This window comes from Pan troglodytes, chromosome 2 (assembly GCF_028858775.2).
Source record: "Pan troglodytes isolate AG18354 chromosome 2, NHGRI_mPanTro3-v2.0_pri, whole genome shotgun sequence".
NCBI classification, from domain to species: domain Eukaryota; kingdom Metazoa; phylum Chordata; class Mammalia; order Primates; family Hominidae; genus Pan; species Pan troglodytes.
In genome coordinates, this window is record NC_086015.1 from 42694735 (window position 1) to 42838913 (window position 144179).

Genomic DNA, 144179 nt, shown 5'->3' on the forward strand with positions numbered 1-144179 from the left:
TCTGAAAACATACATATACTTTTAATCCCTTGAACATTGTTTGAATTTTATTCTATGGCCAGGCATACGGACTATTTTTGTAAATGTGCCCTATGTACTTGTATTTGTACCCTTTTGGTAACCTTAGGTTTTGTGTGGCTTTCTGTAAACAGAATTTATTTGAATTTTTAAAAATCTTGACTGACACTCTTTTACCCAGAGTCCATTTAAATTTAATGTAATTTATGAATATTTTTGTTTTTGAATATACTACTTTACTCTGTCTTTTCTATTTGTTTCTTTTATTCTGTATGTCTCTATATCCCGGTTTTTTTAAAATTATTATTATACTTTAAGTTTTAGGATACATGAGCACAACGTGCAGGTTTGTTACATATGTATACATGTGCCATGTTGGTGTGCTGCACCCATTAACTTGTCATTTACATTAGGTATATCTCCTAATGCTATCCCTCCCCCCTCCCCCCACCCCACAACAGTCCCCATTGTGTGGTGTTCCCCTTCCTGTGTCCATGTGTTCTTATTGTTCAATTCCCACCTATGAGTGAGAATATGCGGTGTTTGGTTTTTTTTGTCCTTGCGATAGTTTGCTGAGAATGATGGTTTCCAGCTTCATCCATGTCCCTGCAAAGGACATGAACTCATCATTTTTTATGGCTGCGTAGTATTCCATGGTGTATATGTGCCACATTTTCTTAATCCAGTCTATCATTGTTGGACATTTGGGTTGGTTCCAAGTCTTTGCTATTGTGAATAGTGCCGCAATAAACATACGTGTGCATGTGTCTTTATAGCGGCATGATTTATAATCCTTTGGGTATATACCCAGTAATGGGATGGCTGGGTCAAATGGTATTTCTAGTTCTAGATCCCTGAGGAATTGCCACACCAACTTCCACAATGGTTGAACTAGTTTACAGTCCCACCAACAGTGTAAAAGTGTTCCTATTTCTCCACATCCTCTCCAGCACCTGTTGTTTCCTGACTTTTTAATGATCGCCATTCTAACTGGTGTGAGATGATATCTCATTGTGGTTTTGATTTGCATTTCTCTGATGGCCAGTGATGATGAGCATTTTTTCATGTTTTTTGGCTGCATAAATGTCTTCTTTTGAGAAGTGTCTGTTCATATCCTTTGCCCACTTTTTGATGGGTTTTTTTTTATCTTGTAAATTTGTTTGAGTTCATTGTAGATTCTGGATATTAGCCCTTTGTCAGATGAGTAGGTTGCAAAAATTTTCTCCCATCCTGTAGGTTTCTGTTCACTCTGATGGTGGTTTCTTTTGCTGTGCAGAAGCTCTTTAGTTTAATTAGATCCCATTTGTCAATTTTGGCTTTTGTTGCCATTGCTTTTGGTGTTTTAGATATGAAGTCCTTGCCCATGCCTATGTCCTGAATGGTATTGCCTAGGTTTTCTTCTAGGGTTTTTATGGTTTTAGGTCTAACATGTAAGTCTTTAATCCATCTTGAATTAATTTTTGTATAAGGTGTAAGGAAGGGATCCAGTTTCAGCTTTCTACATATGGCTAGCCAGTTTTCCCAACACCATTTATTAAATAGGGAATCCTTTCTCCATTTCTTGTTTTTGTCAGGTTTGTCAAAGATCAGATAGTTGTAGATATGCGGCATTATTTCTGAGGGCTCTGTTCTGTTCCATTGGTCTATATCTCTGTTTTGGTACCAGTACCATGCTGTTTTGGTTACTGTAGCCTTATAATATAGTTTGAAGTCAGGTAGCATGATGCCTCCAGCTTTGTTATACACCAATAACAGACAAACAGAGAGCCAAATCATGAGTGAACTCCCATTCACAATTGCTTCAAAGAGAATAAAATACCTAGGAATGCAACTTACGAGGGATGTGAAGGACCTCTTCAAGGAGAACTACAAACCACTGCTCAATGAAATAAAAGAGGATACAAACAAATGGAAGAATACTCCATGCTCATAGGTAGGAAGAATCAATATCTTGAAAATGGCCATACTGCCCAAGGTAATTTATAGATTCAATGCCATCCCCATCAAGCTACCAATGACTTTCTTCTCAGAATTGGAAAAAACTACTTTAAAGTACATACGGAACCAAAAAAGAGCCCACATTGCCAAGTCAATCCTAATCCTGTTTTTTTTTAACCTTACTTTTTTGATTGGCTAATTGTTTCTTAGCATAGTTCCCCCTTGTCCTGCTTTGGAAATGATATACTCTATTTCTGATTTGTTACTGGCAACCCTAATAATTAAGTCATTCATTCTTAAGTTACACAGTCTAATGATAATAAAAACCTTTACTTATTTCTACTTTTTAGCATTAGGAGAAATACCTAATGTAGATGACGGGTTGATGGGTGCAGCAAACCAACATGGCACATGTATACCTATGTAACAAACATGTACATTGTGCACATGTACCCTAGAATTTAAAGTATAATTTTAAAAAAAGAAAAAAAAGGAATTGTCTTTTTAATTTATTTGTAAACCTTCAGGCTGTGTTCATATCCAGACTGAAGATCTGTCTTATTTTGCATCCCTAACACTTAGGAAAGTGACTTCACTTTTGTCTTAAGCAAATGCTCCAGCACACCAGGGCTCTGCTGATACCTACTATTCTGTGTTAAGTGGATGTTCTGAATGTTATTTGCCATCTGTGTCTATGTGTTATGCAGTTTAACGGTATAAAAAGTTAGGGCAGTGTTTATGGTGGAGGCATATTTTTGAGAACTTGCGGGTTCCAGATATTTGTACAGTCAGCATCATTATCCTGTCTCTTATCTCCCTTCAGTGCTAAGGTATCCTCACATTCTGGGCCAGAGAGATTCTAGTTTTATCTCTCGTGGGTGGGGTTGAGAAGGTAGCTCTGGCTGTCAGGTTGGCTCCCATGGAAATCTAGTTTCTACCTTGTAATTGTACCACCAGGTGAACTTGGAAACTGGCTCTAGTGAAATTTTCAAAAGATAATCTTGCATTTGGATACGTTTCCAAAAACTCCGTGTCATGCAAGATGTGTATATTGCATCCCTTTTCCAATGTTTCCCATTACAATTTAGGAAATGCATTTGTGTAGGAAAAATGAGAAATGGATTAGTTTCCCTGGGATGCTGTAACAAATTACCAGAAACTAGGTAGATCACAATAATAGAAATTTATTCTCTTACACTTCTGAGGCTAGATGTCTAAAATCAAGGTATTGGCAGAGCCATGTTCCCTCTGAAGCCCGCAGGTGAGAACCGTTGCCTTCCATGCCTCCTCCTAGCTTCAGCAATCCTTGCCATTCCTTGGCCTGCACATGTATCTCTCCGATTTCTTCCTGTGTCTCCATACAGCTGTCTTTTTTCTGTGTGTGTTTTTTTCTGCATCTTCCCATGGTATTCTCCTCTCTGTGTGTCTCTGTTCAAATTCCCCTCATATTTTAACAACACCAGTCATTGGATTAGGGCTCACCTTCATCTGAATTTGTTTACATCTGCAAAAACCCTAATGTCAAATAAGGTCACAATCACAGGTACTATTGGTTAGAACTTCAACATACCCTTTTAGAGAACATTATTCAACCCAAAGCATAATTCAGCATAAAGTTGAATTATGTTCCTATGTTTAGGGAGCATAATTCAACTCAAAGTAAAAATACTTTTGAGAATAGTATCATCTACTTTAATAGAACCAGTCTGATGGTTTGGCACACTTAATTCTTTCACATATCATCGTAAAAATAAACCTGTGCCCAAACCCTCTGTCCACTTAGCTGTCTTATAAACACTTGGGCTAGTATCTCAGATGGCTTTTTCATCATCCACATGGGATTTAGACGTTGAAGAAGCTGCACAGTCAGTATCTGTGCTCCCGCGTTCAGTGGTACGAGAGAGGATGAGTTATTTGGTTGAACTCATCTTTTAGAATAAATCAGGCATTCAGAGAATAGCTGATTTGAGATGGCTTGGTACCTCTGCTATCCCATCATCATCTTATTAACCTGCATCTGTGGATGCTGCCACTCCCAGTAAGCATCTTGAAAGCCTCTTTGACTTCTGATGGGCTAATAGTGACAGAAAAGGGAGAGCACTGCCTTGGCAAATCTGTATTCTTGAGGCATGTGAAATGTATCAGCCACTGTGCTTTGTAATTATACAAATGGAAAATCTTATGAAATGATCAAATATATAGACAATAAATTGGCTATATATTTGAATCTTTGTGATTGTGGCTGGGAATGGGCCAAGAGTTAATGGAAGATCATGATTGTCATTACAATCCCTATGTCCTATGTTGTCATAGGGAGTCTTTGCTTTTCTTCATCTCAAAATCTGCAACATGCCTTTGGCCTAAATAAACTCCTCTGACAATGCTTACTCCATTCAGTTCATACAATTAATCTTTTGGGGGCTTAACTCCTATTTTATCTCTTGTTCTTGGAGCAGTGCCCATCATATAGTACGTAATTAATAACATTTGCAGGATGAATGAAAGAAACTACTGGCCATAACTTTTATCTACTGGAACATCATTCTCATGATTATGCTTTTTCTTCTGATTATATTAACTATGGAGTTCTGGATGCCAGGTAATGTAAAAACTCTCCTACTTAATGTCTGATTATGAGATGTGAAAAGACTCTGGAATGTATTCAAAACCTGCCTCTTTAGCTACACAACAGAAAGGTCCAGCCATTTCAGCCTCAGAAAAGAGTGTTTTTCCCATATAAATGGGGCAGGCACCATTAAGTTCTACAACATGAGATGCGAAGTCTATAGAAAGCATTCATTTTCTTCCCTTCCCACCAATTTTACAAGTGAGGAAATTGAAGTTAAGAGGGGAAAGACTTTAGCCCTGGTCAGCCAGACAATTGGTGGAAAAGTTAGGATTCCAACTGGCATTTCCAGATCCCAGAACAGTGCTCTTTCCTGCTCCACCCAGCCTCAAGCTCAAACTGAAAAATATCAGGATCCCAGAAAGTGAGGGGTAAGTGACTCATGATACAGGTCAGCATCACAGAAATAAGAGAAAAATAAAATGATGCTTTATGATATAACGCTGGTGTGGACATACATTTAAAAATATTAATTTTAATGGATATCTCAAAGGCTTTTCATGACATAGGCCACAGGTGTTACCCTGGGTCAGAGCAGTTGTCCGACAGCTCTCACATGCAGTCATGCAAAATCCTAAATAATATTGCCAATCTCTATATGGTGCTTCACAGAGGACTACCTTGGACCTTCAGTAATGTTCTTGTTCTATGTCTTTGGAAGTTCTGGTCCTGAGAAGTTTGTCTCAGTAAATATAATCTGATTACAATAAAAATAAAAGGACAAGGGATATTTTCTGGAGAGTAAGAGAACCCATGATCTGATATTGAAATTCAGAAGGGAAATCACAGTGGAAGTGCTCTTAGCTTCTGACTCCTTTTTGTGTATGATGGCTTTTTCAAAGGTGGTTACCAGCTGCATTCCCTGCCCAGTTCTGACATTGTGACCAGTGGCATGCATTGGTGAGGCTGTAGCTGGGTGTGATCTGCAATGGGAAAGAGTTAACACAGAGCAGAAGGACGCATCGTAACTGAACATATCCAGGCTGGAGTGTTCTCACTAGGGCCCAGGGGCAATCAGCTCCATACTGGTGGCTTCATCTTCATTTTGTATTGAGCTAGATGTCCTCATGTTGACTCTATCACTAAGGCCTCTAGTGACACTCTCATAGGACGGTGGGAATGATGTGGCAGATGCAGTTTCAGATTTGTCTGGGAGTACACAATTTTCATTTGCTGTGAATGCAACAAAACCTTCATCTGGGAGTGATGCAGCCTCCTCCTCAGCTCTGGGCACACATGGGGTGTTAGAGAGTGCCATGGAGCGGTGCAGCACATAGCTCCGATAGGCCTTTTGAATGACAGTGGCTGAAATGTCTTCTTGCTTCCATCGGAGAGTGGTTGCTATTGGTTCATAGGATGATTTTGAAAGATTAGTTGCCATAAACTTCTCCTCCATATTTGCCTTCAGAGAATCCAACTCCCCGGATTCTCCTAGGACATTCTTGGTGAAAGCAAAAAGGATGTCCAAGCAGTGGATCTTATCTCCAGGGACCAAAGGCAGGTCCATCTGGATCAGTATATTTCGATTGGGTTTTGGGATTCTCAGGGGACCAGAGAGAGTGTCTGCAAAGTCCGAGAGAGCAGAAAAGGTAATAAACTGAGTGGCCTCTGGGTCAAACTTCTCCCAGGTCTCATAGAACATGTCAAAGTCGTCCTCACTCAGGGGCTCGGTGCTCTCCTCCGTGGCCACATTGAAGTTCTCCAGAATCACTGCAATGTACATGTTGACCACGATGAGGAAGGAGATGATGATGTAGGTGGTGAAGAAGATGATGCCTACGGCTGGGCTCCCACAGTCCCCTCTGGTGCCATTGCTGTTGGGCAGATTGGGGTCACAGTAGGGGGGCCCAGTGTTGAGGATGGGGCTGAGGAGGCCATCCCAGCCGGCCGACGTGGTGATCTGGAAGAGGCACAGCATGCTGTTGGCGAAGGTCTGGAAGTTGAACATGTCGTCGATGCCAGCCTCCCACCTCACATGGGGAAAGCTGGACATACCGAAGATGGAGTAGATGAACATGACAAGGAATAGCAACAGCCCGATGTTGAAGAGGGCAGGCAGGGACATCATGAGGGCAAAGAGCAGTGTGCGGATCCCCTTGGCCGCTCGGATCAGTCTGAGGATGCGGCCAATTCGGGCCAGGCGGATGACTCTGAAGAGCGTCGGGGAGAAGTAACTTTGAAGTGACTTAAGAATTGCAGAAAAAATCAGGCCTTTAAAAGAAGGAAGAAATTATCTAATTAGTATCTCCAGCCATGAGATGTGACAAAGTTGGCTGTGATGGCACTCTGCTTTGCTTGGTATAGACTGTCACTTGGGCATCCACATTTGAGGACTCTGGGCCCTCAGAGCCTGGCATGGTAGGTAGCACAAAGTAGGGGCTCAGTAAATGCCCATTGCATAAGTCCTCTCTTCCTCATCAGTCTTACCCTTCCTACCATGTTATCTTTGCCTCCACCTAGAATATCCTCTTGGTCAACCTCCACAGTCAAAAACTTATCTTCTGCAGCCAAGTTCAGCTGGAAGTGACTGCAGTTTATTCCACAGGCTCACAGTCTTTGGCCTGTTTTTGCCTATGACACAGACCCTGCTCCTCCCTGACACTGCAGCCTTTGGGTCATGCCCTTTCCTCCACCCTGGTCCTGTGCTCTGTGAAGGCCAGGACCCCTTATGATTCCTCTCCCTACCTCCTACTGTGAAGATTGACTCTGTTTCTGGCACCCGGTCCTGTGGCTAATTGTACGGAGCCTGGTGTTAATTACAAGGGGGCCTGAGGATTCGGGCAACTGGGATTTGAATGACCAGCTGTCTGCACAATGCCTTAATTTGGTTTTTTTTTTTTTTTTTTTGGTTCCAGCTGTTTTTGAACTTTATGTTAGGGCCTGGAGATAGTTTTTTTTGGGGGAGTCAGTTACTGCCCCCAACTCCAACTATGAACAAAGTTGGAAATATAAAGAATGTATATGTCCCTCTATATGATGTCTAACTTGAAGATGTTTGATTTTTGGTCTTGGGGACCTGGGGAGCCCTATTTGTACCAAAGGCCTTCACCAAAGATGAGGCAAGGCCTTTAGGTAAGAGAGGGTTCAACATCTCACAGGAAAAATGGTGAGGGATGTAGCAGCAAGCTCTTGCTCCTTGCCAGGTTCCCTGGGCCCTCTCCCCTACTTGGCCTTTGTTGTTATGCACATGGGTCACAATATTGTGTTGGAAAGAGGAAGAAAGTAGAAGGGGACTTGGGAAATAATTATAATTTTGGATTATAAAATCTTTGTGGAAGACCTTCTGTGAAATTCCAGTTTAACTAGGACATGTTCCCATCGTGTAGGGTACATTATTTGTCTGCATACTCTGGTAAAATTTTCTGCCAGACAACTGGTCTACAGCACATTTTAATTTGCTCCAGGAACTTATTTTAAGGGAGAATGGGTCCTTGTACTTGTAACAATTAGATACTCAATCACCTCTTGTTGGTGGGAAAGAAGAAAGGGAGGTAAGGAGAGAGGGCAGAAAGATTGATATGTGGGGTTTTCTGCTTATTTTCCAGCTCTATAAGGGATTCCTGCCCCAGCGGATGGTGCTACCCTGTAAGTCACAGGAACTGGTAGTTAAGATATCCCCATGATAGAACTAAGTACTTGGCTATGTTTTATTTCTATATTACTGATACACAAACAAGCTCCCTTCTTTAATATAAAATCAAAATAGCCTTTGGAATCTTTCATTTTGGAAGACAAACAAAACAAAACAAAAATGAAAACAACTAACCAACCAACCAACAAAAACTCCTATTATGCTAAGTGAGATAAGCCAGACACAGAAGGACAAAAATGACATGATTGCATTTATATAAGGAATCTAAAATAGTCAAACTCATGGGAGCAGAGAATAGAATGGTGGTTTCCAGGACCTGGGAGGAGGGGAAATTGGGGAGGTACTTGTCAAAGTGTACAAACTTCCAGTTATGTGACATGAATAAATCCTAGAACTCTACTTATAGCATAGTGCCTATAGTTAGCAATACCGTGTTGTCTACTTAAAAATTTGCTGAGAGAATAAATCTTAAGTGTTCCTAGCACCCAATAAATAAATAAATAGGCAGGAGGAAATATTTGGAGGTTATGGACATGTTTCTGGCATTGATGGTGGTGATGGTTTCACGGGTGTATACTTATCTCCAAACTCATAAAGTTATGTACATTAAACATGTATAGCTTTTTACATGTGGATCATACCTCAATAAAGTGTTAAAAAACAGAGCAGCAATATCAAAATAAAACAAGAACAAAAACAAACTGAAATCCCCGGAAATACACGCAACCCAAGGCTGTGTTTCAGCACCAAGGTGGGGAGGTTGATGAAATGCTGCTAAGTTGTATTTAGATACTCTCAGCTCTTGGTACTAAATCAGTGGCAAATTAAATCTACAGCTACGCCCTGACATGAAAAGTAAGCAGGTCAGGATATAACCAATCAAGATACATTTATAATGCCAGGTGAAGCTGGTGAGCATGATTTGGCCTTTATAGGGTCAAACTTCAGCTAACCCATAAGCCCAGGGACAGTCTCTTGGCTGTTGGTGACAGGCAGCAAGTTCATTAGAAGATTGGAGCCTGTTCTAAATTCAGCTTCAACCCTTGGAAACTCTGTGACCCTGCATAATATTCTTGATCTCTGAGTCTCAATTTTAAATGTATAAAATGAGGATAATAACACCTGCTTGACAGGGCTGCTGTGAACATTCATGGAGCCCAGCTCAGTGCCCAGAACTTAGGAAGTATTCAATCAAGGCAGCTCCATTTCCCCATGTTAGCCTCTAACTCTGGTAATTTTCTCTGAACACCACTGGGCCCAAAATACTGGGCCTGTCATTCAACAACACCCAGACTGGGCCTTAACAGTATTAATTTCTTGGCATTGATATCTTGACTTTTCTATCACTCATGTTCCCTAATATAACAGTTGTGTAGAGATTTAATTCCAGACCCTAGACTTGAGAATCTCCTTTGAACAATCTCCTCCCAGTCTTTCCTCACTTTGATGGCAATCCATCTCCTTTTCCAGAACAGATTTGAAGACTCACCTCACATTACACCACCTGCCCCCTGCTTTCAAGACCATAAAAGTAAGGTCTGCTGGAGACTCCATCATCTTACGGTCTGGGGTTCTCAGGAGGAGTGATTATTCCCTGTCAGCCCCTGAGGTTCTAGCCATGGGCTGTGCACACAGTAGGTGCCTGAAAACACTTCGTGTGAGCATGGAGAAGGCCAAGAGAACCTCTTCATTTCACTGAGAGAGCAGCCCAAGGCATTTAAAACTTGCTACTCTTGGAAAGCTGCAAATACAGGGTTCTTCTAACATAAACACGTATTTCAAAAAGTTGGTTGGTTATTTCCTTGGTTTTAGAAGAGCATCCCAAAGACCCCCAAGCAGAGGTGGGGCTTCCCCACCACGTGGCTGCCCACTTACTCGCAATGGAGAGAACCACCACAATGAAGTCAAACACATTCCAGCCATTTGTGAAGTAGTACTGCCTCAAAGCGAACAGCTTCATGACACATTCGCCTGTGAAGACGGCCACAAAGAACTGGTTGATTTTGCCCAGAATTTTCGTCTTTTCTTCACTTTGGTCATCAGTCTCCACCATCATGGTGATCATGTTGAGGCAGATGAGGACCATGATGGTGATGTCAAAAGCTTGTCTGGTCACGATGTCAAAGACAAAACCCTGGAACTTGTTCTGAGAAAACAAGAGATAGTGGCATCAGGGCCTTTGGGCCAGCACAAACCAGGCATCTGTGTTATCCGTAGATGAGTTTTGTCTCCATCACACTCCACATCTTAACAGAAGCCAAATACTATCCTTACCTCTTCCAAAATTTCACTTTTAGTTGACTCTACCTCATTGCCCCAGTTCAAGTCCTTAATACCTCTCCTGGCCCTTCGATGTCACCAGGCCCTTCCTTTGTCCTGGTCTGTGCCCTTGCCTCTATTCACAATGCCCTCCTATCTCCTCTCTTGGCTGTCTAAATTCCAACAGTCTTGAGTAATCCATCTCTTTTAAGCTCCACTTACTGCATGGAGTGTCCCTTAGTCACGTGACACCACACTACCCTGTCCCTTTGGGGATCCCACTTTTCAGTCAGCCTCGAGTTCTAGCATTTTGTATATGCGTCTTCTCTACTAGACAATGAGCTGTTTGAGGACAAGGGCTATACCTTCCTTAACTTTGTTTCCCTGCAGTGCCCTGCACATTGCAAGAGTTCAAGAGCTGCTTGAAATATTAATTTGAGCTACTTTGCTGAGAGTAACGTCAAGTGCAAAGGGGAAACTTATTCTTGGAAATGTTCCCTCTGTTCCTGGTGCTGTGCAAATGCCTAAGCAAATGCAGGTATAGGGTGTAGGGTCAAGTCTTGGTTGTTTGCATCTTGGAAGGAGGCAGAGTGGCCTGGATAACCAAGAGATCATTTATATCTGGTTATTTTTATGGTGTCTTTAAAAAGCTCCTAGTGTGATCTTCTCTTCTTTTAGTGCTGTGAACATCTTACTGCTCTGTGAGTCCTTATCCCAACCCCATTCCCCACGCTTTGACCTTCTCCCAAAACTTCTCCTGACCTCTATGGAGCTCACCTGCCTTGATCTGCACATATCTCCCCCTATTCAAAGGCTGCCATTCTCCCCTACCCCATGTACCTCAGGGGTTAGGCCTGGCATTCTCCTTGTTCACCACTGACCCTTCCACACCACTGCTCTTCCTGTGTCTTGTAAAACCCCTTCTTGCTTTGAAGCTTTGCCACCTAGTTTTGTCACTTCTTCATTACTGCCGCTTGCCAAACTCCGCCTCAGTAATGATGGGTGAGGCTCTTGGCCATATTTGCCCACTCTTGGCTATTATCCTAGGCAACATTAATGTCCATGTGCATTACTCTTTGTCTCTTGGTTTATTGCACAAATCTCTAATGACCTAGTTTCTCCTAACTTAAAGCAGAATCTTTCAGAAACTTACATCTCCCTCCAGCTACCATCTTAGATCTCTTCCCACCTTCAAAGCAAAATTTCTTGAAAGAGTTGTGTACAATCAGTGTCCCTCATTCACTCCTCAGCCCACATCAACAGAGCTTTTGCCTCTATCCTGACAGAGATTGTTCTCACTAAGATCATGAATGACTTCCCATAATATTAGATCCAAGGACACTTGTCTGATATTGCCTAGTACCCTTCTACCTTGAAATGTTGCTTTCTTGGTCTCCACCATGCCTTACATTTCTGCTTCTTTTCTTGCCATTTGTGATGCTCTTTTATAGTCTCCTTTACCCAACTTTTAGACATCAGAGTTCTTCGAGGCTCAGTCTTGAGCATCCTTTGCTCTTCACCCCATTTTTTCTCCCTTGACAATTTATCCAGCCAGGAATTAACATATATGTGCAACTTTTGGCCAACGGTTTGCCTCTGTCACTGGACTGTAAACTGTAAGAGTAGGAACTTTGTCTGTCTTGCTCACTGCTCTAACCCTGGTGTCTGCATAGTGCCTGGCTGCAACAGATGCTCTGCAAATTTGTAAATGAATGGAAGACAGAATGGGCAGCTCTGAGTTAACCATAGCTCAAATGAAAATTTAAAGTCACCCTTTATTTGACTAAATTCAATTCTGTACCAAGGGTACATACTGAATGTATGGGATGTGCAAGCCTCTGCATGAGTGGCTATGAGGGAGGAAGAGAAGAACCTGTCTGATCCCTTCCAGGGAGCCCACGGGAGCTGCACAGCAAGCAGAGGGGGAAGTGCTGTGATGAGGCTGATCCTTGCCTTCTGCTTCATGGTGGGGATGGGTTGCTATCCTGTTGGGTTAGAGCAAAGAATCAGACCAAAGTGGCCTTTGCTCATGGCAGAACTGCTGGCTCACATCTTTCCTGGGGCAGGAGGGGGATTGCTGAGCCACTAATCCCTTCCATTTCATTACTGAAAATGGTGAAAAAATACAGGCCCATTCATGGTCACATGACTTCTAATTAAACAGAGCAGGCAACAGCATCGTTAAGTGGCTGGATGTGAAGTTTGCCCTGGATATTCTGACTTTAGGGAATGTAGTAGCTTGCAAGCTGCTCTTGGATTAGCACACGGTCAGGGATCATACCTTTGCAACCCTTGGTGCTCTCAGAGACGATGAAGTGGGTGATTGATTATGTGATATTCTCTAGAGCCTATTATATTTCTATAAAGTGGAGTATGTGAGAGCTGCTTTTATTGATTTCTGTAGCAGGGAATGTTAAAGAATAAAATTTCCCAGTCTTGTGGAATCCTTAGCTTTTCCTATGGAAGAAACAAGATTTAGAGCCTGAGCATCATCAGAGGTGAGAGGAGGTGTGTGAGGCTCCTATGTGGTCCCAGGTAAGCTCTGTCATGAAATGGCACCCATGCACTGATGGGGCAGAAATCCTGTGTCAGTGCTTTGCTGGTATGACCAGCTTGACCTTTGGGGCTCCTAAGGGGAGAAGGTGGACATTCCAGGGCCAATAATCTGGCCAAAAGCAAGCTGGGCCTGGGAAGAAGGGTCTTAGTTGGGAGTGGGAATTTCCTTTTGCCTTGGATTTCTTTCTTGGTTCTAGACTTCGAAGAGGGAAGATGATCAGGCTTGTGCCACTGGGCATGTGGGTGTCAAAGATGTTGCCTGCCATTTGGATGCTGGTCAGGAGCTAGGATGGTCCAAGACCTATGGGTCCTGGAGTGCAGCCATCTGCAAGTGCTGCTTGGACTCTGCTTTGTGCTGATTTCTCTGTTGGCATCCCTGCCACTTCAAAGTTTTGTTTAAATGTTCTAGCCTTGCCTCAGCTATGCGAAATTAGGGAACAAAGGAAAGAGTGTTTACCTTGCTTGGGCCAGAATATTAAGGGGAGAGCCACGTTCCTCCACTAAGGCTAGCAAAAGGTTGAGAGTGAATTACTAATCCACTCTTCTTCCATTCAAAGGATGGAGAATCTCAGGAACAGAATTGGTTATGAGGTTTCACTTCCCCTCCACATGTGGAGGTCTCCCCCTGTGCCATCCTCGGAGGATCTTAGTTGCAGCTTAATTAGGAGAAATGGTGATTTTGTTGCAGGTCTTCCTGCCTGACCATCAACTCCGTCTCCCACTCCTATTTACTGCCTGGAATTTCAACATTAGGGTCATGCCTTTGTAGGTAGATGCCCTCTCCAGGGTCCCTTTTTGAAATATGATTTATCTTGTCCTAAGAATGTTGTCTTCCTTGAGGGGAGGAAGCTTTCTTTGGCAGCCTATGGGGTTGGGTGATGAGAGGTAAGAAGCTGGGATGTCAAAGAGAGATTGAGTAGTATGTGGGGGAAGGTGCCAAAAACTTTCATGATTTTGCCAAGGGTTGTCCCTAGCACACACCTCCTTGGCATCTGGTTCAAATGTGGATTCAATCTTACTCCAGCCACAAGTAAAGGCCAGTGTGGACTCAGCTGCTTGCTTCTCAGTAAGTCTTAGGGTCCTCCTCTCATTACCCATAACTTGAATGTGGTTGGGACTCAGCCTTTCACCTAATTTTAATTTTGAGCCTGCTCCTCTCCATTGAACTTGTTGATGGAGGGATACTCAATGAGCCTAAGGACTTTTGCTCAGGTTCACTCAAATCCAGTTATCTTGATCGTATGGGTGATTTAGGAAGAAAGCTCTGCCCCTACAGAGGTCTGAACCTCCTATCACTCCCCACTCCCCATTGTAATACTTCTTATCAGAATCTAGACTAGTAATAAATTCATGACCACTATTTCAAAATAAAGTGTCAAAAGTCAACACTTTTTTCTCTTGTAAATGTTTTTCACTTTGTTCTGACAAAGTTTGAAGTAAATTATGCAAATCCTATACCTTGATTTAAAAAAATCTAATACCTTGGCTAACAGAATGCATGTCTCCATAATTCATTTAGGGAAAGGCTTGTTCCTTTGTTAAATGTCCTTTGGACTTTTCCCTTGTGTGGGGAAGGGCTAATGAAATTGTGCCATCAGCAATACCTGTGATTTTCTTCACTAATGCTGCATCTTAGCCACAGAAAGTTTATGTAGAAGGACACAGGGCCAATTCCATTCACTGGAGTGGATGGCTCAGAAATTCTTTGAAGAGGATCAACAATAATTTCTGACACATCAACATCTTCACCCCCAAACCTGTTCATCCATTCCCAAAAAAGTGCTATCTTGGGGCCTCTCAGAGGCTTGATGTTTTCTATCTTCTGGCGGAAGACTGAGAAGAACTTAGGTGATATCATGTGTGGTATGGGTAGTACATTTAATGGAGGAATGCAAAGCCATGTCTCTTGAGATCTTTATGAAAAAAGGAGTGAAACTAGAGTCTGGCCCTAATTTTTGCCCAATCTTTAAACTCGAGTGGGATAACTTTTGGTTCCTACTGGGCCACTTGACCACTACCATGACTGCATCTTGGATCCTGACAGGGGAGTTGGGTTGTTGTCATTTCCTCTCTATACCTGTAGGCATGGGGTAGAATATAGGGTGATACTGGAGATCCACTGCAACCTAGACCATGATACATAACCACACAAGTTTAATCCCTGGGTTCTAACTACCCTTACTGTCACTTAGCTTAACCTGCCTCCAATCCTGTACTTGAACTCTAAAACTGTTGGAGAAACTCAGTGCTTCCCCCAACAGATTCATTTCAAATAGCTGTAAAAGGTATGTTTACTCCAGAAGACCAGAGTTGCTTCTTTTGAACTTCTCATTCCTTGGGCCTAGGAACCCTCATCACCCTCATCCCAACGTCAACCCAGATCTTCTCTTCCATAAACAGCACTCCCTCAGGCCCCTGCCTGACACAGGCATAGACTGTCATGTTGGATTCACAGACAGGCTGTGCTAGAGGAAACCTCTGGGGCTCACCAGGGGCCGTGGGATGGGCTTCTGGGGCTTCTTGGAGCCCAACTTCTTCATGGCATTGTAGTACTTCTTCTGCTCCTCTGTCATGAAGATGTCCTGGCCCCCTAAGTGCAGAGAGGGCCACACTGTTACTAAAGCAAGAGGAATCCCCTACGGATACCAAAATCAGAACAGGCAGGAGAGAAAGGATCATATCAACCTTCTCCCCTCCTCTGCAGATAGACACACCAAGCCCAGCATCAAGGAGTGTCTTGCCACAACCAGTGTCGGAACGGTGGGACTGAGTTCCATTGCTGACTCCCTGCCTGGGTCTCTAAAGCAAAGCCAGTTTCTGTTCTCCAGGGATCCAGAGATGCTGGATAAAGGGTGGGGAGGGTTGGGAAACAGGACTCAAGGAGAAGGTACATGTTGGTTCAAATCTGAGCCTTGGATCTAGCCTGTTCATTCCAGTAAAATTCTTTGGGCTTCTAGAGTCACAGTCCCTCCCAGGGGGCAAGAGATTTCCTGAGGACCTTGAAGCAAAGACTCTGGGACAGAAGCCCTCAAATCTTTTCTGGAGAGGAGGAGATGAGGACAATTACTGCCTTATCCTTGGGTCCTTGGTCTCAGAGGGACCTCTGGTTCTCTTGAGGCCCTGCCAGTCACACTGCCCTCTGCTGTTACAGTGCCAGAAACTGCACCAACAAAGATGTTTTCCTCCCTTAGGATTGGGTATTAGTTTTTCTTTAGGGGCCCTTTGGATTTTCTTCATTCAAGCTCTCACCTTTAGCTTCCTGACATAATTTGAAAGCCACCTATTTTAATAACATGTTTATGTAAGTTAGTCCCTGCAAATGCTGGGAAAGTGGGCTGAGATCTGTGGAATTTGAAAGGAGATCTGAGAAGATCTGTGGACACAAAGGGCTTCCTGGGAGGACCATCTTTATGGGGGGAGAGAAGGAAAGGGCAAGGGCAGTGGGTAGGTGAGCTCCAGGTGAGGTCATGCTGAGAACTCTGACCAAGGATTCAGTAGATGCAGTTTCTCAGTGACCCCAGCCTGGTCACTAGCTCATCTCCTTCCGTTACCTAATATCTCCCTCTGTAATCTGTTTCTTGACCTCAGTTTTCTCATCTGTAAAATGAGAGAAATGATTGCTTCAATAATCTCAAACCTCCCCAGGGTACTAAATAGCACTGTCTTGTCCCAGACCTATCCTGTCCTCTTCTTATGCTCAGAACCCTGGGCAAGGATTTCCTGTAAGTGGAATGCCTGCCCTAGTAGGTATATATTTTAAATTGTTAATAGCAACAGCATCTGGTGCTCTTGAGGCGCTGCCAGTCACACTCCCCTCTGCTGTTACAGTGCCAGAAACTGCACCACCGAAGTTGTCTTATGCTCAGTGATCTTTGTTCAGGGTTTTGTTTACCCCTCACCACAATCCAGAGAGTAGGTATTATTAGCCCCATTGAATGAATGAGAAAACTGAGACTCAGAGAGGTTTAAAATATTGCCAGCATGAGCCATCCACAAGTAGTTGAGTCAGGAATGCAAACCCAGGTTTGCATGTACTCTGTGACTTATCCATGTAGCCCCTTTTCTCTCGGGATCTCAGTTACGCAAATCTAGAACAGCGCCTATCTACCTCAGGGGTATGGAAGGCATTAAATGAAAGGATAATAGGAAAATACTTTATACCTTTATTGCCCTGACATTTTCTTATAAACATGAGAGGTTATCTGGGATTCGATTCCTATTAATCAGAGTCGGCACCCTTGGAGGCACAAGCCTTCCTCCCCATCCCAAGGAGGGTTGGGATTCTGCCAGTGCTGGGCCATGGCCTTTCCTGAGGTGCCCTGACTCAGTCCTTTGTGGGGATCATATCCCCCAACAGGTCAGCAAGTTCTAGATCCCTTTCTTTCCCTGCTTGTATTCTCCCAGGGCTCACTTGGAACACATCTAACACACCTGGTTCCAGTTGGGAAGACCAAGATCCCTTTGAGATGTGAATCCTGAGTGAGGATGTTAGTGGGGCATTGCTGACAGAGAGAAATGCAACTCTTCCTGCAACAGCAATCACAGGGCAAGGGTTAGCACTGATATTAAAGTGATGGTCTGTGAGTAGTGTTGGCTTTTGTCAGGAGGCCATAGCTGGGCAGGGAACAGGAAATATAAGGCTTACCACTACAGCAGAAACCAGAGACTCCTGAGCCCCACTTATCTTTTTTTTCTGTTGATTGAAGTTGTCAATTATGACCCCAACAAAGAGATTCAGTGTGAAGAAGCCTCCAAAAATGATGAAGATGACAAAGTACAAATACATGTACACGTTGTCCTCCCACTTGGGTTGCATGTTAACCTGTGACCAGACAAGGGAGAGTGGGAAGGAGGGTGGGTGTCTTAGTTCAGGTTCACTCTGAAAGCCAAGCCTAAGACATGGACCTGGGTGCAGGTGATTTATCTGGGAGGTGATCCAAGGAAGCAGGAATGAGGGAGTGGGGAAGAATAAGCGGGAATGGGAGAAGAGCCTGTGAAGAGGATGTTGTTAAGCAGGGCATCATTGTGGGCAACTGGAGCGCAATCCTACTGAGGTCCTCTGAGTAACTGTGTAGAGCACATGCAGGATTATATCACCAAGGGACAGGGAAACTGGAGTATTTATCCTCAGACTCCCAAAACTTATTGGTAAGGGTTGCCCCTAGGGACATTAAATCCCTGGTACTTGGGGGAGAAGTTGCTGCACAAGCTCCTAAGCCCTGGAGTCTTTACACAGAGAATCAGAAGTGCAGCCTGCAGGTGAAATCAGAAGTGGGCTAAGGGAAGAGGTGGCAGGGAATTGACAGTGCCTGCCACAGCAGGAAGTGGTCATTCCCCAATAGTGTCTCCCCAGCCTGGCTTTTTCTTTTCTTTTCTTTTCTTTTCTTTTGAGATTGAGTCTCGCTCTCTCGCCCAAGCTGGAGTGCAGTGACGCAATCTCAGCTCACTGCAACTTCTGCCTCCCGGGTTCAAGAGATTCTCCTGTCTCAGTCTCCCGAGCAGCTGGGACTACGGGCACAAGCCGCCATGCCCTGCTAATTTCTTTCATATTTTAGTAGAGATGGGGTTTCACCGTATTGCCCAGGCTGGTCTCCTGAGCTCAGGCAATCTGCCCACCTCGGCCTCCCAAAGTGCTAGGATTACAGGCATGAACCACTGCGCCTGGCCCATCCTGGGTTTTATGATAGTTCCTGAGATTCTACCTCATTCCTCCCTATGCACCTTGATTTAGCTACTACCCTTGCTTTGCTCCCACCCTTGTCCAGGGAGTGGCTCACATGAACTGTCTCTTAGAGGTTATCTGATGCTTTCCTCAACAGTGAACAGAGGAAAACCTCGAGAAGCCTGGGGAGTGTAGATGAAAGGGGGAAAGCGTCGGTGGCTGAAACACTCAACAGAGAGCCAGCTGGACACTGCTGCAAGGAGGGACAGTGTGAGGTTGCTGGGTGATCGCCTCTTCCAGTACCAGGGTCATCGTCACTTCATTTCAAATGCAGACTGATATGGGTAGAATGCACAGAGGGGAAGGCTGTAGGGACAGTGGGCTGAGACTCACCTCCCGGGAATCAACAGCTGCATACATAATGTCCATCCAGCCTTTAAAGGTTGCCTGGAGACAAGGAGCAGAGGCCACTCAGTGTCTGCCCATCCATCTATACTGGACCCTTCCCAAGCCATGGTGGCCCAGTGAGAGAGGAGAGAGTCCTGTGTTGGAAAGGGCTTGTGCAGAAAGAATGAAAGGAAAAGTTCCCTTGGGTTGCTTGACTAATCTCATATGATGATTTAAAGTAATCCCACATGTGGCTGTTTAAGAATAGAGTAGCATTAAAGACACAGAGCCTTTCAGAATGTAGTATGGACTGAGGACTGAGTGTCTAGGTGTCTGGTTCTAGTGCCAACTGCTACAAGGCTGCTCTCTGCACTTGCCTAAGGTTTCCCCTCTCAGGGCTGCCATTTTCTCAGCCACTTTCCCACCTTATGCCCATGATGTAAGAATGGTATATCTTCCAGATGGAGAAGTTGAGAATAGAAGACCTCCATGTTCCTGCCTTCAGCTTTAGCATTCTTGAGGTCTAGAAACTGGGTGTGCCTTCCAGCATGTTCAGAGCATGCAAGACATCTTAGTTCTTACACTCCTAGGCCTGTTACAGCACTTGATGAGCTGTTTTAATTCACTTATTAGTCTGTTTCTCATACAGCATCACTGTCCAAGCCCAGTTCTGACTGTATCTCCCAGGGCTGAGTAGTACCATGCCTGGCATACCAGAGCTACTCAGAGATTATTTGTTGAATAAATGCAAGAACCAATGGTGGAATGTAGACACTCAAGAGTAACTGCATGACAAATGTATAAGTAATTGTATTAACACTTGAATGAACAGAGGACTGAATGAACAGGTAGATGAAGGCAAGAAATGAGCGATTGACTGGATGATGAAAGAAAGAAAGACAGGGTGAATGTGTTTGACTGTCATTATCACCAACATTACATATCATTACAATAGACCTAATGAGACATAATTTATTACCATTTAGGAAATGATGTGAAGTTGAAGACTGAACATGTGGCTATGCCGTGTCTATTTTGTACAGGTTCTGTGTTTTAACTCACCACCTGATAACAATCCCATGGCAGGCCCATCCCTTTATGCTATTCTACTAGCCCACACTTGTGTAATTGCACCACTGTGATATCATATTCACTAGGAAGGCCCTCTAGCCTCATGGTGTAGTCTGTAGGAATAGAGAATGACCTCAGTTCACACTGAGTGCTACTCCTTGCAAAGTCCCCACATAGCATCTTCTGGGAACCTAGACTCTCCATTTTATTGAGCGGCCAAAGCAAGAGATATGGTTGATCTCATGGTTGACTCACCACCTGCAGAAGTGCAAGGTAACCCATTGCAACATTATCAAAGTTGACTTTCACATTGACCCAGAAGAAGCTGCCGGTGGAGTTTTGAATCTTGCAGTCAGACTTGTTATTCACAATCGACAAAGGTACAAGGGAAAACTCTCCATCGGTATAGTTGATGCACCTCCAAAACTTCCCTGCGAAGAGGTTCACGCCCATGATGCTGAAGATGAGCCAGAAGATGAGGCAGACGAGGAGGACATTCATGATGGATGGGATGGCGCCCACCAGGGCATCCACCACCACCTGGTGGGAGATAGAGAAAGACCTGGAACCTCCCAATGCCCCACCCCCTCTGCTGGATTCTATCTCTTTCTATACTCATTCAGGCTGCTTCATGAGCCAGTGGCCTTTGGAAGAAGCAAAAGAAGTGGGTTAATTAGTGCAATAATTCAGACTCAGAAGACTGAGAGACATTGGGCAGCTGAAGATGGATTTAGACCTTCTTCCCTTAACCTCATTCAGGGTGGGTTGCAGTGAGAAGATGGATGAGTTTACAAGCATACTGCACTCATTTAGAAGTGTGAGTGTGTGTATTATACTTGCACATACAGACTTCTAGAACCTTGACTTATTCTCCTTAAATACCATACATAAAACACAAACACAATTTAAATACAATTTAAAGTATGCCGTGGTCAAGAACCAGTGAAAACCTAAATCCATATTCACAAAATAGCTTATTTGTAAATAAGCGAATGAGAATCTATTAGATACAAAATAGAATAAATTTCAAACTATTTCAATCTTCGGGTCCTAGTGTTTGTAAAGGTACAAGTTAATTTCAAAAGCCCACTTTTGTTTTTGAAGCTATGATGACTACTTCCAGCCAATGATAGTGGAGCAAAGCAAAACCTTACTTTCTGCTGGGGAGCCATTTGTAATTATGAGGAAGAGGTGGGTGTCAATCAGCAATCTCTAAGACAAGGCTCTGGCTGTGAGCATTCTGTCCTGACGGAGGCAGTTAGGGCAAGGTGGAGGCTGACAGTGGTGGATAAGGAAAGGGGTGGATGGAAGGGAAAAATTTACAGGACCTGATGATTGCATTAAGTAGGAGAGAAGAAGCATTCCAGTGGGTGGCAGCTGAGGTAATGAGCTGATGATGTCACTACTTTTAAATGGAGTATTAGAGGAAAGACTCATTTGTCATGGAAAGACAGAGAACTTGGGATGTTCTGGAGATGTTGGCAATAAGAAGCAGAGTTGGGTGATTGAGATAATAGATGCTTGTGGAGCGACGATTCAGGATTACTTCACTAAGAGCAAAGGGGGTGAGGTCTGGGTCCTGGTGGCTGTAATATTTATGGGTGACAAGGGAAGATGGGCCCACAAAAAGACTTGAAAGAGAACTAAGAGAGTTAGGACATGCAGCACCACCAAAGTCAGAGCAGGAAGTGAAGACTCAGAGCCTACCTTTGGAGGTGGGGCCCCGGAGCTCAGGGTTGGTGGGATGGAGGGCATAAAGGGGGAAGGGTTACCAAAACCTGCAGACCAGAGAAGTTTTTTGTTTGTTTTTTGAGACGGAGTCTCACTCTGTCACCCAGGCTGGAGTATAATGGCACAATCTCGGCTCACTACCACCACACCTGGTGGTGGTAGTGATTTTTGTACTTTTAGCAGAGACAGGGTTTCGGCATGTTGGCCAGGGTGGTTTTGAACTCCTAACCTCAGGTGATCCGCCTGCCTCAGCCTCCCAAAGTGCTGGGATTACAGGCATGAACCACCGTGCCTGACCAGATGAGAGAAGTTTTGAGATCAGACTTACCCGCATGCCTTCAAATCGAGAAAGAGCCCGCAGTGGCCGCAGAGCGCGAAGGGTTCGAAGGGCTTTGATGGGAGCCACTTCAGAATATTCCAGAATCTTCGCTGTGAGACTTATCAGTGAGATCTGAGTGCAGGAGAGGGCAGAAACATCACTCTAGGTTTCCAGAAAGGCAGTCCTCGTGGAAGGAGACAGGAACTCCCTGCCCAGCCTCCCATTCCTACACGTCTAAGCCATCATCCAAGCTCCCACCTTATTCGGAACTCCAATGAGAGGTCCAGAAAGAGTTTTGTCTCTTCCCTTTTATTAAAAATTTTATTCACCACTCTCTTAAACAATCTGGGCAAGAAAAACTCAGTCTCTAACATCACCAACCTCTGGTACGTAGGTGGCCAAGCTTCCAGTGTATTAAATCAACTCTTCCTTTTCCTTCTAGGGGCAGCAGTCAGGCCTCAACAACCTTGAAACTGATTTTCAGAGACTTGGAGACATGATGTTCCCTCCTAGGGGCTATGCTGAGAGTCTATTCTGAGGAATGTAGTAATCTGAATTATATTTGCTCAGAGAAGTGGGGTGGAAAGAATAGTGGTTTGGGTGGGGTCTAATTCCCATTTGAACCCTGATTTTTTGTGAGCTTGGGTTAGTGCCTGGCTAGTCCAGGGTACTTTCACCCTTTGTAAAATGAAAAAGTCAGACTAAGAGAATTCCAAAGTTCTGATAGCTCTGCAGTTCTTCAAAAAGTTTCTGGTATGGGTCCATGAGATCTAGCTTCAATAGATATCTGAGATATAATGACTGACTTGTGAGCCCCTTTTGGTCTGTCAGTTTTCTTTAAGTGGTGGTCCAAAGACTGCAAAGGACAGAAACTTACATGAAAAAAGTTCCCCTGCTAGGAACTTTGAAGGTGCCAGGGAGCTGTCATAGATACGGGCTATGACCCTGTCCTGTGAGATCTTAGCCACACCACAGATGGTGGCCTGAATTCAGGCTCAGCTTATCCTGGCAGTTAGGTGGGATGCACACAGGAGCTTCAGAAAAGAAGGGCTTTATACTTGAGTGGCAGAGCCCCAAGCAATGTCCATTCTTTGGATGAGTGGCTTATTGCACCAGGACAAAGAACTGGAATGGAAGGGACCCTCTTCCTTCATTCATGCAAGGCTCCAGACATCAGCAGGTGAGACCCAGCTGCCTGGGTGCATGAGGGTAGGGAGGTTTGGGGCCAGTTCCATGCTGAACCCTATTCAGTCTTTTGCTCAGCCCCCTGGGAAGTCTGCCTCACATGGATAATCTGCAGCTGGGGCAGACAGGTGCTGTGCCTCTCCAGCAAAGTCTGTCCACCCAAGCCCACCTCCATTCCCACTGCTCAGCCCACTAGCCTCCCAAGTAGTCTCCAGGCCCTAGTACTGCACCATGCATCTATTCTCCACTGCAAATCTGATTATGATCATGTCTTTCTCTTACTCCCAAACATCACTGGTACTTTATCACCCTCAGGATAAACTCCATACTCTGTAGCCTGTGTCATATGGTCACAACCTACTTTTCCAGTCATATTTCACCCACACATTCTACCCAAATCAAATTGTTCCCTGAGCATACTTGTGTCTGTGCCTTTGTTCAAGGTCAGCCTTTAGCTAAGACGGGCCTTCCCCAGTCCTCTCGCAGCTCCTTGCTCCTGCTCATTTCTATGCCCCACATCTAATGCCACCTCCCATAGGAAGACTTCTCAACCACCCCACCCCAAGAGTGGAAGAAGGCTCATGTCTCTGTGTCTCCAAGATACTAATTGCCCCCAGCAGTGCTCAACACATTCACCCTTATAATACATTTATTTCCATGTGTGTCTTGTCTGCTGAAAGACTAAAGTGTAAGATCCTGGAGATAGTGAGTATTTATTCTGTGCTTCTGTTTCTTGCAAAGCACTTCATAAGACAATCCTGTATTCAATAGTTAGATGTATAGCAAATGGAAGAAAAATAGGATCATTGGGATGGCTAGAAGGAAAGAAAGAAAGAAGTACAGCTGGATGAAAAGTTGAAGGGTGATTGCATAGAGGGATGAATTAAAGGATACAACGATAAATAGGATAGATTTAATGTATAACATGAATACTATAGTTAATAATAGCATATTGTTTTCAGTATTTTTGCTCGCTGAGTAATTATAGCTGCTCTTGCCACAGGGGGAGAAATGGGTAACTATGTGAGATAATGGATATGTTAATATGTTCCACTATAGTAATCATTTATATATATATATATATCTTATAACATCATTTTGTATCCCTTAAATATTGATATGGTTTGGCTGTGTCCCCACCCAAATCTTATCTTGAATTCCCATGTGTTGTGGGAGGGGAGGGACCCAGTGGGAGGTAAGTGAATCATGGGAGCAGGTCTTTCCCATGCTGTTCTCATGATAGCGAATAAGTTTCATGAGATGTGACGGTATTATAAGGGGGAGTTTCCCTGCCCAACCTCTCTCTTTGCCTGCTGCCATCCACATAAGACGTGACTCACACCTCCTTTCCTTTTGCCATGATTGTAAGGCTTCCCCAGCCATGTGAAGCTGTAAGTCCAATTAAACCTCTTTCTTTTATAAATTGCCCAGTCTTACGTATGTCTTTATCAGCAGCATGAAAATAGACTAATACAAATATATACAATAAAATGTATTTTTAAAAATTTTAAAAGATAACAGACACAAAAAGATGGATAGGATAGATAGTTGAATGGAAGGATGGGAGAAACAAACAAGAAAGGAAAAGTATGAACGCAGGGAATAGTGAATGGATAGATGAGATAGGTGGATAAGAGAAGGATGGATGGCTGGGTAAAATGACTGATGCATGAATGGAAAGATGGGGAGCTGGACAGAATAGATGAATGGAATAAATTAGTGAATGACTGGAAGGTTGATAGGATGGATGAATGGATGATGAATGGAAGGGAAAGGGATGAATGAACAGATAAGTGGAAGAAAGGAAGAATAGATGGATAGGTTGAAGCAAGAATGGAAAGATAGAAGAATGAGTGGATAGAAGGATGAGTGAGTAGAAGCATGCTTGGATGGAAGATGCGTGAATGAGTGAACAGAATGTTAGATGATTGGACAGTTGGATAGAAGAATGAATCAAAAGTTAGAAAGATATAAGGGTTAAGGATGATGAATAGATGGAAGGAAGTTTAGAATAAAAGATTGGGCAGAAGAGAAGAGGGAAAGAAGAATGGGAATGGATGGATGGAAGGGGAGGACTGATGAAGATGTACAGCTGGAAGAAATAAAGATGGATGGATGTTTGGGAGGGAGGAAAAAGGAAGACTGAATGGTTGGATACAAAAGGTGAAATGTATGGAAGGAAGGATGGATGGTTGGAAGGAAGAATCAGTAGGAAGATGGATGAAATGAGTGCATGACCGTTTAAGGTGATTAGGACTGAGACTGGTGAGATCAACATAAGCAGGAGTGACTGTGCCCCCAAAGGGGTGGGACACCGGAATAAATAATTTTCCTTTCATTTATGAATAATTATTTTATATGCACAGAATTATCACCCATGACTCAGATTTCAGGCCTCACAGCTAATCCTTGTGGTACAGTGGCCTGAAGCTGCTAGTGCATTGGCATCAGGGAAGAAGAGAATTGAATGCACAGGCCTGCTGTGGAGGACCTGCCAGCACAGGAGGCTGGACAGAATGTTCTGTGCTGGACCTCATCCAGCTTCAGGAGGCAAGCACCAAATACAGACACATTTCCTGACACCTCTGCTGGGCAGACCTTGCTGCTGGCAGCTGCTGGAGTGGGGCAGGCAGAGACCAACACAGCACATGCCTCACCCTGCTTGCAGAAACCCTCAGCTATGCGGCAGTGAACAGATAACTCAGTTAACCATGCTGCAAAGCAAAGAAGGTAGTGGCCTAGACAGTGATAGTGCAATGTGGTGGTTAAGATGAGGAAGAGATGACTGAGGAATCACATGTCTGATGTGTGAGAAGCACACAGTCAATTCTCTAATGCAGGGATTACTGGCCACAGGTTACCATGAGTGTGAACACATGAACTCCAGCTCATTACCTCTCCAAATGCGCCCTCTGTTCTTTTCAATGCCACTGGGGAGGAGGCAGCAGTATAAGCTCAGTGGTTCTAAGCCATGGCTGCACCTTGGAAATGCCTGGGAGCATTTATAAAATACAGGTGCCTGGGCACCACCCAAGACCAATAAGATCAGAATCTCTGGGGTAGTGGTGGTCGGTCACTGCATATTTCATAGCTCCCCAGGTGATTCTCAAGTGCAGCCAGGTGTGAGGACCACAGAACCGCAGGTGGGAAGATTCTCTGTGCTCACAGTTCATGGCTCCCCGAGGTCCAGAAGACCCATCTATGGATGCAGGGCCATAAGACCTCTGAGAGCTGCATGTGTCATCTCACTTTGGATGTAAAAATGCAGAGGATTGCAGGGATCTTTCTGAATGGAGACCTAATAACTCACCTAACAGTCACTATTGTGTCACAGTCACATACTGCCTGGACTTTACCACTCATGGGTGTCAGGGCTATTCTCAGACTCGTCACTAAATGCTCAAAACTTTTCTTTGGAGTAGCCCTTGAGGGCCAGGTCTCTGAGCTTCCTTTGCCCTAGCTGTAGCCAGAAGTCAGAGGGGAGGACCCCAAACCCACGTGTTCCCACTGAGCCACTCACATTCACAATGAGGAAGTCCAGCCAGCACCAGGCATTGGTGAAGTACTTTTTGAAGCCATAGGCCACCCACTTAAGCAGCATCTCAAACACAAAGATAAAGGTGAAGACCCTGTCAGTGTACTCCAGCAAAGCTTTCACCGTGGGCTTCTGGTCCAGGTAATAGTCTTCAAAGGCCTGGAAGGAAGAAAGGATGCAGAATGGCAGGCTGCCTGGACCCACAGCACTGGGGCCCAGACTGATAGGGAAGGACTCAGCCAGCCCTGACCACAGTCCCTGGAAGGGGATTTGGTAGTCAGCTTGCCAGTAGCATTTTGTTTGCTGTGGGGAGGTAAAGGACAGTGGAGGAGGTACTGTGAGATACAAAGCATGACTTCTTCAGGGCCAATGGGGACAAACAGCCGTGCTGCTACTTGCAGGGATGCTGAATGCAAGGGAGAAAGAAAACCTTCTCAAATTGGATTTTGGAAGTGAACCAAAGGGATGCTAACAGTGACTTTGTTTAAAAATAAAAGCATCAACGGATGTTCACAGGCAGTTTACAAAAATGAAAGTAAGAATCGCCAACACACCTCTGAAAAAGAATGTTCTATCTCACTGGTAATCAAGGAAATTCAAATTAAAAGAAGATGCTGTTTTTCTTTTATCAGACTGGTGGAGATGGAAAAGAATAGGGGAAACCCTAGGATGCTGTGGCTGTGGGGGGCTGCCACTCTTACAAGTGACTGGCAGGAGTGAAAACCTGGCCAGTCCTGTGTGAAGCCAAATTGGCAATGTGACTCAGAGGTTTCAGGAACCTAGCAATTCCTCCTTCAAGCACTAATCCTAAGGACACTGGAAGCTGTTGGTGCCCACTCAGGTCCTCTTTAAGGGGCCAGTGCCCCTATCCTTCATCTGCTGGGAGTGTCGGCTGCTAATAGTTCACGGATGCAGACACCCCCTTCCTGATGGCTTCGCTGGGCTGGAGGAAACTGTGTCCACCTTGGGAAATGCTTATCCTCCCCGCTGGGGCAGCCCTCAGCCAGGGACAGTGACAGGGGGATTTACAAGGCTGTCTTCTTTGCCTCAAGGTCGGACAGCTCTTTGGTGTCCTTTGTGCTTCAGGGCTTTCCATGGGATCAGCTGAAGCCGGATTTCAACTGAACCCACATCTTTTCTCAGCTTCTGATTCTGTGTCTAAGACAAGGACTAAGATGGGAGATTATCCAACGTCTCTAAGGGAGTACACACAGGGAATATTCAATTTGTATTAGAAGTAAACATAGAGATTGGTTGAATAAATTATAAAGGAATATGTTATAGCCATTAAATGAGATAATATGAGACTATTTACTGAGAAAATGTACTGAGGTTATAGAATGCATAAATGTGGTTTTATTTTTGTAATACGTGTATATTTTATGCATAAGCAAGATGAGAAAGAGGTATACCAGCATGTTTTCAAAGTGAGTTTCTCTTTGAGTGATAGGGAAATGGACGATTTTTTTTTCTTTACCTTTTTCTATAATTTCCAAGTATTTTTTTGGTACTTTACTTTGTCAGATGAAAATGCATGTTATTTTTAAAAGGTACTCAAAGTGAAAGCCTAAAGAAGGCTAAATTTGGTGCCAGCCTGTTCAGTCCCAGGGGAAGGAGATGGGAGGGAAGGGAGAGCTGCAGGGGGCGGGCTGGGCTGGCGCAGTGCTGCAGGTCTGAGCTTCCTCCTGGGAATGTGGAGGGTGGACCGGGGAGTGAGGAGAAGGGGGTTAGAGAGAGAAGGGAGGGAGCAAGGGAGAGCAGAGAAGCAAAATGAGGAGAGAAGGCCCACAAGCCAATGACGTAGTGAGGAGAGCACCTGGCCAACAGCACATGTGGTTATTACTTTAATCCAGGAGGACTGGAAGGAGAAGAGCATAGATGTGGAGAAAGCACTGCCCAGCCCCCTCTTGCCCCTGCAATTTGGCCTCTACACTGTGCTGAGGTCCGTGTGGACAATCACTGCCCTGTGCCAGGGCACTGGGCACCTGCAGCCGCTGTCACACAGTTCCCCCTCCACCCAAGATGGCAGACCAGTCCCTGCCCCGAAACTCTCTTCTCCCTTGGCTTTGCGTCATTGCCACCCTAGTTTTCCTCCCACCTCTCAGATCCTGCCTCGTCCCGCACCTGTGCTCCTCCCTAAAGCTGAGGCCATGCACCGAGCAGTTTTGTCACCCTTCCTGGACAATCTGGCATTTAGATGGAGGCCTAGATATTTAGTAGGTTGTTTTTAGAGGGTAAATGACACATGAGGTGCAAGATGAGTGAAAACACTGCAGCCGTGAATCAGAAGAGCGGGACTGTAGTCCTAGCCCTTCAACTAATTAGCTGCCACCCTGAACTCTCTATTCCTAGCCCTTCAACTAATTACCTGAAGCCCCTCATGCCTTTGGGCTTTGACTTCCTCATTTAGAAAATGCAAACAACTGAGGATGTTAAGTCCCTTCCTGTGTCTATGTCTACCTTGGTCTATTGGCGGAGTAGTTGAGATTGTGTAAGGAGCTTAAGCCACAGTACAGAGAGAACCTTCCTTCTTTGCTCTACAAAGCCCAGTATTCAGCCAGGGCCTTAGAGATGTCTCCCAACTCTGAATCTCTATTCCCATAAGGCCTTGTTATTCAAAGTGTGGGTCACTGAGGGCAGTGCAAGCATCACCTGGGAGCTTGTTGGAAATGCAAATTCTCAGGCCCTGCCACAGATTTATGGAATGAGAATCTGCATTTGAACAAGCTCCTGGGAGATTAAATTTTGAGAAGTGCTATTGTAATGATTTTCTGTGAGCTTTAAAGGAGTAATTAGTAGCATTTGGAAGTGGTTTGATAAGGAAAGATAGTCCTTTTTGTATTGTAGGCCTTCAGAGAAGGCCGTGTGTTGGGGAGGTCAGAGGGTGGGAAGCCAGGGGCTTCGGGATTAAATAAGGGCAAAGCTGGGTTTTGCTACTGACAAGCTGGGTGACCTTGGACAAGCCTTTTAAACATTTTGAGTGTCAGTTTCCCCATCTATATAGTGGGACGCATACACTCACTCACTCAAATGCTTGCAGCCAGGTTTGGCAGGCCATGGCACGGGCACCTTGAACACCTCCCATGCTCTGCTGCTAAGAGGGGCCCTCATCCTGGGCTGCAGCTCTCCTTCTAGTGACAAGGTTGGGGACTTTCAGCTCAGTAGTCAGGAGAACCCACCGATGCAGCTCCAGGGCCTTTGGATTGTAGGAGATTCCTATCTGGAGGATTTGGGGGCAGGGACTGTGCCTCCCCTTACCAGAGATCCACTGCTGAGCAGGATCATGAAGATGATGAAGCTCTCAAACCAGCTGTGCTCCACGATACGGTAGCAAGTCTTGCGCACCTGCCAGCCCACATCCCATGGACTCTTGGTGGTATCCACTTTGCAGCAAGGACAGTGGCGAATGCATCCTGTGGGGAGAGGTGACTGATGGTGGGTGATGGCCAGTGGGCAAAGGGGATAATTTCTGCTCCTGCTGCAGAGAAACCATTCTGCTAGGAAACCCACTTGTCATGCCCTTGGAAAAAAATTCTTTCCTGGAATATGGGTGAAGAGGGGTCCCTTACAGGGAGTCCCTCAATCCAGACCAACAGGTGTTCCTCTCCATCATCAGTCTTGCCCACTCTGATGTTTTTCCTAGCCATATCCTTCTTACAGATGACACCAGTGGTCCCTGTCCTTCTGCCCACCTATACCTGGAAAACAGACAAGCTACGGTGTATGAGCCTGGGGGTGCCTGAGGGGGATATGCTCCAAGCCCAAGCTGAACTGAGGGCCACGACGTGGCTGGGATGGGGATTGGGTCCAGCCCAGCTCAGCCCAGCCCAGGGTCAAATAAAACTATTAATAAAAACTCAAGTGTTTAAAAAATTTTTCTATGTATTTTTAGAAAGCATTGAGGCCACAATTCCCTTTATAGAATGGACTCTTGATTCATTCATTGCACAAATATTTATTGAGAATGTAATGTGCCTCACTGTTCTAAACACTGAGAGGAAAGATGACTAAGACACAGGTTCTGCTTTTGAGAGCTAAACAAAAGATTGAGGGAAGCAGATACATCATGGCCCTCCTCTGGGTCCTTCATGGTCCAAATCAAGAGTTTTCAGTGGTGTTTATGGTGGTGACTACCTTTCCCCCTTTCAACTCAAGAGGGCTGGTTTAGAACTCACGGAGGGGTTTTTGAGGGTAAAGAGGAAGGCCCACGTCTCTCCGTAGTGTCTGATAGGGCATGAGATGCAGATACCACGGCCAGGCTGCTGCCAGCTGGGGCATGTGTGTCTGATGCTGGCGCCCTCAAGCCTGGGAGTGAGGCAGCAAGTGGGCACAGCTTGTTTGTCTTCTGTGGATCCCAGGTGAGTGTTCGCTCAACTGGATTCTAGCCCTAATTAACATCAGTGTGAGGGGGCCTGTGGCTGTCCCTTCACCTTCTGTGAAGCAGTCATCTGGTTCTTCCAGGTCATCTGCCAGCTCAGGGATCTTCCTCAGGATCTCCTCAGGATCTGGGCAGTCCACTGTGCTGCCCTCAGAGGAGCTTGTGTCGTCCACTCCCTGCAGGGGAGAAGCCCAGGGCAGTGAACTCGTCTCTCCGCGGGGCCCGGGGAATTGCACACGGTCACTGCAGGTTCAACTGCACCCATGTTTGGTGCCTCGCCAGCTGAGGCCTGGAACACTGCTGTTCTCCCTGGAGCCCCAGAGGCTTAGCTGTGTGAGACTGTAAACCTTCGGGGCCCCTGATGGAGTGCTGGCAATGGCCCGAGACACCGTAATTACACCCATAACGACTCTCAGCATTCACTGGGCTTGAATATTTAATCATGGAGTAATGCTGCAGGGGCCTGCTGCCCTCCTGGCAGCTCCAGCCCTATAATGTCTCCAGATGAATTCAATTAGGGGTTGAAGCTGCTCTCATATTAGTAAACCTGATAGCTTTGCTAATGGACCCAAATGGTGGGGCGGGTCCCCATTTGTCGCTGTCAGGCCCCTCCTGCCTAGCCGGGGTCATGGACAAGAAAACAAAAACAAAAAACCAACACCCAGAAGTTGTGTACTGAAAACATTGAGTAGGGACAACTAGCCAGGGGAGTCCTTGGAACATTTGGGAAGAAGCATGACATCCACGTGCAGAATGTGACAGCCTTCAGCCAGTGGGAACCAAGCGGCTTCTGTTCACCCACAGCCCCCAAATCCCGTCCCAGCCCTCCCTCTTATCTTACCCTGCTGTGGTCAGCCTTGCCTAGGGCACACAGCCAGTAGCTGACATTCTTCAAGCTGAAGGGCTTGATAACTTTGGGGATGAATTATGACTTCCTTATCTCTGTTGAGCCCAGTGCCTGTCACATAGTCAGCACTCAGCGGCTAGGTGTCAAATTAAATTCTTGAATTGAAGGCAGTGTTATTAAAGATGCTAAACTTTTATAGACGCCTCTTTCCCTATAGCTTGTTTCCTTCAAGATTTGTAAGTTAAACCACATTTATTTTTACCTTTTATAAGACAATCCTAAACCTCAAATCTTCCAGCTCAGTCTCTATGAGGCTGTCACTTCACTACTCACCTATAGAGAGCCTCTCCCTAGCCCCAGGCTACTTTTGGCTAGAGAAAATGACGTGGACAAAAGAAAGTGGGGGAGAATCACAAGGGAAAACTTCCTCATCTGTGAGCACCTCCGACTCTTATTTGCTGGCTCTGAAAGATATTTGACTTTCTTTGTGCATTGTCTTTCGTTTCCTTTTTTCTTGGCTGTCATTTCCTGGGCACTTACTTTGTCTCAGGCAGGACCTAAACATTTGACAAGCAGCATCTCATTTAAGCTTCAAAATAATCCTACCAAGTAGGCATTACCATTCAGTTTCATAGATGAATAAATGGCGGCTCAGAGAGGTTTAGGAACTGATCTTAGGTCCCACAGCTTGTGGAGTCTCACTCTTTCTTTCTATACCTAGAACCACCCTGGAGTGAGATTGTGGCTATGGTATATGGTGAAAGTTGTGGCTATGGTATATGGTGAAAGTTGTGGCTATGGTATATGGTATATGGTGAAAGTTGAAATTGTGCGGATTAGCCGGAGGTTGGGAGGGACTTTAAAAATTCCCAGGATAAGAAATGAGGTTATGTGGTTGAGTGCAGTCTGGAATACCCCACCTTCACCCCCACTGTCCAGCCTCTACCAGCCCACTGCTCAGTGTCTGGCTGGCTGTCCAACCTCTCCAGGAAGCTCACATACCTACCTCGGCAGAGGCCTGAGGAACAGACTCATCTTTCCACGTCTCACCCAGGGATGGAGCCAGGTCCTCAGAAGATGTTCCAGTGCCTGGGCTCCTGGGTGTCAGGTGGTCCCCACACCTCTCGACTTGCTGCAGCTGCTCCTGCTAGTGAGAGAGGGTCCCAACTGGGTGCCTGGCCCCACCCTTAGATGACCAGTTCTAAATTTGAAGGGATCTTGCACATCACAGGCTGCCAGAGCCAAGAGTTTCACATATGCAATTCATGTACATACATATATACATACACGTGTGTGAAGTGAGCATGAAGACTATAGCTAGATAGACCTGTGTTTTATCCTTGGGCTCCATTAATTATAAGATGTGTGACCTTAGGCAAGTTGTTTAACCTCTCTAATCTTCATTTTTCCCATCTTCAAAATTGAAAAGGCTAGATCTGCATCATTCAGCTGTTTTGATGACTAAATATGTTAGCGCTTGTAAAACACTTTGCACGAAGTGCTTGGCTCAATAGATGTTAGCCATGACCATTGTTATTTGTCCAGAGGTCAAAATTGTAGGGAACTTGGCCACCTGGAGCTCCCTAAGAGCCCCAAAGTAACTGAAAATGCTTCTGAGTGGCAGACAGCTGTCACAGAGTTCATGCTCTCTGCTGTCACCTAGACAAAGGCATGTAAAATATGGCAGCTGATAACAGCAGCTGCTGGAACACAAGTGACGACTGCAGGGAAGAAGGCTATGGGAGAGCTACAGACTCAAAGCACAGCTTTTCTGGACCACTTAGTAACCTGGCCAGCAGCCCTGCATGTTCCTGAGGCCCCACAGGGATCCCTGCCTTCCCACGTTGGGCAGAGGTGAATGCCCTGAGTTACTGAGAAGAGGTTAGCGAGGGTTGATATACCAGCTTAAGGTAGTAAGGAATAGTGCCAAGTATTTAAAAATATATATTATCAAATGGCTCAAATGTGCTTTAAATTAGTTGGTGCCAAAAGGAGTGTGTCATTTCCCTGTGCTATCACTTGTGGGGAAAAGCTGGCTAAATGAGTCACATAAGAATCAAGACTTCTTAGGATGCTGGTAAAGATTAGATGAGCCTTGCTCTTGGACAACATCCTGTTCTTAGAGAAATCTCATTAGCATCTCATGCACAGAGCCTGGGTTGGGCAGAGCGCATGGGACAGCTGTGTGAAAGACAATCCCCAAGCACCTCAAGGTGGCCTTTTGCTCACCTGCTGCCCCCCACTCCCTGTTTGTCTGCCTGGGGAATTCTGACTTTTTCTTCCAGGCCCTGCTCAAACGCCAACTCCTCTGGAAAGCTTGGCATGGTTTAAACTTCTTTATGTCAAGGTCTCCTCTGCATTTCCCTTTTGCCCTTTGTCACTCAAGCCCTGAAGCCCCTCCCCACTGCCTGTGGCTGTCCCTTGGGGATAACCCTTACCTGTCCTTTGGGGATCACTTCCTGCTGGAAGCTCTGAGCATCTTCCCCACCATCATCCTCCAAGTCATCAAGATCAGATTCGCCCTCAGCAATGGGCACAGAGACCCACACAGTCGGATTAGCGATGAAGTCACTGTGCTCATCCCTGGGGCCTCTGGGAGCTTGGAGCCCTCCAGAGCTCCCCCTGGCAGTGTTGGCAGCAACGTGGTTCTCAGCCTTGGAGCTGGAGAGTGGGAGTTTCACCACCAGCTCAGGCTCTGCCTTGGGCTGGGGGAATGGGCAGGGCCTGCTGAAGAAGCTGCAAAGAGCCTGCTTGGTACGATGGCCAAAGACCTGGATCCGTGCCAGGGCCACCTGCAGGTTGTTCACCTCCCCATCGTCCTCCGGGGCTGTGAGGTTGTCAGCACTGAAAGAGTTCAATAGCAGGGCGATGAACAGGTTAAGCACCTGAAGAGAAGGAATGGAAGGGAAGATTGATCAATCTCTAAGCTGAGCCCCACATTGGCCTACCGGGTTAGCAGCTGGCTGGCAGGACAGCCATGGCCTGGGCCTCTTCCTGCCCACCCGGGATGCTGTCCCTTTTGGGGGAATGGACTTTCTGAGAGCAGTTGAGGGAAAGTTTGGGGATGTCCTGGAGTGACCCGCCTCAGTGGACGAGGCTTGGAAGCATATTTTCCACCATAAAGGAGGAGCCCCCTGCTGAGCAGAGGGACATTTAGGGACAACAGAGAGAAGGCACCAGCCCTTCCTGCAACCACCCTCATGTGCCAAAGCCCTGGGCTCTGTTCCTGACTCTGGAATCCTGGGCACATCTTGCTGCTTCCAGTTCTTCACTTGAGAGCAGATGAAGAGCGGTTGTGAAGACAAAATGATACGAGAAATGTAAAAGTGCTCAGAGGGGTAAACTTCCTGTCTGAGGGTGAGGGGCATCTGTGGCTCTGCAGGGATGGTGGGCTCAGCCTGGAAGAACAGAGTTTCTGGGATGCAGGCAGAGGCATCCCTGGCTCAGGCACCAGGGTGGAAAAGACTAAAGAGTCTGGATTTGTTATTGCTTCCCTTTTCTTGGTTTAGCTTTCTTCTGTCTATAAAACTCATGAGGAAAGAACCCAAGTTGGTTATGTCCAGGGCAATAAGAAAGGGGCTTCTGGAAGACTGCATCCTCCCACACAACCAGTCAGTCCCAGGAGGGCAAGGACCCCCCCATGACCAGAGTGGGTGGAGACAAACTGAGGGCAGGGGGCCAGGCTGGGGCGGAGAAGGGGTATTGGGGCTTATTGGCAAGTGAGTCTCCAGAGGGGCTTCCTCCAAACATGGAGTAGATTTTGTTATTATTTCTGTGGCCTTGGATGTTGTCCGTGACCCATTGTGCCCCCTCCCTGCAGCCTCTCCCCCTGCTCCCAGCTAGGACCTGTGCAGCTTGGAGAAATCAGTCAGCTCTTACTTCCCTGAATAAAAATGTTTTCTGAGCCCCCTCAGATTGGGGAAGGACATTTTTCCTTTAACAGCTAATAGACACCGTTTATTGAGTTCCTGCCTCAGCCCAGACATTGCATTAGGCAATTTGCATATGTCATCTCCTGTCATTTAATTCTCCCAGTAAACCCATGAGTAAGCATTATTTTCTTGATTTTAAGGAAATTAGATCTTGAGGAGATTAAGTCTCTTGCCTGGGGTCACCCACCTAGTAAATGGTGGAGCAGAGATTCTACACCAGGTCTTTCTTTTTTAATCACATGTTCTCATTCCTGCAAGTCAGGCTGCCTCCCAAGGCACACTTCTTGTAATGAATCCCACATGAATTTGAAAAGTTTGAAGACTTTTCAACCAGAGAAGTACAATCTGGGCATAAAAATCCAGATCAAAGCTTTTTCAGATAACCCAGAAGCCTTCTCCTTTCCCCAGGAGACAGTGCCCCCAGCAGGGTTCACCACTCACCACCAGGTTCCCTAGCACCATCACCGTCAAGAAAAGGATGAGGCATATGGATTTTTGGCCGACTTCCATGCAGGCCCACATGTTCTCAATCCACTCTCCACAGAGGATACGGAAGACAATGAGGAAAGAGTGGAAGAAGTCGTGCATGTGCCAGCGGGGCCAATCTTCATGGGGCGCGGAGATATTTTTTCGGTTGTTACGGTAGTTTTCCCCTAGGAGCTGCTTGCCAACCAGAGCAAAGACAAAGACAATGATGGCCAGGATGATGGTGAGGTTCCCCAGTGCCCCCACTGAGTTTCCGATGATCTTGATGAGTGTGTTTAAGGTGGGCCAGGATTTGGCCAGCTTGAATACGCGCAGCTGCAGAGAAACAGAGACCGTCAGGTTTTGGTAGCTGTGCTCATTACCTTTCATCTAAAGTTTTGCCTGGAAACCAAAGATCTGGGAAAAACACAAGGCCTCTCGTCCCATTAAACCAGGGCGTTTTCTGGACGCTGCTTTTGGAGACCTTTCTTCCTATGCTATAAATTACTCAAAAATATGATCAGCCTTCTATGGTTCCTAAGTATCAATGTGCTTCATTGACTGTGGCTGAGTCAGGGTCTTGTACTGGGGTGGTGGCCTTGCGATCTGTACTCTGTTCTATAGCCACAGGCCTGATCCCTCCTGAATATGGGCCTCTTCTGTGGAGGTGGGGTGGGTGTGATGGGGCTCACAAATAAGTGAGAACAAGCTTAGTTATGACCGAAGAGAGACTAGCCTCCTTCGGGTAGGGGATGACCCATTGCATTCGATAGGTATTGGCAAAACATCTCTTAGGGCATTTCTCATCTTGGGGCAGTGGACAACATCTGTTGCTCCCACCAGCTTTGAAACTGCAAATGTCCATGATTTCATGGACTCAGCATTCATATGTTGATTTAATTGACCAACGAACCTACCCCCCAGAACACCAGCCGTGCAGGTGCATGGCAGTGTGCTAGCCTATGAGGTGTATGAAGAGAGGTGTGTGGGCTCTTGCTCTCATGGAACCAATGGTTTAGTTACTGAGAAAAGATGAAGTCTCAAAAGTCTTCACTGTAAACTCAAATATGCTAAGTCCCACAAGACAGCAAAAGCATCAAGCATAAAAATGTATAAGTGTTTTAAAATATATTTGTATGGTTCTCTAATTTGTCAGGAAAAAAAATCTGAGCTCAACTGTCAGTCTGTCAGTCAAGGTGTGTTTATGGAGCACCTACTAAGAGCCAGGCTGTGGCTTAGGTGCTAGGATGCAATGCTGAACACAACAGTGTAGCTACAATTTTATCACCCATATCCATGAGTAAATCCCACGGGAGGAGGTTTAATCCTGTTATACAGTAAGTGCTGTATGCACCTCTTTATGTGATGGGGGAGAGCGGGTCCACGTTCACCTTACACCCAATCTGGAAATTCCTCTCCTCATATGGGAAGCAGAGCTTAAAACAACAACTCTGTGGACTGGTCACAGAGGCAGCTGATAAACACAAATAAAAACTGAGCATTAGTAACTAGTATGGGGAGCAGGAAACGTAGTCCATGGCCTGCCGAAGGTTGTAAGCCTAGCAGGAATTTCTCCCCGCTTTAAGACTAGATCCCAAAGAGCTATACCCTTCATGTAAGGATGAACCACAAACAATCCCAGGAGAATGCAAGGAAAATTGAACGGCTGGTGTTAGGTACCAGCTACAGGAGGAAAATTGACGCTGAGCATTTGAAACAACAAAGTGGTGCTCATATAGGATTTTATCTGGAATTCACACTACCTAGGTATTTTAAGTTGAGAATTTAATTTAGAGCAATTCTACAAAGTGCTCTGCAGAATTAAACGCGAATACCTCTGGAGGAACCTGCCTTTATCTCAGGTTTCAAAGTATTCCCTCAAAAATTGTTTAAGAGTTGCAGTAAAAAAACAAACAAAAACAGAAGGAATGAGTCATCAGGAGTGAATGAGATCTTGAAGAAACCACAGATGTGGAAATAGTCCTTCCATTTCTTCAGATGATAGAATTATTAGTCAGAGATAACAGTATAATTAGGTATAATATGTTAAAGAAATAAAATAATAACTTGAAACTATGTGCAGAGAATAAAAAAACTATAGATAACAAGTTGTGAAAAATACACTCTTAGAAATGAAAAATATAATACTTAAAATTAAAAATATTATGAAGAAGGTTTGCATCAGATTTGACACAGTTTGGGAGAGAATTAGTGAACTGAGGATATATCAGAATAAATTATTCAGAATGTAACCTAGAGAGACATAAGATGAAAAATAACAAAATAGTGTAAGAGACATAGAGGATAGAATGAGAGAGTTTAACATCTATCTAACCAAAGTCCAGAAGGAGAAAAAATAGAATGGCGTGGAGGCTATGACTGTCCACATCATGTCTGGGAACTTTCCAGAATTGAAGAAAATTACAAAACTAAAGATTCAAGAAGTCAGTATATCTTAAGCATTATAAATGAAAAGAAGTCCACACCTAGACATATTACAGTGAAACTGCAGAACACCAAAGATGGATAGAAAATTTAAAAAGCATCCAGAAAGGAAGGAATAACAGTTAAATTGAAAGCTGACTGCTCATTAGCAACAATGGAGGCTAATTGTTGGAATACTATCTTCACTGAAGGAAGATAAAGTATCAACTAGAATTTTACATTCATAAGAAATGTCTCTCAAAGACACGGGCAAACTGAAGAGCAAATTTCAGATAAACAAAGAGGTTATGGCCAGAAGGCACTTACTAAAAGAAATTCTAAAGGAGGTACTTCAGGTAGACAGAAAGTGATCCCAGAAGTAATGTGTAATGTGTAATATACAAGAATGTGAAACTGTGCTCCAAAGGGTTGAAGAAATCAATAACTAAATTTTTAGGCTTACAGGATACCAGATAAGAAACAACTCACTGAAAATCTGAAACTCAAACTGTGTTCCAAAGAGTAAGAAATCAGTAACTTACAAAAATTCTTGAGTTTTTAGGATAGCAGATAGGTAAAGAAACAACTTGCTGAGACACTGAAACTCCCTCCCCTTGTGTGATGATGAAAAAACAGGCTGAAATCAACTGGAACCAGGATGGCCGACTGGAGTTTGTGCAGAATGAGCTTGCTGACGTCATGGACTGAATTTCCACTTCATATTGCATACTAACTCCTCCCAGATTTGCATATGCAACCCATGAGTAAGCATGAAGAGATAACTGTGCAGGCCCATGGACTCTCCAAACCTCCCCTTTCCTTCCACCAATCACCTACAAATCCCGGTATCCACCCACTAAACATTTTCTAATAAAAATACTGCCTTGAAGACAGCACAGGGAGACAGATCTGAGCTTGACCTCCTGTCTTCTTGCCAGCCAGCTTGCAGTATTCAGCTTTTCTTTTCTCAAAAACCTGGTGTCATCGTCTTGGCTTCCAAAGTCATAGTATTGGCTTCTAGAGCATTGGGCAGTGAGCCCCCACTGGCTCTATAACAAAGGTATAAAGAGCAAGAAAGTGCTAAGCATGAGAGTGAATCTAAATAAACATTGAGTGGACACAACAACAATGTCTTGTGAGATGTGGAAGAGACTGGTCATATGGTCTGCATTCACTTTTCTCCTCCCAGACACAACGGAAGACTGTTTTCCAGTTTTGCTTGCAAATAGTTGGGGTCATGTTAGTGGGTTCTGTCTGGTGGAATGGAGATGGAGACAGAAGTAATATACATGACTTTTAGGCATAGCCTTAAACCCCCTGCACTTTTTCTTTCCCTTTCATGTTCACCATAAAGGTCACTAACTGAAGATGGTGACATCACGATATGGGATAATCCTAGATCCTTGAGGCGCTACTTGAAGTAGACACTCCCAGGAGAGCTTCCCAACAAGCACTGAATGTGCTGTGAGACATACATCTCTATTATGTTAACTCACAGATTTAGAGGGTATCACTGCAGCTAGTTGTACTTATCTTCAGTAATGGAGAAATTGCTTCATTGAAAAAAGGTATTGCCTTTTCAAAAGCATCGACTATGTGGCACTGGCTTAATGATCATGTGGTGGGCAACAAGGAAGCTGATAGGAGAAGGCTTGGAATGTCAATCTATGTTATTCAGTGACAAAAATATTGCTGGCAAAAATTTTGAGGCAGAGCACCAGCCTCATGAACCAGCAACCCTAGGGGAAGGGTTTATTAAACCTTAGTATTGTGGGTCAGTTGTAATTGGCTATGTTGGTCAAGACAGTACAAGAAAGAGATTAGCTCAGGAAAGATTTAGCTGGTTTATAAGAATAAAAGAAAATATAATCCAGAAGTTTAGAGCCTTGATGATTTAGGGAACTGTACTGCTTCTAGATTCCAGGCAGTGAGCAATGGGATTAAGTCTTCAAATGTTGAAGACTAGTTAAATTTTCCAATTAAATGAAACAACTCTTAGCAAAGCTTGTAGTAATGGTGTAGCCACTGTTTCTTGTGCAAGAGAAAGGCATGGGGAAAGGAAAGCAAAGAAATAAAGAACAATTGAGAACTTTGTCAAAGAAAGCACTTTGTGTGGCAATGAGAGGTCTGAAGCCATCTAAGTTTTTGAAGTAATTGTATTGTGAAATAAACCATAATCCCTGACTGAAAAAGCCTTTCACTGTTTAAACCTTAAAACAAACCTTGGCTTTCCATTTTCCCACAAGCAGGAGGCAAACTTTGAAGTTATATTGGCCTCCTTCAGGCATGGCAAAGTCACTTCTTGGAGTCCCACCTAGAGCTGTCTGGCTTGCATTAGGCTATGATATGAGTGAGAAATAAACCTTTATTGGGGTCAGTTACTCAGTTTTAGAGATTGTCTTTATAATAGGTAGCTTTATTTTTCATTGATTAATAAAAATTTTTATAAACAAGATAAAATTAAAATACTTATCATTACAATAAATTGGGAAAGGATATCTGGAATGAAAAATTGTCTTGGAGGAAGGTTAAAGATTTTAGCTAACTTTTGGCTTTGATTAAGTTAACTAATGGAGAGTTAATTTATGCTGTAATTTCTGCAGCCACGACCTCCTGGGCTCAAGTCATCCTCCCACCTCAGCCTCCCAAATAGCTGAGACTACAGGCACTTGCCATCATGCCCAGCTAATTTCTTTTCTTTTCTTTTTTAAATTTAAATTTAATTTATTTATTTATGTATTTTTGAGATGGAGTTTTGCCCTTGTTGCCCGGGCTGGAGTGCAATGGTGCAATCTCAGCTCACCGCAACCTCCGCCTCCCGGGTTCAAGCAATTCTCCTGCCTCAGCCTCCCAAGTAGCTGGGATTAAAAGTATGCACCATCACACCTGGCTAATTTTGTATTTTTGGTAGAGATGGGTCTTCTCCATGTTGGTCAGGCTGGTCTCAAACTCCTGATCTCAGGTGATCCGCCTGCCTGCGCCTCCAACAGTGCTGGGATTACAGGCATTAGCCACTGCCCCTGGCCTTCTTTTTATTGTTTTCAATGAGACGCAGTCTCGCTCTGTTGCCCAGGCTGGAGTGCAGTGGCATGATCTCAGCTCACTGCAACCTCTGTCTCTGGGATTCAAGCAATTCTCATGCCTCACCCTCCTGAGTAGCTGGGATTACAGGTGTGCGCCACCACACCCAGCTAATTTATATATTTTTAGTAGGGATGGGGGTTCCTCCTGTTGGCCAGGCTGGTCTCCAACTCCTGTCCTCAAGCAATCCTCCCACCTTGGCCTCCCAAAATTCTGGGATTACAGGCGTGAGCCACCCCACCTGGCCCCCTTGGCTTTAAAAAAAAAATGGCATAATCTTGGAACCTTGATACCAAAACCTGGCAAGGACAATGAAAGTCAGGAAAATTATAGATCAAATATTACTCATTGATATGGATAAAAAAACTTAAGCAAATTTTTAGCAAACTAAATCTTCCAATGTATTAAAAAATGCATCATGATCAAGCTAGGTTTGAGCTGGGAATGTAAAGTTGATTTAACATTAGAAAATCAATTAATATAATTCACCACTTTAACAGATTAAAGGAGAAAATACATGATTATCTCAATACATGTAGAATAATTGTCTGATAAAATTAAACATCCATTCATGATAAATATTCTTGATAAAAGAGAACTTCCTAAACTGATAAAGGTTTCTTATCTTTAAAAAAAGCCTGCCACAATTGTTAGAGGTGGTGAAATATTGAAAGGATTCTTTTTGGGATCAGAAAATTGATAAAGATACCTGTTATTAACACTTCTTTTCAACAGTGTACTGGATGTCCTAACTAGCACAGTGATCTTGTAAAAAGAACCTAATGGCATAAGGATTAGAAAAGAAGAAATTAGGCTGGGCGTGGGTGGCTCATGCCTGTAATCCCAGCACTTTAGGAGGCCAAGGCAGGCAGATCATGAGGTCAGGAGATCGAGACCATCCTGGCTAACACAGTGAAACCCCGTCTCTACTAAAAATACAAAAAATTAGCCAGGCATGGTGGTGGGCGCCTGTAGTCCCAGCTACTCAGGAGGCTGAGGCAGGAGAATGGCGTGAACCCAGGAGGTGGAGCTGGCAGTGAGCCGAGATCACGCCACTGCACTCTAGCCTAGGTGACAGAGTGAGACTCCGTCTCAAAAAAAAAAAAAAAAAAAAAAAAGAAAAGAAAAGAAGAAATTAAACTCATTATTTTCACATGATGTGATTATGTTAGAAAATTTAAAACATTGTATAGATAAATTATTAGAATTAATAAGAGACATTTCTAGATACAAAAATGTTAAATATCAAAATGTTAGCCAAAAATCCCAGAAAAGAACATTTAAGAAGATATGCAAGATCCTATGGAGAAAATTATAAAAACCTCATGGAAACATTTTTAAACTTTATTGAAAGACTGGTATACAGAGTATACTATCTTCATAGATCAGAAGACTGAATTATGTAAAGATTATAAGTCTTCCCAAATTGACCTATCAATTACAGCAGTCCCTAATGGGAAAAACAATAGCAGTTTTGTGTGTATGTGGGTATGTAACTTGGCAAGATAATTCTAAAGTGAATATGAAAGTGTGCAGGCCAAGATATTCTTGAAGTAAATTAGGTGGATTACTTGATTTACAGACACAGATATATTTAAAGCTGCCATAATTAAGACTGATATTGGTGCCAGGATAGACCAATGGACTAACAGAGCAAATGGAGCAAGGCTTTAAGTGACAGGAGGAGAAGCAATGCTATTTTGGGAGAGAAGGAAGACAGACTTTTTATTTCTTCCTTTTTCCCTCCTCCTTCCTCTCTTTCTTTCCTTCCTTCAATCAATCAACAGGTGTTTATTGAGTTCCTATGTATGTGCTGGGCCTCGTGCTAGGCCCTTGGGATAAAATGGTAGACAAGAAACTCTGGTTTTTGCCTCATGGGATAGCAGGACAATTGTAAATGCCAGGTTAATTTGATGAAGGAATCCAACTTTAGATAGTGTGGTTGGGGAGGTCCCCTCTAAGGAGGTGACAAGTGCATTGAACACAGAGGTTGAGAATAAGTGAGCTAAGTGAAGACTAAAGGAAAAGTATTCCAGGCACAGTGAAAAAAACTTCAAAGGCCCAAAGCCAAGAAGTTCTCTGTTATGTGTGAAGAAGAGAGAGTAGGCCTTTTTGGCTGGAGCAAAGTGGGCAAGACGGAGACTGGTGAACTGGCAGGTCCTGATTATGCAGAACTTTGTACACCATCATGAGGAGTCTGGATTTTATTCTCAGAGCAATGGGAAACCAGTGAAGTTATTTGTAACAAATGTAGGTACTAACATAAGATGTTGGTAATAGGGAAACTCTGTGTGTGTGTGTGTGTGTGTGTGTGTGTGTTGTGGGATTGATGGTATATGAAAGCTTTCTGTTCAATCTGCTCCAGTTTTCTGAAAACTGAAAACTGTCCTGAAAATAAAGTCTATTAATTAAAACCAGGAAACTGACCAGCTGGCGGTGATTTTTCTCCAGCATTTCTCACAGCTCAGGTGCAGACAAGGTGGAGAGAAATATTTGACTTAGACTCTCCGGTGAGGTTTTGCCAAACACAAAAACGCAAAGAGGCAGAGGGAAAAGGTGATAGAGTTTGTTTTCAAGGGCATAATAATATTGGTGGGCTGTGAAATCTAAGCCAGGTCATGAGGGAAGTGGAATAGATCCCAAGAAAGTGTGTAGTTGGTGGGTGTGGTTAGGGAATTGAGCACTGATCAGCATGTTAAATTAGCGAGGTGGGGACAGGGTAGCATTCCCCTGCAGAATCCTGTAGGGGCAGACTGTGAAGTAAACTTGCCTATTTTTGGTTGTTTGGGACTTTAGACTGTGGGATCAGAACAAAAGTAGCACATAGACCTTAAAACACTAAGCTTCTGCTTCCCCAAGTGTAGCAGAAATGTTCGTATTTTATTAGAAAACTAACTGTGGGCCTGCCAGGGTATGGGGGTGTGATATCCTGCTCTCTTGACGATTGTGCATAGGTACCTTATACTGACCGTTAGCTTAGGGGCCTACCTCTTGACATCAATTTCTAGATACCTAGAGAAATCTGTCCTTCTAAAAATGTGATTTAATTCTGACCTTGTAAGATTTTCAAGTTATGGATAAAGAGTCCTACCAGGCCTACTCTACCCTTCTCCTCCCTGGGATGGTGACAGTACCATCAGCTTAGGCAGATGCCATCAACCAGCGTTTCATGGCACAGCTGTGTCTCAGGACATGCTTTATTTGGTCTTTAGAGTGTTTTTAAAAATTGGATTAGTAGCCAATATTAAAGACATTTGCACAAAAATCTGGATTTCTGACTTTTTATGGAAAATTAGTAACTCTGACAATAATGGACAGGCCATAGCTCGTCCTTCCCTCCCTCCCTCCCTCTCTCTCTCCCTCCCTCCCTTCCTTCCTCTCTTTCTTCTTTTCTTTCTTTCTTTCTTTCTTTTTTTCTTTCTCTCTCCCTCTTGCTCTCTCTCTTTCTTTCATCTGTCTTTTTCTTGCTTTTTCTATCTTTATTCCTCTCTCTCTGTGTCTCCTTTCTTTTTTGAGACAGGTTCTTACTCTGTCTCCCAGGCTGGAGTGCAGTGGCACGATCATGGTGCACTGCAGCCTCCACCTCCCTGGTCTCAGGTGATCCTCCCACCTCAGTCTTCTGAGTAGCTGGGACAACAGATGTGCACCACCATGCCTGGCTAATTTTTTCATTTTTTGTAGAGACGGGGTTTCACCACGTTGCCCTTGAACTCCTGGGCTCAAGCGATCTGCCTGCCTCGGCCTCCCAAAGTACTAGGATTACAGGTGTGAGCCACTGCACCTGGCCTGAGATGGTCACATTGATTTCTATGTAAACATCCCTCCCTGGAGTTGTGCACTGCTTTGGGTCTGCCTAGGTGAAATGGAGTCATCTTTGCCTGTCTACCTGAGGCAAATATCCAGTGCCCAAATCTCTTCCATGGCTGGCTCTATGTCACTGCACATGGGCATTTGAGTTTGCCACCCCTAATCCAGGTACACCAAGTTCAGGGGCTCAGCACTGTCTCACTGGCCCCTGTGATAGGGTCCCAAGCAGATCTGTCTTAGAGTCTCGTTGCCTCCTGAACCATGCACCCCCTTCAACCTCTGGATGCCAACACTTGTCAGGACCTTGGGAAGATTGCTGGATACTCCCCTTTGTTTTGTCACCTCTCTCCAAGGCTAGATGCAGGGCTCCCAGTTAATACTGAGAGATTCCTGAGAGCAGGCGGCCTGCGCTAACAAGCCATGACATTTCTTCAGGCCTCTTTCCTATTCCCAAGAGTCAGTGAGATGCCAAGCTTCCTCCAGATGGCCTGGAGATCTAGTGACCCGACACTCCTGGGAATCTGACAGGTTTGGCTGACAAACCTGTGGCTCTGATAAAAGTGGGTGGCCTGTGGCACTTCTCCTGTAGAGGGCGTCCTGGAGCTGAGTTTAGAGAAGAGCCATCATTTCATGTGAGTGAGACTAATAGGAGGCCGGTTGAAGGTGCTTGAGACATTGGGGCTGTGATTTCGGGCACAAGGGAATCAGAGAATGACTTCCTTGAGGCTGGAAGGAGCTGGGGCTCTGGAGTCAGACAACCTGGATTTGAGATCCAGGTCTGTGGCTTATTCGCTTGCTTGGCAGATGGGAGACTTTCGGGTCATCATGGAACCATTCTTTTTCCTCACCCACCCATGAGGATCTTAAAAACGACTATCTCTCAGGGTTGTTGTGAGCATAAAATGAGGTACATTTTTTCAAGTGTCCAGTGCTATGCCTGACACATTGTAAGTGCTCAGTAAGTATTAGCTGCTATGATTATTGCTGTTATTGTTATTTGATAAGAGACGAGGACAGTGCTTGGAAGTCCCCTCTTGGTGCAGATAAGGGAGCCAAGGCCCAGAAAGGAGAAGGCATGTCCCCACTCTGAGTCAGCGAAAAGCTGGGGCCACAGACCCGAGTCTCCAGTCGCCCAGGAGTCAGACCCTGCTCCCTCCCACAAGGACAGGAGAGGAAGGGGGAGCTGGCTGGTGCAGTCCCCAGAGCACAGTGTCTTCCCTGAATCTGGGTGGGAGTTTCCCCAAGCCATCAAGAGAAAAACATTACCAAGCGGAAGCTCCGCAGCACAGACAGGCTTCCCTTCTTGGCCACGCCCAGCTCTAGCAGACTCACAGTGACGATGATGCAGTCAAAGATATTCCACTTCTTCTGGAAATAATAGTATGGGTCGAAGGCAATGATTTTGAAGACCATTTCGGCAGTAAAAAATATGGTAAAGACCTAGGAGTGGAAACAAGTTTTCATCACAGTGGGATCTGTGGGGTCGGAGGCAATGATAAAAATGGCAGCAAGAAAATGTCTTATTTACAAAATAGAAAATCCTCTTGTTTTGTTCAGTTGCTATATTATCTGTGGGCTCCTGATGATTGGCCAGGGTAACAGTCAACGTGACAGAATGGAGACATTTCTGCACCATTCTCAGGGGCTGTGCATGCTGCAGTTTTTCCACGTGAATGGTGGTGGGAGTGGAAAAAGCGGATAGTCTTTAAGATCATTATTATAATATCATTTTGTCAGTGAAGAGTCAGTCTGGTTCAGTAGTTAAAACGCATGGGTTGTGGGACATCACAGACCTGGATTAAAATCCCAGCTCAGACATTTCCTAGCTTATGTAAGCTTGGACAAATAATGCATCCTTCCTGTACCTCAATTTCCTCATCTGTATAATGGGCATAAAATGAGCCAATGCATGTGGTGTTCTTAACAAAGGGCCTGGCAGACAGTAATTCATTCATAAATAACAGTGACTAGTAAGAACAATGATTCATTGTCTCTAAGATTCTTTTAGGCTCTGTGTGTCTCTAATTGTCTTAAATAGGACAGAATTCTGACACTGAGAGAGGTCAGAACCAGGCTCGGGTAACACAACAACCAGCAGGGAAGGGAGACAGAGAAGGAGGAAAGCAACGACGAGGGTCAGGTGCTTTTCCTTCATATCTTTTTATCTGAGCCCCTCACCAGCCTGAGAAACAGATAATGCATCCTTCTTATGGAGAAGAAAACAGGCTGAGAGTTTAAGTGACTTTCTCATGCCACAAGACTGATTCAAAGAGTATCTATGGAGTGCCCCTTGTAGGCAAGTCAGTGTGGTGTGGAGGGGGTAGGGTTGTGTCTTCCAGAGACCTGGGTCCACCCTGGTTCTACCCTCACCAGCTATACAATTTTGGGCAGGATACTTAACCTCTCTGAGTCTTAATGCTCTCTTTTGTCATGTGAGGGTGATGATAACCTCATAATGTTGTTGTGACACTGAAATAACATTCATAAAGCACCTGACTCATTGCAGGCACCAAGCACATGACTTTCTTGCTTTAAAAAAGTGGCGCTTTCCTCTGACACTGTGGGAAAGGCCTTTTCTCTCTCTTGCTTCCACTTTTCTAACTGTAGAATTAGGGTGTGGGCTCAAATGTCTATTCCATAAGGCCCTCTGTGGTCTTAGGCTGACTTCTTGGGAATAAGCATTCTCTTCTCTTTCCATTTTTTCCTTTTCATATCAACTTTAGGATGTGACCTCAGCCTAGGTGCTGCCAAAACATGAGGCATGCTGATTCCACCATGTTCCAGAACCTACTGCTGCCCCTTTCACAGCCCTGGATTATGGCGGAGGGAGTGGTTTCTAGGGACAAGTAGTCACATTTCCTCTGGGCCTTCCCCCTCCACCTAAGTCTACAGCCTATAAGAAGCTGGACCCCAAAGCCAGACAGTTCTGGTGAATCCAGTAGGTCACCTCCAGCTTGGTGGACCCTGCTGCAGACATGAAGGCAGGATGCTGACCCTTTCTAGCTTCTGCCTATCATGTGTGCATGTGTTTGAACACACACACACACACACACACACAATCTTGTGAGGTGGCTTAATTCAGGGGTTAAGAAAAGTGGGCTTGGGAGCCGGTCTGTCTGTGTTCAAATTCTGATGTGGCCACTAAACTCAACTCTATGATCTTGGGAAGATTATTTAACCTTTTGCATCTCCATTTTTCCATCTGGGAAAGGGAATAACAAGAGTGCCTACCATATAGGGTTGTTGTGAAAATAAAATGAGATAATCCATGAGAAGCATCTGAGTATTATTACTATTCCTGTGGGTGGGGCAAGGTTGGAACAGTTGTTGTCCCTCTGAGTCAGATACTTTATTCAGTATATAGTGAAATCCAGTATGGATTGTATCTTGTTAAGAGTAAATAATACTAACAAGTGATGGAGGAAAATTTAAAGCAGCATCACGTCTAAACTAGATGCCAAAGAAAAGTTCTGACTTCCTGATGCTTTTGTTACAACAGCAACCTTGTTTCCATGTTTCCTTCCTTCCACTGTCTTCCCCTTCCCTTCCCAACTCTTTTTCTCCTTAAGTGACAACATTGAAAATCATGGCTACTGTTAATTGCAGTCATAAAAGTAATTACATTGGAAGGAAACGGACAAGTCCAAAGATTGTCTTTAGATAAAAAAGTGACATTTATCCTCATTTCAAGGTAGAGGCAACTGAGATCCAGAAAATTCAAGTGGTTGTCCTATGTTTTGTAAAGGGCAACTAGCTGCCTCTGGCTCCAGGCTCTCTTGATTCACTTTCCTGTGCTTGTTCATCCCAAAGCCATTCCCACCAGCTCAGCCTGGGTCCTCCCACACTTGACCTCCTGAACCCAGTGTCCACATGTCTCCCGCACTGCTGCTCTGCTCTCAGCTAACTGGCTCAACACACTAACCAATAAGGGCATGCCCCACCCCACCTGAACCGCACGCACCCTGCCATCATCCCCACCCCGCCCCGACCAAGCCAGTGAGGGCAGTACCAGCCAGAGCACTCACAATGTTGCCTATCTGGAGCATGGCTTCGAAGGTAGGGCTCATGCCATGGTGCTCCATGGCCATGAAGATGGTGTTCACCACGATGCACAAGGTGATGGTGAGCTCTGCAAAGGGATCCGTCACAAGCCCAAAGAGAATTGTCTTGAGCTTCACCCACATGGGGCAGCAATCCCAGATCAGATACTTCTGAGCCAAGCTGGTCAAGCAGGGTGGGCACTTCTGTTCAGACTCCTCGAGTTCTGCATTACAGTGTGGTCAATGACAGCTGTCAGCCATGTGTCACCTTGGACCCCAATTCTGCGGTCATCCTCTAGACCTTGTTGTTAATAATAAGTACCACCTCCAACATTTTGACTCAGCCCTCTCTCTGTCTCTGGTGTTCATTTCCTATATTTTGAACTCCTTTAGTCCTGCAACTCCAATTAATGTCTGCCCCATCCAGTCCTTTAAACTGCTGACATTACATATTTTTACTGCCCATCACCTATATCGTGTCCTTACTTCTCAATTTACCCAGCTTAGATTTCACATCCATCTCTCTAACTACTCCCTTGTAGGCACCCTCACTTCCTTTGCCCCTCTCCTCCTTCATTGTACTTGCCTGGCAAAACCTGAACTGTGAATAGACCCAATTTGTAGACTACTCTGTACTTGCACCCAACCAGCTGGACCTGGCTGGAAAAAATACACAACTATGCTTACCGACCCTCCTAGAGATCTGTGAGCCCCAGCCTTGCCCTGCCCAGAAATCTGGCTGTGTTTCTATATTATATTCCACTCCTTCAGTCTTCCAGATGACTGTTTCTCACTTCCTCTTCCCCCCTCTGACCTCCGGCTCTTCTTTCTACTTACACTCTGTTGATGAGCTCCCTTTTATTTCACTCAGAATATAGACTAGTTCACAAAAGAACTTCCCCTTCTTCCTACCACTAAATCTCTGGCATATCTGCAAGTCCACCTGGTATTCTGTCTTCCTGCCCCACACAGTGCGTGGGTGGCTCTACCCCTCCCACTTGTGCCGGGCTCTTTCCTCTCCCACCTATTCAAGGCCTGCATCATCCAGACCTGTCTCCCTTCCAGACCATTGCCATGAGCAGGTAAACATGCTTTAATTATCTCGCAGCTTTGAAAAAGTCTCTCTGGACCCCATGCTCTCTTTCATTACTGCTTCTTTAACAGTAAAATTCCTTGCAAGAGTTTTTTACACTTAACCTTCTGCAGCTCCTTACCTCTTTTTTTCTCTGCAGCCCCTGGAATCTGACTTTAACTGCTTCCAAATTCAAATAATTGATTTCCAGTTCTCATCTTACCCTTATAACATTTGACAGAATTTATATTGTTCTCTTTGAAATCAGTGTTCATTTGGCTCTGGGGACTGCATCATCTCTTGCTTTTTCTCCCATATTTCTCCACTTCTTTTCACTTTCTGTTTTTGTCTCCCTTTTCCTTTCCTGCTTGTAAATGTTGAATAACTCAAGCATTCTCACCTTAGCTTCTCTGTGTTTTTGAATCTCATAGCCCTAAAAAACCATCTCTATGCCAATTCCCACCAAATTATGTGTCCAATTTCTGATCCCTTCCTGAACACTAGGCTTATCTCTCTACCTGCCTCCATTAAATCTCCATGTGGATGTGTAACTGTGTTCACCTCGATGGAGGGCAATTTCTTAGCTTTAGGTTTATCTATAAATTCCTCGGCAAGACATGCATCTTGAACAGATATCAGCCTATGTGGGCAAAGAAAGATGATGTCCATTGTTTATAATAATAATGGAAAACAACAACTGATAAAGCATAATACATTGTGAAAAAGAATGAGGCAGATTTATTTGTGGTGATGTAGAAAAATATGTATGTGTAATGTATGTATGTGCATGCATGTGCTTATATATGCATAGAACATTGCTTGAAGAATATAAGATAAGCTGGAGTGGGAGGGGGGTGCACCAGGAGTCCGGGGAGCAGAAAGGGTCTATAGTGGGAAGGAGACATAGTTGTCATTGCATACACATTTGCAGTGTTTAGGTTTTTTTTACTATATGCACTTGAAAAATGAGTTTAGAGAAATAACTGTGTGCCCCCAAATTTTGCTAACAGTGTTTTTTCCTGATAATTTAAAAATGTGTATGTAGTCAAGATTTATCAGTAGTATTTTTATTTGTTTTCTTTTTTTTTTTCAATTTTCTTCATTTTTTTATTTAAAATTTTTTTTCTTTTTTTAAATTACACTTTAAGTTTTAGGGTAAATGTGCACATTGTGCAGGTTAGCCACATATGCATACATGCCTTACATATGAAGCTTTTCTCACTGCAAGGCTTGGAAAATACCTTCTCCATGTTTTTTTCTTTCTTTTGTAGTTTCACTTTTTTCACTTAAAACTTTGGTGCATTAGAAATTTATTTTGGGTAAAGAGTAAGATATTGATGTGGTTTATTTTTTCCTGTCTCTGATTATTTATATCAACATTACTTATTGAATAATTTTTCATTTTCCCAAGATTTGAAACATCATTTTTGTCATGTTATTACCATTTATGTTCATGTGTTTTCATATACACATGTCCATTTCACTTCCACAGATCAGACTATTTATTTTCACTGTCATGCTGTTTTAATCACTGACTGTGGATTTTAGAAACTACAGATGTCAAAACTGGCAAAGCATAATTCTCTAAAGAAGTTGGCACATCCTGGGACCAAAATCAACAATCCCTGTTTGGAACAAAAGCAAGAACTTCCTTGGACCTATTTTGGCACTAAAAAGAAGCACAGGAAGTAGTCATGAATGAGGACACTTTAGATGTGCCATTTTGGCAGGAAGCAGCCACCTGTGCATGATGGGAAAAGGGAGGCATCTTTGTGAACAGCCTTGACGTTGCTGAACTTGATTGATTGCAGAGACACAGAGACTAAAAGTATCTACTTGCCAGCTGAAAACATGACCATGGCCCCACCTCAAAAGGATCTCCTATATAAAATTGATAACAGAGAGAACTTTCCTCCCTTCATCCTGTTACGCTTAAAGAGGTCCCCCTGCTCCTGTTAACACCAGTGTCTCCACTGTGCGTTCTCTCCTGCCACTGCAGGAGTCTGTTGAATATACCCTTTCTTCCCTTAATCTTCAGTCTCTCTTATTCTCCCAGATCCTTCCCATTAGCATGCAAATATGCTCAAAACAAACAAACAAACAAAAACTCCCCCAAACACAAAAACCAAAAAGTCTTCTTTCAATTCTCCCTACTCCCTAGTGCCATCTTACTGTCTCCTTTCCCTCACAGGCAAACTTCTTGAAAAAATTGTACACCATATCTCCATTTCTTCACCTCTCACCCGCTCTTTAAGCCCCTTCAATATGACCTCTGCCTATCCTTTTACTCCATTAATCCTCTTTTGCTTAGATCACCAAAGACATCCATGTGACTAAAGCCCCTGGACCTTTTCATGTTTCATTTTACCTGACCTTTCCACAGCATTGCCTCTGTTGGCCTTTCTATTCTTTCTGAAGAAATTTTTACTCTTGGCTCTGCATTGTATTCTTCTAGATCTTTTCCTATTTCTGTACCTTCCTTTTCAGTCTCCTCTGCTGGGTCCATCTCTTCTGCTTAACTATTAAACATTTAGTTTGTTAGAACTGTGTCTGAGGCCTTCTTCTCTTCTTACTTCAACCCTTCTGTGTTAACTCATCCACTTGCATCTTTTCAAAATTACCACTTACATTCAAACTGCTTTCAAATATATATATGTATATATATATATATACACATATATATGTGTGTGTATGTGTGTATATATATATATATGCCATCTTTGTCATCTAAGTTCTAGACCCCTATATCCTAAAGTCAACTTCCTACTGGACACCCCTACCTAGATGCTCCAAGGGCACCTGAAACCCAATATATCCCAGACTCAACTCATAATCTTCTTTCATCTTTCCCCAGTAAAGCCCCCTTCTTCCCCTAAAATGCTCCCTTTATGAGTTATTGTATCAGCATATCTTAAGGCGCTTATACCAGAACCATATGCATCATCAAGTCCTGAATCTTATGCCCCTTAGATAGCTCTCATATCCTTCCATTTCCCATCAGCCCCACTGTCACTACCCCAGAGTTCAAGCACTGCCATCTTGTACTTGGTTTCCTCCTAACTGGTTTCCCTGACAACATACTTCCCCTCTTATATCTACAAGTATCCAGAGTAACTTTTATAAAATGCAAATGTAACTTCCCTGCCTCCAATCCTTTAATGGCACCTCACTCCTCTTAGCATGAATTCCCATATCCTTAATGCAGTCTAGGAGTTTCTTGGGATCTGGCCCCAACTCATCCCTCTAGCCTTATTTTCAGTTCTCCTGGTTCTCTAGGTTACAGCTACATTAGGCTTTTTCATTCCTTCAAATGTTATTCTCCCTTCTGCTTTGCAGTCCTTTCAGCCTGGGATAATTCCCTGGCTCCAGGAAAATCTTACCATATTTCACTTAGTATCCTGCACTTCCTCTTTAAGGCACTCACCACTCCAGTAAGCTCACTGCTGTGACCCAGCTTCTGGAATTCTGGCTTGGACAACAGTGAAATCTCAGCTTGCATGCCAAGCATAGATGGTTCACATGCTTTGAGTTCAGTGAATTGTCAAACTCCTGTTGGTTTGGGCCAAACTTTCTTAAGCATAATCCCTCTTAAAGAGGTGTAGCCTTTGTAAATCCTATTACGACTCTGGCAGCATGAAGCATCCTTCAGGTGTCTCATGTGTGTAATGAATATAACATCCAACCAGAGAAGACGATGTGCCCTATGCTCAGAAAACTTTGACCTCTTTTATTTAACCTAAGTTTTCCTCTCCTCAGATTTTCTTTAAAACATCATTGTTTCTCTGGCCTTTCTTACTCTACTGTCACAGCATCTTCCTTGAGGGGAAGTCTACCCTACCCCAACATATTTGACTATTACTTATTTTCTTCCTTTTTATCAGTTCACACTGTTATAAATTAGCATCACTCCCCCCGCCAACCACCCAAATATCACCTTTGTGCATGCACTTGTCTTCTGGGTAATGGAGGTCAGGCTGTGAGCAAAACAGACACATCTCCGCCCTCATAGATTTTACAACCTAGTGAATCATAATAGCCAAATGTGATGAGTATTTACTACATGCCAGTCGTGGTTCTAAGCATTTTGCTTGACCTGACTCATTTAATCCTCACAAAACTCTACAAGATAAGTATATTCTCACTACTTTACAGGCTAAAAATCTGAGGCACAGAAAAGTTACTGAAGCTCCAAGGTCACTGTGTACCATAAGTGGAAGAGCTAGGATGCAAACCCAGGCAGCCGGGTTCCAGAGCAGTGTTCTAACTACTACCCTCTGTTGTCTCTCATTCATCCCATGACCTTCTTTTGTCTTACCTACTCTGGGATGTGTTTGGGACACGCATTTTGCTTATTGCTATCTCATTCTTGCAGAATGCATTGTACTTGCTATTTGTGTCTGTGAACTTTCTCCTCAGCTTCTTACATAGCTGATTCCTTTATTTAATTCAAATTTCTGTTCTTCTTGGAGAGAATTTTCCATCTCCTTTCCTACTTTATTTTTTCTCCTACTTCTTATATCTGAATATCTATTCATCTTTCATGTCCCCTTCCCTGCTAGGATGTAGATTCCATGAGCGCAAGCTTTTATCAGTTCACCACTGAATCCCAGCACCTGAAGCAATGCCACACACACAACAGGGGCTCAACAAATGCTTGTTGATAAGAGAATAAATGAAAGAAGAGAGAAGGAGGAAGCTTAACAGTTTTCGAGAATAAATGAAAAAACAAACTGTTTGTATTCAATGTTTGCTGTTTGATGACTAATAGCAAAACAAAAACCAAAACAAACGAACAAAAACCAAGAAACCTATCTGGCCAAGAAAGAAATAGTGGGAATAGCAGCTTGGTCAAATTCTATGCCATGAAAAATGTTAGAAGTACAGACTCTATTACAATGAACAGTGATATTAAATAATTATCAATGAGAAAAAATAATAGAAGAGAGTCTGTACACGTTGTTGTTGAGAAATGAGTACACATTTCTCAAAGCACAAACTCAGGTATGCAAGAAATGTAACTTAGTTGAATTCAATTTATGCTTCAAGTCCTCACCATGGGAACTGTCTCTTGTTAAGTCAATGTTGGATACTATTTCAATATCTGAGTCTGTGTCTGAGTTTTGTAGGGCTCAAACCTGGTGGAGAGTTGAGCTGGTCCTTTGTCATTGCTAAGCGTATTTTGCCTGAGTTGTAGCTCCCGTCTGGTCCCTGGTGGGAGAGTCCATGAAGATGGCTCTTCTCTCTCTAGTTTCCCTCTATGGGTCTCACTCATCTTTTTCCATAGCCTTCACTGGGGGCTAAGTCATCACCCAGCTCCTCTCTGCCATTCTGGAGCCACAGGGCTCTCTCTGAGGCTGCTTCAGGCCTTCTCTAACCTAAGGTTGACCTAAGCTAAGGTTGCCTTTCCCCAGATTTTCTTAAAAACGTCTTTGTTTCTCCTGCCTTTCTTACTCTACTCTCACAGTATCTTCCTTGAGCGGAAGTCTATCCTACCCCAAGATACCTGACTATTCCTTATTTTCTTCCTTTTTATCAGTTTACACCACTATAAAGTAGCATCACCCCCCAGATATCACCTTTGTTAATGCACTGCTCTTCTAGGTAATGGAGATCCAGCTGTGAGCAAAACAGATACATCTCTGCATATCTGGTAAATTACTGGCTAGTTCTACTCTACAGTTTCTGTGCATGTGAATCTCTCTGTCTAAGGCTTGCCACCTCTGGCTTTACCTAGAAAGTAGGGCACACATTGGCTCTGTTTTGAAATCCCTCAAACATTTTTTTGGTTTCTATTGCTCACCACTTCTTCCCCTCAAATTAGGATTCAGCCTAGGGCTGGGAGGAAAACACACAGGACTCCTTCTCAGGAGCACACCAGCACTCAAGCTCCCTTACAACTCCTCCAGCCTAGGTCAGTTTTAATTTGTCTAGGGGAGTAAGATAACTGGAAATGACGAAGGTTGCATTCTCCATACCCTAAGGCAAAAAAAGGCTGGATTAGAACAGACCTCCTGCTCAAGGTTAGAGAGATGCAATCACGCTCTATGGCAAAGTGTGTGGATAGGTGGCCATGACCATTGCCACTCTCTTCCTCTACCCGTTGGCTTGGAACTTAGATACATTGCTGGGGAGACTGAGTGGATTCCCACTTGATTGGTAGAATTCTAAATTAACAAGGACTTAGTTAAATTGACTTATTAATGGACTTAAATTGTCTACCAATATTCAGCATAATGTGGGCTTGAACAAGAAATTAAATTACAACTGTGTAAGTTACAACCATGAAAAATATAATTATGAAACCATGAAAAGGATAATTTTGCCATGTGGGAAAATTAAAGATGGTTAAATTTCTTGTATACCGGAGAGCTGGCCTGAAATTCTCTGATGCCTGCCAGATCACTTTTAAAAATCTAGTTTTGTGATGCATGCAAAGCAGATACTAATTTGAACAAGAGATGAGCTAGGATATTTTATTCATCAAATTATTTTGTTTTTGAAAAATTATGCATATAAAAAACCACATTGATAAAAGATGGTGGGGCCTAAGACATAAGAATGAGGAGTATTAGGAATTCCAGTACACAGAGATGGACGCTTTGACACAAGTTAGAGACATTGCTTCTGCTGCTCACATGGGAATTCATCATGACACAGTGGATGAACAATGCAGTGAGCAGCACTTACCCTCAAGGACGGAGGTTATGATACTGACAACACTCATTGCCCTTTGGGCCCGGAAAGGTTCATCTAAGTATTCTGCTGACAAGAAAGTCTTCTTTTGTCCTGCATCGAATGCCTGTTGAGACACAAACAGAGTCAGGACGCTCCTTTAACCTGACATCTTCATGGCAAAGTTGGATCATTCAGCCTCTTATTGGCCAATCTCATATATAGTCATATGTCACTTACCGATAGCGATATGTTCTGACAAATACATCATTAGGTGATTTCATCATTCTGTGAATATCCTACATTGTATTTACACAAAGAAATGCTATAGCCTTCTATACATCTAGGCTAAATAGTGTGGCCTATTGCTCCTAGGCTACAAATCTGTACAGCATGTTATTACTGAATACCGTAAGTATAAACAGTTAATAAACATAAAGAAAGTTTATAAAGCTTCCAACCATGAGGACTAAGCAAATGATAATAGTAGTCACTATTTATTGTTATCTGTCAGACATGTATAAAAATGTAGGCACTTTATTATTTCATTTAACCCTCCAGCTATTTAGAAACCTTTTTACAAGGGGAGACAAGGAGGCTTGGATAATTTAAAGGACTTGCTAAATGTGACTCAGGTGGTAACTGGCACAGTTGGGACTAAAATATAGGTCCATACTAAACAGAAGGGCCTAAAGAGTCAATCTTTCACTAGCCTGGTAATTTAACTAGAATGAATCAAGGTCAGAATATCTAGACACATGATAATCTCAGGAACAGAGAAAGGAGGGTGGGGGCCCATCACAAGAGAGGCATAAATGCCTTCAGTGAGGCATTTTCTAGAGTGCTAATGCACTCCCAGCAAGCCCTGCAGGATGCCTTTGACTTTAAGACTCTGTTTTGGTGATTCCGTTTGCCCTGGAGACCTACTCTCTACCTTCTCCGCTGTCTCTGTTCCTGGGGAGGGAGACCTGTACAAAATGTGTTATCCTTACCCTCTGGTTCTGGCCAGGTTTGGTTAATGGGAGACATAGGCAGGACATTCAAGGATAGAAGGAGAGACAAGTCAGGTATTTTCCCCTGGCTTCTTCTCTCCTGTGCTATGGCTGAGTAGCAGAGCTGTGATCCTCTACTAAGATCACAAGTTCTGCCAGGCAGCCTCTCTGACACATGAGGGCAGCTGCTGCTGTAGTCTAATTCTGGTCCTTTCCTTCATCCCTTCAGCCTAGGCATGTAACAGCTTCCCCCTGTTACTAGTTTCTAGGTGCCTCACTGTCCCTTATTCATTCTCTAAGCCCAGCCCACACCTCTGTAAATACTTTACTAAACTCTCTCTATTAGCCCATCGGAGTGGTCCATCTGTTTCTTGCTGGGACCCTGAATCACATGACATTGAGTCAGAGACTGAGCTAAGGCAACTCTAAGACTTATCTGTATCAGTGGAACCATTTATTGGTCTCTTTACAATTCTGTCTGCAATTGCTCTGTATCCCTGGCTAGCCAGAGAGGGCAAATGAAAAACACTAGAAACATCATTGCTGAAACTGGAGGGGAGAGCTCACATTAACTCACAGCTCCCAATCCAATGAGGGATCCCTGACTTGCCATTACACTCTGCGATTATTCTATTAAAGAGTGCTGGCCAGTTAGTCACTGTTGCCTAATTTGTTCATTTTGGCAAATTATTTCTTCTGTGAGTAAAGCAAGGAATACTGTGCTTCTATTCAGATCTGTCCTAAGAAACTTCCTGAATTTCTCTGGGTTCCACTTGCCCAGCCTAGAAGAGTTTGCATAGAGCCATAAGCAGGAAGAGAAGGGTCCTTCAGTTTTTCTCATACCTGTCCAACAAGAAAGCAGGCCTATCACTGAGGCAGTGATGTTGAGTGGGGACAGAGAAGCACTGATAAGAAATACGGGGTCAAATGGAATATAATTTGCATCACTACTGCAGAATAAACCAGGAAACCTGTTTGACCTCAGGCCAACTCAATCTCTCTCTCTCTGGGTCTCATCTTCTATGTCTGTAAAAAAGGAGTAGAATGGGGAGGCATTGGACAGGATGATGGCTAAAGATCCCTTCCATTGGTGATACTCAGGCTTCTTGACTCAAGGCTTCTAGGTGGAAGACAGCCTGAGGGAGTCTGAAGCATTCACAAACTCACCGAGACATCGACAGCTCCAGGGGCAAGCTCACTAGTGGGTGGCAGTTGGTGTTCATCTTCTCCATGCCTGGAGTCAGGGTTGCTGGGTTGAGGAAGAGGGCTTCTAGGGAGGGGGCCTTGCTGGCCAGCACCCCCACCCAGCAGCAGAGAGCCCCGATGGCTTTCGTGGTCTCCAGGAAAGACTCCATCATCTGTGACTCCCTCAGGGAGTGAGATATCTCGGCCAGGGGACCGGAAATGGAATACACTGCCATGACTAGCCCGGCGTTTTCCAGAGGCGAGGCCTAGAAAAGACTGGGCATTGCCCCAAAGGAGCAAGAAGGCTGGAAACTGGTCCTCTGGGAAATCTAGAGCCCAACACTTCCCTCTACCTACTCCCATTTCCCTGCCCCTGTCTTTATGACCTTTCAGTCACTAAGTAAAGGCACAAATCTAAGGGGTATTCTAGGTATGCATGGTGGGGAAAAAGAAAAAAGGAGACTCTAGACAGACTCTGGGAAAGACCAGGAGAGAGGAGAGATTACAGCGTGCCGATGCTCAGCAAATAGGTTATCATGGCCAGGAACATGTCAGAGGAAACCTTGCCACCTGGATAGTTCAGTTGATTGCCAACCTTTGGCCACAGGCCTAGACAAAGCTGTCCTAAGTTCCCTTTTCCACATGCAAAGTTGTGACCTAAGGAGGCTACTATGCACACCAGTACTGGAACATACTTGGTAAGTGGTTGTTGAATGAATAAGTGCACTTCATTGTCTGAAAATTAGGTTGTACAATTCATTAGATCCCATCTGTATGAATGTGAGAGTTTGTGTTGCAAAGGAGGAGACAAGAGCTGTACAGTGCAATGAGTTTCTAGGATCCCTCGAGGCTTGAACAGTCAACAATGGAGAGACTGAAGGAAGGGTTGCAGCCTAATTTCCTGGAAGAATAATGTCATTCCTCCAAATCAATAAACATTTCCCATCAAAATCTTCCATTGAGGGAACTGTGTGGCTTAAAGTTGCCAGAGAAAAGAGCTAATTCATAAACCCAGAGCCCTCAGAGAATTAGTGTGCTGGGTTAGGTAGTTCCCATGACCATAGTGAAACTTGACCATAATAAACCATCATTTCTGTCCTCAGGTGGTCTATAGTATGTACAAAATCTAAACATTGACTTCATACCGAACTCTGATCATACCGATTTATTCCACTCACCTTCCTTAATTCCTTTTTATTACTAAGCTACTAAAGTGGAGAATCTTGCCAATTGGGGTTCTCCTTACTAATCCCCTTATCTCACAGAACTGAAGTTTCCTCTCTTGATAATTTGAAGCCTGATCCTGTTTAGCAACCATTATTAAAAGCTCAGTATTATAAATAGAGTACTCTCTGCCTGTAATACATGCCCAAGGACTATAGAACTCATAAAATGCAAAAATCCTTCCAATTTTTGAAGCAAATGAGAAAAATTGACACATCCATATTAAGGAAGGGAATACTACATTATTTGCACTTGAGCACCAAGCAAACCAATGAAGAAACTGAGAAGAAAATTTTGGTTGCATATTTGACAGCAGTGTCTCCTTGGCCACGAGTTATTTTAGAATTAAGCTTTTTGACAAATGGTGGGCAATGTCTTCTGAGTATAAGCATTAGAATTGCTTTAAAATTCATCCTCTAACAAGACCAACTGGTCTGTGATTTTCCACAAAAACCCTCCTGGGTCTCTTCTATATATTCTTCTATTTAATTTCTATTGGTTATAAAATGGCTTTAGATAAAAACTGCATTAGGTCTATTTACCAGATGAATGTACCTGGGAAAAGAGGGAGAGGATGCCTTCCTGAGTGGGCTCCAATCAATCAGTTAGCATTAAAGAAGTACTCAACTGGTGCCTCCCTGTCTTTGCACATACATGTTGTTCTTTCTGCCAGGAAAATACTCCTCCCCAAACTCTCTCAAGTCTTCAATTACTAGAAGAATCCCTACATGCTATTTATTGTTGATCCCAATTATGCCTTCCTCCAGGAAGCCTTTTCTGATACCTATCCAGCCCCATAACAGTGGATGTTTCTTCCCTGATTCTCAAAACACCATGTATGTGTCTCTAATACACTATTTAACACATAGCTGTGTTTATATCTGCCTCCTCCACCCAAATGGAAATCCTTAGGGAAAAGAACATGTTCTAGTCATCTCTTTATACCAAGCACCTAGTATTGTTGAATGAACAAGTTACAGTTCCTCTTTTTTCCCTTTGAAAGTAAGCATCACTGGAGAGACAAGCACACATACCAATTATTGGACATCCAAGTGCTAATCTGTGTGGGGCTGACAGAATGGGGGAAATTAAAGCCCAATTCAGTGTCATTGACATTTCCATGGAAGCTGTGATTCATCCTGTTCTGTGATTGTCTGAACTGTGCCCCATGTATGCCAGGTGCTGCTCAAAAGGGGCAAAGCAAGAAAGAGGAGGGCACAGATGCAGATAAATGCTGAAGTGTGGATGTGTCATGAGGTCGGTGTGCATGCAAGTGTGTCTGTGTTTGTATATGCACACATAAATCTGAGGGTTGGAGAGATGGTATTGCAAAAAAGTAAAACATCCTTTGGCTTAGCACAGGAAAAGAGATTGAGAGGGAAGTGAGAGGTATAAAGCATAAAAAATAGCCATGTTGATCCCCTTTTCCACACTGTTAGTGTGGAGCCACCCTCCCACACAGCCAATATTATCTGTCAGACCTATAGAAAGGGCATATTTGGGGTAAAAGGACTTTCAAGGGGCAGGAAGGTGGTGGGAGGAAGTGTGGCAAGGAAAGTTGCAGTGCAAATTTTAGAGTGGGGGGCAGAAAGTTATTATGGGGGGAAGAGAATTGCTACAGGGTCTGAGGTGAGGTGCTGAAGCCATTCCCAGGCTGGATTGTGTCACAGAGATGGGTGCTGGAAAATTTTCTGATAACAACAGGTGACAGCTTGAATTGCAGGACCTTAGGAAGGAGGTCAGAAATTATACCCAATAATTATATAAAATTGTGACGTGTCAATTAAAAAAAAAACTAAGTAAAAAAATAAAAACCACCTCGACGCATCAGAAAAAAAAAGGTGCATGAAGGATCTCAGCACCACGGACAGGGAACCTTGCACTCTAGAACTGCAGACCAGAGCCTCAGAAGGAAGCTGACCTTTGATGTCCGCAGACACCTTAAGATTGGCATGTTCAGTATGGGCTTCCCACCTTTCCTACAAACCGGGGTTCTTCCTCCAGTGTCCTCATCTTGGAATCACCACCCATTTGATTGCCCAATCCTGAAACCTGGGAGTCAAATTGGACTCCCCTTTCCTTTTTCCACAGTCCACAATCCCAATCTTGTTGATCCACTTCCCTAAAGTGTCCTTATAATTCACCCCTTTTCCCCATCTATAATTACACTTTCCTAGTTTAAGACACCATTTTGGAGGGGTGTCTGGATCCTTTTAGGCTCTATGCCTCCAGCTCTTTCTCTGCCACACACCTCTTCCCACTCCAACCCATTGTCTACGGCAGCTGCAATGGTGGGTAATCTTTAGAGCACAAACCTGAGCCTCTTACCATCCTGCGCTGGTTGTAAGGATCAGAGCGGGGTGATTTGTTGTCTTCTGTGGAGCCCTCTGACACTCTTGGCTTTATTCTATGCCTTCTCTCACTGGCATTTTTGGAGGTTAAAGGTGATCCATTGTGGGAGTGGAGAGAGGTTGTGTCAATCCCTAGTGCTGCTAGCACCTGCGAAGAGAGAACAGCAGGTGTAGCCAATAGTATTTGCTTGGACTTAGCATGAATGTGTCCCCCAGACATGGGGTGCCAGGGGTGAGAGATCTGAAACAGAGAAACTGAAGGGTTAGGACCAGGGTGGTGGTGGGATTAGGCCATGGCAGAAACAGACACCTCTGGTCACCCCCACTCATTCATGGGGTACTCTGTTGGTGCCCCACCCAGATCCCTTTCACCAGGTCAGCACAGCAATCCCGAGCTGCTTGCGTGGCAGCAGCTGATGGCTCATACTTGCAGCATTCTGCAAAAAAGTCTCTTTTGGCTGCCTGCTTCTGGGATAGGTATGGGGAGGGTAAAAAAAAAAGCTGGCCCCCTTGCCTCAAGGTAGGACTAACTGTGGTACAGGTCATGCCCCAGAGTTCCCCATGGGATCAAGCTGAAGCTGGTCTCTAGCTGAGAACACTCCTTGTTTAGTTCCACCCTCTGCCCCATTCTGTTTTGCTTCATTCGCTTTCTCCTGAGAGCACTCCCTCAATAGGTCACTTGCACAAGAATCCTCACCTAGCCTCTTCTTTGAGAAAACCTGATCTAATATGGTCCCTGAGGCAAGATGATTCCTCCTATAGCTCCCTAAATGGTGCCCTAATTGAAGTGGCTAGTCCAGAACAGTATCCAAGAATGGACAGTCTGCAACCTTCTTCACAAAGCTTCCACTCCTCACAAACCTCCTGCTCCTTCCGGAGCATCTCGAGGGCCTCCTGGAACTTCTTCTCCTTTGCTTCAATTTCATCAGTGGTTGCCTGGTTCTGCTCCTCATATGCCATGGTGACTACAGCCAAGATCAAGTTGACCAGGTAGAAAGATCCCAGGAAGATTACGAGCACAAAAAAGATCATATAGATTTTCCCAGAAGCCCTCAGGGTCTGCAGGTTCAAGGGAAAGAAGAGAAACCTGTACCCATAGCACATGGACCCCTGAATTTAAGTCAGCCTCCTCCAGGAAAAGCACAGCCATGCAGCTGACCCACCAGCCTCCAACCAAGTCTGCGTGGGGGAATGCAGCTCAGTACCTGCTGGTAGAGGCGTTCCCAGGAATCCTGTGTCATGAGGCGGAACAGTGAGAGGAAAGCCCAAGCAAAGGAATCAAAGCTGGTGTAGTTAAAATCCGGGTTGTCCGAAGTTTTAAGGCAGATATAACCATCAGGGCAGTGGCTGCAGCAAGAACAGAGAAGGTCATCCCCTGCTTATTGCAGACAAGGTAGCCCAGGGCTGCGAGACAACCACAGAGTTTTATGTCAGAGATCAGAGTTCAAGACCTAGTCTTCCTCTTATTAGCAGGATGATCTTGGACACTTGGTCTGTTTAGGTCTTGGTTTCTGTTATCCATAAAACGGGGATGCTAATACTTTCACGTCAGAATTTCATACACAGGGGAGTGGCCTGGGGAAGGCAGCTGACTGCCCAGACACGATAGTATAAGCTCTTTGCCAGTTCATACCAGGGAAAGGAGAGTCAGTAGCAATAATGCAGACTTAAAACCTGAGCCTGTTGGCATCATCTGCAGAGTTGTCTATCAAGGGAGGTCTCACATTAGCCAAGTTCACTGATTAATTATATATAACAGTGGAAATAACACTTTCCACTTACTGAGCACTTTCTGTGTTCTTCTCTCTCCCTTTAAGTGCTTTACAAACACTATAATTTAATCACTCAATGTTCTTTCTTTACAGATAAGGAATCTGGGGGTCAGAAAGAAGTCAGTTGCCTAAAACTATGCAGGTGTCAATATATTTATTAAAAGGAGAAATATAACTGTCAAGTAGCCCAATACTTGAGTCAGCCTAGCCTCCTCCTGAAGATGGCCTACGAAGGAAGGCCAGATTAAAAATGACTGCCTGGGGAGTATTGAGGTGGGAATGCTGAACTCCTTCCTCTCTCTCATAATAGGAGGATGAGTTGATGTCAAGAAGCATCTGTCAGCTCAGGGAGCATAAGTGCTCTCATCCACCCTAGCAGAGATGGCCTGATCAATGAAACAGCAATGCCTCGTTTGAAGTCCAGAATTATTTTTTTAAATTTTTTTCTTTTTCTCCTGTTTTATTTACTTGCACTCCTTGTGAATACATGGAATTCTTTTACTCCCAGGATTTCTCCATGAACTCCAACCTCTGGGGCTCTCCTTATCCCAGACATCCATGTGAACAACCCCCATACCATGGATTAGAGCTCTGACAACTGAATTCTAATCAGTTCCAAGTCTATCTCCGCTTCGATTGAAGATTGCAAGTTCCCTGGCTTTGTAGACCCACATTTAAAGATAGGCTCTTGGTTTGCTCTTCCAAGGGGCTAGGCAACCCATTTCCTGTAGGTTTCTTAATTAACTCTGAGGGCAGCCTTGTTTCTATGTCTTCTGTAGAAACCCACCATAGCCACTGCATATAAACAGTTCACTGCTCTGAGGATTAAATGAGATCACTGTATAGTGTCTTGCACTTCTGCATAGTAAATATTGTATATAAACTGCAAAGGAAAATTACTATTGTTTTTAACCTTGGAAGCTGCTGAAAGGATAAACTGGAATATTATATGTGGAAGAACACTGAAAATTATCAACTATTTTCTGGTATCCATTTTCCGCCTTGAGACCCCTGACCTTCCTCCCACAGTGCCATTGGCCAATGTGGGCCTTTCCTCAGGACTCTGGCTTCTCTGCAGCCTCACAGAGGACCCAGGTTTAGCTTTCACGGCATGCCCCGGCAGGGTTCACTCTGTCCGTTATCCTGAGCTGGCCTCTCTGCCATCCCAGCCTGGTCCACCCCCCCACTGCCTGGCTGGCACCTGCCCAATAGCAGGCCTGGCCTCTCAGGGAGCTGAGCTGTAGAGGTGTGTAGATGGACCCAACAACTTTACCACAAAAAGGACTTGAGCTGCTCTGGAGCCATTGCCTTGAGAAATGCCATTATCTAGACAGAAGGATGCTGAGGGGCTCTTGGTTTACATTTAAGTCAAAGGCAAATGAAAACTGATGTCAGAACAACCCTCTCATGAGCCAAAGAACCAAATGCCAAGTGCATTTGTGAAAGAAGAGTCCAAGGAACCTGATGTTGACCAAATGCTCCTGCTTGTTTCCAGTCCTCAGCTCCAACTGAGATAGTTTTCCTAGTGAGCTGATGAAGGTGGAGCCTCATGCAGGCTCCACACAGGTTGACCTGGGCAACATGGAGCCGTCAGCCTCTCAGGCACTGGGGGTGTTGTGAGCTCTGCTTTTCCAAGCTCTCAGCCATGGAGGTGGGTGAGATGGGCCTTTTTGATCTTTTGCCTAAAGTCTTTCTGCTCATGCCTTCCTCCAGTGGCCAAAGCAGCAGGCAGAGCTGAGGGGTCCTCATCCCTTAGCTTTGCCTCACATTCTGTTCTGCCACCTGGAATGGTCTTCACTCAAACTATCTCGTATTCACCCAGCCTGGAGACATCCTACCTGCCCTTGAAAGCTCACCTCAAACACCACCTCCAGGAAGCCTTCCCTACTTTCTCTCTTGCCTCACACCGCCACCTCACTGTGTTTGCCCAGCCTATGAAGCCTCTAGTAAAGAACTTGTTTTCCACAGGGTAGCATCTTTATGTCTATGAATGAGAAATTGCAAACTATCAGCTTGTAGGCTGGATTTGGCCCACAGAAATATTTTGTTTGGCCCAACAATATGTAGACATTTTTTGGAATAGGTAGCCAATGTTTACAGTTGGGAGATTTTATATAAAAATCTAAATTTCCTATCTCTATTTTAAAAGTTGGAAGAGCTGGAAACAGTGAACCCACATTTCCACATGGCAACCAAAAGCTGGACCGAGCAGTGGGGCTGTCCCCTTTAGAGGAGGCATGAACTCTCAGCTCCTAGGTTCCCTCCTGGCCCACTCCACTCATTTGTTGTTATGAATCTGGCCTCTGTAAGAATTCGAAATTGCAAAGTCTGATACATGTGTTTTTTCCTCTACTTGTGAGGGTAATGTGGCTATAGAATGGAGTTAGCTGTGATGATTAAGTGTAGAGCATTTGACACAAATAAGTATTGGTTCCTTCCTGGGGTAGATTATTTATTAAAATGGCTATAATTCTTGTCCCTATGTATCCACACCCTTTCCAATGTGACTTTTCAGCTCTTTCCATTGAGTGATGAAGTCTATTTCTCTGTCTCTTGGATCTCTACTGGACTGCGACTTGCTTTAGTCAAGAATGTATCAGAATGTACAAAAGGTACATTGTGTTGGTTCTAAGCCTAGGCCTGAAGAAGCCTTGCAAACTTTCACTGTTTTTCTGGGAACCCTGCCATGAGAACAGGCCCAGGCTAACCTGTTTGGGGGTTAGAGGCCACATGAGCAGAGACAGGACGTCCTAGACCAGCCATCTCCAAGTTAATATGCTGTCTGCATATGCATGAATGAGCCTAGTCAATGTCACCCAATGCCCATCTGATCCCAGTCCAAAATGCTGATGCACAGAATCATGAATTAAATAAATTGTTGTTTTAATTCACAAAATTTTGGGGTCATTTGTTACACAGCGAAAGCTAACTCATACATTCCCTCCCCATGAGCTCTGGGTTGGCAAAGGCCATGATTTATTTATTTATACATCTTTCCCAGGACCTGCAACCCCATCTGTGCCCATAATATGCCAAGGACAAGATGGAGAAGGAATTATTGGGCACTCATGCTTTGTCATAAGTTGGGAACTCACCCTGAGTCAGATCCATTGCCACACAGTAAGGGGTCAGAAGTGCCTCGCTTATTTATGTAGATATCTGCTGAAGAAAGGAAGAAAAGGAAGCCTCACAGATGGTTCTGAACCCTCCAACCCAAGCCTTGTGTGGTGAATGCAATATTCCCAAGTCTTCCAAAGTGAGCTCCTTTGGCTACATGTACTCAGTGGGCATGCTGGGCCACATGGAAGTTGTAAAGTCACATCTGAAAAGAGAAGAGCTAAGCAGTGACTTCGGCTATCAATCTCCCCCAGCAGAGGTAGAATGACTTGCCTCTAGATTTATGGCTCATTTCCTTGCAAGAGGGATGCTGAGCAACAGGAAATAGAATACCCAAAAGTAAAACACAACTCAAGAGAACCATTTTGGCAGGAAAGGGGAGTCAAAATATATGTCTCTACACACACACAGGGGCTCCATATCCCCTGTCCCTATATGATACCAAGGGTCCAACCAGACCTTGGTCACTATGGAAGAGACTCCACTCACGTTTTCTGTGAGATGAGTAGTTGGTTGTCTCATTGACAGCCATGTCATTCTTGACACATTTATTTTTGAGGTTGCCCTTGAAGAGTTGCAGCCCCACCAAGGCAAAAACACTTAGGCAGAAGATGGTGAGGATGGTCACATCAGCCAGTTTCTTCACTGAGTGAATCAGGGCCCCCACAATGACCTTCAGGCCTGTGGGAAGATGACAGTGGTATGACCACATGGATGAGGTAGCACACACGGAGCACACTTCTTCATCTTAGCCATCCTCCCTCATCTCTACATACAGGAGTGAAGTATATACACACTCCAGGGCAGTTCCAAGACCTTTCTCATCCGAAGTTTGCATTTACTCTGAGAGGCAGGCAGAGAGTCAGGGGCTATTCTCATTATAAAGACGATGCAACTGAGACCCAGGCAATGCATTTTTTATCATCTTGAGGCTAATAAAATTCCTGACACTAGCAATTCAATTTAAATAATTTATGCTGAGTACCTACTTTTTTCCAGGCACTGTGCTAGGCATGAAGCTACTAACTTCACCCCAGTAATTTGGCATCTGTCTTTCTGCATGCATCTGGGAGGCAGCTTGAGACTTGGGACACATGAACCTCACTGTGTGTGAGTGTGTGTGTGTGTGTGAGAGAGAGAGAGAGAGAAAGAGAGAGAGAGAGAGAGATGCAAGAGAGATAGAGTGAAACAAAAATAGACCAAGAGAAAGAAAAAGAAAGAGACACAGAGAAACAGAGAGGTGAGTTTAGCAATAGAAAGAGACTATAAGAAACACTGAGACAGTCACTGGGGCATAAATAGAACTTGTGCCAAGCACAGCTGGCAGCAAAGAAGGATACACCTGCTTGTTTAAGGAGGGATGATTTGTTGCTCTGGTAAGTAAAATCAACTTCTTTGGGAGAGCAGCTTCACAGGTAGCAGAAAGAGCTCTAACCAGGGAAGCAATCTAGGATTTATTTTTGGTTAGTCATTTTGGTCAGCAAATAATCCACTGAGCACTACATGTGTCAGTCCCTGGACTGGGAGCTGAGTGATGGCTAAGGCAGCAGCATGTCGAGTGCCGTTGTCTGACAATTGAGGGGAAAGTCCGTAGCATTACTGAGCAGATGGGCACACAGGGGAGCAGCCCTTAACTGAAGTTCCAGAGGTGGGAATGGGGTGGGTGGAGTGTGAGGAAGGTGGGAAAACCAGGGAGGAGGTAAAACCTTGGCAGAGCCCTGAGGAATGAGTGTGAGTTGAGTAAAGAGAGGAGGAAGGATATCCCAGAAGAAGGGGCAGCACAGTCGAAGGCTGGGAGGTGAGCAATGGTGTGGAGTATTTGCAGAACCGTAGGTGGATTCCAGAGCACGGTGAGATGTGAGGAGAGGTGAGAGATGAGGCAGAAGAGACAGTATGGACAGACCAGGTCTTGCAAATAAGACTCAGGGTCTTCCCAGTTGAGAGTAAGTGAGAGAGATATGAAGGGGCAGGACCAGGGCTCTCTTCAAGAAGTGTGTCCAGTGGGAATTGGCAGAGAGTTTCCTATCTTTCCCTGCAGAGCCAGACAAGAAATGGTAGAAAAGACTTCCACCCTAGAATGGGTGTTTCTGTTTACAGATAAGAGAACGAATTCTTGGGGTGAGAGGAGAGAACCCATCAGGCCACAAAGGGGAAGCGTCAAGTCCCATTTCAGAAAGTTTGCCTTGTCTCTGGCCTCCCCATCCTCACCATCAACCTCACGGGGGCTGAAGAGTAGTCGCTGGGCTACTGGTGACAGTGGAGATCTTAGAGGCCCCACACAATGAGCTTTGATGGACTACTTTTGTTTCTGAATTCTCAGTAATCAAGAATTGCCTAGTTCTTTTTTCCTCTGGGTGTCTAAAGACAGGATTTTAGACCTATGGAAACAGTGAAGATACTGGGACTGCTTTCTCCCTTCCTCCCCATTTCCAAGTTTAATCCTTTAGTTTAAGGTATAAATAAAAATTCAACTGAGGGGTCTTGCCTGAATCCCACAACCAGAACAGAAAGTGAAGACATGCCCCTCCTGTTACGTATTGATTGTGAGGCCATGTGGTATGTGGGAAGAGCACTGGCCTAGGAGTTGGGACAATAGGCTTCCAGGTCACACTGTCTCTTACTAGTGAAGAGGCCTTGGGTTTATGTTTCCTATACTCCAGGCCTCAGTTCCTTTGTCTTGTAAGTGGGGACAATAGTCTTTGCCCTGGAACCTTACAGGGTTCTTGTGAAAATTAGAGAAGGGAGTTAGGCTGTGAAAACCAACATATGCTCTGTGAATAAATGCTCACCTGGGATCACAGAAACTGTTTTTAATGCTCTAAGAACTCTGAATGTCCGCAGGCCTGAGATCCCACGGAGATCTATTGCTGTGCCAACATATCTGTAGGACCAGAAGTTAGTCAGCATCTCTGCAAGCAAGGGTCCTGGGGATGCATGCAGCATAAATAAGGATAACCTGGGGTATCATTAGCCTAGAAAGGATGCAGAACGGACACTTAGAATGTAGTGACACTGCCATCTATAGACTGACACTGACACTGATTTCATTATTGCAACATCTTTCAGAGTGGACCCTTTGAGAAGATGCATTGTGATCTAGGCAACACTGCATGTGGATGGATCTTCAAACACAGGAGTTTGACCAACCAGTCTCCTCAGACACTGATTTCTCAGAAGGAGACCTCCATGTCAGGGGGGTACAAGGCTGGGCCTTTTCTGATCCACTGTGACAGGCTAACTGTTATCTCAGATTTGAGGTCTCTGACATCTCCTCATGGGCATGGGACTAATCTTGGACAGCAACCCCCAAAGCGGTACTCTGTGGCAAGAACCCCAGGCAATACAATTCCAAATGAGGATGCTGAACTGAGATGAAGAAACTTCTTCAGAGTGTGAGCCTGGATACACCCATAAGCCCCACATGGACACCCATGCAAATCTTTTTATTTTATTTTATTTCAATAGTTTTGAGGGAACAGGTGGTTTTTGGTTACATGAATAAGTTCTTTATTTGTATTTCAATAGTTTTGGGAAACAGGTGGTGTTGGGTTGCACAGAAAAATTCTTTAACGCTGATTTCTGAGATTTTGGTGCACCATCACCCCAGCAGTGTACACTGTACCCAGTGTGTAGTCTCTTATCCCTTACCTTCGTCTCACCTTTCCTCCCAAGTCCCCAAAGTCCATTATGTCATTGTTATGCCTTTGCATCCTCACAGCTTAGCTCCTGCTTGTAATTAAGAACACATGATGCTTGACTTTCTATTCCTGAGTTACTTCATTTAGAATAATAGTCTCCAACTCCATCCAGCTTGCTGCCAATGCCATTATTTCATTCCTTTTTACAACTGAGTATTCCATGGTGTGCATACACCATATTTTCTTTATGCACTTGTTGGTTGATGGGCATTTAGGCTGGTTCCATATTTTTGCAGTTGTAAACTGTGCTGCTATAAGCATGCATATGCAAGTGTCTTTTTAATAATGGCTTATTTTCCTCTGGGTAGATACCCAGTAGTGGGATTGCTGGACCAAATGGTAATTCTACTTTTAGTTCTTTAAGGAATCTCCATAACATTTTCGTTAGTGGTTGTACTAGTTTACATTCCCACCAGCAGTGTAAAATTGTTTCCTTTTCATTACATCCATGCCAATATCTATTATTTTTTGGTTATGGCCATTCTTGCAGGAGTAAGGTGGTATCTCATTGTGGTTTTAATTTGCATTTCCCTGATAATTAATGATGTTGAGCATTTTTTTTTTCCTGTTCGTTGGCCATTTATATATCTTCTTTTGAGAATTGTGTATTCTTGTCCTTTGCCCACTTTTGGATGGGATTATTTGTTTGTTTTCTTGCTGATTTATTTGTGTTTCTTATAGATGCTGGATATTAGTCTTTTGCTGGATGCATAGATAACAAAGATTTTTCTCTCATCTTATGGGTTGTCTGTTTACTTGGATGATTATTTCTCTTGCTGTGCAACAGCTTTTTAGTTTAATTAGATCCCATCTATTTATTTTTGTTTTTGTTGGATTTGCTTTGGGTCCTTGGTCAGGAACGTTTTGCCTAAGCCAATGTCTAGAAGAGTTTTTCCAATGTTATCTTCTAGAATTTTTTATAATTTCAGGTCTTAGATTTAAGCCGTTTATCCATCTTGAATTGATTTTTGTATAAGGTGAGAGATGAAGATTCAGTTTCTTTCTTCCACATGTGGCTTGCTAATTATCCCAGCACCATTTGTTGAATAGGGTGTCCTTTCCCCACTTACGTTTTTGTTTGCTTTTTCAAAGATCAGTTGGTTGTAAGTATTTGGCTTTATTTCTGAGTTCTCTATTCTTTTCCATTGGTCTGTGTGCTTATTTTTATACCAGTATCATGCTGTTTTGGTACAGGCTATACTATAGCCTTGTAGTATAGTTTGAAATCAGCTAAGGTGATGCCTCCAGATTTGTTATTCTTGCTTAGTCTTGCTTTGGCTATGTGGATTCCTTTTTGGTTCCCTATGAATTTTAGGGTTGTTATTTCTATTTCTGTGAAGAATGATGTGGTACTTCAATGGAAATTGTATTGAATCTGTATATTGCTTTTGGCAGTAAGGTCATTTTCACAATATTGATTTTATCCATCCATGAGCATGGGATGTGTTCCCATTTGTTTGTGTCATCTGTGATTTATTTTAGCAGTGTTTTGTAGTTTTCCTTGTAGAAATCTTTCACCTTTTTGGTTAGGTATATTCCTAAGATTTTTTTGTTTTTATTTTTGTTTTTTTTTGCAGCTGTTGTAAAAGGGATTGAGTTCTTGATTTGTTCCTCAGCTTGGTTGCTGGTGGTGTACAGTAGTGCTGCTGATTTGTATACATTGTTTTTGTATCCTGAAACTTTACTGAATTCATTTATTAGATCTAGGAGCTTTTTGGATGAGTCTTTAGGGTTTCCTAGGCATACGATCATATCATTGGTGAACAGCAACAGTTTGACTTCCCCTTTACTGATTTGGATTCCCTTTATTTATTTCTCTTGTCTGATTGCTCTGGCTAGGACTTCCAGTGCTATGTTGGATAGAAATGGTGAAAGTGGGCATCCTTGTCTTGTTTCAGTTCTCAGGGGGAATGCTTTCAACTTTTCCCTGTTTGGTATAATGTTGGATGTGGATTTGTCATAGATGGCTTTTATTACCTTGGAGTATGTCCCTTCTATGCCAATTTGGTTGAGGGTTTTAATCATAATGGGATGCTGGATTTTGTCAAATGCTTTTCCTGCACCTATTGAGATGATCATATGATTTTTGTTTTTAATTCTGTTTATGTGACGTGCAGCATTTATTGACTTGTGCATGTTAAATCATCCCTAACTCCCTGGTATGAAACCCCCTTGATCATGGTGTGTTATCTTTTGGATATGTGTTGGATTCAATTAGCTAGCATTTTGTTGAGGATTTTTGCATCTATGTTCATCAGGGATATTGTCTGTAGTTCTTTTTTAAATGTCCTTTTCTGGTTTTGGTATTCGGGTGATACTGGCTTCATAAAATGATTTAGGAGGATTCCCTCTTTCTGCATCTTTTGGAATAGTTTCAATAAAATTGGTACCAATTCTTCTTTGAATGTCTGATAGAATTCAGCTGCGAATCCAGTCTGCTCCTGGACTTTTTTTCCTTGGCAATTTTTGAATTACTGTTTCAATCTCGCTACTTGTTATTGGTCTGTTTAGAGTTTCTATTACTTTCTGATTTAATCTAAGACAGTTGTATATTTCCAGAAATTTATTCATCTCCTCTAAATTTTCTAGTTTGTGCAAATAAAGGTGTTCATAGTAGCCTTGAATGATTTTTTTTTGTATTTCTGTGGTATCAGTTGTAATATCTCCCATTTTATTTCTAATTGAGCTTATTTGGATCTTCTCTCTTCTTTTCTTGGTTAATCTTGCCAATGGTCAATCAATTTTCTATATCTTTTTAAAGAACCCGCTTTTTGTTTCACTTATCTTTTGTATTATTATTATTTTTATTTGAATTTCATTTAGTACTGCCCTGATCTTTGTTATTCCTTTTCTTCTGCTTGGTTTGGGTCTGTTTTGTTCTTGTTTCTCTAATTCCTTGAGGTGTGACCTTAGATTATCTATTTGTCCTCTTTCATACTTTTTGATGTAGGTATTTAATGCTATGAGCTTTCCTCTTAGCACTGCTTTAGCTGTATCCCAGAGGTTTTGATAAGTTGTGTGACTATTATCATTCAGTTCAAAAAATTTTTAAACTTCCATCTTGATTTCATTGTTGACCCAAAGATCCTTCAAGAGCAGATTGTTTAGTTTTCATGTATTTGTATAGTTTTGAGGGTTTCTTTTGGAGTTAACTCCGAGGTTTATTTGACTGTGCTCTGAGAGGATACCTGACATAATTTCTATTTTCTTAAATTTATTGAGATTTGTTATGTTATCTATCACGTGGTCTATCTTAGAGAATATTCCATGTGCTGATGAAAAGAATGTATATTCTGCAGTTGTTGGGTAGAATGTTTTTTAAATATCTGTTAAGTCCATTTGTTCTAGGTTACAGTTTAAGTTCATTGTTTCTTTGTTGACTTTCTGTCTTGATGACCTGTCTAGTGCTGTCAGTGGAATATTGATCCCCCACTATTATTATATTGCTGTCTATTTCATTTCTTAGGTCTAGTAGTAATTGTTTTATAAATTTGGGAGCTCCAGTGTTAGGTGCATATGTATTTAGGATTATGATATTTTTCCACTAGACCAATTATTTTATCATTATATGTGTCCCTCTTTGTCTTTTTTTAACTGTTGTTGCTTTAAGGTCTGTTTTCTCTGATATAAGAATAGCTACTCCTGCTTGCTTTTGGTTTCCATTTGCATGGAATATCTTTTCCCATCTCTTTACCTTAAGTTTACGTGGCTCCTTATGTGTTAGGTGAGTCTCTTGAAGACAGTAGATACTTGGTTGGCGGATTTTTTTTTTCCTTTCTGCCCTTCTGTATATTTTAAGTGGATCATTTAGGGCATTTACACTCAACATCAGTATTGAGATGTGAGGTACTCTTCTATTCATTATGCTAGTTATTGCCTTAATTCCTTTTTTTATTGTGTTATTGTTTTATAGGTCCTGTGATATTTATGCTTTAAGGAGGTTCTATTTTGGTGTATTTTAAGGTTTTATTTCAAGATTTAGAATTCCTTTTAGCATTTCTTGTAGTGCTGGCTTGGTAGTGGAAAATTCTCTCACCGTTTGTTTGTCTGAAAAAAACTTTATCTTGTCTTCACTTATGAAGCTTAGTTTCACTTCATACAATATTCTTGGCTGGCAATTATTTTGTTTCAGGAGGCTAAAGATGGGACCCTAATCCCTTCTGGCTTGCAAGGTTTCAGTTGAGAAATCTGCTGTTAATCTTATGTTAATCAGATAACCTTTCCTTTATAGGTTATCTGAGGCTTTTGTCTCACAGCTCTTAAGATGCTTTTCTTTGTCTTGACTTTAGATAACCTGATGTCTATTTGCCTAGGTGATGATCTTTTTTGTGACACATTTCAGAGGTATTCTTTGAGCTTCTTGTATTTGGATGTCTATATTTCTAACAAGGCCAGGGAAGTTTTCCTCAATTATTCCCTCAAATAAGTTTTCCAAACTTTTAGATTTCTATTCTTCCTTGGGAACACCCATTATTCTTAGGTTTGGTTGTTTCACATGATTCCAAATTTCTTGGCCGATTTGTCATTTTTTAAAAAATTCTTTCTTTTTGTGTGTCTTAGTTTGGGTCAATTTAAAAGCTTTGTCTTCGAGCTCTGAAGTTCTTTCTTCTACTTGTTCTAGTCTATTGTTGAAACTTTCCACTGCATTTTGTATTTCTCTAAGTGTGTCTTCCATTTCCAGAAGTTGTGATTGTTTTTTCTTTATATCTATTTCTCTGGAGAATTTTCCATCCATATCTTGTTGTTTTAAACATTTCTTTAAGTTGGTTTTTATCTTTCTCTGGTGTCTCCTTGAATCACTTAATAATCAGCCTTCTGAATTCCTTTTTTTTTTTTTGAGATGGATTTTCACTCTTGTTGCCCAGGCTGGAGTGCAATGGCGTGATCTCAGCTCACCACAACCTCTGCCTCCCAGGTTCAAGCAATTCTCCTGCCTCAGTCTCCTGAGTAGCTGGGATTACAGGCATGCACCACCACATCTAGCTAATTTTGTATTTTTTAGTAGAGACGGGGTTTCTCCATGTTGGCTTCAGGCTGGTCTTGAACTCCTGACCTCAGGTGATCTGCTCACCTCGGCCTCCCAAAGTGCTGAGATTACAGGCGTGAGCTACTGTGCCCAGCCCTGAATTCTTTATCTGGCAATTCAGAGATTTCTTCTTGGTTTGGATCCATTGTTGGGGAGCTAGTTTGATCTTTTGAGGGGTGTTATTGAACCCTCTTTTGTCATATTACCAGAATTGCTTTTCTGGTTCCTTCTCATTTGAGTAGACTATTTCAGAGAAAAGATCTGGAACTGAATGGCTGTTGTGCAGATTCTTTTGTTTCATGGGTGATCTCTTGATGTGGTGCTCTCCCCAATCCCCTGGGGATGGGGCTTCCTGAGAGCTGGACTGCAGTGATCGTTATTGTTCTTCTGGGCCTAGCCACACAGAGGGGCTACCAGGCTCTGGGGTAGTACTGGGAAATGCCTGCAAGAGTCCTGTGATGTGATTGATCTTGAAGTCTCCCAGCCATGGATATCAGCATCTGTTCTGGTGAAGGTGGCAGAGGAATGAAGTAGAGTCTGTGAGAGTCCTCGGCTGTAGATAGATTTAGTGTGCTGGCTTTCTTGAATGCTAGTTATGTTAGCAGTGAAGTTGTCATATGGACAGACTCAGGACGTCTGATTAGCCAGGATGTTGCAGGCAGTGCAACTGGTTGTTGTTTTCTTCTTCCTGGGATCAAAGTTCTTCTGTCATGAGTTGCTTTAATGGCCTGAGCTGTTTGACCTCCAGCCGGTAGGTGATGCTTTCAAGAGAGCACTAGTGCATTAGTAGAAGGGGGATCTAAGCTCACCCTAAGTTGGCCAGGGTAAATATTTTAGTTTCTCAGGTGATGAGCAGGGCCATAAAGCTTCCGAGAGTTTCTGGGTTTTGTGTTCAGCTACCAAGGCAGGTAGGGAAATACCATCAGGTGGGGGCAGGGGTAGGTGAGTCTGGACTCAGACCCTTCTTGGGTAGGGATTGCTGTGGCCACTGTGGTGGATGGGGGTTGGTTCTCAGGCCAGTGGGGTTGTGTTCCAGAGGGAATTTTGGCTGCCTCTGCTGTGCCATAGAGTTCTCCAGGGAAGTGGGGGATAGCTGCTAGTGAGAGGCCTCACCTAGCTCTCATGTAGTTGGTGAAGCTGGTCTTGCTCCTGCAGTGCCCTACTCAGACCTTGCCCCAGGCTGTGAGCTTTCCCACTGAGAAAGAAAGCATGACTTTTGGACCGCATCCCTCACTGTCTGCTTGCAGTTCCCATTTGCCCCCTGGATTCTGCTCAAGAAAATTTGTGCCCAGTTGAAATTATTACTAATTTTAGTTGAAACTTCTTTCATCCTGTGACCCCTCCCTGATTCCGCTGGCTGCCTTCCCCAAGGGTGCCTGTGAGACATAGTCAGGGATGGATTCCCTGGTCTCGAGCTGGAGACTGGGAGTGCCTACAAGGCACTTCCCTTTGCTGTTTCTACTTTTATATTTTGTGTGGCTTCCTAAATTTATTTACATTCCAGGTAAGGGTAAATTCTTCTCCTGTGATCTGGATTTTCAGATTACCCAGTTGGGATGTATGTTTGGAGGCAGGTTTCCCCCCCTCACACTTTGGGAGCTCACAGTTTTTCACCTGTCTTGCAGAATTTCCAGCAGTGTGCCACTTATTTAAAAGGATCTATAAATTCTTTCAGTTCTCCTGGTATATTCCTGCAGTGGTTCTTGGAGCAAACGTTCATGGTGTGAGTCTCCACACTCTGTCCAAGTGGGACCTGCATGTTAGCCCTGTCTCCTACCCACCATTTTGTCCCCTCTCCTATCACACATGCAGATCTGCATAGAGATATACTCACGCCAGGGTAATGACGCTAAAATCCAGCCAGTTCCAAGGATCTCTCAGGTACGTGAACTCATTTAGACAAAATCCTCTTGCCAGTATCTTTATCAAGGCTTCAAAGGTGTAAATGACAGTGAAGACATATCTGGGAAGGAGGGTAGAAAAGGAGTGTCAACTGTGCCATGGAGTGTACTCAGGGGGTTCCTTCTTCTTCCAGGAGGGAGGGATGAGCTTCTCTGACTGCTCCAAGAAAAAACATGCAAAGAATATCACCAAGGTGATGAGGGGGAAGAAGGTAAGGAGAGGAAACAAGACACAGACTGAGGGAAAAAGAAGGGCCACACAAATAGATGGAGTGGGGAGGGATGTGTGTGGCTGGGACAGCCAGCAGCTTCTGCTGTTCTGGGGTTAGGCAGAGGGCAGTAGCGGGTGAAGAGCAAGGATTCTCCTGTTTATGTCTGCCAGGGCCTCCCTATCCTGCAAGAAGCTGGAGGCTCATCTAAAAACTCCGTTTTTAGAAACTGGAGTGCAGACTGATGAGTGGTAACTGACAGAGCAGACCTAAGAAAGCTGAAAACTGGCTGAAGCAGGGAATACCCAGAAGCAAGCCAAGCTATGCTGCAGAGCCCCAGAACTGCTTGGAACTTAGAGATGCTAAGTATCTCTGAAAGCAAGGTTTGGGGGAGGGTGATAAGTAGGGCTGAAAGAATTGTTTGAAAGTTTTTTACAAGAACCAGTTGAGCTTTCTAGATGCTGCTTTATGCCATCCATTCAATGAGAAACTGTTTCTGCTCCAGAAATGGATTGGATGCTTATTTTCTTAAGAGTTGAAGAAGAGGGAAACAGTTGCATACTGAAAAATGCATATAAAGAAAAGTTTACCTACTGAAAGGCAAACAACTCCCCTCCCTATTCACTTCTGCTCCTCGTTAAGTTTCCAGAAGATAATCTGGTTTAGAGCCTATGAAGATGCTGCACTTTTAACATGAACAGCCAGCCAAGGAGCATCAGGAATTTGAAGGATGCTTCTAACACCAGAAACCAAAGCAACCAAACAACTGAAAAAAAAAGAAAAGAAAAGAAAAGAAAAGAAAAAGAGACAATAAAGAGGGCAGAAGAAGAGTTAGAGAAATAAAACTGTATTGGCCAGGCGCTGTGGCTCACGCCTGTAATCGCAGCACTTTGGGAGGCTGAGGCGGGCAGATCACGAGGTCAGGAGATTGAGACCATCCTGGCTAACGCGGTGAAACCCTGTCTCTACTAAAAATACAAAAAATTAGCCGGGCGCCGTGGCAGGCACCTGTAGTTCCAGCTACTCCGGAGGCTGAGGCGGGAGAATGGCGTGAACCCGGGAGGCGGAGCTTGCAGTGAGCCTAGATCGCGTCACTGCACTCCAGTCTGGGTGACAGAGCAAGACTTCGTCTCCAAAACAACAACAACAACAGCAACAACAACAACAAAAAACAAAACAAAAACCTGTACTAATATTTTTAGAGAGTTAAGAGGTGAGAAGAGGCTCCACGTATAGAACAAGAGCAGAAGGATGTAAAAAGTACCTTCAAAGACAAAATGGAATTTTGAAAACAAAAATATGATAGCAAAAGTAAAACACTAATAGGCGGACTTGTAAATAAAGTTTTGGAAATCTCACAGGAAGTGGAACAAAAAAGCAGAAATGGATAGGAAGTGATAAAAAGTTTGAAAATTAGAGAATCAGACTAGGAGGTATATTGTTTGACTAATAGGAGGTCTAGAAAGAAATTAGAAGACAATGAGCAAGGCCTTCAAAATTAAGAGGAAAATAATTTCTAATACAGAAGTCTTTCCCTAGCCAAACTGTCAAAGAAGGTAGAATATATGAAGTCTTGGGAAATGTAGTTCTTAGTTACCCTTCTAATAAAGTTACTAGAAGCTGGGCATGGTGGTATGTACCTGTAGTCCTAACTACTTGGGAGGTTGAGGCAGGAGGATCACTTGAACCCCGGAGTTTGAGGCCAACAGCCTGGGCAGCATAGAGAGACTTTGTCTTAAAAAAAAATGTTACTAGAGGATATGCTCCATTCAAACAAGAAACATATATGCGATCCAGGGAAGAGGCAAAAGGAATCCAAAAAAAGGATGAAGAAGAAAAAATCTCTAGAAAACAGCTGTGCATCAGGCCTAGAAAACATCTAGGTCAGAATGAGGCAGAAGATGAAGTACTCTAGCTGTGATTTCCATAGGAAAAAAATGATACACATGCACCTGATGTGTGCAAATAAATTGAAGCAACAATTAAACATCTGGAGAAGAGTTTGGGAACAAATTAGGGATAAATAGAAAACTGAGCAAACAAAAAAATAAAATCCTTATTAATTCCAGGGAAAGCAAAAACATTGTGCAAAAAGGAAATATAGTCAAAGTACACTGCATGACACAGCTGTAAACAGTGTTTACTTAGCAATGTAATGTAATTATATATGTAGTCATACAATGGATATATTATCTGATGATCTAACTGAAGATTACAAGATAACTGTAACAGGAAGACGAGGGTGAGAGGAAATGAGTTTGTGGATGTGGCCTTAAGTTTTTTCTCGTAATAGGAAGCCAATAAATGACATCAGAAATTGAAAAATTAAAAATTAGTATTATGAGTATATTATTGGAGATAAGGAGGTATCAGAAGACACAGGTAAAAAAAACTAAAAGTGGTGGCCTCTGGAAAGAAGAGATGAGAAAAATGAAATTGCTGTTTTTTTTGTCAGAATCTTTATAAAACTCTGTGACCTTTTAAATCATGAACATACATGTCTTAAATAAAAGTAAAAGTCAAGTTAAAAAGTGAATAATTTTTTTTCACATCTGTGAGAGGAGAAATCGTGTTTGAAATCATGAAGGAATCTATATCTGGTTGCATAGCTGCTTGAGCTGTCAGCTTCCATATCTTGTTGGTTCCCCCCCACACTTTTTATGTTTTCTAAATTAGAAAATCTTAACTCAGAATTATAGGTTGTTGGGAAGCTTTGATGGATATTTCTGGTTTGTCAAATCAAACACAGACCCAGAAATTATGGAGAGAGTGCTCTCTAAAGACTATTTTCAGTGCTTCACCAGAAGGCAAGTGCCCCAGCTCAACAGCAGCTAATGGAGTTGCATCCTCTCTTTGGTGGTATTTGGCTCTGCAAGGTATTTCTTGACGTTGGGTTGCAGCATTCAGATGTAATTTTTAATAAGCCCAATGTGTTATTTCCTAAGTGCTTTTTCTGGTGAATGAAGAAAATCATTGGGTATTGGGAAAAAGTCAAGTTCTCAGCCATTGAGCCACTTGCACCACTGATGTCTGATTGTTACAAATCCCGATATTCAGGCTCTGAAAGCAAAGATTCATAATATTCAAATTCTGAATGGATCACTGAGATACCCAACTTGTATTCATAAAAATGGTAACTTAAAAAATTTCATTCCTTATTTTTAAAACTCTGTGTAAGCCTTTCCCATTTGCCAGCCAAAGCAATTCAGTGTGGGAGAGCAGCCTCTCTTACTCACTTTTCATTTCAGCCCAGTAGGCCAAAGAGATGTACACTAAGTGACCACAATCAGTTTGTATTCACAATTTCCACTGTGTACCTCAACAGCAAATCAGAATCTGGAGGCATATTACAGACCCCCAGCTGCGTTCCGTGAATAAGGTATGCACTAGCATTGGGATCTGGGAGCAGCATCTTCTATCTGGATAGTGATACCTTTCCTTGCTGACCATGTGGCTGGAGTTTCTTCAATGGCAATTTAACACCTTTCCTCTTTTAAAAAAAAGTTTTGGTAAAATATGCATAATATACATAACATAAAATTTACCACTTTCACCATTTTTAAGTACACAATTTAGTGGAATTAAGTACATTCAGTGTTGTGGAACTATCACCACTATCTGTTTCCAAACTTTTTTATAATCCCGAACAGAAATGTACCCATTAAATAATAACTCCCCATTCTCCCTCTCTGGCAACTTCCATTCTACTTTCTGTCTCCATGAATTTGCCTGTTCTAGGTACCTACTAAAGGTGGAATCATGCAACATTTGTTCTTTTGCGTTTGAGTTATTTTACTTAGCACAATGCTTCGTCAATGTTGTGGCATGTATCAGAATCTCATTCATTTTTAAAACTGAATGATATTCAATTGTTTACATATATACTACATTTTTTATCCATTCATCTGTTGATGGACATATTTGGCTATTGTGAATAACGCTGCTACAAACATTAGTGCATAAGCCAACATACCTTTTAAAGTCTGTTTCATAGGTTCAAACTAATTTTTAATTAAACCAGAGAGCTCTTCTTTTAAAATTAGCTTCATGATAAATAGAACAAAAAGTGACTGAGTCTTTCCCATATATATAGTGAAGATATGCTGACAACTTACTTATTCATAGTTTTGTTCAACTATAAAATAAAATGTCTGCTCGTATACCTAACAGTCATTGACTTTAAATGCCAGTCACATTATAAGGAATGCAATACTTCTAATTAAGGAATTATACCAATTGTTTTTCTTGTTTCTTCTCCAACCACAATATTTGTAATTGATTTGGAAACTGGTTTTGTATCTTACCAGCAGGAGTGCAATTGTGCTTATTTTTGATATGAGGATGAGTGATGACTCTATAGTTTTGTTGTCTTCTCAACATTTAACATAAAATTTTCACAGTTTTATACTGGGAAAGCCTTATTTTGTGCTTGTAGTAGAGATATTCAATTGGTTTAAAAGTGGGGTTGATAAGCTTTATTGGAAAATAATATGGAAGTTTTGATAGCTTTATATCATTACTTGACAAAAACGTTAGCAGATAATAAACTGGGTACTAGGACAAAAGGATCATTGGTCCAATAAAATTCAATTATCATTATTCATTGTCATGGCTCCCATTTTCTTATATATTTTTGTCTGTTTTTGGGAGATTATCCACATCCATTGTCCACTTGTCTCATGACAAACAGATTCATGCTTTGTATTTTTACAATGGAGGCCATTCATTACTTACATTGTGACCTTATTTCACATTGTAGGATTTATATTTCTATTTTTATCATTATTGTTATGCTTCAGAAAACCACTTTCGAAGTGATGACTCTTTTTTTTTGAATTGTGATATTATGCAAAGCGACAGTAATAATGGCAAATGCAAGTCTGACAAGTGTAAATAACTGTCAGGTGACAATAAAATACATTAGTCAAGATAAACTGCCTATGATTAACTCCATGTTAACCATTATGAATGAAATCAGTTTTTGAAGCACATACACTGTTTTTGAAAACATAAAAAGTTAGAAATTCTATGAATATAATAATTAATCTTACATGTTAGATTTTAAAATTATATGTGCATAGAGATCCTTAGATCACTTGTTGAGAAACATTGTAGGAGATGGAGAGAGATGAATTGCTCTGCTAAACAAAGTAAGAATAAGTTGGAGTTCCCAGGGACAATTCAGGAGAGAGTTGGAACATCCCAAAGGGACAGTTTATGAAAGAAGATTACAGGCCAGCCTCATTTAGCAAAATAGATAAAAAGAAATACACCTAATTGAATCCAGCAAAATGATCAGCTGGAACCATTAAAAATAGACTAGCAAATCTGTTAGTTTACAGATTTACTATATTAACAGATGAAAGACTATATGATAACCTCAATAAATATAAAAATACTGATAGAAGCCAACACCCATTCATGATGAAAGTCTCAACAAACAAGAAATGGAAAAAATTGATATAAAAAGTAATTATGAGACTCTCATAAACATCATAATAGTGAAACATTAGAAGCACACACTTTAAAATCAAGAGCAAAATAAATATGCTCACTGTCATAGTTTTGAATTACCATCATGTTGAAGGTCCCGGCCAATTCAATAAGACAGGAAAAATAAACAAGTGGTATAAGAATCATAAAGGAAGAAACAAGTTTGTCATTATTTGCAGATAATATAACTGTCTAAATAGGAAGTCCAAGGGAATCTACAGAAAAATTTAACTTTAAGGAGCTCAGCAGGGTTGCTGGATGCAAAATCACTATATAGAAATTAATAATATTAAGACAGTTTATCAATAATAAGTATTCAACAGGGCAACCAAAATTGCAATGTACCTAGGAAAAAGACATTATAAAATGTTGTAGAAAAATATTAAAGAAGACCTGTATAAATTAAGAGATCTGCCATACTGATGTGTGGGAAGGCTTCGTATTGTAAATGTGGTGATTCTTCCTGTGGTGATAAATCAATTCAGTGCATTACCAAACAAAGTTTCCACAGAGTTGTAAGAAAAGAGCTGGAAAATGTGACCCTTAAACTGGTATGGAAAAGTAAAGAAACAAGAACCAAAATAATTTTCAAGAAGACAAATAAGGAGGGGCATGTGAATCGACCAGGTCAAGTCTTACTATAGAGCATTTAAATCCACGTGGTATTGACTCAGGATGTGACAATGAGATTACTGGGAGAAACAGATTCAGTAGACATGGGAATCTGGTGCATGGCAGAAGCAGTGGTAGGAACCACTTGGGAAATGATGTATTGAAAAAAATGTTGGAATAATCCATATGGAAAAATATTGGAAGCCTATCTCATACCACACACATACAAAAATAAATTCTAGGAGATTGAAATACCTAAATGTAGAAAGGAAAACTGTAAATTTGAGGAGAAAACACAGGATAATATCTTTATGGAATACTATATGGCAATAAAAATGAATGAATTAGGTCTACATGTATCCATTTGGGCAAATCTCAAAAACATAATTTTAAAACATCAGATAAAGCACACATATAAAATGATAACAGTTCCATAAATTTGAAAAGATACAAATCAATACTTTATGCATGCAGTGTTAAACACCCACTTCCCCGTTTGCAGTAGATTCAGCTTCATTTCACATGTTCTTTGCCAGGTGAGAAAACATTTATCTTCTCTACAACCAAATTGCTATAATTTGTCAAAGGTTTTCCAGAATATTGTTATGGTTAGAGGTGAGTGTCCTAGGGTCATCAAAGAGCCTCTTCGATGATTCTCTGAAACCAGGGCATGGGGAGAGTAGGAAAGTTCTAGTCTTGCCCTTCTTAACAATTTTTGACCCCCTGCTCTCTTTACCTTCTGGTGCCCAATCTGAGGAAGAACCTCTAGTTTCTTCCCAAGCAAAAGAGGGGATTAGAAAATGGAATATCTATCTTTATCTTTCCACAAGCAGACAGATAGGCAGGCATGCAGAAAGACATAGAGCTACCATTATCAGCAGGTAATTGTGCAAAGCTAATGTTTCAGCAAGGAATAATGGAAGGGAGGGAAGATAAGGAAAAAGATTGTGTTAAGAACATGGCAATAAGATTGGTTTCTGATTCCTCACTGGCTACAATTTAATGCTTTTTCAAAAGTATACAGCATGATCTTTGGAGCCCCAGTCTATCCCAAGGACATTTATTATCTTCCTCTGGGTTCTCAGCAACATAGGAAACACCTAATGGCTATTATCAATTTGCATTTCAAAAAGAAAATCTAGTCTGATTATTTCCACGAGGCCAAGGATGCTGAACATCATCCAATACCTGTCACATAAATTCCCAGGATTGTGACCATATAGGTAGATTTGTATATGTTATACTTTTCATAGTGTGCATATAAAGGGAATTATGTCAACAGTTCAGTTAATACAAAATCTCCTAAAGAATGGATTTGATAATTACTGGGAATGGAAAGGATCCAACTTTGGAAGACGATTTGGCAATATCTCAAAAATTAAAATGTACACCCCTTTGACCTGGCAATTCTACTTCTAGAAATTCATCCCTTAATTTTACTCATATTATGTGTACAAAGATACATGTGTAAGGATACTCACCAAAAAATTAATATGTGGTGGCAAAATATGAGGATTATGTTAATTATGATAAATGTGAATGTCTATCAATAGGAAAATAGTTAAATAAACTTCACTTCATCCATGCAAATGAAATCTGTTCAGCTAATTTCTACAAAACAGCTGCTGCTGGGATTTTTTTGGGGATGTCATTGAATTTATAGGCTAATTTGGGCAGCACTGACATTCTAACAATTATGAATCTTCTAATCCAGTCACATGAGACATCCTTTAATGCATTTAGGTACTTTAAAATTTCTCTCAATAATGCTGTATTATTTTTTAGTATAAAGGTCTTGTGCATATTTTTACAACAGCATTTGGATTTATTAGATCTACTGTTTTTCTATTTTGTAATTTATTGATTTTTATAATTATTAACTTCTTTCTTTCATTTGTTATCCTTTTTCTAGTTTTGTTAGGTCTTTAAATAATTTCTTTTCAGCTTTTACTGATATAAATATTCTATGCTTCCATGCTGTGACTTATTCCCTGAATATGTATGTCTTTAACTGCACTCTCTAGGTTCTGATTAAACTGTTTTTTATCTTTTCTTCCCTCGAAATTATATAATTTTAGTTTATAGTTTGTCTTTTGTCCAAGAGTTCTTTAAGAGAGATTTTTAAAAATTATCAAGTGGAAAGTCCTCTCATTTTATTAAATTTGGTTTTTTTTTTAACTATATTTCATTATGATCAGAGAATGTTTTCTATATTATTTCCACTTTCTGGAGCTTATTGAGGTTTTTGTCATGGCTTAATATTTGGTTTGATATGTTTGGTTTTTTGAAAAGGAGGTGCATTTTCTATTGTTAGGGAAGGTAGTTTGCTATATATTAATCAGATACATTATATTAATTATATTACTAGATCATCTATAATTTTACATACTTTTTAATACATTTGATCTGTTATTGGCTAAAATTAATTGAAAATTTCTATTCCTACTATGGTTTTATTTATCCTCCTACTCTAATAATTTCTGATTTATAAATATTGTTGCCATCTTATTTGTTGCAAAGATATAGATTACTATCGTCTTTACTATTAGTATGTCTGTGCAATTTTTGTCCTATTTCATGCTTTTTGACTGAGATTCCACTTTCTCTGATACTAAAATCACGGATCCTGCTTTCTTTGTTTGCCTTTGCTTGTGTCTTTTGAATTCTATAATTTTAGCCTTTCTGTATCACCGTGAGGAGTATTTTTTTTATTCAACATAGAGTTGGGTATTGCTTTGTAATGTAATAGGCATTTTTAAAAACAGGTGAGTCAAATCCATTTATATTTAGTGACATGACAGATTTGCTTAGTCTTAGCTTGTTTATATTATTTCATATGACGTATTTAGTTTTTAAAATATTAGGCTGGTACAAAAGTAATTGTGGTTTTTGCATTGTTGAAATTTGCCGTTTGATATTGGAATACATTCTTAAATAAATGTGACCATGTTATACATCATTTTAATGTGCATTTCTCACTTTTTTTTTTTGCTAATGACTTATTACTTGCTGTTTATTTTATATTTATTTTAGACTATGGAAATTATGTTATACAAAAAGCAAATTCGAGCGATTTTCTTATTTGAGTTCAAAATGGTTTGTAAAGCAGCAGAGACAACTCAACATCAACAACGCATTTGGCCCAGGGATTGCTAACAAAGTTACAGTGCAGTGGTGGTTCAAGAAGTTTTGCAAAGGAGGTGAGAACCTTGAAGATGAGGAGAGTAGTGGCTGGCCATTGGAAGTTGACAATGACCAATTGAGAGCAATCATCGAAGTTGATCCTCTTACAACTGCACAAGAAGCTGCGGAAGAACTCAACGTTGACCATTCTACGGTCATTCGGCAGTTGAAGCAAATTGGAAAGGTGAAACAGCTCCATAAATGGGTGCCTCATAAGCTAAGGAAAAATGTTTAAAAAATCATCATTTTGAAGTGTTGTCGTCTCTTATTCTATGCAACAAAAATGAACTATTTCTTAATCAGATTGTGATGTGCGATAAAAAGTGAATTTTACTTGACAACTGGCAATGACCAGCTTGGTGGCTGGACTGAGAAGAAGCTCCAAAGCACTTCCCAAAACCCAATTTGCACCAAAAAAAGTCGTGGTCACTGCTTGGTGGTCTGCTGCCGGTCTGATCTACTACAGCTTTCTGAATCCCAGCAAAGCCATTACATCTGAGAAGTATGCTCAGCAAATCGATGAGATGCACAGAAAACTGCGAGGCCTGCAGCTGGCATTGGTCAACATCAAGGGCCCAATTCTTCTCCACAACAACCGACTGCATGTCACACAACCAACAGTTACTTCAAAAGTTGAATGAATTGGGCTATGAAGTTTTGCCTCACCCACCATATTCACCTGACCTCTCACCAACCAACTACCACTTCTTCAAGCATCTGAACAACTTTTTGCAGGTGAAACACTTCCATAACCAGCGGGATGCAGAAAATGCCTTCCAAGAGTTCATTGAATCCCAAAGCATGGATTTTTATGCTACAGGAATAAACAAACTCATTTCTCATTGGCAAAAATGTGTTGATTGTAATGGTTCCTACTTTGATTAATAAAGATGTGTTTGAGCCTAGTTATAATGATTTAATATTTATGGTCTGAAACCCCAATTACTTTTGCACCTTTTCATTATTTGGCATGTCTTATTTGCTTTTTATTTTTTGATGTACAATTCTTCCAGTATTTAGAGTTTGTCATATTATTTGTTACAAATATATAGATTACTAAAGAGTTTGTATCTTTATCCTAGTGGTTGTCTTTATAAGTAAAAACTTATTATAAATTTATAATTATAATTAAAACCATGTAATACATTGTCCTTAGTGTACTATTTCTTTAATCAAAATCTCTCATTTCCATTTGGTGATTCCTTTCCTCTCTGTTTTATCCATCATCTGACTGTATTTAATAATATCTTTTTGTGCTTACCTTTGTACTGTCAAGTGTAATTATTTTGTCCATTTCTTTATTTGTCAACTTTAAATAATACTCTTTAACTTCTTGTTATTATAGAAGCAGCAGTAAGTGAACATACTCTGCTCACATGTTCTTTCCTCTTTCTGCTTCCATTTCTTGCTATTTGTATCATGTCAACACTTGCAGGGCCTCTGGGGCTTGTTGGGCAGGGGGGGCGGTAAAATGCCTTTATTCTCATTTTTATCCCCCTCTGGAGGCACCGTGGTTTAGCAAACCCTGATCTGCTAAGTGATTTACCACTTCTCCACCCACTTTTGGTCTTCCAATTGTTTTGACATCATTTGTCCTCTGTGTTTTCCATTCTCTTTCTCTTTGTTCTTGTATATTTATACTGTTCTTTTCCCCGTGCTGTCATTCTATTGGCATTTTGAGAGGGTAGGGTAAAACATATGCATTCTTTCTTCCATATTTAACCACAATCTCCAAATAACTCCCAAATAACTCATTTTGCAAAAAAATGTTTTATATTAAAACTCCAAAAGAAGCATAGACATTTTACATGCTATATGATCTCAACAATATTAAATATAATTTCATGATTTTGTGATTTCTCTACTTAGTAACCATCTTCTGATTTATATTTTCAGTGTTCTGCATTTTTTGCAATGGTCATTTATTTGAAAAAATTATTGAGTTTTTATTATGATATGTAGCATGCATAATAAAAATGTACATAAGACATAAATTAATTGTTTTAAAACAAATGTTTGTGTATTAGTCAGCCTTTGTTGCCTTAACAAAATACCATAGACTGGGTGGCTTATGCAACAGAAATTTATTTTCTCACAAATCTGGAGGTTGAAGCCTGAGATTGGGATGTCAGCATAGTTGGGTCTGGGAAAGACTCTCTTTCTAGCTTATAGATGTCTACCTTGTCCTTGTGTTCTCACACAAACGGGAGAAAGCTGTCTCTTTCTCTTATAAGGACACCAGTTCTACCACTTAAGGGCTCTACTCTTGTGACTTCATTTAACCCAATCACCTCCTTAAAGGCCCAATCTCCAACATAGCAACATGGGGGGTTTGTTTCAACATTTGAATTTTGAGGGGACACAATTCACTCCATAGCAGCTTGTGTGACAACTACCCATGCCATAAAATGGAACGTGACCAGCACTTCACCAGCTCCTTCCCAATTACATCCTCCCTCTTCTGCCCTGGAGGCCACTATTCTCCTAATTTTTGGTACTTTTTCTTGCCTTACTTTATTGATGCTTTTTACTCCATAAGTATGCATTCCTAAACAAAATAGTTCAGTTTTGCTTGATTTCAAACTTTATATAAATGAACCATGTTTATGTAATCCTTTGCATTTGGCTTTTTTTGTTCAATATTACGTTCTTAAGACTCATCCTTATTGTTGCGCAGCACTAAAGTTTATTCATTTTTATTGCTGTAAGTTTTCTCATTTTAGAATATAACAGAAATAGTTAATGTACTCAAAGTTTATGGACATTTGAGTGGTTTCCGGTTTGGGGTTTTTATGGGCAAATGTTCATAAACTTTCTTGTAGCTGTAATCTGGTGTCCACAAGTACATATTTCTGTTAAACATAGGTACCTAAGAGTGTAATAGAAGAATACAGCAAATGTATGCTTACACCTTTACTAGATAATACCCCTTGCTTTCCAAAGAGGTTGTCCAAATTTACACTCCCACCAGCAGTGTGTGAGTTTCTGTTGCTCCATGTCATTCCCAATACTTGGTATTGTGACACTTTAAAAAATTTCCCTTCTATGATGAACATGTAATAAAATCTCAGTGTGATTTTAATTTGCAACTCTTTAATTTAAAAAAAGGTTAAGAATACTTTCATATGTTTATGGCCATTTGGATTTCCACTTTTGTAAAGTGCCTATTCAGATTTTGTGCTATTTTACAAGTGGTTGTTCTGACATTTTTCTAATTGATTTGTAGAGTTCATTACTCTGAATATAAGCACTTGCTTTTTCATGCTCTTAAAGTTGTCTTCTGATGAACATTCTTAATTATAGTATACTAAAATGTATCAGTTTTTTCCTGTATAGTTAGTGCTTCTTGTGTCATATGTAATAAAGTTTTTCTTAGTCTGAGGTCATAAAGATATTCCTCTTTGTTTTTTCCTTTCAAAAAGCTTATCCACCACGATCAAGTCGGCTTCATACCTGGGATCAAAGCTGGCTCAACATACGCAAGTCAATAAACGTAATCCATCACACAAACAGAACCAATGACAAAAACCACGTGATTATCTCAATAGATGCAGAAAAGGTCTTCAACAAAATTCAACACCCATTCATGCTAAAAACTCTCAATAAACTAGGTATTGATGGAATGTATCTCAAAATAATAAGAACTATTTATGACAAGCCCCCAGCCAATATCATACTGAATGGGCAAAAACTGGAAGCATTTCCTTTGAAAACCAGCACAAGACAAGAATGCCCTATCTCACCACTCTTATTCAACATAGTATTGGAAGTTCTGGCCAGGGCAATCAGGCAAGAGAAAGAAATAAGAGGTATTCAAATAGGAAAAGAGGAAGTCAAATTGTCTCTGTTTGCAGATGACTTGACTGTATATTTAGAAAACCCCATCATCTCAGCCCAAAATCTCCTTAAGCTGATAAGCAACTTCAGCAAAGTCTCAGGATACAAAATCAATGTGCAAAAATCACAAGCATTCCTATACACCAATAACAGACAAACAGAGAGCCAAATCATGAGTGAACTCCCATTCACAATTGCTACAAAGAGAATAAAATATCTAGAAATACAACTTACAAGGGATGTGAAGGACCTCTTCAAGGAGAACTAAAAATCACTGCTCAAGGAAATAAGAGAGGACACAAATAAATGGAAAAACATTCCATGCTCATGGATAGGAAAAATCAATATTGTGAAAATGGCCATACTGCCCAAAGTAATTTATAGATTCAATGTTATCCCCATCAAGCTACCACTGACTTTCTTCACAGAATTAGAAAAATCTACTTTAAATTTCATATGGAACCAAAAAAGAGCCTGCATAGCCAAGACAATTCTAAGCAAAAAGAAGAAAGTTGGAGGCATCACGCTACCCGACTTCAAGCTATACTACAAAGCTACACTACAAAGCTACAGTAACCAAAACAGCGTGATACTGGTACCAAAACAGATATCTAGACCAATGGAACAGAACAGAGGCCTCAGAAGTAACACCACATATCTACAACCATCTGATCTTTGACAAACCTGACAAAAGCAAGCAATGGGGAAAGGATTCCCTATTTAATAAATGGTGTGGGGAAAACTGGCTAGCCTTATGCAGAAAACTGAAACTAGACCCCTTCCTTACACCTTACACAAAAATTAACTCAAGATAGATTAAAGACTTAAACATAAGACCTAAAACCATAAAAACCCTAGAAGAAAACCTAGGCAATACCCTTCAGGACATAGGCATGGGCAAAGGCTTTATGACTAACACACCAAAAGCAATGGCGACAAAAGCCAAAATTGACAAATGGAATCTAATCAAACTAAAGAGCTTCTGCACAGCAAAAGAAACTATCATCAGAGTGAATAGGTAGCCTACAGAATGGGAGAAAATTTTTGCAATCTATCCATCTGACAAAGGGCTAATATCCAGAATCTATAAAAAACTTAAACAAATTTACAAGAAAAAACAACTCCATCAAAAAGTGGGCAAAGGATATGAACAGACACTTCTCAAAAGAAGACATTTATGCAGCCAATAAACAAATGATAAAAAGCTCATCATCACTGGTCATTAGAGAAATGCCAGTCAAAACCACAATGAGATGGCGTCTCATACCAGTTAGAATGGAGATCATTAAAAAGTCAGGAAACAACAGATGCTGGAGAGGATGTGGAGAGATAGGAATGCTTTCACACTGTTGGTGGGAGTGTAAATTAGTTCAACCATTGTGGAAGACAGTGTGGTGATTCCTCAAGGATCTAGAACCAGAAATACCATTTGACCCAGCAATTCCATTACTGGGTATATACCCAAAGGATTATAAATTATTCTACTATAAAGATACAAGCATGTGTATGTTTATTCCATTACTGGGTATATACCCAAAGGATTATAAATTATTCTACTATAAAGATACAAGCATGCGTATGTTTATCACTATTCACAATAGCAAAGACTTGGAACCAACCCAAACGCCCATCAGTGATAGACTGGATAAAGAAAATATGGCACATATACACCATGGAATACTATGCAGCCATAAAAAGGGTGAGTTCATGTTCTTTGTAGGGACATGGATGAAGCTGGAAACCATCATTCTCAGCAAACTGACATAAGAACAGAAAACCAAACACCGCATGTTCTCACTCATAGGTGGGAGATGAACAATGAGAGCACGTGGATACAGGGAGGGGGACCTCACACACCAGGGCCTGTGGAGGGGTTGGGGGCTAGGGGAGGGATAGCATTAGGAGAAATACCTAATGTAGATGATGGGTTGATGGGTGCAGCAAACCACCATGACATGTGTATACCTATGTAACAAACCTGCACTTTCTGCACATGTACCCCAGAACTTAAAATAAAATTTAAAAAATGGCTTTATATATTTACATTTCACAAAGAAAGTGAGGTGTTGATCCACCTAGAATTGATTCTTGTGTGTGGTGCAAAGTTGGATGTTTAATGTAGTTTTTCCAGGGGGATTCCTAATTCCTCAGCATCATTTTTTGAAGACCGCCTTTTCCCTGCTGTTCTGGGGTGCCACCTTTTCACACATTAGATGTTTACATATGTGTTGGTCTGTTTATGGACTGTCTATGCTGTTACATTATTCTGACCAATCTTACACCAATGGCACACTGCTTCAATTAGAGCTTTATAGTAAATCTCGACATCCAGTAGAATGAGTTCTCCCACTTTGTATTTCTTCCTCAAAAGTTTCTTGGCTATAATTTGCTCTTTAAAATTTCATGTAAACTTTTGAGGAAGAAAATTTAAAGTTTAAAGTTTGTCAAGTAATACCAAAAGAAGCCTGTTGAAATATTGATTTGAGGATCATATTAGATTAATTAGTCATTTTGGGGAGTCTTTACAATATTGAGACTTTGAATCTGAGAACATGTCTCCCCACTGATTTGGTTTTCTTTAAAAATTTTACACAATACTTATTATAACTTTCCTTATAGAAATCTTACTTATACTTTGATAACCTTATTCCTAGATACTTGACATTTTAAAATGCCAGTGTAAATGGTATTTTTAAAAACTATTTTCTGTTTGTTGCTAGTGTGTATACACAATTGATTTATGTATGTTAATTTGTACCCAGCTACCTTACTATACTCTTTTATTAATTCTTACTGTTTATCTCTAGGTTATGTTGGATATTTTATGTATACAATCTTATTATCTGTAAATTACATCTTTGGTACTTTTTTCTTCTTGCACTTTTTTTTTCTTTGCTTTACTATGCTGGCTGAGACCTCCTTTACAAAGTGGAACTGAGAAGAACAGACATCTTTGGGTTTTTTTTTCTTTTGATCTCAAAGGGAAAGCTTTCCATGTTCACAATTAAGTATGACGCTTGATACTTTAAAACAATGAATACCCTTTATCAGAGTGATGCAATCCCCTTTTTAAAATTATTATACTTTAAGTTCTGGGGTACATGTGCAGAACGTGCAGGTTTGTTACATAGGTGTACACGTGCCATGGTGGTTTGCTGCACCCTTCAACCCGTCATCTACATTAGGTATTTCTCCTAATGCTATCCCTCCCCTAGCCCCCCACCCCTCAACAGGCCCCAGTGTGTTCCCCTCCCTGTGTCCATGTGTTCTCATTGTTCAACTCCCACTTATGAGTGAGAACATGCGGTGTTTGGTTTTCTGTTCTTGTGTTAGTTTGCTGAGAATGATGGTTTCCAGCTTCATCCATGTCCCTGCAAAGGACATGAACTCATCCTTTTTTATGACTGCATAGCATTCCATGGTGTATATGTGCCACATTTATTCCCTTCTATTTCAACTTTTCTAAGAATTTAAAAGTATAAATGGAAATTAAACTTTATCAAATGATTTTAGCATCAATTAAGAAGACTATGTGATTCTTTTCCTTTAATCTATTAATAAAAATATAACATTTTCTGTTGTGGCATGCATTACTGTTATGATTAGCAAAAAAAAAAAAAAAAAAAAAAAAAAGAAAGCTCTGCAAAGCACCTGTTATTATACCCAAAGGTATGTTAGGTTCAAGCTGGAGTGGAAGCATCCCTCCCAGATGTGTGGATATGGAATGTTTTTGGAAAACTCCCAGATTCTGAAACTACAGGGGTTTCACCCACTAACCTAGGGAAATAGAATAACCTCAGGAATACTAAGGTTACTTTGAGTCATATGAAGCATGATAACTTAAACAGCTTCATTTATGAGTTATTTTCTAAATATACTCCAGAGCCATTTGTTCTTAGTTCTGTCTCAGTTTTGCTCCTGTCTCTCTTTCATAGCAGGCCTTCTCAAAAGCATACCTTCTCTAAGGCATACATTTGTGTGTGCATCTAGCAGGTGAGTGAGTGTGTGTGTGTGGGGGGAGGGGGTGGGGGCGAGGAGACTCATCTTCCCAGGCCACCTTAGACTTTCTGGGGCTGGGACTCAGGCATTTAAAAAATCTCCCCAAAAATTGCAATATGCAGCCAAAGTTGAGAACCACTAATCTGTATCTCCTTGAAACTGAAAATCATGTATGTTTATGAAACAAAGCTCACAGAAGGAGAGACCTGGTTATTACAAAGACACATAGACAATGAGATTCAGCATTACCCACATGAGGCATGGCAGGATAAATAAAAGACAAAGACTGCCAAGTGAAGGAAGAAAAGAAAGCAAAAAGAGATGGTACAATAATGATAGCAAATCTACTCACTCAATTTTCTCTGGAAGGTCAGTTCGGGTCATGCACACACAATTAACCAAAATAGTGATCGTAATAAATAAACTGAACCACCTGAAAGGCCTGTGTTAAGGAAAAGCTGAGATCACCAAGTCTCTGTGATGTCATCTAGGATCACCTTGATGCTGAATGATTACATTCATAAATCTTAGCTAATATTAGCTTTATGATCTTGTCACATAATAACCACTAACGTTTACTGAGTGCCTAAGCTAGGCTGAGTACTTTGTCCATGTTACTTCTAATACAACTGATCTACAGGTGGGTATAAATATCTACATTTTGAAGCTGAGAAACAGGCTGACAAAAAATAAAAGTTAAATAACTTTTCTCAGGTCATGCAGCTAGTCAACCATGCTGCAGAGGTGTGAACTCTTATCTGTCTGATAACAAACTCTGAGCAAGATAGAAGGAAACAGGCTCCCTTTTCCAAAATGTCCTTCTACCCCGAAGCCTTCATTTCAGTATACAAAATGGCTTGAAATTTCATCTGGCAAATGTCTTTTTTATTCTAAAAAACAAAGAAAAGTTAGAAACTTGGAGATAAGTGAAGAGGTACAAACTTTCATGGGAATTAGTTTCATCAGATTGTTTGCGTAACTTAGTTGAGATCAGTTCCACCGAGGAAATGGTCTTCTGGGTAGGAACGGTGGAGGCAGGCACAGGGAAGTGAAATACTGGCTCAGGAAGAAAACCCCAAGTAGGATTAGGCTGGAGTGGAGAACTCTGAATAGCTAGAGTGGAGAATATTGACAGCAGACTATGGGCAAAGGGATTATCAAAAGGGGAGGGAGACATTGAAAGGAAGGTGGGTGGAAGGGGAAAATAGAAGGGAAGAAATGTTGGTGGGGAGAATCTAAAGGTAAATTGTTCCCACTTGGATATTTTTCTTAGGAATAGCTGGGCTCCCAACAGTGCTTCCTAAGGAAAAACAAAGCTTGAAGATAAGCTTGACCTACAGAGAGAGTACAACACTCATTTTTCAATTTGAGCAGAAGTATTTAAATGTATTTTAGTTTTCTGTAAATGCCTTGATGTGTCTAGTTTTACAGTTACTTAGGAACACATCTATTTTGAAAAGGAAAATTCTATTAATTAAACCACATTTTCCTGCTGACTTACAATTAAATTAAGAAATATGCTCACATGGGGGGGAAATGTTAATCCAAGGATTAAACTAAAATCGTGTCTCCAATTCTACAAATATTTAAAAGTAATGTATCTTATGTATAATATTAGTTATGAAAACATTCATAGCAAATGTGATTAGAATTATATTTTTGGTGAAATATTAATAATAGGGCCCTGAGAATTCTAGTATCTTTTGGGGCTGGAGTTACCAAATTTATGAGATTTAAATGCAGACTTTTGTGAGGAAGAGACCCCCTCAACAGCTTTTCTGTCCAGCTGTGACTCTACCAAGCAATTATTTACTCATCAAATCTCAAGATGAAGAGAATATTCACTGGTCACTTGGTTCTTTTTAGGGGATTTTATTTCTAATTAGCTGTTTCTTACTTATCCAGATGTAATTCAACCAGAATCCATAAAGAGGAGTTTGTATGTTTGTGATTTCTCTTTATTTGTAATTTCCATGTAATTGTATATATTTTGAAAAAGCAACAACTACCCAAGCAGAGACGACACATTGAGAGAATAATTACCCTGATTACTTTCCACCCTGCTTCCTCACTGCAGATACTGCTCTACGCAGGATGCAGGCTGGACTTCTTAACTAGCTACATGGTCTTGGATAATTTACTTAATGCCTCTGTGTGTCAGTTTCATTATCTGTAAAATGGGGATGGTAATCTCTACTTCAGAGGCTTTTGAACTGATGATGGTATTGACACTTAGGAAGTATTTAGCAAGTGAGAGACTGTATTGTCATTAAATATCCTTCTGTAGAATCTGAAAATTCAAGATTCAGCTCAGAAAACATAATTCTTGCTGGCCAGCCAGAAAGAAAAAAATGTAAAAAGAGAAAACGTAATGCAACTTCATCAAGCTGTGCAGCTTCATGTTGAGTGTGCAGATAGATGACTGTGCCAAGGTTACCAGCTCAATGACAACTGTCCAGAAATCCAACAATCTGCCTCAGAGTTAGGGAGCAGGGTAGAACTCTTTTTTACTGAAGCCTTCTAAGAAAAGGCTGGTTACCATTTGTCAGGCAACTGAGGCAGATGTATTCTTGTACATCAACCTCCTGCAAGCCAGGGCTAAATTTGTCATAAAGAACTTCCAATCCTTCCGATGACCAAGGATCTTAGGTCATTAGGATCTTTCCATTAGGACCACCCAGGAAGATCTTAGGAAACCAAACCAAAGTATCTTTTTTCTACTAGTTTGGCTTGCCTTGCAAAATCCCCTGAAAGCAGCTTCTGACATTACCTAAAACAATTCATATAGTAGACATTTGACCAATGTGTCTCTAATCATTACAGTCTTGTATGGCATGAACATCAGATTATTGACATTTTAAACCTGCTAGTAGTTTTTGAGTAATTTGTGATGTTAACAGTGCCCCATGACCAATGAGGTCCCATTGAGACTATGTGTGCTCTTCCCATCATGGTCTGTTTTCCTTGCCCTCTGGGAGGTGCTGCTCTTTTGCCCAGTAAGCAGCCACTTCTCAGCATTGCTATGGCACAGAGCAACAACTCATGCCTATCTCATCTGCCCAAAGAAGGCTTGGGCCCTCTTACTGCCTGTTGTGTGTGGGGAAAGCGGACCACACACCGTGGTGAGAATGTGTCTGGGGGCATCAGCAAACCTCCCCTCATAAAGAGGATGTTTTTCAAGTTGTGCATCCACAGGTGTGTCTAGATTAGTCTGAGGTGAATCCAAACCACCTGTGTGTTGCATAAACACTTCTTCTGTGTCTTGGGACTGCTTTGGGGTGTGGGACACATTAAAGGCCCAAGCCATTTTTTCAATCTAATGACCTCATCGTACTTTTGGGATTCAATTGGATAAGGGCTCTGTTGCTAACCTCTAAAGAAGGTACTGGACACAGTGGGCAAGGTCTAATTGTAACACGTGGAAGAGGCAATCGTGCAAAGGATATGAGTGGACAGACACTTTGATGGCCGTTCTTCTGATCAGGTTGAAAGGACTGAATAGCCACAGGGCCCGAGTGGCACTAAACCGGGAAATAGTCCTCCCTTTGTTCAGCACCATAAATGTCTAAAACAAAACAAAACAGAAAGTGGACCTCCAATGAGAAACAAGATTCCTTATACAACCATGTTTTTAAACATGAGAGGCATTATCTCAGGCTTATGAGCAAGAAGGGCTCTGGGAACTACAGGTCAATGAGAGTCAAATGCAGGTACAGAGAGGCAGAGAGGATCAAGGACTAAAAGCCATATCCTCACCCTCTCAGCAAGATCCTCATCTCTGGGACTGACAGTGCACCAAGATGAGCCCACTGAGGGTACTTGAATGGACAGACAGCCAATCCTCAGGCTGGTAAGAGGTGTTATGCCCAGGGGAGGACTCTGGCAACAGGATGGTGAAGTTATGGTTGCATTTAATTTCTCTTCTGACAAGAGAACCATCCTTGTTTTGTAATGTTTCTTCTGTCTCCACCTTCTACGTCTCTGTCTCTTAAACCCTCTCCTGTTTTCTCCCTCTGAGGATTTAGGAGGATATGAACTCTTGGCATGGGAGAGGAGGAAGAAAGATATTCAGTGCCTTTTTATTTACTCTGCTAGCCATATTTGAGATGGCTGATTCCCGTCCTCCTAACTCCCAAACATGCATTCACCATTTTTTGGCTCTGTAGAACATCAAAAATACAACACAGGTGAGATAATTGTCATGAAGAAGCTCTTGTTTAAACTACTGATTCTCAAACTTTTTGATTTCAGGGATTATTACTCTCAAACCTTATTGAGGACCCCAAATAACTTTTGTTTATGTTGATACCTTTTTGTTTATGCCAGATATATGTATATCATATTAGAAATTAATATATATGTATATATGCTTATATACCTATATATACATAACTAGCTACATGGTCTAGTTGTATGTATATACATAGTTGTATGTATATATATAGTGTATAGATGTATACACACATATATACATCGTGTGTGTATATATATCTCATATTAGAAATTTAAAACTCAGGAAATTTTAAAACACGGGAATATACAGGCACACATTCCAGTAGCTTTTAGAGTGATGACATCATCCCCCATCAATAGCCTCTATATTCACCAATGTATGATCATAAGAGAAAGTGTGTGAAAAAGACAAATTACATTCAAGTATTGTTATACAATAGTTTTCATTTTATAAACCCACTAAAACAGTTTTGGGGACACCAGGGGTTCCAAGATCATAGTTGAGGACCACTGGCTTAAATCATCCTGCTTTCTGTCCTCACCGCCATGCTCCTCCCCCAACCTCAAGATGTCTGCTCTCCACCTGCAAAGAGACCCAACTCCTCTGGAGGCCCCAGGCCAGAGGTCATCCAAGGGAACAGCCAACTTTCCCTGAAAGCTCTGCAGCAGTTATCTGCTTTTGAAGATGTGGGTTTAGTTAGTTTCTATCATAAATGTCATAAAAATTCAAAGAGATCATCAAATAAGTTAGATTTTTTTTTTTTTTTTTTTGGTTGTTAACGGAATCTTTAGTAGACTGCCACATCACCCAGGGCCAAGGAGGACTTCCTGGGCTGGGTGGGACCGAGACTTCCTCTCCAAGGGCTGAGAGCAGACATTCCTACTGGTAGCTCTTACCCGGTGTGTGCTGTAGAACGGATCTAGATCCTCCAGGGGCTCCCCGATCAGTTCTGCTGGGAGCTCACCATAGAACTTGGGCAGCTGGTTGCAGGCTTTCAAGTCTAGCTGGGGCCGAGGCTTCTCTTCTTGGTCCTTCTGCTCCCTATGCTTCTCTCTGGCTTTCTTTGTTCCCTGCTTGGCAGCAATTTGCTTCTCTATCTCCACCAGTGACTCCGGAGTAAAGCGACGGAAGTTGTTAGTTTCGAGGGATCCAATGGGGAATTCCATCTTCTCATTCTTCTTCAGGAAGTATTTATACTCTTATAAGAGTGGACATAACCACAGAGAGGTGACAGCTTGCCCACTGGCCCTGTCCCTCTCATCTGTCCCATCTTGATTGTCAGAACAGCCCTTCTCCCACCCTCATATCTGGCCCCTCCCTGAACTCACACTTGGCTCCTCCCAGGAACCCATTCCCCTGCAAGGCATTCAGGGGAGGCTGTTTATTCCACCCTCCTCCAGGTGCCTCAGGGTTATGTCTTTGCTTCCCATGTGCTTCTATGCCATTGCTTCTTCACCACTTTGTACCATCCTACCACCACCACCAGATTTAGCCATGCTGCCCTCTCTCCTCATTTCCAGGACCACTGAGTTCCAGGCACTCTCCCATATTCATCAAAGACTTTGGTTTATAGTCTACTTTATCTTAAGTCTCATGCTACTTTCTTATCACAATCTTTTATTTATTGACATTGTCAACATTTCTCCACCTGTTTGAATTTCATTTGGACCTCCAAGTTACTAGAGAACTCCAGATTATTGGAGAATTTCATTGGGACCTCCAATTTCTCTGGGACCTCCAGGTTCAGTCTGTGGCTGAACACTTTTCTCCATAACCAGATTAGACCTGTGGTCCACAATTTTAGCCACTCCCTCACCCTTATCCTAAATCCCAAGGCTAAGTCAATCTAGAACAGTTCCCCTGAACTGCTGAGGGGTTATGGGGAACCTCAGTATTGCCTGGGAATCATATGGTATCCCTAGTCAGCAGTTTCTTCTAGTCTGAGGTTTCAAATACACTCTTTTCTCACTATTCCCTGTCTTCCCTTGCAGTAAGCCAATGACCATATTTCCTAGTTCATGGAGAAAAACAGAACTCTGCCAACTTCATACCATCAAACCTCCAACTCACCTGTGTCTGCAGCCTTCTTTCCTCCTTCCCTTCTCTTACAACATGAGAGGTATCATCCTACATTCTAAGGACTATTCCTTTCCCTCTGCTTAGGATCTTATCTCATAGCTACCTCATTTTTTTCTCTCTCCTTGTCTGCCAGCTCTTTCCTATCAGCATTTAAAGATGCTTAACTTTCCTCCAACTTTAAAAACTTTCCCTTGATGCAGAGCCCATCCAGGTCTTCCCTCCTCTTTCCTGTTCTCTGTTGGCTTTTAATAAAGGACTTACTTCTACTCACTGTTTCCAGTCACTTTTCAGTCTTTGAAGCTTGGATTTTGCCCTCCTATCTCACTAAAATGCTTCCTTGCAGGGATACAAGAGATTGCCTTGTGGCTAAAGTCAGGGGGCCCTTCTCAGTTCTTGTCTTTTTTGTTTTTTTCTTTTTCTTTTTTTTTTTTTTTTGAGACAGGGTATCACTGTCACCCGGACTAGAGTGCAGTGGTGCAATCTCTGCTCACTGCAACCTCTGTCTCCTGGGCTCAAGCAATTCTCCCACCTCAGCCTCCTGAATAGCTGGGCTATAGGCACATGTCACCACACTTGGCTAGTTTTGAAAAAATTTTTTTGTAGACAATGTACCACTATATTGTCCAGGCCCATCTCAGTTCTTATCTTGATGGTCCTATTGGCTGTTTTGACAATTTCCTCCTTAAAATACTGTATATTTTGGCTACCATGACACTCTCTTGGTTTTCCTAACTTTCTGTCTTCTCCTTCTCAGTCTCTCCTTTCTCAGCTTCTCCCATACATGATTGTGAATATTGGCACTCTATCTTTTGTTTTCAGAATAATAACAATAGTAACAACTTCAACAGCGCTAGCATTTACTGAGATTCCACTATATTTCAGACTCTGGATTAGGCAATTTTCATGCATTATTACATTAACTATCACTGTACCTGTGAAGTATTATCTCTAATATATAAATAAGATACCAGAGCAGCAAAGTTAAAATTTCCAAGATCACATTACTAATGAGTGGCAGAATGGTACTTAAACTCAGGTATGTTTGCCACAATCTCTTGGGAACATCTCATCATTCCCATATCTTCACTTCTCATTTATATGCAGATGACTGAGTCTTTATCTGTAGCTCTCAGAAGTTCATGGGGCTCAGATCTTCATTTGATCTCTCCACTTCAGTGTCTCATGAGCACCTCAAACTCAGCATGCCCCAAACTAAACTCATAATTATCTCCTCACTTCTTTCTAATACCTGCCTCTCTTCTATGTCTTTTTACTGCCATTAGCCCCAAATAGCCTGTTTCTGTGTCTGTCCACAACCTGGGTACCATAATTATGCTCTTTCTATTTCATTCCACATACAATCAAACATCTAGTGCTGTTGCTTCTGCCTCCTTAATATCTTCTCTTCATATCTCTCTAACCTCTCCATCATACTGCTGGTCCAATCACTGTCATCTCACTGGCCTCGTATGTGTCATTTTGACTCCCCTTTAGTCCTTTCTAACCTATTCTCCAACAGTGGCCAAATGATATTTCTAAAATGAAAATCTGGTTATGTGATATCTTTATTTAAAATCATTCTAAAGCTCTCCATAGCACTCAAGATAACCCAAACTGTGCGCTGACCTCTCCAGCATGGTAGTCCCCAGCCACACTACTTTTATAAGTTTATCCTTGAATTTGACCCATTCTTTTTTATGTTAAGGCTTTTCCATATTCCCCTTCCTTTGCCTAAAATTATCTTTCCACTTTATTTTGTCTGGCTAATCCTCTCTTATTCTTGTACTCTTGGCTTTGAGACAATTTCTTCCATTTCTGACCTATATGAAGTCTATGTTAGGATTCCTGTTTCATGTTTCCATAACTCTCTGCACTTTCTCTATAAACATCTGATTTGTAATTTCTGTTTGCCTTTCTATTGTTTCTGCCAAATTGTAAGCTCAGTGAGAGCTGGACTCACATCTATTTTGTTCAGCATTGATTTTCCAGAACCTAGTACAGTGCCTGGCACTAACTAGATACAGAATAGATAGTTGTTGCATGAATAGAGATAACGGCGAAACTTAATAGCTGAAAAACTAAAGAACATTTTGTTCAGAAAAATGCAGCAAAAATCACAGATCCGATAATAGGAATATAAGGAACCAAAGAGATTATTGAGTCTATTGACATTTTAAAGCTCACATACCCCAAAGTCAAGCAGATGGTGGCAGAGGCAGTGCTTAAATCAAATACCCCTATGATGGAGATCCTGCTTGCTCCCACCATACCTAGAGGTATTTCTTGAATCCAATACCTCTGTGATATAGACACTGCTTATTGTCACCAGCCCTAGAGGCAGCTCTGGTACCCAATACCCATATGTAGGAGGCTCCGCTGGTTGTCACCAGTCCTTCCATGCATTGAAGTCCTGGGAGGAGCTCTCACTGCTCTGACACCATTCCTCTTCCTTAATGTCCTCCATTACTTTCTTCTGAGAGCTTTCCCTCACCCTCTTCCTCTCCTCCTGCCTATTTGTAGTTGATCTGTTTCTTACGGAACTTTTCAAAGTCAACCTACATTACATAATTGAACATTTGTCTTCTATTTTCTTCTAACTTAGAAGTTCTATGTGTTGTGTGCCCAAATTCTGATTAACATGGTGTATTTATGCAATGACCATTCAAACAATGTTGACTTCAGTGTCTTTAATTCTTCCCTTCTGAGAAACAAAGATTAAGTTAACTTTCTCTTCCTTGTCTAGGGGAGAAGAGATACTTATAGTTTGGAACCAAATTTGAATCCCAGGACTCAGTTGGTTAGTAACAATGCAAGAATTCTCTCAGTGACACTGGAATGCAATGTTGAAGATTGAGAACAGGACTAAGCCAGAATTCCAGGTCCTGGAGCTGGAGCTTGAGGTCAAAGCAGACTCAGCTATGAGACTGACTTCATGCCAAATGACCATAATTATTCTGGGCTACCATAAATCCCTCCGGCTAAGGACAAAATTGTTTTCAACATTGGGGTGGGAATTTGTAGTGATGTGATGTAGGTATGAGGGACCAGTCCTTCTTTTAAGACTTTCCCATCAGAAGTGATAGCTCTGGACTTGGGATCCCTTGATTGAAGTGGTTCTCTATATTCCCATCTATTACCCAGTGTCTTTACATGACATTCTGAGAAAACTATTGGGGTGCAAGTAGTTTATCTGAGAGCTATTTCTAGGAATGTCATAGAAGAGAGGAAAAGTAACATAAGAAGAAGAAAGCAGTATTTTTATGAGCCATTTACTCTTATGGGCAAACTGGGCTCAGAATTGTTTCACTGAGGGGTAAGGATACTAGGGTTTTATCTACCAGTCCTGTCCCCTTTTGGTTGACGGTTGTCCTGGGATCTTAACTCTACAGAACTTACTTCAGTGGCTAGAGAAAGCCCTGGGCAGACAGAGGCAGGAAGTCACATGTAGGAAGTGTCTGCTGGTGACCTCTGGTCTAGATCCCTGGGAAATGAGCAAGGTGCAGATAGTGACGGCTATAGTCCTTGCAACCTTAATTGGGAATCCCTATTTTAGAGTCTAGTTGAATGTAGTGGGGAAAGCACATCCTTTGTGAGGTAGCCATATCAAATGTATGTGTTATAGGATTAGTCTGGGCCTGATACTCACTTCTTGGATTAATGGCTGAGGAGGAGACAATCCAAGAAATATCTATTCTAGTTTAGCTCCAAGCTCGGCCCTGGCTTTCAAACAGTCTGCATGAGTTTTTGCAGGTATATTCCCTTAAGTTTAATAGCCATTCCTGCTAAGCAAGCCTTTCTATTCGGTGGGCATTCAGCCCTCCCAAGATAAACCAACAGCGATATTTGGTTCCCTTGCCTCCTTTTTTTTTTTTTTTTTTTTTTTTTGAGACAAGTTCTCACTCTGTTCTCCAGGCTGGAGTGCAGTGGCACAATCACAGCTCATTGCAGCTTTGACCTCCCATGTTCAAGTGATCCTCCCACCTCAGCCTCCCAAGTAGTGGAACTACAGGTATGTGCCACCACGCCTGGCTAATTTTCATATTTTTGACGGGGTTTTTCCATGTTCCCCAGGCTGGTCTCAAACTCCTGGGCTCAAGCAATCTTCCCACCTCAGCCTCCCAAAGTGCTAGGATTCTGGCATGAGCCACTGTGCCCAGCCCCTTTTGCCTTCTTAATATCAGGTGGGAGAGGTTCTTTCTCTATTGTTCTTCTCTAAAGATCCCATGTCTCCCAGAACCTGTAGGATCTCTGAATACTAACCTGAGTGATGGCAGAACAGATTAGCTATAGGGCCGATGCTTTCCTTTATGCAGTGGTGACCCTCTCTGGCCCCAGATCCTGAGGGCCAGACCCAGGCCTACAGAAATTCCTCTCACAGGCAGTCCCCCATCACTCACATTGACTGATCAGTTATAGGGGTATTGGCTCAGAGCCTTCAGAGAGGACTGTCTAACCTTGCATTTTCCCCAATGTGTTCTGCAGAATTTGTAAACAAGTGTCCTCTGGGGAAAACAATGTAGGTAAAATTTTCCCCTTTGTAATGCATTTGTTGAAAAGTATAGAAGACATTAACATGTTTTATTGTTCTTTTTATTATGTAATGGTATGCTTTTAAGAAGTGACAGCCAATCTTGAACGTGGCAGGGAGATAGAGGAGAAGGCCCAGCTCCTTGAATACATGGCTGTACTTGCTAATTGAGAACGTGCTTCTGCCTGATGCTCTACAGTTTGGCAGCATAATTTCAGTTTTTTATTCTTAATAAAACAAATTATTTAATTTCCCTAATTGGTTACTTTTGCTTCTCATATAAAGTTTTTCTTTAAAAAAATCATATGATTAAGGTTTTGATAATTTTTTCAGGTGATTTATTCATGGAACCATGTTTGCTGTGTTACTTTACTTCAAGTGTGTCTTGCATCTCCTGAGGGCCAACTGATGACTTAACAGTGCATGATGATTTTAAAATTGTTCGCTGATCCTATAAGCTTGCAAAATCTTGTCCTAAGATATGTTCTCTAATGCTTCCAGAAAGGGTCTCTGGGATCCCTGGTCCATCATGGTCCAGGCAACCCCTAAAAGGCAGTCCATTGACTTTCTAAGTTCTTTATGGGTTACAATATTCTCAGAAAGCTTGTCAGCCCTAGGGCTAGTCTGGAGGTAAACAGGATGGTTTGCCATCACAGATGGGTAAAGCAGTATCTATGTGGATTTTTTTCTGCTTGCTTTAGAGAAGCTAGAACCAAAGCTCCTACAACAGACATTGATGTTCTTAGTTCTCTGCAGTAACCACTGGCTTTGTGGATAACAGCTCTTCCAGCTTCTCTAGTACAGTGAACTTCACATGCCAGTCCACAGTCTGGTGCTGAGCTAGCTGTGTCACCATCACAGGGGGGAATTGGACTAAGATGCAGATTCCTGGACTCCACCTGAAAAGATTCTCAGTCAGTAGGTCTGAGGTGAGGCCCAGGGGGCCCCATTTTTAACAGACTCATAACTGAGGCTTCCAAAGGTGTTGTCCCTTTGAGAAGCACTGAAATTCTCTGCAACTGTGAGGTGAAACAGGATAAGGTTATAGAATCTGGTGAAGCCATGATCTACTCCCACAGTCTTAGGGCCTGGATGAAAATCTTTCTGGATTTTGGAGGTCAGAAGCCAGTATTAGGGAGTTTTGGAAAAAGAGACCTGGCACCAAGTGGCAGGTATTCTTATTCGTTCTAGGAAACTCTGACTCCCCAGAGGTTTTGTTGGGGCAGTCCTTAGGACTTCCTGCCTTCTGTTGTCAGAATCAGGGCAACTCCTGGCCAGGAACTTCAGGAAGCTTACATCCAGGGAATGAGAACAGAGTGGAATTTGATTATTTCTGAGGATCAAGTTTCTGTAGCTATTTACCCTGTTTTTGAGATTTCTGGGCTACAAGAGGACCCACTGGGTCTCTTCTTCATAGGCTATAGTAGCATCTTGACTTGAATTTCTATGATCTGATGAGTGAGCAGTTTCTAAGAAGAAGACTAAACGTGATTGAACAGATAACAGGTGTTTCACATTTGCCATTTCGATAGTGATGGAAATAGCTATGGTTGGTCTTTGATTAAGACCTATGGTCTGGGAGAACCAGCTGACTCAGAGCTGCTTGGTAGAGGCTGGTGCGAATAAGGGTGACAGTGAGGGTCTCCCTGAGATTACAGTGAGCAAGGCAAGACAGAGGGTTCTTCCGACCAGATTTTGTAGATCTTAGCAGGATGTTTCTCTGATTACACAACAATCATAAACTCGCTATCTCCTGAGTGTGTGCTAATTGAGTCTGATCACAGAAATGACTAAGCCTCATGAGGTGAATTACTCAAATCCTCGATTCACAACAGTAACAACAGCACCTCATTATGTACAGTGAGTTTACAAAGTGCTTCTGCATAATTATCCCTTTTTGTCTCCACAGAAATCCTGTACAGTAGGTCAAAGGTATTCTCTTAAATAAGAGAAAACTAAGAACCAATGAAGGTCTGTGCTTACTGTGATATAAAGATGTTAATTGGACTGAACAAACTTATCTCTGAGTCTTTTGATTCCAGATTCAGAGCTTTACAATCTCTGGGGCAGGTCTGGCTGACTACAGCAGGTCTGGAATGCTACTGATTGGGGCACCATTGGAGAGTTCTGGGACTTGAGAGAGGCAGCAACTGATCTGAATGTGTTCAGATTTGGTGAGATTTCAAGGGGCCTCTGAGAACAGCCTTTTTGTCCTGTAACTCACTGAGGTCTTAAGAACCCAACAGAGGTCTTTCCCTACTAATGTAGCATTTGACTCTGTATAGTAGATATGATATGGATAAACAGGTAATTATAGTTTTTCCAGAACTTAATTAGTAAGCAAAAGTGTAAGATTTTACCTGTGTAGGATTGTACCTTCTCATACTTCCCGTGGTTGCTCTTATCTACTTATATACAACTACGATTAGCATTTTCATGTAGGTGACTCCAAAATCTAGACCTTTCTTCTGAGTTCCAGTCATGCTAACCCACTGTCTTTGGACATATCCCCTTTAATGCTCCATAAACACCTCAAAATCATTGTCTTCCATGATCTCATCATCTTCCTCCACCAAAATCAAGCTTCTCTCCCCTCTGTGTTCCCTATCTCAATAAACTTCATAGCCATTTTTCCAAGATAGAAACTTAGGAGTCTTCCTTTATGCTTCCTCAAATCTTCCTCCCTTGTGCCAGACACTTTTTTACACTCTGGGGATATAGCAGTACATGAACTATAGGTCCATAACCTTTGGGAGCTTAAATGTAGCTCTGGGCCTCAGTCAACTAATCTGGCCAGCTTCCCAGACCCTTACTTTTCAGAGGAGAAAAGGGCTGAAGTTATGAAGACAACCTAAGTAGTCTGTGGCCACATTTGGAACATTAAATTTATATCTCTAGCCCAAGTCTTTCACTTGCATTCCAAATTCTTGTATTCAGCCGTCTATTCATCACCTTCCACCCAGATGTCTGACAGAAGTATAAAGTGAAATTATAATATTTAACTCCCAATATACTGTTTCCTTAGCCTTCTCCCATTTTAACACATTGTAACTTCATTATTCTAGTAACTTAGGTCCCAAGCCTTAAAACTTTTTAATTACCCATTACTGAAAGGAGTCTCTATTTAATAAATGTTGCTGGGAAAACAGGCTAGCCATATGTAGAAAGCTGAAACTGGATCCCTTCCTTACACCTTATACAAAAATTAATTCTAGATGGATTAAATACTTAAATGTTAGACCTAAAACCATAAAAACCCTAGAAGAAAACCTAGGCAATACCATTCAGGACATAGGCATGGGCAAGGACTTCATGTCTAAAACACCAAAAGCAATGGCAACAAAAGCCAAAATTGACAAATGGGATCTAATTAAACTAAAGAGCTTCTGCACAGCAAAAGAAACTACCATCAGAGTGAACAGGCAACCTACAGAATGGGAGAAAATTTTTGCAATCTACTCATCTGACAAAGGGCTAATATCCAGAATCTACAAAGAACTCCAACAAATTTACAAGAAAAAAACAAACAACCCCATCAAAAAGTGGGCAAAGGATATGAACAGATACTTCTCAAAAGAAGACCTTTATGCAGCCAACAGGCACATGAAAAAATGCTCATCATCACTGGCCATCAGAGAAATGCAAATCAAAACAACAATGAGATATCATCTCATGCCAGTTAGAATGGCAATCATTAAAAAGTCAGGAAACAACAGGTGCTGGAGAGGATGTGGAGAAATAGGAAAAATTTTACACTGTTGGTGGGACTGTAAACTAGTTCAACCATTGTGGAAGACAGTGTGGTGATTCCTCAAGGATCTAAAACTAGAAATACCATTTGACCCAGCCATCCCATTACTGGGTATATACCCAAAGGATTATAAATCATGCTGCTATAAAGACACATGCACACATATGTTTATTGCAGCACTATTCACAATAGCAAAGACTTGGAACCAACCCAAATGTCCAACAATGATAGACTGGATTAAGAAAATGTGGCACATATACACCACGGAATACTATGCAGCCATAAAAAAGGATGATTTCATGTCCTTTGTAGGGACATGGATGAAGCTGGAAACCATCATTCTCAGCAAACTATCACAAGGACAAAAAACCAAACACTGCATGTTCTCACTCATAGGTGGGAATTGAACAATGAGAACACATGGGCACAGGAAGGGGAATATCACACACTGGGCCTGTCGTGAGGTGGGGGGAGGGGGGAGGGATAGCATTAGGAGATATACCTAATGTAAATGACGAGTTAATGGGTGCAGCACACCAACATGACGCATGTATACATACGTAACAAACCTGCACATTGTGCGCATGTACCCTAGAACTTAAAGTATATATATAAAAAAAAACCTTTTAAATTACCCATTACTTCTCTCCCTCTCTCCAGTCTCTCAGAAAATTCTGATTCTGAAGTATAGCTGTCTAATTCTCATCACAGCCACTGCTAACCATGTAGCCCAAGCCACTATCACCCACTTCCATTGCTGCTGCCACAGTCCAATCCACCATCAGCTCTTGATTGGACTGCTATTATATCTTCTTAACTTATCTCACTGCTAGCATTCTCTCAACCACTTGAAGCCTATAGTTTCTGTAGCAATCAGAATGGCACTTTTGAAATATACCCTGTAGTGTGTTCCCATAACTTCATCTCTGAACTCACTTCATATAATTCACTGGCTTGTTCATTGGAACCGAGTCTCACAGACTTCCCTGGCTGTTTCTTGAACACACCAAGCACAATATTGCCCCTGTTTTTCAACTTGTTCTTTTCTCTGCTCATATTCTCTTCATGTTTATAATTACATAGCTCATTCAACTATTACCTTGCTAAAGAAGACTCCCCGACCATCCTTTCCCAAACAGCAGCCCCTGGCCACTTTGTACTCCTTTAACTCTCTCTTCATTTTTCTTCATAACACTTTTACGACCTAATAGTTTACATTTTTGTTCATTATTTATCTCCTTCAGCTAGAATGTTTTCCCCATGAAAGCATAGATTTTGCCTATTTGCTTAGCTGTTGAACCCCAAACACTGAGAATAATGTTTAGTACATTTTAGGTAATCAACAGATATTTGTTGAATAAATAAATATTCAAGAAATCTGGATGGGTATGTATCAGATATTTATAAAAAGAGCTTTTCACCTGACACCGAAATTGAGTTTAGGGAACACAGGGAAGAGGAAGCACATGTAGCTGAATTGTGAGTCCAGGGTGGATAGAAACTGACCATAATCCAGGTTACTGAAAAGACAAGTGTCTTATGTTCAATAACAACTTACTAAAATCCACCAAGATCTGGATAAAAGTCGTTCTCCAAAGTGAGAGGGGAACAATAAAGGCTGAAACCAGGAGGGTTGTGGGGGCGGAATGGCACTGAATATTACAAAGATGCGGTAGCCAAAAATGAAGGAGAAGAAAAAGGATCTGTCAGTGTCATAGAAACAGCAGAAAGAAAAGTTTCAAGAACTGCTGAGTCTTGTTCTAGTTATGGGAATGATTTTAGTCATGTAGACTCAGAGGGAGTGTGAATAAGTACCGTGGAGTGGAGAGGATGTGACTAGATTTCTCAATTGCTGGAAGAGGGTGTTTGGGATATTGGTGTGACTGCAAACATGACTAAGCTAATTATAAGAGATACCAAAAGAAGGCCATGATAATGAACTGTTTCAGGTTCATTATCTGCCTGGTATGACTTAGCTGCTTGGTGGAATAAGGGGCATGTTGTAAGGATGTTACTAGGACTGAGAATGTGGTTGGACCTTTCATAGCACTGGGTGAAAGTGTGACTGAGCTGGTGCTGAGAAATACTAACTGAACTATTGTTATGTCTGAGTGAAACTGTGTTATGCATGGTGCTGAGAGTGTGATTAGGTTCTCTAATACATGGAACAAATAACCAAGCTAGCTTTAGCACTGAAGATATTGCTGGGCTCTCCATGGCAATGTGAGCATGAGATTAAATGTCCCTGGTTTTGCAGATGTGACCAGACTGGTCAAGACTTTAAGAAGATTGTCTCCAAGATGTAAGCATTTCATACAGCCAGTGATACTGATATGTGTCAAGCTAAGCAGTCCATTGCCTCAAAAATTTTAATCTTTAGACATCTGATGGGAGCAACAGGACACCGGACATATGAGTAAGCTCTCTAGGAAAGAGATAGCATTTGAAAAAGATAAGCCACTGAGAAAGTGTGATAAGCTGTTTGTGGTGACGAAAGTGAGACCAGACCTCACTCTACATGATCCTGCCCAGTCGTTCGAGACCTAGTCTCAGCAATCTGTGACACTGGAAAAATAGCACTTAGCTACCTTTGAAGTTGAATAATCCTGAGTTGCCTCTGATAACAAAGAATGGGGTTAGGGAAATCCTTGCTTAACTGAATCACCTATGAATGATCTCAGAGATAATAGCTAGGTAATCTGTTGTTGGAGCAGGACCAAAGTAATTTACAGGGCGGAGGAAACTGCGTGCGCTATCCATGGTTCTGAAATAGCTAGTGAGCGCCTAGTCTGGATTTGAGCTGACCGTGGTACTGAACAAGAGAGGAAGGAATGGGTGAGAGCTGAATGGGACTGGCTTTCTGTGGGGCTTGGTGAATGATTGATCTGTTTGTAGTGCTGAATGAGTGTGTCAGGCTGAAATGCTGAGAATAGGTGCATTTATATTGGTGCTAAAAGGGAAGAAGAGCGTAATTCAAGAAAGAAAGCTGGAGTTTGGAGAAGAAAGTGCCTAATAAGGCACTTAAAACAGCTCTGCCCACCAGAATGGAGATCCAAACGAAGTTGAGGAGGATAAATCTTAACTTCTCATGAGTCTTTACCTCCGTATCATCTCTTCCAACCCATTGAGAATGGGATCAGAAAGAAGGAATAAATTTTTGTGTCAAAGGAAGAAAAGAAGTTCCTTATCACATGATCTGAAAATGTTGCGAACCAAAAAACTCAGGATGGTGGATTGAGTCAGCTACAGAAACCTTGAGTTATAATAATTTAAAAAAACCAGAGAGATAGTGTGGTTTTGTTGAAATAGCCACTGGACTCGAAGACAGGAAGCATGAGTTCTGATGTTATCTGGGTCTTTTGAATTCTTTGACCCTCATTTCTGTAATTTGTAAACTGGAGATGATTACCTCGGCCCTACTTATCTGACACTGTAGGAAAATCAAATAATATATATGGAAGCATTGTGTAAGGTAAATTATAGACAAATGCATAACATAGACCTTAATATTTCCATTACATATGTGATTTAATAGCCAATAGCCACTTAGCCTATCTCAATTCCACACCACTAGCTCTCAGTGTATAAACAAAACAAACATGTGAGATCATTTGCAATTAAATTAAATATAAAGAATTTACAATGTTCCACTTTATTTAGTTTGTAAATACTTTTGAATATGGTTCAGCTGCCCCAAATAAAAGTTTTCTCATTTGTACAATGAGGGGATTGGTCTGGGTGTATAATCCCTTCTATCTTGACAAGAAGCCGTGTTCCTTTCTCCTATTTCGAATTTCCCCTTTACCCCAAATTTTCATCCTATTATATCCTTAACAGATATCACAGGATTCCTTTCGAATTCTTGGAGGAAGAGGCCTGGAAAACAGTGTGAGTTCTTACAGTTTTTAAAGCTGTGGCTTAATATTACCAGTTATATTTAAGTAAGCCAAATATTTTTAAGGATGAAGTATAGTTTTGATTCAGGAAGAATACTAAAGTCACTAATGTAGATAATTATTTGCCATTTATAAAGTTTTGGTGGACAGTAGAATTTGGGTAATCAATTTAATAACTGATTAAGGTTTTCTAGGGATGCTGAGGTCACAGGTTTAATTAGGTGATGTAATATCACAAAGGTCATACATGAAAAATACATCAATGCATGTTTTTGCACTTCAAAGCACTGTAATATGTCTCTCCCAGTTTTCTTTACCAAAGCTTTTGCTAAGATGCAAATGACCTCCAGGCTGACAATTCCAGATAAACTTTTATACTTCTACTGACTTGACGTCCCAGCAGGATTTGACATGACTGGCCGCTCTATTTTTCTTGAAATCCTCTCTCTGTTCCATATGAGGCTTCACTGAAGGCTTCTACATACTGGAGGTCATTAAATATCAGAACTTCTTGGGATTCTGTCCTAGTCCTCTTTTATATCCCCTTGCATCAAAGTATAATCTCCTCTCATGGTTTTAACTCCCAGTCAAACCTCTTTTCTGTTCCAGACCTGACTATCCACCTGTTCTTTTTGGGTATCTCTCCCCTATAAATTGGTTGCTTCTTTTATATTCCCTATTTAGTTAAACAGCACCATCAAGCACGCAGTTGCTCACATCATAAACATGTAGACTCTCCCTCTCCCCACCTCTTCACATGTGCGCCAACCACCAAGTCACAACCATTTCTTATCTGGTCTCTTACCGGAGACTTGCTTATTAACTGGTCTCTCCCATATTCTTTTTTGCCTACTTTCATAGCAACCAACATAATCTTTTAAAACTGCAAATCTGATCATATCACTTCTCTGATGATACCTTTCAAAGGCTTCTCAACCTCTTTGGGTTTAGACATTCACATTCACCCCATGTGAATGTCTGAATTCATTCACATGGCACATAAGGCCTGGCATGATCTGGTCCCTGCCCATCACCTCCTTGTACATCACCCTTTTCCTTGTTTCCCCCCTGGTAGTTACCCTGGTCTTCTTTCACTTACTAAAACCCACCAGCTTGCTTTCTGCTTTGGTCTTTTCACACATGCTTTTCTCTCTCTCTCTCAGCAATGCTTTTGTCCTCCTTTCCCCTGGGTGACTTCTTTCTTCTTTCAGTTTAGTTAAGTGTCAGTTTTTCAGAACAACCATTCCTGACTGTCTGAACTAGACATGTTTTCTTTGTTATTCATTTGCATAGGAGCCAGTATTTCCTGGAGGCCATTTATTTTGATAATTATCTGTTCAATGTCTCTGTTCCTATGTTAAAAAGGAAGCTTCCTGAGCCACAGACCATGTTCATATCTTCCTCTGCTGTATCCTCAGCATCTAAAACAATGTGACACATGTAAGTGTTTGATAAATATTTGTGGAGTGAAAGAACAAATGAATGAATGATGATGGCTTTCTCAGAGACAGACTACTTTAGAGAATCATCATGAATGTGCACTGTGACTGATAAGTTTAGAATTTCTGCTGTCAGTGTGCCTAGTTTGACCTTAGAATTAAAGAGATTGTTCCCATGCCCCAAAGACGCTGAGCATGACTGGCTTTCTCTTGTGAAGAAAGAGGAGCTTGATGCTGAAATATCAAGGCAAGAAAACTAAAATGGGGCAATGACTGAAGGGAAACTCAGTGACATTTATTAAGAAGGAGTCATTGGAATGCAGTGAAAAGAACTATGATTTGTAAATGAGGGGTTCTGGGGTTAGGTAGCCCTGGATGTTCTGCCAACTTGCTTTCTGATGTTGGATGTGTTTTTGTTGTTGTTGTTTTTGTCTTTGAGAGGCAGTTACTACACAGGAAGATGAAGAAGTGCTCTGAGGTGACCTCTGCAAACTCTGGTGCTTTATGAACCTGGAAATAATGTTATGGCTCTGATTCATTCTGATTATGATCTTGTGAGGAAACTAAGACTTTGTCATATTAGAGGCCAGGCAGGTTCCATGCAGACAGGTTGACTTTGCAGTAGCAAACATCAGGACTGGGTTGGATCACACACCTGGCAGAAGTATTTCTCCCAAATGTGATTGGTCTGTTTAGTTGCTTTCTGAATGCAACTTTTGGAGGAATTAGAAGACTACTCTTCATAGACACTTTGTTCTTGACTTCCTAGAAAATGAGAAACAACAGATCTGTGTGTTCTTGACTTCAATCAAATGTGGACATGGCCTTGAGTTTTTAAGATTCAGGGGCTTCTCTCTTGAAACTGTCATAGCCTGGAAGTGCCAGCTGAGCTGCAGGAGGTTATGGGGTTAGATGGCAAGACAGCTCTTTCTCATTCTGTTGAATATTTTAAAATGCTTTCATTATCAGTAGTTGCCAATCGCCTACTGTGTATTTATCACAATTAGGTGCTGTGGAAGATGATGTGGTGTAGTGGGAAAAGCAATGGGTTAGCGGTTAGTAGACTTGAGTCCCAGACACAGGTCTGTAATAAACCCCATGTTCAGTCTTTGGGCATCTTCTCTTCTGGATCTTAGTTTTCTCATTTGTACAATGAGAGGATTGGTCGAGGTGTATAATGAGGCCCTTCTATCTTGACAAGAAGCCGTGTTCCTTATTTTCGAGGTGTCTGAGTCTACTCAGGGAGAAAAGAAGCCCTAGCAACAAGGAAATCATAATAAAAATAAATAAGGGCTATATTATATGGTTCCAACCATGGAATTTTAAGTAATAAAGATAAGTGACTCAAGGTATTAAAGAAGGGATGGATCAACCTAGATTAGAGAAGCTAGTGAAGGCTTCCTAGGAAGCTGTAGGTAGAGTGTTTTTATGACTGTGTTTGTCACAATATGAATGCCACATACACATTGCACTCTGGGCTTTGGGACACTGAAAAATACACAAATACATGCCCAGACTGAAGGCCCCCACTGGGCACTTGGTTGAACGCCTACCAAAAGCATGAGCCCCTGCTCATAAAGCAACTGTATGGTTGTTAATCTTCTTAAACATTAATTATTTCAGAGCCAAAGTGTTTATCATGAACAATAATCCCCCTTTTTCTCTAAGTTTCTAAAGAAAAAATATGCAAATTATAATAAAAAGTGACAGGTAGAAATGGGTTTTGGGCAAGGTTCTAAGCAAGAGCACTGTGAACATTATGTAAATGCCAACCAGTATAACGCAGCCCTTCAGTTTATTCCAGGGAAGCAAAAGATACGCAGGAAATTCAGTGTTGCTGTGCAGTTCTGACATTGAAGGAATCTGTCTTTTGTTCACAAGTCACATTCTGATTTGGCCCTCAAATTCTGCTTCTAAATGGCAAATTTGGACAAAAATAGTGTATCTCCTTTTAGGCTAAAGCTTAAATGTCACTTCATCGGGGAGGCCTTTCTTGGTCTTGTCTGTCTAAATTAGGTGGCCCCGAGATCTCCCAAAGAATCTAGTTTATTTCTTTCCTGGCACTTATCAGAGTTTAAAATTATATTTATTTGTGTATTTGTTTAATATCTGTCTGCCCCACTAGACTGTAAGTTCTATAAGTTCTATGAGGGCAGACATGAAAATCATTCTGTCTATAGCTCTGTGCCCCTGGTGCCTGGCAGCAAACAGCACATAGCACATACCCCAAGCAGGTTTGTTGAATGTTTTCATGAAATAGTCTCATTAGGTAAAAATGAGATCTCAGTGAAATAGTCGCATTTTGCAAACATTGTAGCATATGCTTACTGTTTCAGATTTTTCAAAATGCATTTGATTGCATGTAAAGTTTGAGTCCTCTCAATTTTTTTTCTACACATTTTTACACTTATCACATCTTTTCTCCAACAGAGCAAAATATTTTCCATTGGTTAAGAAACTTATGTTTCAAGAGGATAGGGTAGTGATTATAATCTTGGATACTGGAGCCATACTTTCCATGCTTAAATCCCCACTCTACAAATTACCAGTTGTGGGACTATTAGAAGATTACTTAACTTCTGTGTGCCTTAGTTTTCTCATCTACAAAATAATCGTAATAATAGAACTACGGTCCAGGCACGGTGGCTCATGCCTGTAATCCCAGCACTTTGGGAGGCCAAGGCAGCTGGCTCACTTGAGGTCAGAAGTTCAAGACCAGCCTAGCCAACATGATGAAACCCCATTTCTAATAAAGATACAAAAATTAGCGAGGCATGGTGGCGTGAACCTGTAATCCCAGCTACTCAGGAGGCTAAGGCAGGAGAATTGCTTGAACCTGGAAGGTGGAGGCTGCAGTGAGCCGATATTGTACCACTGCACTCCAGCCTGGGCAACAGAGTGAGACTCCATCTCAAAAAAAAAAAATAGAACTATGAAGTAGTCATGAAAATTAAATTAAATGAGTGTAAAAAAGATATATAGTGCTCAAGAACAAAGGAAGCAATAAATTAATCTTGCTATTAATACTATTATCTCCCAAAGTAATATAATTAAGTAGTTGACTCAGAAGTGCTACCCACTTTGTCTGATTTCGCATCAAAACATACAGTCTTCCTAATGTGCAACTCTTCCAACCAACAGTTGCAGAATCTGAGACTAGATAATGGATCTTGCCTGGGACTCCAGCTAATAAGAGGCAGAGCTGGACAACAACCCAGATTTTCCAGGACTTTCTACTGTCCAGGGCCAAGGCTATCAATTTCCCCAGGATTCCCTTTTTCCTCCTCTCATACTGATTTCCCACAAAGCTAGAACTGGAATATACTGGAGCAGGGGAAACAGTGAGGTGTCTGACCAGTCCCTGGCCAGCCACTGAACCAGCGGGCCAACCAGGATGTCCTGAGCCCCCTGCCGCTCACTTGGTTTATGGTGGGGCAACGAGCCAGGCAACCAATCAATACTTCCTGAGCACCTTGATCCATGGTGACTGCCAATAAGCTCCAGGGTAGCTGGCAGCCTGAGTGCTGCTGTCCCATGCTTGGCCTATGACCATCCACCAAGGCAGCCAGCGCTTTTAAAAATGTGATCACAGCTTTATGTGTTTAAAAATTGAACAAAAAAGATGATTGTATTACTAATAAAAGTATCTTCTTGCTTGCTTTCTATATTTTGGGCATAGTGCTAAGTATTTTATGAACACTGTCATTTTATCCTCACACAATCATAGGAGCATATCCTATAATTAACCCATTTCTGCAGAGAAGCCACTAAAGCCTTGAGGCTAACTTAGTGAAGGTCATAGCCTATTGGAGACCTAAGGCAATGTTCTTATCTCTTCTGCTCAGTAGGTAATGAATAAAAATATTAACACATCATTCTTGGGGAGTGGTAGTACTGGTGATTTTTTTTTAATTGAGGAATATACATACACAAAGTACACCAAGTTCATTCATCTTAAGTTTACAGTTTGATGCTTTTTAAAAAACATATGCAAACACCTGTGTAACTACCCCCAAGACAAAGATGTAGAAAATGAGAAGACTCTCCCAAGCCCCTTCCCAGTGGCTACCCCTCTCCTGCCTGGAGGGAACTACTGTTCGTTTTCTGTTGTCAGAGTCAGCACTTGCTAGATGTTTCTGATTCCCTTCCTGTCACTGCACTCTGGGCACAGAAACCTCCCCTCTCTTCCATCTATCTAAAGTCTACCCATGGCTGGGCATGGTAGCTCACACCTGTAATCCCATCATTTTGGGAGGCTGCAGTAGGAGGACCACTTGAGCCAAGGAGTTAGAGACCAGCCTGGGCAACATGGCGAGACCCTGTCTCTACCAAAACCACAAAAATTTTCCAAGTGTGGTGGAGGCCACCTGTAATCCCAGCTACTCAGGAGCTGAGTTAGGAGGATCACCTGAGCCCTGGAGGTCAAGGCCGCAGTGAGCTGAGATTGTGCCACTGCACTCCAGCCTGGGTGTTGGAGTGAGACCCTGTCTCAAATAAATAAATAAATAAATAAATAAGTCTACCTGTTATTCACAGCCTCCCTCAATTCCCCTTTTTCTGAAGCATCCTCTGATTTTTGCTGCTGGTCAGCTCTGTGAGCACCTTAAAATAATCATAATAATAATTACTATTCCACCTTATCTCCCAAAGGATTGTGCCTAATGCAAATCAAGCTCACACCTGCTGATGAATTCATGCTAGGCTTTGAGTACCTCGGCTCCTCGCTACAGAGTATGAACAAAGTGTCTCCAATAGGACTCCCTCTTGTCACCTCACATTGTGGGCAGGGGAGTGGGGTTCCTGTTCCTTGTGCCAGTAACCAGCTACATGGCCTTGAATAAATCACTAAAACTGAAACTCTGCGTCTCAGTTTCTTTACATATAAAATGAGTGTATCAGACTAAATGATAATAGGAATAGGAGATAATAGACTAGGCTAACCTTTTTGTGCATCCCCTGTTTAATATTTACAGTCGTCTTGTGACATAGGTATTATTATGGCCATGTCACAATTGATGAAATGGACCCTAACCAAGGTCCAGCTGAGTTCACAAGGCCTATGCTCTTAGCCACTGTACTCTATAACTGGCCATGGCCACTCTGACTCCTTCCTACCCTCATGAACTAGTTCATAAAACATGGCTCTAGATATCTTTGGAGAACAGAGAAAAGCACAATATGTAAATACCAAGGTAAGAAGAGTGTCCATGGGATCTAATGAGCAAGATGGACCAAAGTGACATTCTAAGGACAAATATTAATAGTTCTAAGCCTCTCAGAATTAATGCTGGCAGGCAAGGGACAGAATGTATTTGCTTAGTGAGAAGGGTGAGAGAAAGTGCTGTCACATTTGAATCTTATTCCCATATGATCCATGATACCAAGCTATGATTTTTATTCAGTAAGCACTTACTGGGCTGCTAATATGTGCAAAGTTTTGATGGGGTATAGAAGTCAAGGAGAGGGAGACCCTCATAAACTCACACTCTGGTGGGGAGAGAGACACATACAAGCAGCACTCTAAAATGAGACATGCACCATGTAAATAAACAAAAATTAAGAAGTGAGGTGGGAGCAGAGGAAGAGAGAGAAGGCACTATGCCTTGTGAGAGAATGAGATCTATCCAGGAGTTGGAAAGGCAGGTAAGATTTGGGCAGAAAGTGATTGTGCAGAAAGGGAGAGCCTGGTGGATGCAAACTGAATGAGAAAGAATACAGCAATTTAAGAGGGGGCAGGGACAGTGTTTCACTCATGGGCTCAGGAGTTGGGGACACTAAGCTCACAGTATCACTTTGTATCTGGGGACCATAGGGCTGGTCTGTATTCTGAGAGAGGGGGAGCTAAGGGGAATCTTGGGGCTGACACTCACAAAAAAAGCTGAAGGTCTTAAGAGCCTTCTTGACTTGATTGGGTGCTGACAGAAGGGAATACATGACTGCACATGCCCAGAGTCAGTAATTAGTGTGTTTCTCCTCCTGGATTAACATTTTCTTGGCAATATTTATTTGTGAAAGACCCTTTACTACCATTTACCATTACAGACCATTCTCAGATTTCTTTTTCATTTCCTTCTGATGATTGTTATCTCAAAAATCATCCTTGTAGGTATGTGCTCTTTCATATGCTTGGGGCAAAAACATGCTGATGTTTCAATTTATATGCTCGTTTATTATTACTATTATCACTACCATTATTTGACTAAGTGGACAGGGAACTAGGAAATTACTTTTTAAGGCCACTCTAAAACCTTCCTAACATTTCAAACCAACTTTATGCCATTTCAAACCAAAAATTTCCACCAGTTTAAAAGCAATTCATTTATCTGTGTCAAACTTCCTTCCACAACATGTGGCTAGAAAGCCCAACCTTTGGCTTCTGTTACTTAAAATATATACACATGGTTGCTTCTCCCTGCTTCATTTTGCAAGTCCAGTAAAGCTGATTCAAACTATGTTTTAAAATCATAGCAAGTGTTTTCTCTTTTCTGGCACAAATCTAATCAGGTAATCTCAAAGATCAAAATCATGATCAAGAATCAAATTTACACTAAGTGTGCTAGAGCTATGGGGGAAAAAAGCCAAACAAAACCAGAACCACAGAAATTCTGAATGAGGCATTCTGGATTACAGATTTGGGGTTAAAAACAAAGATTAGGTGGCTTTGGTCTTGCCTGTTGTCACCTCTCTGAACGTGTATAAATGCTACACTGAAGGTTGAATAATACCCTTGGATACCTGGGCTTGTCTTTTTTCATCACAATATCTGAAAACAAAAGTTTCTCAACCTTGTTGTCCATCTGAATTTTCTGGAGAGCATTGGAAAAATACAGATTTCTGACTCTCACCTCCTTGACATTCAGAGTCAATAGGCCTGGAGTGGGGTCCAACAGTCTGTGTTTCTAAAAAGTTCTCCACTTTATTCTGATGTGTGACTAAGAATGAAAACCACTGCTCTGATCCTGATCCTTACTTCTCTAACAAGATAACTTGTTGCCTTGAGTTTAGGACAAAACGTCTTGCTGAAGCTGTGTATCACCACTGACCTGGAGACCATGCATTCTTTGCTTTCTGTGCCCCTTTTTGTTTAGTTTTAACAACTTCATCAATACTACCAGGACATTTGACCTCTGTTATCACAGTTTTTGTTAAATGTCTGAAATCACATCTGCTAATAAAACATCTTTTTATATCAACACAACTCTTTGAAGAGTATAAACTTGACGTTGATGTAGCATGTAGAAATTGATAGCTTTTGGATTTAGCTATATTTTCACCCTTATCCTTCAGAGGAAGAGATGCAGTGGGAGTCTTCTATGCATATAGATTAATAGTATTTTTCCAAGAACTATGGGTGTTTGAGGAAGGTCATATATTAAAACATCCCACAAAACATGCTTTGTTTTTGGTTTATGAATAAAATCTGTAATCCCCCTCAAAATACCCAAGCACATATCTTTACACTGTTAGCCACAGACTAACAAAGTCGCACAGCCAAACCTTTGCTGCTCAATCTTGCTTGTCTTCTACGTAAGAAATATCTTCTCTTCTATCCCAGATTGCCTCTACTGGAGACCACGAGCTCCTGGAACATACGTTCAGCTTAACATTCAGGCATAGCCAGAAGAAACTCCATCTGATGTCTGTTCTCTAGCCAAGAGGCTAGTGTGTGAAGCAAGGAAGGAGAGGCAAGTCTGAGATGCCAAGCTTTGCAAAGACTTGCACTCGTTTGTCCTCCTCAGTGACAGTGGCTCAGCTTGTCTGATGGGAGCCTTGCTGTCATTCACGAAACTACAGAAATCATGCTTTCTTGGGTGCCATTCCCATTTCCCGTCACGAGTTCCACCCCGGTTGCTGGTGCTCCAGAAAGTGCACTCCTTGGATGGAAACAGGGCGGGGGGAGTGTGGGGAGAGGCTTATGTGTGATTAGATGGTAAAACAGCAAATGTGATTTTAAATGATCTCATGGGAAATGCTGAAACCTGAGGAAGCAAAGAGGCTGCACTTAGATAACAATGCTCCAGCATCCACAATAGACTCATAGCCTGGGCAAGGCTGCCTTGACTGTGGGACAGGCTGTTTCCTATCATTGACCCAAGAGAGCGAGGTGCACCCATTCACATGGTACCTTCCTTGTCTCTATATTCCCATTCTGGAATAAACACTCTCATTTATTAAAATGTTTTTGTTCCCCTTCTTCCACTGAAATTTTAAAGTTTCACTTTTTGCATCTTGAAAATTTCATTTAAAAAAGTTTTGGAGTAATTTTCATATTCTGCCTGCATACTCAGTAATAGGCCAGGTCTTATAAAATAATAGTCTGAAATGAAATTACAAAAAAAAAATATCTGAAACCTCCGATGAGATTAAACAAAACAAAGAGCAGGAGAAAATAACCTGTCCACAGGGCCATAGGACCAAAAGGGAGGGGTAGGTGGAGGAGGTGCTGCAAGGGGTCCCAGGCAAAGCTAGCTCCCCTGCAGCTGCTTGATTCATCTTGTCTCTCAATGCCAGTTAATAGAGGAGGAAACTGGCTTGGTGCTTTATTACATTACAACTCTGTTTACTCAAAACCTCTCAAGTCAAGCAAAAAACAGCTTCTCTGGGTCAGGGTTCCATTCTTGTGAAGCCTTGGCCTTTTCCTGAAGGGACTGCAATTTGTGAGGGGACAAGCCAAGGACAGCCACATCCCTGCTCCAAGGCACAGCTCAGCAGAAAGGATAGAGGTCAGAGGGTATGGGCATCAGGGAGCTCCATGGAAGGTAGAGAGGAGGAGGAGGAGGATGCTTCCCCAACCCCGGCAAGCTTTTTAAGGTGCTTCTGCTGTCGGTCTATCCATGCAATGAAAACTGAACTGCCTCAAAAGATGATGGTTCTGAAATATTTATGGGTAGAATGACTTGAGGTCTGGAATTTGCTGCAAAATGATTTATTGGCTCTGAGTAGATAATTGTAGAATTGGAGTAGGTAAGAATTTATTATATATTTTTTTCTACTTTGGTATATTCTTGAAAATTTCTGTAACAAAGTGTTTTTAAATTGTGATGCTTATGCAAAGGCATTAACACTAGGCTGTTACATGAAAACTGAATTGTGACACTTTGTTGATTCTAACTTTACGAAAACAAAATTCTACGTACATGCAGAGAATACTGTCTGGAAGGAAAGACACTCAAAGTTTGAGTGTTTGTATGTGTGTAGTAGAATTATGGGTAATTCTAATTTTTTTTCTTCTTCTCCCTTTTTTTTAAACTTCTCTCCATATTAAACTTGGCAATTTCAGAAAATTTAAAGAGCATGGTGAGGGCTCTGTCAGGATTTCTGCCCCCCTTGGTCTGGCGAGTAAGAAGGATCAATTGCTGGGAGTGTTGACTGGGAGAAGGGAATCCTTCCTTCAGAGGGTATCCCCTGAGTGCCCCTGGACATATATTAAGCCCTGTCATCTTCCCTCAAATGAATCTGCACAGCTAGAAAAGGGCTTCTCTCTGGTTTTTGGAACCACCCTTTCCACTTGCTGTCTCTCTTCCTCCCATTCTAGAACTAGGGCTTCAGAGTTCTCAGACGGGGCATTGTCAGGGGAAATAGCTGTGGAGTTTGTCATGGAGGGTCAGTGCTGCCACTGGTAAGTTTTGTGTCTTAATTTCTCTGGATCTCATTTTCTCCCCCTGCAAAATAAACACATTGTTCAAGGAGACCTCTTAGCTGCCTTCTGGTTTTGTAGTTGGGTTTGAACTTAGAAATGTCATAAAAATCATTAACCATCTCTTTCCTTGCGCATGTTCAGAAGTCTTACCACACTATTGGTATGATGTGATCTTTTCCCTCCCGCAACTAATTACCACATTCAGGGTTCATCCCAATATACTTGCAGATTGATGGTTCAGGAGAAGCTGCCAATTTTGTTGTTGGTGTTTTTGTTGTTGTTGTTGTTGGGGTTTTGCTCTGTCTCCCAGGCTGGAGTGCAGTGGCATTATCATAGCTCACTGAAGTCTCGAATCCTTGGGCTCAAGTGATACCCCTCCTCAGTTTCCTAAGCAGCTGGGACTATAGGTGTGCACCACCATGCCCAGCTAATTTCTTAAGTTTTTTTTTTTTTTTTTTGGTAGAGATGGAGGTCTTGATTTGTTGCCCAGGCTGGACTTGAACTCCTGGCTACAAGCGATCATCTCACCTCAGTCTCCCAAAGTGTTGGAATTACAAGTGTGAGCCACTGCAATATGGCTGTTTTTATGGTGGTTCCCTTTGGTTGGAAATACTTTCGCTCTTTGGTGTGCAAGGTCTGTGCCAAATGCCTTCACCATCTGAGGCAGAGTGGAAGCTGAGGACACAGAGAGGGAAGGCACATGGGGAAAGTCACCTACTGGAACTTCATTTCAACCCCTACAACTCCCCTCCTTATTCTTGGACCACTTATGGATGCTGGTTAGAGTCGGAGGAGTGCATCTGACAGAGTGAAAAGAGCCATTCCAGGGAACTTTAGATGTCTCACTGGAAGAAACTCTCTCAGCTCTGCACTGGATACACATTCAAAAATACATTGCTAGAATATTGTTCAGCCATAAAAAGAAATAAACTACTGGCCGGGGGCCGTGGCTCATGCCTGTAATCCTAGCAATTTGGGAGGCCAAGGCGGGTGGATTGCCTGAGGTCAGGAGTTTGAGATCAGCCTAGGCAACATGGTGAAACCTGCTCTCTACTAACATACAAAAAATTAGCCAGGCATGGTGCCATGCCCCTGTAGTCCCAGCTACTCGGGAGGCTGAGGTAAGAGAATTGCTTGAACCCGGGAGGTGGAGGTTGCAGTGAGCCAATCCAACCTGGGTGACAGAGCAAGACTTCTTTGTCTAAAAAAAAAAAAAAAAAAAAAAAAAGTACTGATAAGTGCTACAACCTGGACAAAGCTTAAAAATAGTATGTTAAGTAGGCACATGTATACATATGTAGCAAACCTGCACATTGTGCACATGTACCCTAGAACTTAAAGCATAATAAAATAAATAAATAAATAAATAAATAGATAAATAAAATTTAAAAAATAGTATGTTAAGTAAAAGAAGTCAAACACAAAAGGCCTCATGTTTTATGATTCCATTTATATGAAATGTCCTTTCATAGACAGAAAATAGACTAGTGGTTGCCAAGGAAGGGGAGGAAAAGAAGTGAGTGCTAATGGGTATGGGGTTTCTTTTTACAGTGATAAAAATGTCTGGAATTAGATAGTGGTGATGGTTGCACTACTTTGTGAATATATTAAAAACCACTGAACTGTACACCTTAAAATGATAAATTTTGTGGTGTGGGACTTACATCTTAATTACAAAAAAAAAAACTGTATTAAAATTATATGGAACTCTAGACCCTCCAAAATAAGAATAAGACTAATAAAAAGAAAGTACATGTAAAGCTGGCGTACTCTAAATAAAGCTTATACCTGAGTTAAAAATACTGAGTTAAAAAATATGTAGCCATATCAATTTATGACAGTATACATATCATTGTATACTGGTTTATACAACGTGCTATGATTGTAGAAGATATTATAATTGGGGAAACGTGGGTAAACAGTACATGGAAACAATACTATTTTTACAACCTTTTGAGAGTCTTTCAAAACCCTTTCAAACTATTTCAAAATAAAATGTTATATATTTTTTATATTTATTTATTTAGAGATGGAGTCTCACTCTGTCGCCCAGGCTGGAGTGCAGTGGTGCGATCTCAGCTCACTGCAACCTCCGCCTTCCGGGTTCAAGTGATTCTTGTGCCTCAGCCTCCCGAGTAGTCGGGATTACAGGCACGCACCACCATGCCTGGCTAATTTTTTTATTTTTAGTAGAAATGGGGTTTCGCCATGTTGGCCAGGCTGGTCTCGAATTCCTGACCTCAGGTGATCCGCTTGCCTCGGCCTCCCAAAGTGCTGGGATTATAGGCGTGAGCCACGGTCCCCACCCTAAAATGTTACATATTTTTAAAGATATTAAAGTAAGCATGATAGCAGATGGAAGAGTGGTGGCATACAGGGAGGGTAGGGAAGCTCTGGATTCATTGAGCACCCATGCAAGTGGCCTAATTCCTTTAGTGCCAGTTATTCATGGTGATACCTAGTGTTCTGTCATAGGTTCCAAGGCTGTGTGTGTAAAATGTCATAGGCAGCCCTAATTAAACCTTCTTTCCCAATGACCTACTGCTGGATAGGAGGCCAAATCTTAAATGATGAATCTCTTTAAGCTATCCAGAAGTGGTTCGTTTAAGGTACAAAAGAGCAAAGGAGGTGGGTGTTTAACATTCTGATGATATCTAGGCTGGGGGGTATTTGGTCCACTTTAGTGAGCCTGTCAGAGGTGGAAGGAGGCCCATTTCTGAAGGGCCCAGCTTCCTGTTTTAGGAAACAACAGGAAGTGTCTATAGCAGTGATAATGTATCATGATGAAAATTATTTCAAGGGACCTCGTAGTGACACCAGCTACTTACTCCTCTCACCCCCTCCAAACTCCAGTTAAAGAGGGAAATAGTCTGACTCTTGAATTCCTATCCAGAGGGAGCAAGCTGGAAGAGGGAGAGGAATGGGTATATCCAAGGAAGGAAGAAGTTTTCATGGGGGACCAAGATGGGACCCCCCCCCATAATCCTGAGGGATTTCCATTTTTTCCCCGTAGACTCATGAATCTTCTCAGTTGATCCTTATCATTGGTGTTCAGCATAATTGGCCACATTCACCTTGCAGAAGCAAGCCCTTCCCTTGGCTTTTATTGGCAGAGGATACTCTTCAGCCTCCATAGCTGGTTCTCCATCATCTGACTATTGAATCATGACATTGCTTAAGGTATTGTCCTAGGCCCTCTTTTTGGTGATTTCATTCTCTCCTATAGCTTCAATTACCTCATACCTAAATGGCATCTAAGCCCTTATCTCCAATACAAATCTCTCCCCTGCATTCTGGACTCATATATCCGTGAATGTAGCAAAGTCTCAAATCTCCATTTATGGGTATCTCATAAGCATCTCCGGTTGAGTATGTTTAAAACTGAGCTAGATATTTCTGTTCTCATGCCCCACTCCAAAATGATTCTCCTTCAGAGCTCCTCCTCAGTCACCGTCTACCTGGACACTCAAGCCAGAAGTCTAGAGGTTATGCATGAGTCCCTCCTATTCGTCACCCCTACCTCCATTCCCTACCAAGTCCTTTAACTTGAACTCCTAGAAACTCCCTGATTCTACCTCCCTGGCCACCAACACGATACATCACTATCTTCTCTCCTAGATGACATTGGTGAGCGCCTAGCAGGTTTCCCCCTGTCATTTCACCACTCTGCAGCACATTCTCCAGACATGTTCTTTATGAAAATGAACATCTTGTCAGAAGACACCTCTACTGAGAACCTTCAAGTGCCTGCCCACTGCTGTTACAATGAAGTCCCCAATCCCAGAAGTAGTTTATGAGTTCTCCATGGTCTCTCTTTAACAATGCCCCACCTTACCCATTCTTTCACACCCCAGTGATATTGGGCTGCTCTCAGATGCTTGAACACACCACACTCTTCCAATTCAGAGTCTTTGTAAATGTTCTTGCTTGTTTTCTCACATCCCATTTATTCCCTTCCCTTCACTTACCAATTTTGAGTCATCCTTCTCTCCTCAAACTAAACATTCCCTGACCCTCCAAACCAAGGTGGAATACTCTCCTATGAATTCATTTATTCATTCACTCAATACTTATTTATTGAGCACAGCCCATGTGTGAGGAGCTCACAGTCTAGTAGGGAAACAAAGACTGAACAACTAATTCTGAAAATGACCACGTTAATGCCTCTTGCAGTGACATTTCCTAGAATAACACAAACTCACACAGACAGCAGTTGGTAATTGGCTCTCATCCTTGGTGGTTGGCACAGCCTAGTCACTTCATGGACCTCATGACAATGCAACACATACTCTCTGCAAATGAACTTTTTGGGCCCCACATAGGGCATCATGGCAGGATTTTACTGTGCTACCAACTGCAATAGGAGTTTTGGGGGAAAAATAAAAGAAGAAGTACTTATGTCACTGTGGATAGAAAGCACTTCTTCAAGCAGCTTGTTGAATGCCTATTGTCCCTACTATGTAATTATTTAGGTAGTGCTTAATGAAAATCTGCTTAATGAAAATCTATGCTGAAGTATGAAAATGAAAAGATGTAGTTCTGCACTCATGGAGCTTACATTCTGAAGGGAGGGAGAGACAAAATATGCAATTAGATGAATTAACAAATGCATATTGAAAGACAATAATTATTCCTCAGAAGGCAACATATTTTGCAAAATTTTTTTCTTCTCTAGCCAACCAGAGACTTTTATAATGCAGACTAGTGTTTGCCCCTTTGTCTCAATCTCCTCTTTCCACGCTATAGTACAGGAATCTTCCTGTACCTACTGGAGACATGCATTAGAGCCTTTTTCCCAGATAAGTTACAATCTTCCTTCTCTGTTTCATAGGTGTATGTCTTGTGTTCATCTCCCTGAAAAGTTTTATTTAGGCTCCTTAAGAAAAGTGTGACCATGTCTATTCTGGCATGCTTCACAGTGCTAGGCACATAGTAGGTCAACAAACAACACTTCTGTGAGGCCAGGAGTTCCTCCAGAGCAGGGCCCATGCCTTGTTTCTAGATCTCCAGCCCTTAGCACCAGGCCTAGCTAGGTAGAGAGGTTCTGAGCTAAGACTTAGGAGAGGAATCCAGGAATTGCTCCTTTTAATAATTCATCAGCTTTTGTCACATGTGCATTGATTGAATTCTTTTGAATACAGGTTATGTTTTAACCTGGATAATAACAACCCCTTATACACACACAGTCTTTGTAGCTTGCAATTTATCTTTGAGTAATAAAACCCGATGAAAATCTGGTGGATAAAACGGTCCTTACTTTATACGTGGAGAAACTGGGCTTAGAGAGGTTGAGAGGCTTCACCGTTGACATCAGGCTATGAAGTATCAGAATGAGGTCAGAATAAGATCTCCTGGTCCAAGGGTCCTGATACCAAAATTTCCCAAATGTGACTCTGGCCTTCTTTGGTTACTACCCGTTGGGTAAGTCAACTCCTTTCAGGTGGTAACCTGCACCGGGAACTGTGGCAGTGGCCTGATGAGGTGGCAGGGAGAGAATCATGGCCAGTTTCTTGGTTCCTCTGCTTTCCCTGCACCTCTCAGACTCTTAATCCATCTCTGTGTTCATGATGTGCCCTGGACACCGGCAGAGAGGTCGAGGAGGAGCCCAGGAATGAGGATGCGTTGGTGGAGCCTGGCCTTCCTGTCAGAACTCCAGACACCAGGGAGAGATGAGCAGCTTGGTTTCCATGGTAACCTGCCCACCCAGATCCCTGCAGCTGCAGCCCTTGTGGGACCCTGAGGTGGGGGCTGTGGGTGTCCTGCTGGGCCCTGGGGCTGCAGTAGGCCGGAGGGAGTGCAGGGCTGAGGCAGGCTGCTCACTCGGAGTCGGAGCTTCGCCTGACACGGTTCCCATGGGGACGGCTGTGGGCACATGCTGCCTGTGGTCAGATACCCGAATTAAAACTGCTCCATAGTTCTGGTAGCTCCTCCTGGGCTCAGGGCCTTTGGAAGAAAGACTGAGTTTTGGGTGCACTAGCCTCTCAAACCTTCCCCGCCCCAACCAAAGGTAGATTTGAGAACTTGGGACTATGGGGCTTTCTGTTTCATGACTGGAGCATTCCCTCTGTGCCAGAGCCTAGAGACACCAAGATGGCTGAAGTGCAGTCACCATCCTTAGGGAGAGGTGAGAAAGACAGGCCATAGAGCTGAAAATTACAACACAGTATGGCCTGGCAACAGTGGAACTCAGAGCAAGAAACAGAGGAGGGATCCATCAACTCTGGGGAAGTTTCAGAATAGGAGGGAGCTTCACTCCACGCAGAGCAAGGGGCTCCTGCAAACACTGGAGGAAAGAACATCCTCTGTGAAGTCACAGAGTATGAGGTGAAGTGGAAAGGGAGGAAGGGGGAAGCATGGCTGGGGGATGGGCAGGAGATCCAAACTGTGGAAATTGTGAAGCTGGGGTTGTATCCATAGGGAAAGAGAGGGTCATTCTATGCAGGGAAGGCAGCAGTGGGGCTGGATTCATGATTTAGAAAGGTCTCCATGGATGCTGTCAGAGGTCTGATTTAAGGGGGAAGAGGCATAGTTGCAAAGGGGCACTCATTGGAGGCACAGTTGCAAAGGGTCCTGAGACCCTTCAGGATCTTGAACAACCATTGTTCTGGAAGAAAGTATAATATGATATTTGTTTGGAAGGCCTGGGGTTCTGTAGGCATGAGATTCATTGAACCACCTCCCACCCCAAACCCCTGAGACAGGAAAGTTTCTGGAATGAAAGAGGGACACTCTGTATAGGGGTCATGAAGTCATTTGGGAGGAAAGGCTTTAACAGAGTAATAACACAGCAAATTGATACCTTGACCCCTGGGATTCCAAATTACCATCACATGGATGGACCAAGTTCAGTGAATCATCAAGATTCGTGAACTCTGTAGAGCAGGTAGCTCTGGAGAAGAGGGACACCCTCACAATGAACAGAACAGAGCTTGAAATCATACTGATCTGAATACTAAAAGAGTTGTGATTTTGTTTTGTACCCCAGGCTCCTAGTTCTAATAGGATTGGATGGGGGTTGTGCTGCTGTGAGAGATGCAGTGTTGCTCACATTATCTTCCAAATGGATTCACATTCATTAAAATGACAATTGTTTTACAGTCATAATTGATATCTGTTTTCGTAATTTCAAAGTAAGAAAAAAATAGGTAGAAGAAAAGATGCTTATATCAGCAATGGCAGTGAAATCTGTAGGCACCATTCTTAGACAATAGCATTTCATTTTACAGAGAGATGTTCAAAGTAAAATGTCTTGCCTGATGTGGATCAGCACAAGCTGGACAGAAAGGTTTTTAGAAGAAAAGAAAACATTTGAGATCTGAAACCTCTTAGCCCTCAGCTGGAGGAAAAACTGAGAGATGGGCTGAAAGAAGTGGGGTGTGTTCTAAGAGCTATGCCATGCCCAAGAGAATCAGGAGCTTGGAATTAATCTAAGTGGACAGAGGAAATACGGAATGGATGTTAATGGATATTTCAATTCAAGATGAAATACGAGTCCGAGGAGCATATCAATATAATATATATTTAATTGAAATGAACTACATATCTTAAATCAAAAATGATGTTAGCATTTCCACACAGGGTGAAAATTGCTCTGCGACCTGTATTTTCTCCCTCTCTAATGCTTATTTGGGTAGAGAACTGTTAGCTCAAATATTTGCTGGATGAATGATTGAATGAATGAACAAATGAAGTAGAAATTGGCAGAGGAGAGTTTCAAAAATGTACTTTTAATAATGCAGTTAATTTCCTGTACTTTCCAGGTTTTCTACAGTGGAAGATATTACTTTGATAAGTAAAATAAGATGAAAAACTGGGTGGGGGGACTGGTTAGGAGTCTGTTCTCTTGGAGGAGAGTTTTCTGAGGGGAGCCCTGAGGTGCCTGTTCCCCCAGGCCAGAGACGGTACTCTCCTGACTCATGAATCAACCACTTGAGAGATGAAGGCAGGTGCTGGCCATAAGGCTAAGGCAGTGAACCAGCTGGGACTGTGTTTCTCAGTAATAGAAGTTATATGTGGAGCTGGCATTCCGGGAGAGGGCAGTCAGATGGCCTCCCCCTCAAAGAGCTCACAGTTTGGCTAGGAAGGCTCATGCGCTTGACACCTGTAAGTCCAGAACAATCTGTCTGTGACTGTGGCCAATAAAGGACAGAGTGCTGGAGGGGAGATGGCAGCTATGTGGGAAAGGTGTCTTTTGAGAAACCACTGTGGTGGCATGGAAGTGTGCACCTGCCCACAACCCCTGTCACTGTCAGAGATGACTGCACACAGCAAACATCTCTGCTCTCCCTAGGTGCACTTCCTGGCACTCAGAGCAGAACATCCATCCAGGGATCTTCCTGGAGGGGACCAGGGTGGGCTGGAACTTTCCTGGAAGGGGCAGACTTGTGTCTGGACTCCTTGGGGTATGGAGGGTGGGGAGGGGAGATAGGGAGACCTAGAAATGAGTGCCTGTCAAACTTCAGAAATTGCCTGGGGTGATCCTAAAATGCATATTCTGGAGTCCCATTCCTAAGATCTTATTGTTTTTTTCCTTTTTGCTTTTTTGGAAAGTTTGAAGTTGATTCCAAGATTCTACATTTTTTACAAGTACTCTGGGTAATTCTGATATAGAGGGTCAAGCATTGCAGCTTGTGTACTGCCCAAACAAAATACCACAGACTGCATAGAAGAGAGATCTTGCTTCCTCTTCTAAGATAACCAATCCTATCAGATTAGGGCCTCAACCTTAAGGCCTCATTTAACCTTAACTACCTCCTGAAGGCCTCATTTCCAAGTCCTGTTACACTGGGGTTTAGGCTTCCATCTACGAATTTTGGCAGGACACAATTCAGTCCTTAGTGGTATACCACTCCTTTAGGAGAGTGGGACCTGCACACCTGGCTGAGGGTGGTAGGGGATGTTTAGTGACGGGGACCAAAACCCTGATGAAGGATCTTGTGCAAGGAGATGACTGGATACCATGCTGCCAGCCTGCCTCAGATCATCTGAAGATCTGTGTGTAGAAAGTAGGGATTTTACTTCACCACAATGCTCTGGTGCTAGAAATGCTACGTTACTTTATTTTTATAAAATTAAACTAAATGTCTCTCTGAGCCCTCATTCCTCCAGGGGATGAGAACATCTCAGTCATCCCTGGAGCTCTTCCTCTCTCCACCTCCTCTCAGAAGCAAACAAAGCTTTCCAGGCCTGCCTTACTAGTTCTGAAACACTTGGGGAAGGTGCTCTGGTATCCCAGTCACAGTGGACATGCCCATTGTCCAAGCCTGCATGGTTTCTTGAAGGCAGTAGGTTACTGCTTGGCACTCTGCTTGGCAAGACATCTTTTTTTTTTTTCTGGCTGGGACACCTGGGGCCTGCAACCCAGCTTCCCTTTTATATCAAGAGGCCATGTTCCTCTGGTTCTGCAATTTTCCTTAAACTTTCCCACTATGCCTAGCTCAGAATTTCTCCCCAGCCAAATTTAACAGGATGCACAAAATATTGAGGTCTCTGCCAATCAAGAAGGTCCCCTTTCTTCTTCCAGGCAACGTCCACTTCATCCTTGGTCCAAGAGAGTCCAACTCCACACCTTCCTGCTCTGGGAGTATCCACACAGTCTGTGTCCAGTAGGCCTGTGACGGAGCAATATTGTCCCTCCCTGGGGATGGGCTTGGGGAAGAACAGAGTACTAAAGCTGGGTGTTTTGATGCCTACTGAAGTTTCAGGACCACTGCCCTGTGGAATTTAATGGTTTACCCTTATCAAATTCCTCGCAGAGTGCTGGTCTTAGGGACTCAGTGTGTGGTATGTGGCATCACTCAGCCCTGGAAGGCAGGAAAGAGCTAGTGGGCATATTTCTTAACCATCTGCAAAGTAACAGGGCCAAAAGAGATCTAGAGTGTCTCCACAGGGTGAGTAGATGAAAGAATGTCAGCACTGGGAGAGACCACAGAGCTCATCTCGTTGGCTTTCTTGTTTCACAGACGAGAATCAGAGGGTCAGAAAGGGGAAAGGACTTGCCTAAGGTCACACAGTAAGTCCACGCCAGGGCAGGAACGGATTCTGAGACCCAGGTCTCCCATTCTGGCGCTGCTCCTCTCATTCTCATCTGGTGTGGTCTGGTTGCTCTGCTTTAACCAAATCTTGTAATTTATTTGGTTTTGTTAACCTTAAAAATTATCAGATATCAGAAAACTAACATTACATCTGGAACATCTAGAAACCCTAGGAAAACACACACACACACACACACACACACACACACACACCACTACCAAAACCACTCCAAGGTAACTGCTGCTAACATTGTGAGACATATTATTCCAGGACATAGAGGAAAAAAAACCCAACTTGGAGCTCTGGCATGCATCTTGGGGAAGCAGCTTTCTCACCTCCCAGCCTAAGCATTCTCCCACCAAGCTTGGAATGGTAATGGGTGTCCACAAAGGGAATGCTGGCAGACCACAGAGTGGAGGGAGAAGATCCAGAGACTACGTCAGCAGCACTAAACCTACTATTCTCTGGGGAGAGTCCATGAACCATTAGGAAAGGCACTTAGTGCATTTCTCTGAGACACAGGAGCTGTGCATCCTGACCTGGGCAGGCCGCAGCACAGGAAGAGCAGGCAGGGCATCTGGATGTGGCGCTGGGTTCCTTCATCAGCAATGGCCTTCTGCAGTAAGCTGTTCTGGGCTATGGAGGAAGGGTGAGGCCACAAAGGATGATGAGAGCCAGGGAGAATCACACTAATGCTACGAATGATACCAGCTGACACTGGTTCTTGTGATTCATAAAGAGCCTTACAGGATTATCTTATTAATTCCCAGAATGAGGATGGCTGGGCTGGGGGTGCAGAGGAGGGGCTCAATGTATGGCGTGTGGGGGGCTGGGATTGACAGTGTTCACCCAAAGATCAATGGTGGCTTAGTGGTAGGGAGGGGCAATGGTGGCTCCCAGGTTCCTCTGATAAAATTTTCTAAATGAGTTCCAGGCCTTCCCCTGAACTTATCCATGAACACTTACCCCATCAGCTGGGAGCCAGTCGTCTGGTAAAAAGCAAGTATTCCTGTGTCCTGTGAGCCACAGCTCTGAAGTGAGAGGAGAAGGAGAGTGAGAAGGAGTCTGTTGTCAGGACCCCTTTCCTGCCTGACTCTGGCCCCTAAGCCACATTCTCCCCTCCCCACCTTCCTGATCCAGGCTGGTGGCAGAGGGGCAGCTACCAGGAATTGAGGGCAGACCAGTCAGCTCTCAAAAGAGAGAGGGGAAGAAAGGCTCGCTTCCTCCAGTTCTTTCTCTGAGGCAAGTCCTGGGCTGAGCACAGACAGGCCTCATGCAGGCAGACCTCGGAGGGAGCTGCTGCCCTCCCTGCCTTGCAGAGTCCTGACTCATTTATTTGGATAAGTGGAGGTTTGCTGTAATTACCCATGGGACTCCTCCTCCTCCCACAACTCCACACCCAGCACCAGGAAGGATACTCCCGTCCCACATGAGCAGTCCTCTGCAAAGCAGCGCATGGGGCTGGCAGCTGGACCCCTCAGCATAGCGGTGTAGAGAAGGGATCTGAATGAGGACGGGACCAGCAGGTGAACCCCATGAGGGAGGGACAGTCATGGACTCGACGGCTGGTAGCACACCTGGCCCCTTGACCTGCAAACCCTCACTGAGTTCTCCCTGAAGCCCTGGGAGATAAGTGGCTTTATCTTTCATATTTTAATGCTGAGGAAATTGCGTTAGAGACACACTTTTCAAGAGAAAGATCAAGCAAGATGCTGAGGCAGCCAGTTCTCTGCACACTGTTGGGTGTCCTGGAGAAATCCGTTTAGAACTTACTCCTGGTAGAATGTCCGCCTACAGGCTTGCAGAGGCTGAGTCCTAGGATAGAGCCTCACCTTCTGGGTTGTTTCTTTGGCAGCATCTAAATGTCTTCCTGACAAAGGCACGGAAGAACTCTCTTCAAGGAATGAAATTGGGAGGTCCTTGAGGGAATAGGGCTACTCTTTTGTCATCTTTGTGTCCCCATCTCGGCTCTTCAAAATTTAGTAAATATACATACAATAAATATTTAATAAACAGTAATAGTAATCAATGCTAATTGAGCTGTGTCTCATTTAAGGATCACAGCAACCCTAAGAAATAAGCATTTTTCATTACAGTCTCCTTTTCTTTTTCTTTTTCTTCTCTTTTCTTTCTTTTTTTTTTTTTTTTTTTTTGAGATGGAGTCTTGCTCTGTCACCAGGCCAGAGTGCAGTGGCATGATCTCAGCTCACTGCAACCTCCACCTCCTAGGTTCAAGCAATTCTCCTGCCTCAGCCTCCCTAGTATCTGGGATTACAGATGCCCGCCATCATGTCCTGCTAATTTTTTGTATTTTTAGTAGAGACGGGGTTTCACCATGTTGGCTAGGATGGTCTCAATCTCCTGACCTTGTGATCTGTCTGCCTCAGCTTCCCAAAGTGCTGGGATTACAGGCGTGAGCCACCGCACCTGGCCTCTCCATTTTTTTTAGATAACTAGAGCCTAAGAGGGATTGACAACTGGGTCCATGGTCACCCTGCTGCTATTTGGTAGAATGGATGTGAGACCCAAGCAGCCTCTGTTTGCCATAGTTTACCCACAAAGGGGGCAATAAAGAGTCCTTGCAATGAGGATGTTGTAGGCCTGGAAGCAGGCTGCACACACCCACTCATAGATACAGTGGCACTCTCTCTAGCTCATTCCACACAAATTTGTCCACTTTTGGTCATTTTAAATCCAATTTCAATTCCATTATTTCATTCTGGTAATGGAATACATAAATGTATTGTTGCATCACTTTTCAGGATGGATGACAGAATCAGTTAGAAGTTCCCCACAACTGCTTGAAACAGAGACTCACAGAAGAGTGGCTTAAAGAATATGTGGGTCTCTTTTACTGTAACATAATGTGATATGCAGAAGTAGGTGGTTCAGGGTTAATGCAGCAGATCCATGATTCCATCTGTACTCATGTTGTTTCCATCTTTTGACTCTGCCATCTTAAAGATATAGCTTCTGTTCTTCAGAGTGCCTCACAGACACAAGATGGCTATTGGAGCCCCACCTTCACATCTGCATTCCAGGCAGCAAGAAGGAAGAGATGGTGAAGGATAAAAAGGCATATACCAAGTGATTTTTCTTCCTCTTTTGAGGATCTTTTCTGGAAGCCTCATCCAGCAATGTCCACTTATAATTAATTGGCCAGAACTTAGTGAAAGTCTATTCCTAGCTTCAAGGGAGAATAGAAATGGCACTTTTTAAAAGCTGGGTACTTCGATGCCTCCAGTAAACTCAGATTTCTTTTAATAAGAAAAAGGGGGGAATGTATATTAAGCACACTCACCCCCATCTTTGCCACAGCTTTACTTTGCCTTGCTCTAGCTTTGGTCTCTGTAGCTAAAGACAACCCTGGAAAGCATTTCCACAGAAACTAAGCTGTACGTGACTTCCACTATCAGAAATCTTAAAGTCTGTCACGATTCTAAACTTTTTTCTCTTTTCAACAGCAGCCTTAAGAGCACAGCTCCTCTCTGGGCTGACCTCAGGTAGGAAACCAACTAGGTATGGGGGAAATCAACACCTTTGGCTTGGCTGTGCCCCATGGCAGCTGTGAGCCTCAGGGAAGTGAATGCATGTAACAGCCAGTCATAAACTACTGATGCTTCCTGATGTCACCAAGTCAATGCTCTTACTGCATATCTTAGTTTGTTTTGTGCTGCTATAACAGAATACCCAAGAGTGAGTACTTTATAAAGAACAAATTTATTTCACCACAGCTCTGGAGGCTGGGAAATCCAAGATTAAAATGTTGTCATCTGGTGAGGGCTTTCTTTCTGTATCATCACATGGTGAGAAGGCAAAGACAGAGAAAGGCAAAAGGGGGCTGAATTCACCCTTTTGTAAGGGCATTAATCCCACCTATGAGGGCAGAGCCCTCAGGGCCTAACCACCTCTCAAAGGTATGCCTTTTAAAACTGTTACAATAGCAACTAAATTTCAACAAGCTTTGGAGGGGACAAACATTCAAACCATAGCACTGCCATTGTCCGGGACCTTATTACTCAAATGAGATCCATGTACCAACAGCATTGGCACCACCTGAGAGCTGTGACAAGATTAAGATTCTGGGCTCACCACAGATCTACGGAATCAGATCTGTGTTTTCACAAGATCCTGGGTAATTCATGTGCACATTAAAGCTTGAGAAGCACTTCCCTAAAGAGCTGGGGGTCTGTATCATGAGTGAGGTGACAGAAGGTAGGTGAGACTACCTGAAACACTTCCTCCAGCCTGATTTAAGTATCACGAGAAAGCCATTCTCCTGCTCTCGGCTCAGTCTTCCCACCTGTAACATGAGGGGTCTGACTCAGATTCCTGCTCCATAAATTATGGTGTTGGACCAGCAGCATCAGCATCACCTTGTTAGAAATGCACTCAGGCCCCACCCCAGAGTGACTGAGTAAGAGTCTGCATTTTTGCAGGCTCCCTGGTGATGCATCTATATATTAAAACTTGAAAAATCCTGTATTCAATGCTCTGTGTGCCCTGGAGTGACAGAAATCAAAGTAAGTTAGGCGACTGGTTCCAAGTTCCCAGACTATGATGTGGGTGATGGGAAATGACTGATTCTTGCAGCTTCATGACATAGGTTGAGTGGAGATAAACTCTCTGTGAAGGCTCAGTGCCTGGCCGACCACAGGGTCAGGGAGCAGCGAGTGTGGTGAGCCACACTGTTGGTACTGTCCATGCCTGGGCTTGGTCTGGAGTGGGGATCAGGCTTGGGAGATTCCTCCTCTGGCACTTTTCTGGAGCTAGATGGGTACCTTTAGACAGAAGCAGGAGCTGCAGGCAGGGCCCTGGGGATGGCTCTCGATCGTGCCTTCCATCTTCCCTTCTCTCTCTTCAGGGTGGGTGGGCACACCTGAGGTGCATCCGTGAGCAGTGGACACACCAGAGTCAATATCACCTGCATTTTTCAGCCAATAGACACAAGAAAAAATGCTCATGATCACTGGCCATCAGAGAAATGCAAATCAAAACCATAATGAGATATCATCTCATACCAGTTAGAATGGCGATCATTAAAAAGTCAGGAAACAACAGGTGCTGGAGAGGATGTGGAGAAATAGGAACACTTTTACACCATTGGTGGGACTGTAAACTAGTTCAACCATTGTGGAAGACAGTGTGGCGATTCCTCAAGGATCTAGAACTAGAAATACCATTTGACCCAGCCATCCTATTGCTGGGTATATACCCAAAGGATTATAAATCATGCTGCTATAAAAACACATGCACACGTATGTTTATTGCGGCACTATTCACAGTAGCGAAGACTTGGAACCAACCCAAATGTCCATCAATGATAGACTGGATTAAGAAAACGTGGCACATATACACCATGGAATACTATGCAGCCATAAAAAAGGATGATTTCATGTCCTTTGTAGGGACATGGATGAAGCTGGAAACCATCATTCTCAGCAAACTATCGCAAGGACAAAAAAACCAAACACCGCATGTTCTCACTCATAGGTGGGAATTGAACAATGAGAACACTTGGACATAGGAAGGGGAACATCACACACCAGGGCCTGTCGTGGGGTGGGGGGAGGGGGGAGGGATAGCATTAGGAGATATACCTGATGTAAATGACGAGTTAATGGGTGCAGCACACCAACATGGCATATGTATACATATGTAACAAACCTGCACATTGTGCATATGTACCCTAGAACTTAAAGTATAATTTAAAAATATATATATATATATATATATATATAAAACCTGCATTTTCAGCAGCAGAAGGAAGTGGAGCTTACTTCTCCAGTCGACTTGCCACTGAACACTTGGTTGTTAAAAAAGAATCCTTTAAAACCGTTTGATGTTTTGGACTAAATAAAGCTATGCTCCCACTCCAATTGAGCTTATAATGGAGTCTAATTTTATAAAGAAGCCAATTAATGGCTTTGTAAATATAAATGAAAGGATCCCTGCCTTTTTCTCTTGACCAAAAGGCCGCAGAAGTAAGTCCTGTAAAAATGTCAAATTTTGCTCTAAAGAATGGCAGGACTTCTTCGATGAGAATAACAGGAAATGACTCACAGAGGGCACTCTGAGGCCACACAGCCATACAAAGGGGCCCCCTGCGCAGTAATGCCTGGCTGCTGGCCCCGGCCAACTGCAGAGAGGAAAGTGCCCCGCCCACGTTGGAGGATGCTGTCCATCTCCTCTAGGCAGGGGCTTCTCAGTGGGGCCCCAGGGACTGCTGGCATGCTGGCTTGTAGAGATGAACAACACGTGAGGCTGAGAGCTGAGGAGAGTCAGGATTTGATGCCTCAAGGAAAACTCATCTAGAAATAATGCTAAATTACCCACACAGAACTATCAGTCTAAGGACTATTACCTGTATTGGACTCTCTCTAGCTCTCATCTCCATCCCACTGGACAAGTTGGGTAGGGTTTATTGCAGAGCAGGTGGAGTTCTGGAAGATACCTCTCCTAATTTCTTGTGGACTAACTCAGGCCCGAATCTTTTATTCTGCCATCTAGCTCCCTATCTGCCTCCCTTGTACTTCCCTTCTTCCTTTTCTCCTGTAATCCTTTTTTCCTATTCCCTCCTCAATCCCTGGGCTCTGCCCCATCCAAGATCTCATTAAGCTTGGGGGCTCCACCCTGGACTTCCCTGATCTCCAAGTAATGGGTCAGAAGATATTCAGAGGGAACATACCAGTGCAACCACAGCATTGTTAAAATATAGAACTTTTTCCATAGCACTGGTTAAGTGGCAGCCACAGTGAGCCTCAGTATTAATCAGAAAGCAGAATCTGTCTCAGATGGTTCAAGAAACTTTAGTAAAGTGACTATTTCCAGAAGTATAGATGGAGTTACATTAATTATCTATGCTATGTAACAAATCACCCCAATACATTGCAGCTTAAAGCAACAAATATTTATTATCTCTCACAGTTTCCAAGAAGTGAGAATTTGAGAGTGACTTAGCTGGGTGGTTCTGGCACAGGGTCTCCCTCACAAGGTTGTCGTCAAGCTGTCTGCAGGGGCTACAGTCATCTCTTCATCTCAAGACTTGCCCGGGGGCTGCAGGAGCTGTTTCCAAGCTCGGAATTGTTAACAAATTGCAGTTCCTTGCTGGCTATTAGTTAGGCTTCATTTTTTTTTTTTTGCCATGGGGGCCTCTCCATAGGGCTACTCGCAACCTGGTGGCCTGTCTTCCCCAGAGTGAATGATCCAAGAGAAAGCAAGCCAGAGGGCAGTCAAGACAGAAGTCTCAGTCTGACACCCCCATTACTACTGCTGTCTGCCTCAAACCAAGGCATACAAAACAAACCAGGGATGATGTGGGAGAGACTATTCAAAGGGATAAATAGCAGGAGGCAAAGACTAGCAGGGGCCATCCCAAAGGCTGGCTATCCAGGAGTTAAGGATGTTGGCACTCAGAGACTAGCAATAGCAGGAAACCATTTCCATCCTTAGACTGGAAGGGGAAAAGGAAGACAGCATTGCTAGAGCCCAGGAAAGCTGGAACAATGGAAAAGGAGTGCAGGACAGGATTTGTAGCACTGGAGGAATATAGCCACTGCTAGAAACACAGCCTGGAGCAGGGAGGAAGCAGGGAAGAAAAACCCTGACTGCTTCTCTTCCTTCCCTTCTATCTCTTGCTGGTGCCTCCGATTGACTTAACCCAACTGGAAGTCAGTCAGCAAGGAAGTCCAGCTGATGCAGCCTGAAAGGATCTGTCTCTCTGGATACAGGTCAAGGAAGAGAAAAACAGATAATGGATCTGCGGTGGGAGTGTGGGTAAATGGATTCTAACCAGCACCCCTAACTGTTCCCTATGCCCTCACCCCCAAAATGTCCTGGGATCCAACCTCTAAAGAGCGACACCCAGCTACATCTCTAATCCAGCCACCCACTGCCTTCCTTTTGGCCAATCTCCAAGGACCCTCTTGCACTCAGTGACATTCCATTCTGTTTGGTCAGTGCCCAAGCCTCACCAGAGATTAAATATTTTTAAATATCACCTCTGGCTAAAACAGACAGCAAAGGAAATAATTTTAACTAAAGCAGAGAAGGATGGCCCAATGAGAGTCAAATGAGGGAGTTCGGTCTTTAAATAGGGAGAACCCATGTTTCACACACTAAAGCAGCCTGAACCAGGGCAGAAACAGGCTCTATATCCCACGGGGAAGGGTTCCCCTGGCTAAAAAAGAGCTGCCATTTTGGATTTGGAACAAATCTCTCAGCACCACCAGCATTTAATCTGTGGTTTGGCATGCTTTGTTGGGTTCCAGTGGTGGGGTGGGGGCAGGGGACAGATCAGCACACTAAGCCCATGTTCCCAGACAGAACGTCCTCCACACCTTTGAAAGCTGTTCTCTGCATCGCAAAAGGCTATGGAGAAC

General features: G+C 42.4%; 1 protein-coding gene and 1 pseudogene across 3 annotated transcripts; one reads left to right on the forward strand and one right to left on the reverse strand.

The window, feature by feature from the left end:
• Positions 1 to 5079: 5079 nt before the first annotated feature.
• On the reverse strand, positions 5080 to 101646 carry SCN10A (sodium voltage-gated channel alpha subunit 10). 3 transcript variants are annotated; one of them, XM_009445191.3, is made up of 27 exons: positions 101327 to 101646; positions 99634 to 99761; positions 96549 to 96629; positions 78797 to 78925; positions 71028 to 71119; positions 68728 to 68919; positions 68217 to 68283; positions 64555 to 64696; positions 64211 to 64408; positions 63327 to 63497; positions 59757 to 60050; positions 57613 to 57724; positions 49839 to 50077; positions 47080 to 47253; positions 36478 to 36837; positions 34543 to 34989; positions 33111 to 33248; positions 31310 to 31433; positions 30138 to 30292; positions 26865 to 27038; positions 22169 to 22291; positions 20365 to 20649; positions 19045 to 19098; positions 17674 to 17811; positions 15479 to 15583; positions 10050 to 10320; positions 5080 to 6793 (listed from the first exon to the last, which is right to left on the reverse strand). In XM_009445191.3, exons 1-27 carry the CDS (start codon positions 101594 to 101596, stop codon positions 5580 to 5582), a joined length of 5877 nt encoding a protein of 1958 aa, XP_009443466.1. In that variant the 5' UTR covers positions 101597 to 101646; the 3' UTR covers positions 5080 to 5579. The 3 variants fall into 3 exon arrangements, with proteins under 3 accessions (XP_009443466.1, XP_009443465.1, XP_009443467.1); XM_009445190.3 differs by having other exon boundaries at positions 33111 to 33251; XM_009445192.3 differs by lacking the exon at positions 59757 to 60050 and having other exon boundaries at positions 33111 to 33251.
• LOC129143614 (histone-lysine N-methyltransferase SETMAR-like) lies at positions 88214 to 89245 on the forward strand (annotated as a pseudogene).
• Positions 101647 to 144179: the final 42533 nt, after the last annotated feature.

What these genes read in the sequence shown, in the direction of transcription:
- SCN10A (XM_009445190.3), bottom strand. Translation starts at nt 101,596, where the DNA reads ATGGAATTCCCCATTGGATCCCTCGAAACTAACAACTTCCGTCGCTTT. An exon ending in AACAGTTTCTGTGATCCCAG is followed by an intron (nt 68,920 to 71,027) that starts GTGAGCATTTAT and finishes ATCTTCCCACAG; the next exon opens with GCCTGAAGGTCATTGTGGGG. An exon ending in CATAACCTCCGTCCTTGAGG is followed by an intron (nt 50,078 to 57,612) that starts GTAAGTGCTGCT and finishes ACTGTAATGCAG; the next exon opens with AACTCGAGGAGTCTGAACAG.